This window comes from Camarhynchus parvulus, chromosome 3 (genome assembly GCF_901933205.1).
Source record: "Camarhynchus parvulus chromosome 3, STF_HiC, whole genome shotgun sequence".
In the NCBI taxonomy this organism is placed as follows: Eukaryota; Metazoa; Chordata; class Aves; order Passeriformes; family Thraupidae; genus Camarhynchus; species Camarhynchus parvulus.
This window is the reverse complement of record NC_044573.1, coordinates 87192497-87336675: the sequence shown is the minus strand read 5'-3', so window position 1 is coordinate 87336675 and position 144179 is coordinate 87192497. Positions and strand designations below refer to the sequence as shown.

At 37.5% G+C, this 144179-nt stretch overlaps 2 protein-coding genes across 9 annotated transcripts; one reads left to right on the top strand and one right to left on the bottom strand.

The window, feature by feature from the left end:
- The first annotated feature begins 37544 nt into the window (after positions 1–37544).
- Positions 37545–111288, top strand: HMGCLL1 (3-hydroxymethyl-3-methylglutaryl-CoA lyase like 1). Of its 8 annotated transcripts, XM_030944927.1 has the most exons (11): positions 37594–37709; positions 49440–49593; positions 58275–58352; positions 59366–59418; positions 60322–60370; positions 62784–62879; positions 64592–64740; positions 79619–79682; positions 84064–84252; positions 106548–106673; positions 108770–111288. In XM_030944927.1, the coding sequence occupies exons 6-11, from the start codon at positions 62784–62786 to the stop codon at positions 108881–108883; spliced, it is 738 nt and encodes a 245-aa protein (XP_030800787.1). In that variant the 5' UTR covers positions 37594–37709; positions 49440–49593; positions 58275–58352; positions 59366–59418; positions 60322–60370; the 3' UTR covers positions 108884–111288. The 8 variants fall into 8 exon arrangements, with proteins under 8 accessions (XP_030800781.1, XP_030800789.1, XP_030800783.1 ...); XM_030944929.1 differs by lacking the exons at positions 49440–49593; positions 60322–60370 and adding an exon at positions 37844–38055 and having other exon boundaries at positions 37577–37709; positions 59311–59418; XM_030944926.1 differs by lacking the exon at positions 60322–60370.
- A 5814-nt stretch (positions 111289–117102) lies between these two features.
- Positions 117103–142176, bottom strand: GFRAL (GDNF family receptor alpha like). The gene is made up of 10 exons (XM_030944767.1): positions 142149–142176; positions 137637–137771; positions 132251–132403; positions 130301–130735; positions 129545–129601; positions 128580–128907; positions 126364–126623; positions 123254–123352; positions 118215–118296; positions 117103–117190 (listed from the first exon to the last, which is right to left on the bottom strand). Exons 1-10 carry the CDS (start codon positions 142174–142176, stop codon positions 117103–117105), a joined length of 1665 nt encoding a protein of 554 aa, XP_030800627.1.
- Between the last annotated feature and the right edge of the window lie 2003 nt (positions 142177–144179).

Sequence of the window (144179 nt, the reverse complement as noted above, 5' to 3'; positions counted from 1 at the left end):
CACACTTAAAGCAGGAAAAAAGAGGCTGGGGTGAAACCCTGGCCCCTCTATACTTCATGGACTTTACCGGGGTTAGGTTTCCACTCCAGCGGCCACTGCTCTTTGAATTGTTCCTTTTAGTCCTGTCGGAGATGTTTTACCCCTCCTGGAATGGAACTGTTCTGCTGGACATTTCTGGTGCAGATGGTCTGCTGCAGCAAATGGAAAGCCAGGAATTTGGGGGATTTAACCAGCTTTGACACCTTAGTGGGATCATGATCCAAGAATTTAAGGACTCCACTCTTAACAAATGCACAATTTCCATTATGACGCCAAAAGAATGATGATAAAGAAAATATATATTTGTAATTATATTCGCATTTTTATTCCTCTAACAGCCTGTTTTTCATCTGTCAGGGCATGTCAGGAAGACTGACTTTTCCAGTGTACCTAATGGGATGTTCTGGGCATTTGTAACAAAAGAGGATACCAAAAAAAAAAAAAAAAAAAAAAAGGAGTGTAGAAATAAAGTTAGCAAAAAACCACCACCACTAATTATAATAGTCATTATCATCATCAAGACAAAGTTGACAACAGTGCTAGGAGTCTTGTCCACTTGCCTGTGCAGAAGGAAGGTGTTTGTCTGCAAGATCAATATAGTGGGGCTACTGGGACATAAAATTTGGAATGCTAATGCTGGGCTGTTTCTCATGGTAGACTTTGCTTTTTCTTTTAGGCCTGTGCCACTGCTGCTCTCCAAAGGAGCCACAGGATATGGGACTAATGGCAGGCTTGTTAAAAGAGTGTGTGCCTGAAGACTATACCCTTCCCCCTTCCTCTGCAAGAAGCTTCAGACTGCACTGATTTCCAGGCCATCTCCTTCATTTCCGTGACATATTTATATTAATACCAGTAAGCACACACTGAGCCCTCAAGGCAGCACATGCTTCGTGTTGAATCTAATCCACAGGGATGTAGAGATTGAAGCAGAAATGTTCGATCAAATAGAATGGGCAGTTCCACATTTCTGTATCTTTACCTTCACTCCTCAGGGAGACCCGAGATGCACACCATCACAATCCTTGGGGAAACTGCTTCTTCCTTGCTCAGTACCAGTTTGCTTCTGAAAATGAGGTACCTCCTTTCTGAAATCAGTGCTGTATTAGTGATGTTTAAAAGATACAAGTATTCATACTGCCTTCAAAGAGATGTGCAGAATGCTCTGAACTTGTTCACAGAAAACTTGCTTCACTGTCCACAGTCACAGTCATAATCTTCCTACCATCTAGGCTCATCCTCAGCTGAAAAGGAACAGTAGTTCCACTATGTTTATAGTCTCTTTTGATACTTTGAGTTTTCCCCATTATTATTTTTCCTATACTGTTCTTCTGACAATCTAGGGAGCAGATTTTTAACTTTCAAGTTCATCCATGAGATGGATACTAAAAAAACATCACAGACATCTCTGGTGTTTGCATTTTGCATAGGATATTGAGAAACTGGAGAGGCTGCAGCATGATTTGAGAGCTGGAGAAAATGTCTAAACCCCCTCAATCTGCTTAGGTTATCAAAAAGAAGAAAAATTTGACTTACTCACAGTGTTTAAGTACATCTGCTGAAACGTTTTGACCTTGTAAACTCATACAGAACAAGAGTTTGATGAGGACTGAAACCACAAGCAAATGTCAATGAAGTCAGAGCATAGAGACAAAAGCGGAAAATCTTTTTGTTTTGGGACTTTTAAAGCTAAAGCTAAAGCTAAAGCTTACTTCTGCATTTGAAAAGATTTTAATTTAAAGATTTAACTAAGTGAAAAGAGTTAAATAAAAGGGTCTAGCTAATCATTTTATATTGACCCAAACCTTTTGTTTGTTAAAGCAAACAGTGGGCTGACTCATTATGTTGATAATAACTGCTCTAGTGGTACAGCTACCACTGTGTTAATTATTCTAGTGCTGAAGAGAAATCCCCTGGGGTGGGTTTTGTACTTTGAAGCTGATGTAATTAAAAAAATGCAACAAGATTCTGGAACTATCTGAGGATTCTTGAGTACGCAAATAACCACCATTTTCTAGCAATGAGAAAGTTAGAGCATGGCATACCAACATTTTATTCCAGTAGTTTTTCTCACATATACTGAAAAGGAGAGGGAAAACCTATTAGTATTATTACTATTATTGTTTTTTTGGTCTTAGTAACAATTTAAATCTTTCCCATGAGAACCTTCTGATGTAACCAGCAACCTTCAGATGGAGTTTTCTTACACCATCTAATATTTTTTATTTGAAGATGATCAGCTTCATGAAAAGTATTTACTAAAATAATCATTATGAACATTCCTGCACATTAAACAAAATATTTTAGATCATTTAAACTGTCACATGCAGGGTTGTAGGGAATTCAAGGAAAATATACATCAGGGTTAGACTGTTGAAGCAATCAGGGAAATGGGCCCCTTAGGGGGACAACCCAAACTTTTTTTTCTGAAAGAGGAATCTCAAGCTTGGGGTGTCGGTGAGAGAAAGAAAAATATGAACTGAAAGAATACATTTTCAAAATTCTTATGAAGCCAAGTCTTGATGTGTTTATGCAGCCCTTGTACCTGCAGTCAATATGTTGGAGTAAGTGGTAGTATTTGTCTTTTGCTATACAGAATACCAAGTTTAAAGACAATAAGATTAACAGTCTCCAGCAACAGTACTTACATCTGCTCCATAGGCCAGCCAGAAACTCTGGACTCCTCCAAGCTGTTCTGAAAAAGAAAGCATTTGAATAATTGGACAAAGGTGCTTGGTGGAGCTCTAAAATAATCACTACCATCCCTCATCTTTCCCAGCCCTAAATATACATTTGAACTCTATCTTTTAATCCTGTTTTTTGGCAGAACATCTTTAATCTCTTGCCCTCTATTCTAAGAAAAATTCATCTGCATGTGAGTTTGAGTAGAAGTTACTATTTATAGCAGTTTAAAGTGGTTTATATTGTCTAAATTTTTATTATACTGTCATGATAAATTTGCAGGCTTTTTTCCCAGTGTTTTGCTGTGAATAGAGGCTCAGATGTGTACTCTGCTTACATTGCCTAACTGCTGAAGCTGGATGATTTTTTTTTTCTTCCCATAACAATTACCTCTACCCCTTCATTTTCTTTTCTAAAATAAAATTTGAGGTGATTTATAAAACAGTTGCAAAATTGACTTGCATTTTTTTAATTGTTCCTGCCAAGCGAAAAATAAAGACAAAATTTGGTAATGAGAAATTTCCAAGTGCTTTCAATCCTATGGTTTTGTTCACAGCAACTCTAAGGCACCATTCTTAACTCTCTTGCCACTCTCAGTGCACCCACAGGTAAGATGCAACATGTTACCTTGGATATGTGATTAAAAGGTGTCCTACTCAAGCCCTCTCTTCTTATCATTTAAAGTGTTTCAAGCCTCTTCCAGTTGAATGCAGTGTGATGGCTCTCACTGCCCCTCTTTGTGAACTCCTGTTTAAACTCCTAAAACATCTCAGAAACAATTAATGTTACTTTGATTAGTGACAGAGGAAATAAGAATTGCATTGTATATTCTGGTTCTGTGGTCATATAGAAAAAGCAATTATTTGCACAGCCTGCTACTCACACCCTAAATATTTGGGTGATGATTTCCTGGATACATTATGTTGAGCTAATACAGAAATTTGATGCTGAGGGAAAGGTCTAAAAAGGATTAGTCACTGGCTTAAGGACAGCTTACTTCTTAGTGACCATTACCATAGGATAACCCAGGTTCTTAATGACTGTTTTAATTCCATGGTTGTTATGACAGGATGAATTATCAGATGTAGGAAAAAGCCAGCTGGGTTTAATTAATCATTAGCCCCCTCAGCATTCGCTGGGAGCTGTGGCAGGAGTGGGGAAAAGGTTCTGAAACATCTATCATGAACAGTAAGAATTTTTCAGGAGTCTCTGAGTATAAAGGAAGGTCTTTCTAAAATTAACAGATTGAAGGGCTCATTAAATAATCCTGTTCAGATCAAGTCTTGCTGTGCCCAGTTTTGTGCCTCACACTTCAGAAAAAGATATATTTCAAATAAGAAAGGAAAGCAGAGTGAAGTATCTAAGGTCTTGAAGATGTTATTTATCTGGGAAGCATGAATGAGTAGTGCTAAACTTCAAGAAGTGTGCCTGCTGAGAGGATCTGAAATAAAGAGAGGAAGAAGAAATTTGATTTCTTGGTCAGTTAAGGACTGGTCAAGAAGTATTAGGCAGAAACCACAGTATGGAAGGTACGAGTTACCAACAGGAGAACTTTGCTAGGGTTGAGCCTCCAGCACCATCCTGTCTTCTACCAGCAGGGAAATTCAACTTTTGGTTATCCTCCTCTAGATGAATGCTGTAAACCTTGGACCAGTGGTTTCCAATTTGGAAGACAAGGCATGATCACAATGAATACAAATGAGCAAAGTCTAAACTAATGAGTTTTGTTTCTGCGGGACAATATCAATATTGGTCTTGTAACCAGGCTGCAAGAGGGAGGAGGCTGAGGAGCCAGGCCCAGAAATGTATAGGACAGGGCTGATTTACGTTCCTGACTCAGTAATATGAATTCTGGTTCTAGTTAAGTTATTCACACAACTATTTGTTCCTTGGCTTTCAGTCCCTGACCTAGTGTATAAAACAGCAACGCTTCAAGAGAAGATGGGTTTACCCACTTGCACCCACAAGGTTCCTAATTTTCTAGCCCTTCTTTAAAGGTAAGGGTTAAAATCCTTCAACCCAGAAAATCCACTGGCTGCTGCCTAGATTAGTGCTTTAACCCCTAAACCACTGGATAAAAAGAATAGAGAAAGGTTCTTCACACCAGATATTTTGTGAAAAATTTGGCTTGAGGAAAACCAAATGACGCTATTGTATATATTCAGCAGGATTTATGTATAGTTTTAGGTGACTGAAATGGAACTTTTCAAGGAAAAAAACCCCACACCTTCTTACCACTGTGAACTACTGCTAAGATGTTCTAGCACTTTTAATTATGTTAAAGTGTTAACACATTTATTCATACATAGTTATACTTCATGTTTTGACATGATCTCTTTGAATATACTGTCTTCACTCTTTTCTGGAAAGATATGACCTGACAACAGCTGTTGGTCTTATGAGCACAATGTCCTGAGTATTGTTTACATGTTTGCTGCTGTTTTAAATGTCTTCAGGAGACCAGAAAACATTCCTTGTCTATAGTTTATTTTACAAAGGGGCAAAAAAGTTAACTGTGTCATGATCCTAGAAGATGAAAAACGAAGACATGCTTTTTTATAATTAGAGCACAATGTGTGCAAATACCTCTTTTTGACTATGCCCTCTGATATTAAAATGCAGTACCAATTGCAACAGACTTAACTGTTTATAACATGATAATAATTTTCCTTTTTTTGCCCTTTTATCAAAGTAACAGAGTATTAGAACAGTCTCTAATACTGTTTCTTATAATTGGGAATATTCACAATTATAATTATAAGAAAAAGTTTAAAATTTTATCCCCATACTATTTGTTGCTTAGCTATTTCAGAGCAACTGTGTTAGAGTAGAAGTACTAGTAAATGGATTATTGGTTCCAACATATAGAACCTACACATTTCTCAGACAGCCCAAACAAGTACTTAGCTACTTCTTAATCCCCCACTGCCTAAAGCAGAGAACAATTGTTTTCTGAGCCACGAATCTGACTACTGCTCAAATTTGATTTTTCTTTTCTCCTTTCTTTTCCCTCTCATACATATCAGTGATGGCATTGAAAACCATCATGGAGAGAAAGGTGAGACCACCACTGCAAAAAGAGAAATGAAATAAGCAATATAAGTGCAAGCCAGGAAAAACAATTATGCAAAATAGAAAAAGAATATTTTTGGTATTTTCTCTTTCTATGTTAGTGTGTTTTTACTATTACTTCCCATTTCAAGAAAGAAGTTTTCCCATTATAAGCTACTTTTTTAAATTAAAAGAAAACAAAACTGGCACTAGTAAAGAGCTCTATGTGCAGTTTTTAATGGGGGAAAAAAAGTTGTAAGAATCTCAAGAGTAGATGAATGGCTGTCGAATCCTATAGCTGTGACAATGCTTGTGGGAAAGTCTGGAACAGCAGGGAGGAAAGTGTGAGCCAAGAAACCTGAAAAATAGTCCAAGTACTTTCATAAAGTCCTTCTTTTAATAATGTGGGTTTAATTTTCATAATATATTACCATTTGGTTTGTTTCTTAGGGACCTGTGTTTATTAGAGAGCATTCCCTGAAGCTGTCAGTCTATGGGAGTTCCCCTAAACTCCCTCAACATTCAGCTTTAGTGGTTTTCCTCTGTTTTGAGAGGGTACATTAATAACCACATACTAGTCTAGGCATTAAATAGGCCACCCACCCTTCCAGAAGTACAGTTCACATTTCTATCCACTCTTAATGGCAGCTAGCCTAATGGGAATGATGTCAAGGGGTGCAATGAAATACTCTGTGTGCCTCTTTACTCCTGTCTTTGTGAGGACCTTGTCCTGTTTGACAGCTATTTGTTCAGTCAGGAATGTTGCAGAGGGGTTGATTTAGTGCTGAGGAGAAAGGAATGGTGCCACCCTCATTATTAGCAGAACTGATGTCCAGCTTTGCTGTTGCCCTGTGGTCATGTCTGCACACATATGACCTGGAAGACATTCTAAGTACTCATAGCTCTCAAGTTTGTCACTCACACATGCTGCCCAGCCACAATATACGAGCAACATCTGCAGAGGTGGGAGCCTCATTTTCTGGCTGACTCCAGATTGTTTATTCTTGCTCTTGTAACTCTCTTACCATCTGCCTTTGGCCAGCTCTGCTGAGTCTATCCAGGAGCAGATACACGGGCACAAATGAGGTTTCTGAAGAAGTGCATGTGTGGGCATTTGTGTATGTACAATTTTTTATGACCAGCAGGGCTGGCAGCTCTGTTTATTTAAAGTTGCCTGGCACTTTCCACTACAAAATCTAATTTCCAGTTGCCAAGATTGAACTATTTTATCCAACATATTTCAAGTCAACAGCCAACCTCCGATTCAGAAGTTTGCAAGGGGCATGTGTGCATTTATTTGAAGTTATCAGGTAAGCCCCTTCAGTGGTTTCCTGAAAGTTAAGGACACCAATACTTTGCTTTCCAGGCAGCACTTTTGCCACATGAAAGAACACAGTTCTCCAGGGAGAGCTGATGCCTTCACAGTAGCAGGAGTGTCTGCCAGCCCAGTTGCTGAAACATTGGCAGCTGCTGATCTAGAAGAGTACTCTTTCACTGGATTCTCAGTCCAAATCTGGCTGAGATTTAAGTGAACACATCAGAAATTGCAATCTGCCCTGTAACTGCACCTTTGTTTGCTGGTGCTGCAGCCACCTGAAGGAACATCAACTGGTTGGTTGTAAGCTCCACTCTAGTGTCCCTTAATTGACAGGGCTCTAGATTCTACTGCTGCCAGAGCTCAAGTGGCTGACACCCATCCTACGAGTCCTTAGGACATGCCTCACAAAGCATCATGCATTTGATAGCTCCATGTTATGCTTGTGACCAACATTCAGTGATCTAAAACGGCCAGGAACCACCCTCTAGCTCTGACACTGGGTAACTTGGCTGCATCCATACTGTATAACACTCAATCTAGTGTCCCCAGATATGTGCAATACATATATGCACTTAAAAATTTTTATTTGTGACATGCTAAAACTACTGCACTGATCTGTTTTTCTCTGATGTACTGAATTCACTACTCTTCCAAATCTGCCTGTGCATTGTAGCCATTCCTTTGATGTTTCTCAGCATTCAGTAGCCCAATTACCTATTTCCCTGCCCAGAAAAGCACACAATGGGGTATGCAAATCCCTCCAGACAAAGATTCTTCCTGGAAGAAAAAACTAAGGGTATTTATAGCAAAACTCATTCAGTAATCATATTTTCAGACTGATTGGCGAAGAGGCCAACATCAAGGTGGCTCAGGAGGACCAGAAGGGGTACATCACAGCAGGCAGTCCTTCCTCACCAAAGGCAACTCTTCTCCATCCAGAGCCCAACACTTGTCCCCGCTATCATGCTGCTATCAGCAAATGCTAACAATGTGACCTATCCCTTCCAGAGATAATCAACAAAGAGGAAGACCCATCCCAGTGTGATATCAAGTTACTTCATTTGTTCAAGTGGAAGAAACTTTGTCTGGTTTAGTGGGAGATCAAAGGGCTGTTATATCAGGTTTCTCTTTTATCTTTTTTATTTATTTATTTATTAAATTTCCTTTAAAATGAAAAACCCAGACATTCTTCGTACATAAAAGAATAGTAATCTAATAGTTTATTCAGATACTCATAATTTAGGAATTTCCTGACCAAATGGCATTTCCACCCTTTTAGTATATATTTTAAATATGTGATTTTTATTTATGGTTTAATAAAACATAAATATAGAAAATACTGTATCGTTTGCATTGGTATAAAACATAATCAGATTTTTTTACAAATCTTAATCACAATGTGCATTTTTCTCTGTTTCCTAACATGTAATCTTTTATTACTGTGCCTGCTTTACAAAATTTCCTTGAACTGTTATTTTTTTAAATTAACTATTAGCTGTCTAATATAAATTTTCAATCAACTGCTGAAAAAATCCTGTTTGATTGCTCCTTCTTACTAGAATTGCCTTCCATGGATGATGAACCTAATCACTTAGATATTGGAAATACCAGACTAAAAAGCCAATCAATCATTTCTAATAATTTTTAGTATTGTGAAAAGAAGAAAAGGATCCCTAAAACAGCACATGATGTTTCCAAGCAGAGCAGCTTTTAAAAAGCTTTTATCAACAGCAGCTGTCACAGATGGGTTATGTTAGTCAATAAGACTCCAAATCAGGAAAAAAAAGCACCCATGCTTATATAAATGAGCAGAATATCAGCTTGATTATAATACTCTTTCACTAAGAGAATATACAATGCTGGGCTCGTCTGTGTTTGCTTAAACATGAATAAAAAGTGTAGACCATAAAAATACATTTCAGAGCCCCTTTTCCCATCTAAAAAATCCCATCAATTCCTATGCTCAGTGATTAAACATAGCACCATATATCATTCTGCATATTTTGAGCACTTCATAGGAGCCTGGATGAGAGAAGTGCTAAGAAGATCTTGAAGCCAAACACTGAATTGTTCAGTCAAAGCATACTATTTTATTGCCAAGTTTGTTTCTGAACACTATAGATATTTTTATCTTAATGTATTGCAAATTGATGTAGTTACTCATTTTTATTTGAATCTTTACAAAACCTTAATTAAAAAAAACTGTTATCCATAAAATTAGCATAGACAGTCACAAGCCAAAAGATATTAATAATCTGAAAATTAATAGAAGTTTGTCTGACACGAACTCACATTTTCTGATTTTAGTCATGTCAATAGAATTAAGTGGCGTGTACTCAGTGATTCTCGTAATCTGTTAAAACACAGCTCTTCATGAAGTGAAAATTATGATGGTTATATTTGTCAAGTTCATTGAAGAAATAATTAGCATCAGAACACTGATTTAAAAAATATTTCTCTAGCCAAATCTATCAGCATCAACTAATGACAAATTATCTGTTTTAGTCTCCGCTATCAGGATTATGTTCTTTATTCTTTCTATACATGTAAAGCATATAGATAAAAAAATGCAAGCATGTTCTTGTTCTTATATACACAGCACTTGTACAGTCATAGAATTGTTTGGGTTGGAGAGAACCTTAAAAATAATTTACATCTAAACCCCCTGCCATGGGAAGGGACATCTTCTGGGTTGCTCAAACTGTCATCCAACTTGGTCTTGAACACTTCCAGGGATGGGACATCCACAACTTCTCTAGACAATATATTCCAGTGTCTCTCTACCCTTATTTGAGAAACATAATTCCCTTAGGTCCCCCAATTTGTGTTCTTGGCAGTCCAGTGGTGCACATTCAGCAAAACAGCCAATAAAGGGTTTCATTTTCTGAAGAAGATAAGGATCCAAATCACCTGAAGTTAAGGTGGGACCTTGGCTGCATACTACAGACATCAGAATAGACTGAATCGTGGTAGTACTACTGTCACCTCTTATCTGAAGAACAGGCCAATCATTTCAATCATTTACATCCAAAAAAAAAAAAAAGTACTGTTTTAGAACAGCAGTTTCAACATCAGAATCCATATTAAAGAGCAGGTGAAGTATGGATGAGGGTCAGAAGTCTGAGCATTCTCTTTTGGCTGTCCCTCATACTCATGCAGGCTAATGTTATCCACACCTTCCCAAGAAATGTTTTTCTCAATTTATTCTATAGGGAATGCAGAATCTTGATTCAGTGTCATGAATTCCATTTCCTAGAACTGGCACCTGAAAATCAGGTGTAGTTAAGCCACATCAACATGCTCTTCTCAAAATATAACCAAGCAAGACAATATCACTCATACCAAGCGCACATTACAATGGACTGCAGTTTGAATTGCACAGGTTGTTGCATGCAGAGGATCAACTGCAGAACAGCTCATCTCTGTATTCACTTGTACTTCTTTCCAAACTTCTTTTTCCACCTTATACCTGATATTTTGGTCTCCTGAATATATTAGAAAGGTTTCTTTAACTACCTGCCTGACATAACCATCGGCTTGCTTTCAGCAAGGAGGTGTTGGAGGAATCTTAGGACAGAAGTTGTTCACTGTAATATATAGAAGAGAATGTTCTACATTTCAAATACATCCAAAAAACCCCTTAACTCTGAACTACAATCCTTCAGAGAACAGGGTTGCCTAATATGTGTCTTTTGGCTCTTTAAGGACTACAAACTTTATAAGTTTTGCAGTTGCTGACATCCTCCTTTATTCAAATAGTCTGAACAATATAATTAATTCAGAAGAGTAAAAATCAGTCTAAAATTAATTTGAAGTTTGCTACCTGCATTTTAGATCAGCCACGTTCTGTGTTTCTAAGTGTATCTGTTATTTCTAACTCCAGTGATTTAATAAATACCTACTCCCCCTAAAATCCTTGCTCTGTATTATTTGAAACCACAGACTAAGGAGTCTGTAGATCTATTCTGAGCTTGTCTGTAAGTTCATTTTGGATATCTGCTAAATATACAGAGTTTTCTAAACTCTTTTAAAGATAAGACGTGGGCAATTCTATGTGGGAACTATCATATAACACATTGTAAAACTTTTAAAAGTTTAAAATGTTTCACTGTATCAAGATGCCAGAAAGATAAGAAAGGAATGTGTTCGTTTGCTCTTAATAAAGACAAAAGGACGGGTCAGTAAGTTATGAATAGTAAAGCTGCTAAAGATTAAGAGGTGCAAAATTATAAATAAAATGATAATGCTATTTAACAGGAATTAAATTCTCAGTCAGATTTTGTTCTTTATGTGCACAGCAGCAATATATTTAATATTAACAGTAACGTTATTTTGATAAAAAACTATTTTGCAGAATTATAATGTAAGAATAAAGATAATAAAAAAGGTAATTAAAATAGAACTGTCCTAAATGGGCCATAAATCCAACATCTAAATAAAACAACAAAATTTAGTTCAAACTGATGGTAAAATTGAATTTGTTTGAATATGAAGTCTTCAAGTACTCAATGAACCAATAGAACTGAACTCACTGCAGCTAAAATGGGGAGAGACTATCAATGAATTCTGCTTAGGAGTGAATGATGTAAATGGCAAGAAATGTTACTTTGCTTACTACAAACAGAAATGTTACTTATTATTCTTATTCAGTGCTAATCAAACACAGTAAAAATTTAAGATTGCTACTTCTCAAAACATATTCAGAATGAAATACTAAGGCAACACATCCCTCTGTCTAGCAATTTCTTTCTCTTTTCCCTTCTTTCTTGTTTGCACTGCAGGAGGATCTTAGCATAGCTCTTACAGAGTACTAGCCCAGACTATCATATTCTTTTTCTTATTTTTCTTCAGCTACATTTCCAATCATTTAGCTGTAGTGGAAAAGCTTGTACAGAGACAGCAAAAATGCCAACCTCTTGTTCACATTTCTATCAAGTAATTGCCATTGTTTGGTAAACTAGAGGAAGAAATGCAGGCTGTATGTAATATTTTCACTCAATTTCCTCTTCAAAGTCATTAACTTAGTTAGCAGAGTTGTAGTCATTCTGCCAAAACACTGTGTATCTTTGGCATTCCCAGATAATCAGACATAGAATATATTCCTGTAGGTATAACTGAATTCTGAATTCTTACTGTTGTATAAAATACACTTGGGCAGCATTTTCATTACAGCACTTAATCCAGCTGAATTCTGTATGAATGCCTCAGAATTCCTCTGATGAGTATCATATTTGCAAAATAGATTTGACAGATGTACAACAGTTCACAAAGTATTTAACAGAGATAACACCCCCAAAACATGATTACTTCCAAAATAAAACGAATATAAAAAGAGGCTTCAATCTAATGAATCTGAAAGCCTGCCTATTTTATGGAAGTACCCAAGAGAGACCAATCTTCCCAAGAAAAGTGCTGAACCATCTTAAAAGGGGAGGTGGAATTTCTGCACTCTAAAGAGGGCTTCCAAAATACCAATTTTTAAAGTGACTTTAGGACTCTTAAGACATACATTGGTAGGAGAAGCATTTTATTTGGGTTTTAAAATTAACTCCTAAAGCTAGTGAAAATTATTCTAACAATTTGTTTTCAAAACCACTACAGTTCATTACATGAGATAACAAACATTCTGAATAAGTATAGCTGCCAAACTGGTTTATAAATTAGGGCAAATCTGGAGCCTTTTTTTTCTTCTGCTATCTTTCTGAGATTTCAAAATTTTGTAAAGCTATACTTAAAGAGACACTTATTTTGTTTGGATTACTTCAGATGGTGTTTCTGCCTTTGTTGAAGAGATTACAAACTATAAGAAGCATATCTGGGTAAAAGAAAATTGTTTAAAAGGTAGATATCTGATAAAATCTTTCATTATGTATATATTTAAATTCTCTTATGTCCAAAAAGAAATATTTCATAATATATGAAACAGATGTTTTCAGAATGGAAAAATGTAGAATTTTTATGCAATTAACAAAATTAACTATAGTGTCCTTTTTCTGTTTATACTTTAATGCAGTGCAAGGTGTCTGAACTGCATAACCACATATAGCTGCTCCTTAACTATGCAGTTGGTAAATCTGTTTTCTATTGTTGCCTAATATCAGCTGCCAGGTGATCAGAATGGAGTAATTCACATTATTATTATATATTTTTTCTTCAAGAGCCATCAGCTGAATAGGCAGACCTCTACTCTGTGTGATGCCTCCTGCCCTGAAGTTTTTCAGAAATGTCAAGGCCCTGGACAGCAGTTTTCTGCTCCTCCTCTCTCTTCAGTGCCGGAAACCACCCCCAACATAATGCAACCCAGCCCTGCCCAACCCAACTCAACTCCATAGTCCATAAAAGAGAAAGAAAATCTCATTCCCCCCACACCTAACTCTGGGGCAGGTGGAGCCAATGGAAGTTTTGCCAATGACCTCAGTAAGAGCAGCACTCTCCAGACCACTTTTTTTCCAGCAGGCCAATAAACTTATTTACATAGAGGCAGCGACATATTTGGACCACATATTTTTGCTTAGAGTTGGACTAACTTAACATTGGGAAATGTTATATAATCATAAATTCTGAAAGCATTTAATGGGGCTTTTAGGTATATAACCTTCTGCAAAACAAGAGATTGTGCAGCTGAAACCTGATGGTTGCTCTGAAAGTGCTATTGAGGTACCATTTTCTTGTACATAGTGTGGTTGTTAGTAGACATATGGGCTTTTATATCAGAATAATGAATGAAAAGTAGACATTGTTTATTTGTAATATATGCTATTGAGCATCTGAATTAATGAAATTTAATTTATGGATGGATAGCATGCCTAAGGAAGTAGAAAAAAATTACTGCTTATAATTCAGCCTCTGACATAAAGAGTGGCTGAGACAGAATTTTGATGTGTTGCTGGTTTTGTTGTCTCTTCCTTAGAAAATGTTGTTTCAGTACTAACTTTAGCTTTAGAGGAGGAAGAGCAAATATCCATGTTATAAGCATAATTAGAAAGTAGACCAATTTAGGCAAAGCTTCTTTCCAAACATCAGTCTACCTAAGTGCAGGTGGGAAAGGGTTAGGGCTAGGGATAAAAAGGGCATCATAGACTGAGATTCCAGTTGGATGCAGCCTTTTCTGACTGGAGAAAGAGAAAAAGGTAACTGATGGAGTTCTGGGATGACCACATCTGCCCATTAGGGGCTGGACATCCATCTCTCTTTACACAGAGTTACCCAGCAGCCATCATTCACATAAAAACTCCCAGTCCATTACCAACAGTTGACCTTGCGACCTTACATTAAATGCTTCACATCCCATTACTTTCCTCCCAAGTCATCTATTTTCCTAATTTTTTACAATAATGCACTTCAGCTTTGTCACACATTTCTGGCTCCAGTTCTGGAAAATGTTTCTGTTCAAGAAAACACTCCACTGTGTGCTTTATTTTGCTTATCTCCTGAAATCAAAATGAAGCATGCTGTTACCATTTGCTCTCCATAGAGATAGAACGAAAACACACTTACAGGCTTCTCTGTCCTGAGCTCTGAATGGTGGCAGTCTGTTTTCCAGTCTGTTTCTAACAGAAGAACTAATGTAATCATAAATGCATTGAAATGAAATCCTAATAAAGGGTCTTCAGAAGAATATTCATGTTTCCACTTAAAAAAAGGTTTATTATACTTGTAAAAGATATTTGAAGCATTCTAGCTTTCTAAAGCATTGCAGTATACTTCTGCAATAGCTTGCTACCCATTACTGAATAGATTTAATTATACTTGCTCTGTAGTAGAATTACAGTTACAGATGGTTTTTTGCTACTGATTGGAACGTCAGTAATAATTTAATTAGATATTATGACAGTTTCCATGGCTTATATGTTAACACAGTTAAATTCTCTCTATAAACTAATTTTGAGAGCAAATGTTTCTGTTCAAAATCTTTTACAGTGGAAATGTTTCAAAGGTAGAAGAAGTTAATTACAAGTCTTTTTTTTTTCCCCTTCTAAATCCTCTGAAGGAGCAGGAACATTTTCCATGGAAATATGGTCAGTCACTGAAATGTCAGAGACTCTAACTGAGCAGTATATGGAAAGTATATGAAATTTAAACGACCTCACAATCTAAGTTAAATGGTACTATTTATTTATACAGCTAGAGTGACCCTCAGCGTGCAGAAGATATGCTTTTTACTGCTTGGTTTTCATGGATGCGAGAACATTGAATGGCTGTATTATATTTAATTAAAAGCAATAGTGGGCCTACTCAGATGTTAAAAGGGCTTGATCTGAACAGTGTGTTGACATCAGATGAATAGGAGAGGCCACCTGCTAGCTCCACTTTTGGCTTTGTGGATGATTTGCATTCCTGTGGCCTGTTGCTCTGCATGATTGCTCTCAGCACTTCACAGCCCCATGAACTGTTTAATATCATGGATACCTTCCAGCCATGCAGGCTATCTCCTTTTGTAACATCAGTGCAAAAGAAAGAGTGACCACTTGCATGATTCTGATGGGTAGAGCATGATGTTTTCACTTAGCATATACCACATCAAAGAGGAGGAAATGCTTTTCTATAAACCAGATTAAGATAAAAATTAATCCATTCTTGCCTAAGAGACCATTTTTTTCCTCTTTCTGAAAGAAGCTCATCATTTGAACCTGAGTTCAGTACAGTTCAGACTGTATCCTTGTTTTTTCCCTTGAGCACAGAATGTTTCTTGTTTAAATATGTAAGAGTTAAATAATTCACTAAATATGTTTATGGTTTGAACACTGAGAAACCCTTCAGTAGCATAAATGAACACAAAGGCAACTATTAGACTTCATATGCTTTATCACTATTAGACTGCCACTGCATTCCTAATTACTGTTATCTTTCAGAAAAACTACAAATATTCTAAAGGGAAAGGCAAGAAAAATGTTTTTACCATTTTCCAGCAGGTAATACTAAAAGACAAAAGAAAAATTTCAGACCCGTGTTTCTGTGAACTGTCCTTTCTTGAGATTACACGTGCTGCAAGGAACTCAGTCCAAGCTCCTTGTAAGTTCCTAACTTGAAGGTTATAGTATCATCATTCAAGGAGTGGGAGGACGCCATTATCTAAAAATAGCCATAGTTATTTTCTAGATTCCCTTGTATTTCCAATCTATATTTATTTCTGCAGTGATTAGCTGACTTCATAGCAGCAAGTTCTCAGTGACATTTTCTTACAGTTTTCTACTTCAGTACTAAATAATAAAATAATAATATGCTTGCTTTTTTTTTGTGTTTGATGTTTCTTTTTCCTTAGGCAGTGTAATGATTTAAGGTACAAGACAGAAAAATCAAATGTTAACTCACAACAGATTTATACACAAAACGTGATAATTCATAACTTCTAACTTGAGGTTAAAAGATTTTTAAGATTTTAAACATTTTAAATCAACTTCTTTCTATAACCAGACAATTACCTTCCTGACAAATTATTCAGTTACTTAAGAATGGGGCTAAGGGAGATTAAAGAGGAATTTATATACCCAAATGCCTCTTTACCTGTTTAACTCTAAAGCACAGATTTTCCGACTCCTTGCTCAAGTAACTGCAGTATATAAAATTCCTATGGATTTAAACTTACGATTTCAGAGTTGTTCTAGAATCACAAATTTTATTTCTCAGCATATCCACAGAAACTTGGTCTTAAGGTTGAGAGAGAGCAGAGATTTAATTTTGAATTCCACAGTAGACAATGCACTTATCACTGCTGAGAAATGTGGTTTCAGTTCCATCCTTTGGCTGAAAGGCTCTAAGTCTAACAGTGTTTCTAAACTGCCAGGCTTTAGAGGATTCAGGGAACAGGAGCTGTCAGTTTCTCCTGCTTAATTAATGTTTTCCACTGCCTGATTAAATGTTTTCTAGTCAGTGGCTGTGATTAAATAAGTCAGTAACTCCACAGCCTGCTGATTCATATTACCTCTGGAAAAATTATAGTGATGGCTAGGGAACTTCTGCAGTTAAATGCAAGTGCTCAGTTCTGCTCAGGCAGGATGTGAATCACTGCCACTGGACTATGGACTAAATAGAAGGCATTTGATTGTCCTGGCTTCCTTGAAAGAAAAAAAGAAAACTGCTCTCAGTTTTCAAACTGAAACATCATGAGAGGGAAGTATCTCTTTAATCTTTAATTAAGCACCCCAAACTTTCAAAGGGATGAAGCCAAAGATAATCTTCTATTTATAGCATTTTAATTTGATGTGCTCAGGGATGTCCAAGGCATCTGTGGCATGTTTGACAGATGCCACAGATGTCTCCACAGGGCCTGCAGGAGACTGCTCCTCTAGATGGGCATCCAGGGGACTATGGCATCTCAAATTTTGTAAGCAAGCATGTTAAATTTAGGCAACTGAATCTCAGTAAGGGTATTTAAACTGGTGTGATAGCAGTTATCTAATCAGCACAGTCTGGAGAGTGGTCTCTTTGTGCCTGGAGCTGGGAATGGCTTTTTCATCTCTAAGGACTGTGTTTGCTAAGTTTTTCCTGGCTGTTACTGGAGCTCATGTGCCTAGCACAAGGAGAGACATTTGCATGTAGATATATTTTTCTCATATAGTATTTTGCATATATATTCAGGTGAATTAATCATGCACTGAATCTTAAAATTAGTCATCATATCTTCCACTACTTTCACTGTAATCAGTAAAACTAGTAGGATTTAGAGAACATATTGCTACAAAAGAAAATGTTGAAAATCACCTAACTTTATGCTGGCCATGGAAGCCAGGTATTGTATGCGCAGACTTTCACAAAAATTGCAATTATTTATGCATGTCTTCTCCACAGGAAAGTGCAAAGAGAAGAGAACACATTGATATTATTCCCCCAGTGAGCTATCTAGCAGTACTGGGTTTGACCAACAGCTAATATAGCTCATGTCCACCACTACTGGAACAGTCCTTCAGCCCTAAAAAAGCTGAGGGACTTGAGATTGGCAGCAAATTAAAGTTTAATATGTACTGCAATTTGTATCTTTTAGAATCCTACATCACTTCCCCATCATAACTGTGTGTTAACTGCCATTACATCCAAGTATATGAAGTAATAAATAGGTCCCAACTGCCAAGTAAATGCTAAAAAAAATCTGAGGCATTTCTTCTCCATGTGGGAACCATCTCAAGTGAACTGTACTTCTGTAAAAGGAACGTTATTACTGCTGTTCTACAAGTGCTTTCCTTCATTAGAAAGCTGCCATGGAAAATGACAAAGAGTTTACTTTTTGTTGAGTGCTCTGTAAATGCTGTATGCCTTCTCCAGATACTGCTTTGCAGATGGAAATATTTGAGGTGAGGATGAATGCCTTACTGAATTGCGACCTGCTATAATACAAGTTTTCCTCTCAGCCTAATTCTCTCTGGTTTGCACTACTCAGGTGCTGCAAAACAGCTGCTGGATTAGCTGATCTATGCAGGTTTGAATTCTCTTGTGTGCCTAAATCCCCATGTTATGGGGTAGAAAAGGAATGAAAAACTATGTACCAACTGACTTCCAGCCATAAAAAAAGAAGTGGGCACACCCTGAAGGGATGATAGTCCACGGCATTTCTGCACTCCGCTGATTCCTGTATCTTTGGCTCTATGCACAGACCTGTGTGATTTTGAAGCAGAGCTAACTTCTACAACAGTCAAAATAGTTTCTGCTGAACCTCAAGAACAGTGAAAGTGACATAAACCCATCTTTCCCACTCATCCATGACAGAGGCTTGTGCTTAATGAGCACTTAGTAAGGAATTTAAGTAGAAAATAATAAGATTATATAAATTTCACTTTTAAAACAAACTACATTATCATCCCTTTGACCATATCACAGAGACAGCTTTATGATAATATCTCCAAATATATCCAAACATGATAAGGAATTGATAGTGAATGTTTTTGTTGTTATAGCAAATGGAGTGGTAAGGCATGATGATAACTGCTGCTGTGCATTGCTATTGTATATATAATGATGGGGTTGCTGGGCACCACACTCTCTAGGGCTTATCTTTGTCTATTTTTAAGCAAAGTGTTAATTGAGTGCAAATGTGTCTGATTCTCTGATGTAGAGAACTGTTCTTTGTTGACAGTCCTTAGTCTCCTGATTGTTCTTTTGGTATTGGCCAGCTGTGGTCTTGAGTGGTGAAATACCTTAAAATATGAGCTGTGCTTTCTTCAAAGTATGTATTTTGCCTTCAATATGGTGAAGCAATCAAACTCTTACATGTAGCTTACAGGAAGAGAACAACTTTGCTATAATAAGTACTGGCAGCCTCAGTTCAAGGAAGGAGAGGATGCTGAGGAATGTTAAAAGCAGACACTGTTATCACTCCCTTTGAGTACTGACTTTACCTTCACCTATAGTTGCTTCAGCTCTTCCCCCTCTAACCTTGAAGAAAGCCTTTCACAAATATAGTGACATAAGTTATGGAAGGTGTAGCACTGGGGAAGGACAAAAAAGAGAGTATCTCCATCTTCTCTTCACAGTATTTTTACAGAAAATGTGTAGGCAACCCTCTGGATTCCATGTAGGTTTTAAAAGCTCTGCCTTCTGATAAAAAGGACAAAAAAGATCTCCCTCTGCTAATTTAGTAGGGGAGTAAACCCAGTTTCACTGATGTTCTGACATGAGATATATATAATGAATGGATTCTTTTTCAGAAAGACACTCTTAGTATCATTCCACAATTCAAAATCTTAAAATTTCAGGACCTTCCTGCTTACGAAATAAAGAACTGTCCCCAGCCTTGAAAACACCCTCTTACTCTCTAAATCCACACCTAGGCGAAAACTGAAAGCCCACTGGTAGAGAAAACATCTCTCCCTCTCTCCCAGTTACAACTTGTTACTTGTATTTTTTTCTTTTGTGTATTCCCTGAAGTACCTCACAACATTTCTTCTTTGTCCTTGAAAAATGAATGTAATGATCATATTTGTGGCTCATGTCCCTTCCAGTGGGATTCTTGCTTCCTAGCTCTTCTGAAATGCTAATCATCTATTTCCTGCTGTCTGACATTCTCTCCTACCTTCATTTCATGTCAGTGGGAGAAATTGAACCCTTCTGTGATTCTCCTGAGAAGCATTTGGCTCCCTTGTTCTCTGACTTGTATTTCTTACCTGTTGAAGGCAAGAAAGTTTTTTTCTTCTGACTTAATAATTTTACCAGCTATCCTTTCTGCTGTCTTTCTTCAGTAGAAAGACTTGAAGGCCTCCTGGTCCCACACCTTGCTTACAATTGCATTGCGGAGATTCACAGGTGTGAGAAGAGTGCAAATCTCAACAGCTGGAAATCGACAGTTACAGGAAGAATTTGGTGCAATTCTAAACAATCTGAGCTGTGAGAAACAGTTGTTCAAAAAAAAAGGTAAATTATTGATCCAAATTTTTGACTCAAAAAGCCACCAGATAATGCCTTTTTATTTGCAGTGCTCACAGGAATTGGTAAACTTTAAGTTGTAAAAGTCTCTCACATACACAACAAAAGTTTATATACATCTATGAGACTCCATCTTGCAGCTGGTAAGATCAGCAATAAAGCTAGGAGAGAGTAGCATTTGATACCTTTTTTCTGGATTTTCTGTAAATCTTTAGTTATGTTGTAAGTTCAAACATAACTTAGGTAGTTCCCTTGAGATCATGGTAACAGATTTGCTTCTGCTGTTGCTGGTGAAACTCAGTAGCAAATACAATAATTCCACAACCTGGGGAGGCCATATAGAAATTTCTTGCAACTGGTGTCTAGAAAAGGGCAAAGAAGGAAGGAAGGAAAAGGAGAAGGGGTTAGAAACGGAGCATGTTAGTCCTTTTCCTTCCAGTGTGAGTTCTGGAAAAATGACTGCTTTCAACCTACAGAAAAGAACCTGGACTACAAAAATGAGGGTGGTTTTCCATCCTTCAGCCTCCTGTAATATTTCTGTGAAACCAACACAGGAGAATATCCACTGAAAAAAAGGAATTAGTATGAAGTTTGAAAAAAAAAAGAATTTAAAATTCTGTTATCAAAAAGAAGTGATATTCCTAAACCACTTTATTTTGCTTAATTAGCCAATAGAAATGTGTAACCTTTGAGGATTTTTTTTCCCCCCTCTGGTACTTATATGCACATTAGCAGGTATCCTGAATCTGGAATATTTCTTCTTGAAGCATGACTATAGTTATCTACAGTCCTGAAGCACTGCACTCTTCACAGTTAAGAAGGCAGAGCAAAGGTCAATGGAAGCTCAGCTTATGACTTTTTACAGTCCAGCCTTTTCTTCAGCACACAGTTTGAGGAAGTCCACGCTGTGGTGTTTCAGTCTCATGAATGTCTTTTGGCTTTCATGTCAGGTTGTATTTAAGGGTGGATAACTGTTTTAAAGGGCACTTGAATTCAGCGTCCTTTGTAGCACACTGATCTGCATCTGTTTAAGAGGTGTTCCATGTGCTTTTGGCAGATGATATTTCCAGCCATTCTAAAATGTTTAAAGAGGCCAGTTTTCTGAACTGTCTGCTGTTATGCTGTAATTCAAATTTGGGCTTTTGGAGTTATGGATTAATTCAGTGTTTTAGATGTCCTTTGTTGTGAAAATTACAATAAAAATAAAATACCTCTTCAAAATATAAATAGAAGAAAAATATAAAAATATATGTTTAATATTTTTATGGGTTATCTTTTTTAATTTGGAAAATTAAGTTTTTGGGGTTTTTTGACACTGCTGGTACCCAACAAAATAAATTCTCACTGTGGAATATGGAAGTTGTCAGGCCCAAAATATATAATTGCAAAAGGAAAAAATCATTAATTCTGGCTGGACAAAAACACTGGGGATGATTCTCAAAATGAGAAGAACAAAACTTCATGAGATTATATAACAGATTTTGACACTCCCCATTGCCACATGGGAGACATTGAATCAAAAGGACTGATCAGTCAGAAAAGCTGTTTGACCTTGCTTCATTACGCAAAATACCCAGCTGAATAAGTAAGATGGGGCATTATATATGGATGCCCTTTGTTTCCTTTCTCTTTTGTTCATTAGAAAATAAAACCAGAAGTTGTGACAGAGTATGAGACAGATTAAAATTCAGAGGACCTGGAACTGCTTATTGTTTTGTTAGCCTTAAACCACTTGTTAGACAACCAAGGCAGATGCACAGCCATTCTAGAAAGGCACAGGCCACAATACTGTATGTCTGCCAATCCCATTCAAAGCATGTATCCTCTCTAATTTTGTCTGTTAGCCTCACACAAATGTCTTGTTAACTATGGTGCTTAAAAATATCATCCACGCTTATGAACCTGAGTGACTGCCAAACTAATTGCAAAGAAGCTGTAAGAGAAACCGGTCCTTGCAAGTGTTTATAAAGGATGGATCACTGGTTATGTCTGGTGCTGCTTTCATGGGTAAACAAGTACCCTGTTTGGGGATAGTAAATGTAGATACATCAATATGTGAATGTTGGTAGAAATATATGAATGATGTGAATGATGCGCAAGCTTATGTCTCAATATTAACAACATCTTCCAAGTGTGTGTGTGGTGTGTGTCTATGCATGCATTTACATGCGCAAATTTTCTCCCTAGAAAATACATTATTGGAAATCCTAATCCAGTACATTTTCACACATATTGAGAAGGAACTATTCCTTTAAACTTAACATACATTATTGGTATGCATTATGCATCATCTTCTAACTCACATGCTTATAAAATCCAATTGGGATCAATAGGTATCCTTCCCATTATTTATTTAGATTTCCAAATTTTACATTAAACACAGCAGCTAACAACTTTCTAGTGTAACAGCCTTGTTATATAGAACAAAATAATAATAATGAATTTGCTCAGACACTGGAGGTGTTGAGGAACTTACGGACTAATAACTTTCATATAAAGTTGGTATATAGGATATATGCCCTCAAGCACTGTCATTTTGGTTAATGAAATCTGATGGCATATTGAAATGTCTTTCTTTCTGCCTTGCACAGCTCCTCATTATAAAATATTATGTGTCTTAAGTTAAGAGTGCTCAGCACCTCCCAAAAGAGAGTCCTGAAGCAGCACAGTCATAAAATTGTGTTTCATTATGTTGATATTAAACATCCACTTTTCAGACTAGGTATGAATTTTATACTGTTCACATGTTTTGGTGGCTTGCTGTTTTCAGGTTTGTTGCTTTTACTTTACAGTAAGAGGCCAGTTTACAATGTGGCACAACCAGCTGCACCTTGGTAAAAACAAACATATTGCAGAAATGCTAAGCAACAATCCCTAGGACTGCCTTCCTGTTCTACTTTGCTTCTGATTGGCCACACCAGGATTATCACAGACCGGAGCCTGTCAATTTTGCTGAGCTGTCAAATTTGGGTGGCAAGTCTCTGAAGCATTCATCTGACGTGAGGGAGGTTTCATACATACAGAGGCTTTCCCCTAAACAAAATGGGTCAAATTGAAAGATGTAATTTAGAGCATAACTCAAACATCAAATAACACAACTGCAGTCTGCCTGTCATTTTTCATGAAAAAAAAATGCATAACTGGTATTTTGCTGAATAATATTTACGTAGACTTTAAATATAAAAGAGAATTGTTGTTTTAATAGAAGACTGGTACTTTGATAAAATATACTTTATCACTAAGATTAATGTCTGCAGAATTCCAGAATTATTTGAAATAAATTCCAGTTGGAGAGTAAGGCCCATCTCAGACTCATTTCCACACTCTGTGACTTGTAGATCAGGGTCTAAAAAGTTTACATCTCAGTGGGAAATGTCCTTTATCTACTTCCACAGCAGGTGAGTCTGTCAAAGGTGAAGAATGATGCCAAGACTTCCAGTCCACTTTATCTTTCAGTCTTGTTTTGCTTTACTAAATTTTTTAAACAGTTCATCAGGTTAGTCATCAAGCTTTATTCCCTATTATTACATTAATTTTAAAATTAAACTATTTTGACTGCAAGAATAATGAGAAAAAGTCGCTGGGGATCAGCTGTGCAGATATTGCCACTCCTTTGCTCATGCTCTCGTGCGGCGGATTAGTCATGTGTGGGTTTAAAACACCCCTACAGGCAATGTCTTATTGCTTAAGGTTCAGAAATATGAATAATAATAAAACTAGAGCATAAGCTATTTAGCTTGCTAGAAATTAAATTTAACAGCTTCAGCTCATGAATCCAGCTGTAAAAGTACATACAAAGCATTAAATTAACAGCAACACATGGAAATCTACAGGATCATATTCCAGAGGAACCAAGTTATGTGTTTGTTTTACCCATTAATCTGGTAAGACTAGACAAAACTGTTTTCCTTTTTTTTTATAACATTAAACTTCTTACTCCATTAACAAAATCCTTCTGTGAAGAAACTTGCTGCTGCAAAACAGTATTTGTAACCCTGACTTATCGTTTGCTCATAAAAATCATAAAAAGACACTATCTGTCAACTAGGTCAACTTCCTTTACCCTGTAGCTAGAAGTTGATGGACTAGGATGGCTTAATGTGCCCAAGAGATCATCTGCTTTTTTCTAAAAATATTGATGAATACTACTAGAGATATTGCATCTGACCAACACCTTCGTGTGCATATCCATCACAGTCACAGCACTGCTTCTAGTGTTAGTATTTGAGAATATATCCATTTAAACAAAAATTAACAACTATAACCTTACCTCTCAAGAACATGCTCTAGTCCAAAGGGAGTTTATTTTTTTCCAATGTAATTGTTGTTAGTGATTCTATGTGAAGCAATCAAATACTGCAGGAAGAGACAGCAGTGTAAAATCCCAGGGACAAAGAGTTTCACAGATATTATCGTAAGATATATTTGATCCTTGTGTAGTGGAAGAAGTTTAATGTAGGAAAATTCTGGGTTAAATTACATGACTGCTTTTGAGATGGGATAAGTAAGGAAATAGGGATGACAGTATAGTGGGCCTCATAAAAAGGTGAGTTTTGCATCTCTTACAAGTACTATTAGCAAATATTTAGATGACACCAAGCTGGGGGGAATGTCAATCTGCTGGAGTGTAGGAGGGCTCTGGGAGGGATCTGGACAGGCTGGATAGATGGGCCAAATCCAATAGTATGAGGTCTAACAAGAGCAAGTGCTGTCTTGCATTTTGGTCATAACAACCTCCTGCAGCACTACAGTCTGTGGACAGAGTGGCTGGACAACAGGTAGAAAGGGACCTGGGGGTACTGATTGATGGCAGACTGAACATGAGCCAGTGTGTGCCCAGGTGGCCAAGAAGGCCAGTGACATACTGGCCTGTATCAATAATAGAATGGCCAGCAGGTCTAGGGAAGTGATTCTTTCACTCTACTCGGCACTGGTAAGGCCACAACTTGAATACTGTGTCCAGTTCAGGGCCCGTCAATTTAGTAAGGATATTAAGCTGCTGTAGTATGACCAAAGAAGTGCAACTCATCTGATGAAGGGTCTAGAGCACAAGTCTATCAGGAGCAGCTGAAGGAGCTGGGGTTGTTCAGAAAAGGAGGCTCAGGGAAGACCTTATCACTCTCTACAACTGCCTGAAATGAGGCTGTAGCCAGCTGAGATCTCTTCTCCCAGACAACCAGTGACAGGACAAGAGAGCACCGTCTTAAGCTGCACTGGGGGAGGTTTGGGCTGGACATCAGGAAGAAGTTTCTCACAGAAAGGATGATTGGGCATTGTAATGGACTACCCAGGGAGGTGTGGAGTCACCATCCCTGGAGGTGTTGAAGGAAACACTGGATGTTGCACTCAGTGTCACAGTCTAGTTGACAAGGTGGTGTTCAGTTATAGGTTGGACTTGATGACCTCAAAAGTATTTTCCAACTGAATTGATTTTGTAATTCTGTGAATATTTGTTGGGGTAGTGCAAGAGTACAGCAAAAGTGAACATGTGGCAACTTGTCTTCCTCCAGACCCTAGATGCAACATCTGTACAAAGGCCAACTACCTTGTCATTACACAGGATTTCAGGATTTCTTATTTTGCAAGGAGAAGTAAAGTGCTTTTTCTCCCTTTTTCTTCTTTTTCCCTTTGCCTAGGGGCAAATCCTGATTCTGAGGCCAAGACAACTCCTTCTACATTGCACTTGTATTTTGGCAGCACAGGGCAGGATGATAGACTTTGAGGGTATGTCATGTCTCTGTATAGAGCAGTGTACCAGTAATGGCCCAGAATAGGAACCAGCCCAATGACCAGCTGCTCATGAGCTCTCTTCCTTCTGCAGAGTACTGAGTGACACCAAGAATAGGATGCTCTGCTTGCTTATCCCCCAGCCCCCCCAAAAGATGAACCAGTATCAAAGTCTTGATTCATATCTCATATGAAGTCAGCTGTTCCCTGTTGCCTGGATATCCTTTACTGCTAGGCAGCATTTTCAGGAGCAAGTTGACTTTATCACAGCCACAGACCCATCAACTTTATTGACCTCTGACTTTATCCCTCACTGTGTTGCTAGGTGAAATCACAATTAAGCAAGTGTTGTTCCTGTTATCATGCTTCTTGCCTATTCAGGTATTACATATAGTCTTATGTTTTGCAGTGCTACAGGTGGAAGGGCTTACTTATGGCACCATAAAAGGGAGCAATCAAGTCTTTAAAATTATGACCTGATTAGTACCCATATTAAAAACATGACATTGCATATTGGTGCACATGATGTGTTTTGTTTACATCAGATGTATGAATTAAGATACCTTTTCTGTCCATATTAAGATACAATTAACACCAGCTGTAAGGTCTAGCTAGGAAGTAACCTGTCTCAAGATCTGGAATCCATTGGTTACTACAGGAAATCAGACAGTAATTTAAATATGCTTCTACATAGAAGTCCCTAATTCCGCCTAGTGTCAACTGGATAAATAATTATTATATTTATAAACTTTCTTTTGTAGCTATCTTTTCATGCATATAGACAGTAGTCCTTAGAATTCTGCTGAGCTCTTAGCTTCCAAGATATCTTGTGCAAAGAAAATAATCCCTACAAGTTAAGAATTGTCTAAATATGTACTTTAATAAGAACACTGCAATGAGCTTGAAGTGTTCTGTCTGACATGCGATAGATCATTGTTTTGAAGTTTTAAAGCAAAATGGGGCACATTCAATTTTAACCTTGGTTAAACAGTCATAATTTTTTGATTTGTCATGATGATGTATTAGGAATCAAAGGAATCACTTGTTTTCTTAATGGTTTGAAAATAAAATGTACAGTTTGTTTTTAAAAATGAAATCACTGTTTAAGATATTATTCCTAGGAAATACATTTTCAGTATTTCCTCCACTTTTTCTCTCAGACTAGCAACACAACCTATTTAAGCAAGGCATATTATATTTTCTTCATAAAAATTTCTTTCAAACACCTTTTTTTTTCAAGTCTTCATGTTTTGTTGAAATATGCAGAATAATAGGCCACTTATGGTATGCCTAGTTAATCCTGAATGTGCATCTCACTGATTGTGGACTTCATTCACTCTCACTTTGATCCATACTTTGGAAAGTCCAAATCACTGCTGTTGTTCATAAAGACCTTTAAGGCTCGCTGACAATAAAAATTTTATATTTCTTTAATTCTTTAATGAGTTATTTCATTCCATGTCTGTATATTGCACCAGCTGCACAATAATTCATGGCTGTTCATTTCAGATAAACCACATTTTGATTATAACGCAACAATTACTGCCCTTAATAGGCGATTTATGTTTCTACAGAATGATTCTAAATCTGTCTGGACAGACTACAGGATTAATGAGAATAATGGTGGTGAATTACTCATAGGGCAGTGCTCATTAATTTAGCTGACTGCTGTACATTTTCCAGCAGAAAGGACACTTCAGCTATTTTTGCTTTTTCCATACAATTGTTTTCTGGGTGAAGCCTTTATCAAATTTATCCCTTGAAGTAGAAATTTATGCCCTGGTTAGAATTTTACCTCCACCTTCAGAGATCCCCACCTACTCCTCTGCTGCTGGAGCTGGCTTTGACCTCTCTTCCCTCTAAGAATTGCTGAATGAACTCCCTTTGTACCATATAAATATTCAAATGCCATAGCAATGGTTTGTTCAGATATCTGACTATGGCAAACAAAATTTTTCCTTGGTTTTCTTAAAATGTTTTTAACAATGCATGCACTTCTTCATAATTTCAATGTTAACTCCTTGTCACAGATAAACAGAGAACAGCAAGAGATCCTGTACCCTCTCTACCACATTTTCCCAGCCTTTTCTGTCTAAAAGGAACAGGGCTAGCTATATTTTATATTCTTTTGTCAATAATAGGGTTTTAAAAGTTGATCTTTTTTCTGACTACCTTTGTCTAACCACATTTCTATTCGCTTTAGATAAACTGGGATAGGAAACATGTTTTATTTGATGTCTGGAGACAGTCAATCTCAAGGCAAGCATGCAAGTGTGGTTATATTTTCATATGTTCATCATTAGCATCTTATACACATTACCTGAATGATCTCTTGCTGGAAATCATTGTTTTAGTGGAAATAAAATAGTCTACAGGTACAACCAAATTCCTTTAGAACTTGCATTTTCTGAATTAGCATCCTATGAACTTTCTATCCATACTATAAAAAACATATGCATCAAATGTGTAATCTCTGAAGCAGAGAATCCTGTCCATGATGGTAGCCAGCACCAGATGTTTCACATAAAGGTGCAAAATTCCCCTACAGTAGGCAGATGTTGGATTATTTCTCTATTAAGGAGGTCTCATCCGAAACCCTGATACTTAAGAGATTGTCTGAAGCCCAAAAGCATGAAGTTTTATTTTCATTCCAGAACTCCACTTTAGTGTCTCACTAAGTTTTACTCTTTGAGAGTGTTTGCTGTGGAGCAGTGGCAGGAATTGAGTTATGTGGGCTCCAGATGTAGGTTCAGTATTGTTTCCCATGCTGGAGTAACATGCAAGAGAAAAATCTGCTCAGAGCAACTGGAATATTAAACTGCTTAGCTGTTAGTCTCTGGCAAACATAAAAGAGTAAAACACAGCTAGAAAATTACATTTCTCAACATTTCAGAAATTAAAGTGATATTCACCGAGACAACAGAGGACATTTTCCTGACTCCAGGCTATACTGCTGCTAAAGTCCAAATTCTTGCTACAAGACATGGAGATCTCTGTCCTTTTAGAAACAGTTGCACATACTTTTGTAACAGAAAATTTTTGGCAACTTAAATAGAGTGGTCACTACATCAGATCCAGATGTAACACGGGTAAACACCGCTGTGTTTACAGTGGGAACACAAGTTCGTTGTCTCATGAACATATGTGGTGACAACACTATGGGAAGGAGCAGGAAATGGATGCTAATGAGGCTGAAGAGCCAAAGTCTCTCTGGGACCAATTGTGAAAGTAAGTTAAAGCTCCCCTTCCTGGCTGTCAAGCACTGGAGCAGTCCGACTGCCCCTGTGGCTGCAATGCTGTCTCTCCTGCCTGCGCTGGGTCTTCTGGCACCCCATGGTGATCCGCTCCCCTTTGCTCATGCTTCTCAAAAGACCCACTAAAAGAGAATTATAAAAACTCATATTACCTCCAATCTCTGTTAGTGCTCTCCTTGAGCTCAGAATAACAAATCTGATTTATAAAGATTGAGGCATTGTGTCAAATGATGTTACTTGACATGGTGCAAAACACGTCAAAAATTTTAACTGAAATTCTACATGAGCAGAAAAGGAACAAAAAAGCTTTACCAAAGGAAAAAAAAACCAAACAAACCACCAACCCAAAATACCACAAACCAAAACCCAAACCAAAAAACCCCAAACACAATAGTTTTAAGTCCAAAAGCCTGTCTACCCATTGACCTTCTGGAAAACTATAGATCTTAAAGAATTTCACTGCACTAGAATCTGCAATACATAAAGGTCAAAGAAAAGTCACAACTGTAACACTAATGTATTACTATAGAACTAATGAAATACTTTATGCATTTTTTTCGATTCCTTATCACTCAAATTCCTGGTTATACAGTGATGCACTGTCAGCATTAGGTCTGGCATTTAGGATTCTCTCCTCGTAAATGGGAAGCGTAGGTCCAATACTCTGAAGGTTTCTCAAACTCAGCCAGAAACTTTGTAGCTATTCCTCTGTGCTTGATGTTTCCTACTGGCCAAAATTCAGTGGTTACCTTTTCAACACGTGCATGTGCTGCCCTGCCTAGAAAACACCAGTTTCCTTCACCATACTGGAAAAGCAAGTCTGTACCTAAACTGGAGCAAATGTCTCCCTGAGGGTGATGTGGACACCTACATCCCTCCATTTACTCCAGGAAAAAATGCAGCTCAGGCAGCTTAAATCTCTCTAAAAGACTATAAATTAAATTAGGCATTGCCTAATTTAAGTGCCTAAAGTAGGAGGTTTGACTGATGCTGTCCATGTCTATTTTTTTCCTTTGCAGTCTCATGCAGATTGGATCTGTTTGTTGTGAGTTAACCCTGGTACGCAGTTCAGCCCCACACTCACTGACTTCCCCACCATGGGATGGGGAGAGAAACAAAAGCACAGAGGTGAGAAAACTTGTGAGTTGAGATAAAGACAGTTTAATAGGCAAAGCAAAGCTGTGCATGCAAGCAAGGCAAAATAAGGAATCGACTCAGCACTTCCCCTTGGAAAGCAGGTGTTCTGCCATTTGCAGCAAAGCAAGGCTCCATCACACACAGCTGTTCCTTGGGAAGACAAACGCTATAAACCTGAATGTCACCCTGTTTCCTCCTTCCTCAGCTTTTATTAGTATGTTGATCATTTTGTGGTTGGCTGTCCCAGCTGTGTCCCAACTTCTTGCCCTCCCCCGTCTACCACTGAGAGAAACAGAGAAGGATTTGACAATGATCAGGAATAAAATAATAAAAGATGGGTGTCTTACCAACACTGTTTACATCACAATTCCAAAACACCGCACCATACAAGCTGTGATGAAAACAATTAACTCCATCCCAGCTAAAACTAGCTCCCTGTTGTACTAGGACCATACTAACACTTCTAAAAGTCATTATTTGCAATCAGAAAGATGAGAAAATTATGAATTTTCCTAAGAAAATTCTAGATCTTTTCCTGTCAAGTAATTGTGATGCTTAGAGACGTGTTTTAGGGATAGATTTGGCAGTGTTGGGTTAATGGCTGAACTCAATGATTCTAAAATTATTTCCAAACCTTAGCAACTTTATGATTCTCTGATAATTCCATGAGCTGACACATAGACCTTAAAACTCCCAGATGTAGTATGTGAAACAAATCTCTTCTCATCCTGGTATACAAACATCTGCTTTGGAGGTGAATTGTGTTATAAATTTGGGAAAGAAATAATTAAGGCTAGCATGGAACGAACTATTTAGTGCAATACAACACCTGATGATGCAAATGGCATTCTGGTTGTGAAAAAGAACACTGTTCTCTTTCACAGAATATTGCTTAAGCAACACTGTGAGTCCTAAACATAACAAAAGTAAGATGTATTCTGCTTTACAACATGACAGTAGCATTTTAATTTAAAGGTATTGTAGGTTTTTCTGCCCAGATGAAATTTACAGATAGATTTTTGTTAGAAATGTGGATTCAAGAATGTGCTTTTTGTTGTAAATGCAAAATGAAGTAGTGCACATCAATTTTTATGCGACTAAATCTTGCATTAGTGATGAAGATAGCAAAACAAGATGTAAAAAACCTGACTTTTTCCAAGTTTTTTTTACTTTATAGTGCTGTTGCTACCATTCTGCTAAAAAGGAAATCTCTGAATGTCAATACCATTCCAGTAATTCCTATGTCAGTCTTTCCCCTAGAGTTACAGTATTCATTTGCCCGGTTCAGACTTTACTATTGAAGCCAAAAAATACAATTCTTTGTCCTACTTATGCATACTACTAAAGAGGATTTTAGATCATAGGACTCAGCTGAAAATTTCAATCTGACTCTGAAGTTAAATACAAACAGAAATGGAGAAAAAAAAATGATGCACACATTCTACTTGATGATCTCAGATTACTTTGCATTATGGCACATGTGATATTTGTTTTTGCCCTACACTACACACTATTCCAATTTATTTTTCATTATTTAGTGGTATTTTGTCCAAAAGTTTTTGTTGTGTTGATATTTTAAAAACTGCTTTCAGTTACTGTGGATATACATTTTAATTGCACAATATTTAGGCAAAATTATATGAAGCAGGTTGAAAAACATAAAATTGCTATATCAAACATAAGCAAACTACCTTGGCAAGCACACCCTTTATGTGCAAACACAAACTTTCCTTTTTCTCTTAAGCAATAACTCTGCCTTTTTTACTTTTTAGTTGCCAAATTAGGCAAGTTTATACTGCACCAGAAAACTTTGCCATTGGTTGGTTTTTTTGTTTTTTTTTTTTTTTTTTGTTTTTTTTGTTTTTTTTTTTTTTTTTTTTGTTTTTGTTTTGTTTTTTTTTGTCCTGAGTAATGTTGGTGACAGAAGAAATAGAAAAATTCTAGGGTCAGACTGGTCACTATACTATAATTTAAACTGTTGCTATTGGTCTGGAACAATTTAATGACAAGGCATAGCAATTTGGGACATATTGCAAGTAATTTTAAAAGTTCAGTTATATGGCAAATGCCTCAAAAAACCCTCAAACACTTATTCCTGGTATGCTCACAAAATATGTTTTGCATGTTAGCTTAGTAATTAGAATATTGAAATTTAAAAAGAACATGTACATCTAGCTCTTGGGTTTGTAGCATCCATATACATTTGTGCTTTATTGGATAATGCCTAATTCATTTTCAATTGCTGGACAAGTTTGAAATAGAGAAGTTGCATATGGTTTGTAGAAGATAGTTCATTTGATACTAAAATATATATCTAAAACAAATCAGAAGAATTGCTCCCTGAGAGAACAGAAAAGGTTCAGGTCTTTAACTCTTTTTTTTTCCTGTTTGGAAAGCACCACTCCCAGAATGCACTGCAGGTACAATTTTCACCTGTTTTGACTAAACTCTGATAAAAACTCTCTGTTTGAGAAGCAATGGACATAGCATAAAAGCTGTTCCAGCATTTCTTTATCCAATAAACATTTCCTAAGAGTAATTTATAGTTTATCCTACATGATGTAAAAGGGTCACTTTTTTGAAAAACAAGAAAACTGGCTTCACTGAAAATCAGTACTATTGTGCTGTCTCTTAATAACATAAAGAGAGGAAGGAAATCAGAGGTCACTGCATATTGCACCTTATAATCCCTATAAAAATCACATCAGCATTTATTGGCAGAGAAGACTAGGTGGAGATGGAGATACTAAGTACATTGATGTGAAAAAAAGAGATGGAAACAAAGTCTGTATAACAGTAGGCAAAACACTTGCTCTGAAAAGGAAATATATTATAATAGCACCTTGAAAATCCATTCAGGAATCAGCTCATAGTTTCTCCTGATACTGTCGAGTGGTAGGTCAGGTCGCTGAGACAAAGAAATCAGAGTTCTAAATGATGGAGTCAGACAAGGGACACATTTGGCTCAGCAGCATTTTTGTCAGTTATGAAAATATCTCAAATGGAAAATGTTATCCACAAATAAGCACTTTCTGCTACACTTCTCTGCTGTCCTTGATATGCCTCATAACAATTTTAGGTAGCTATGCAGGGCTGGTACCTTGGAGACCACCCATAGACCCAAGGGCTGCCAAATACCATTCCTGCCAGTGTAAAAGTCAGGACCCTTTACAAATGTAAAATAACACAGCTTATGACACGTACCCTTTTTACTGACTCTGTGTATGGGTGTATAACTATGAAACCAGGTCTAAACTCACAGAATTTCTTTCTTTTCCTTTTTGATGCTGCATAGTAGCATGAGAATAAAGCTAAAATGTGTCCCTTTTTGTGTTTGCTTGTTTTACATTGTGGTCTAGTTGTCATAAACCCTGCCATCTTACCAAATTAGTGAAAGAATAGAAAAGAACAAGCTCCAACATCTGGCAAGACATTAACTTGGACTTTCTTCTTGATTGTGTCTGTTTCAAATGCCAGGTGTCTATCACCTGGGATACAGTTTTATTTTGGCAAAGTAAATCTATTACTAACTCTCTGAAGAATGCTGTCTCTGAATGATGCTGCAGCTAATGGAATACTGATTTACTGCCACAACTGTAAAGGATATTTTTTAACATTGTGTTACACGTCCCATCAATTTAGATCAACCAGACCTACCATATGTGAGAAGTTATCTACATTTTTCTCCAATAAAACTGAAATGATGAAAGCTTTGCTTTCCCTGAGGTATGATCCAGTTATTGGTAGCCCCATTGTTTTTTTTTTTTTTTAGCCCTCATCTTTGTCAGGGCTGGAGCATATTATTCTTGCAATGCTTGCCAGAATTCTATGGCTTACTTGTTGTTTGAGACTCACCATATGTGTCTTTGATCCCTGCCTAGTAGGCACTTTGGCTGCTTGCCAGTTTGGCACTTATGATTATCATCAGTATGAATAGCTCCCTTGCTTCTGATTCTGTCTTTCTTGCTGTCATCAAATCACTCTTTAAACAACTTTCTTATTTTCTTTCAGATGCTTATAAATGATCAATCTATTTTTACCATGCCTTTCTTGGCCAAGGTTTTGTGTCACACTGCAGGAAATCCAACAGCTTTATGTTTCCACTCCTAATGATCTGACTGCCAGCTACCTATGTAACTGCGTGGCAACAATAAGGAGTACAGAAACATCTCTTGTGGTAGTGTTTGGAGTTACTCTGCATATTACACAAATATGCCTGTTTTTCCCATCTGGTTGGCTTGGTGGCATGATTTCTTTGAGAGATTATTTTAGTCAAAAGCATTCCTTTTAATAAACGTTTTAAAACCTTTGACCAGAATGCAGCGTGAGCCAATGACAATGATAAATTCAGAGGAGTATCAGAATGATAAACAGTTTTAAGAGACAAATGGAAAGCCAAAAGCCAGTTGTGCACAATTTCTACTCACTATCCTGATACAGCACTAAACACATCTAAGCCCTTCCATGTGTTCTAGTAAACTTAAGTTGTTCCAAAATGCCATTGTTGAACAAAAGATACGCAGAATCAAAATAAGGAACAGCACAGGGCACATAAAAGTCCAGACCACGAGAGGCCCACATGCTGTTACAGAAAGATCTGCCAGAAGTGCCCATTATTCTTTACCTGACCCTGCAAACCCTTCAGCTAGTAAATATACTGGTCCTATCACAGGACAAGGGTATCTGCCTTCATGCTAACTCATAAAGTGGGGTGGAGTTAACTCATAAAGTGGGGTGTAGCCTCTGCAAGCAGAGAAGAGTATCAAGATGATTGTGTTTGCCTAAAACATAATCCTCTTGGAGCTTCTTGCACCTTGTGCTGTCCAATGTGACTCTTGTTTAGCAATAACAATCCAGTTTAGCTCTAGGGGTTTTAACACACAGGGACTTTTTCAATAGAAAGATTATCACACCCTTCTCCCAAGAAACATGCATATTTCATATGAATGTGTTTTGTTTATGTGTCTCTTGCTTTTGAAGCAACTCCTTGCATTTAGAAGGACCAGTTGAAAAATTCAGTGCAAAATTGGCAAGGGTGAAAAACTAATTCTGATTTCAGGGAGAGTAAGAGGTAGAACAGAAAAGAAACAATGAGAAACTGTTGCATGAAAACTCAATTTCGGATTACTTTAGAATGTATCTGTTATATTTTCCTTCTCTGCCCAACAGCACCGTGAATTCAGATAAAGATGTTCTTTTTCAGAATATGTGGTGGTGCTCTGAGTCTTGAAGCAGGTTTATGATAGTAAACATCCACACTGGATGTAGGCTGGAAGAGGCCACCGAGGTTTTAAGCACTACAAAAACAAAACAGTAACAGACATAAAAACAATATCATTAGAAGGGATTTAATGTGCAGAAAATAGCAGTTTGATATATAAGCTGCCTGCAGAGCATTACAATGCAGCTAATTTCAGAGATATTTGTAAGAAAGATGATTAAAGGCCATAAGAAATTTGACTTTGAAACTGAAGTAACTCGAGAATAGGTGAGGTAGGTAGGAGAGGTACACTTTATTCACAGACATAGTCCTAACTTTCTTTTAATTGCAGTTATCCTTTTTCCAGCTGGCTAAGAAATGTACAGAAAAGTGAAAATGAAATTATTAATCTTAATAAAGTGCCTTTCCCTTCACATATACCACATCATTGATAAACTTTCTCTCACTGTGAGACAAAAAAGAAAGACATGATTTTTTTTACCAGCTTCTCTATATTTTATCCCTAACTATAGGTAACAAGACCAAAACAAATACCTAGAGACAGCATTTAAGGAAAGCTTAGTGGGATTTTGAACTGGGAAATTAAAAGAATGTTGAATTCACAAATATTTTACTGGAAAAAGGCAGAAAATATACTAACTGCATCAGATAGTAGTCAGTAAAAAAACTTCCTGGCACTTTTCAGTGGCCAGATTTGAAATTGCAGAGATGACTACCAGTAATATTTTTAAATTTTTACACTGGATTTTAAATATCTTATTTCTGAAAAGCCATGATTATCCTTGAAGGACAAAAGCTTCCCAGCCAATCAATCAGCATCCAGTTTTGGTTTACAATGGCTATGAAAATACAATTTTTAAATGCACAGAACAAAAAGGATGAAATGCAAAACTGCAAAAGAAAGATGGGGCTTTGAAAGCATCATATCTATCTGTGAACAACTGAAAAAGAGACTTGGTGGTAAACCTGATAATCTTTTGCAGAAAAATGATTGATCGAAAGGGTAATAAATTTAACAAAACATCCCTGATACCCCAGAAAACGAAGGATCCAGAAACAATTTTTGCTTGAGAGGAGTTTGGAAAGTTGGCTGACACAATGAATGTAAGGGAGCAGACAAAATATAACTTGCTGCTGCGGAGAGAGCTGTCGAAACCTGAACAGTACGTTAGTAAAGCTCTAAGTTTTTGCTGTCTAAATGGAAAGCAGAAATGCCAGCGTGTGCACGAAGCCTCGTGTCACCTGGACGCCCGAGCGAGCACGACCTGGTTTATCTTGCATCGTTTGCACAGCCCAGGGACGCCGAACAGGACACCTCTGGAAGCAGCCCTGTCCCTTCCCCTTGCTCCTCTCTTTCCCCCCTGCTGCCTAAAGCCTTGCCAGGTCAGGCTGGGCCCGGTATCCCGGGGGCGTGCGGGGGCAGGGAGCGTGTGGGGCAGCACGGCCGGCGGTCCCCACGCTCGGCCCTCCCGGCTCGCTCTCCTCAGCGGTTTCTCCCGCACGCAGCCCCGATTGCAGCCTGCTGCGGCGCCGGCCGAGCCCGCAGCGAGCGCGGCCACCCACAACCGCGGCTCCTCAGCCGGGAAGGCGAAGGGGGCAGGAGGCTAGAAGGGGCAGGAGGCGAGGAGGAGCAGGAGGCGAGGGGGGCAGAGGGCGAGGAGAGGCACCGGGCGAGCCCCGGGGCTGGCGGCGTGAGGCGGCGGCCGCCGCAGCCGCGCGGGAGGGGACGCGGCGGCGCTCGCGCTCCGCCAATCGCGGGGCTGCTCGCGCGCGGGCCGGAGGCTGCGCCCACCCTGCGGCGGCGGCGGCGGCAGCCGGGCGAGCCATGGGCACGGTGCCGTCCGCGCTGAAGCACTGCCTCAGCTACCAGCACCTCCTCAAGGAGCAGCTGTGGATCGCGGAGCCGCCCGCGGCCGCGCAACCCGCGCAGGTACCGCCTGGCGCGGATCAAGGGATGGGACGGGGCCGGCCCGACGGGGCGCGGCCGGCAGCAGGGGGAGGACGGGGCGCCGCCGCCCCCTCGCCGCCCCCTCACCGCCCCCTCGCCGCCCCCTCGCTCCTCAGGCACGTCCCCGCGCCGCTGTTGCCCCTGCCCGCCCGCAGCGCCCGGTTCTCTCCTCTCTCCCTTCTCCTCTCCCCTCTCTCCACTCTCCCGCCTTTCCCGGAGCAGCGGGGGAGGGAGGAGGCCCTTACCCACCGCCCCGCACCGCTGGGCTGTGTCTGGTCAGTGTTCCGGCACAGGGCCGGTGTCACACCGTGTTCCAGGCAGTTCACAGGTGGGTGGCGCTGGGGCCGTGGTGAAACAGTGGCAAACCCACTCAGCAGTGGGTCACCTCGCCATGCGTGATCGTTCACCGTGTGAAAATGATAAAATGGCAGGGTGAGACGCATTTGGGCGGGGGCTGCCCTTGCTCCACGCAGCTTGTATTGCTCCCGGGCGTTTGCTGTCGAGGGAAGAGTCCCTGCAGCCGTAGGGGTGCGGAGGCAGAGCGGGGGCAGTCGTGGAGGGGTGACTGAAGTGGCTGCTCACCCTCCTGTCTGTGAGCTGCGAGCAGGTGTGGACAGTGGCTGCAGGGTGTGAAGGTTAGTTGAGGTGACCGAGCAGGCTGCGAAATCAACAGCGTAGGCCATGACTGTCCTAAACATGGCTTTGTAGGGGAAGAAGGGAGGCAAAGTTACCAGCATATCCTCTCTGAACAGTCATCCAGTCCAACTCCAGCTCCAGTAATCAGTCAGTGCTTCAAACCTTTAAAAACATAAGCCAAGCCTAGAACAAAATAGTTTAAACTGTACTTAAATACATTTTTAATTTTATTTTTTTAAGAGCAGCTCTTGTTTGTTGCATCTTCTGTTTTCAGATAGGTGGTGGGATCATCTTCCATTTTTCTCCACTCTTTGGAAGTGAAATTTAATTCCTATGTAGCAATGTGACTTCAGAGGTGGAGAGAAAATGAAAAATATTCTGATTGATATAAAAACTAGCAGCATTTTAATTTTGCTTCAGATGCTCTGAGCCTCATATCTCAAAAGATGCATATAATGGGATACCCAAAGCAACACTGTTGTGGGCATTGGGCTTTGTATAGGTAAGCCCCATACAGCTTCCAGCTATCATAATTCCCTGGGAATAGTGTTTATCCAGCATTAAACTGGGGGAAAATAAGCAACTTTTTTTTTTTTTAAGTGGATTTTTTTATGGTAAAGAAATAAAATAGAATTAATGGACTTTTATGTACTAGGCCTGAAGCAAAGCACTATAATTCTGTTCATATGCCCTTGCTATGTTTTGGTGCATCATTTCCTTTCAAAATATCTGAACATTTTTTAAAAGTGATATGCCACTTGATTGTGTCAGTCTCTCTCTCCCTATCAGATGAAGCATTTGAGAAGTCTTTTGCAACAGAGTGGGTTTGCAGTCAAAAACAATCATTAACATCTTCTCAGAAAATAGTCAATTAAAAAAAAAGTTTTCTTTATTGTAATGGATCATTTTACTTAATTTTTGCAGCGCTCTTCTTTTATTTTCATCACCATTTTTCTTCATCCAAGGATACAGAAGGATGTCATCAGTAAACAGCAAACATGAGAATATACAGCAAGCATCTTCCCTGTGCACATTGATGTGGGTGTGAGCTGCACAATAGACTGATTAAATCCAGAGGTGGTCATTGTTCATGTTTTTTCATATTTGCTTCTGCATTACCTTGCTGTGGTTTTACATGATTCTGTTCAAATTTCCCTACTTCTCACGTGGATTCTTAAACAACCCACAAAGGCTTTCCTTATGTAGGAGTGCATTCCATACCAATCCCATTCAAGAAAAAAGTGTTTCTTGTTACATGATCTATAACTATACTGGCTCAAGTAATGGCTGTAAAAGGTTTGTTGGTCTTTTTTTTTTTTTTTTCTATGACCAGCATATGCAAGATAGTTATGGCAGCACCACTGCAATGATATTTATGAGAGTACACTAAGGAATAAAATAGGAAAGAAGGTTAAGGTACAAGAACAATTTCCCAGAAATAATGCTTTCATGGCTGATAAAAGTAAAGAGTTTATTTACTTGCTGAAATATTTTCAGGAGTTCCTCAGGATTTTTCTTTAACCACCAAGTAAAATGTAAATGTTGCTGCCAGGGCTCTTGTAAAAATAAAATCATTCTATTTTGTCTGAAGACCCCAAATATATAATAATTTGGTTATATACTGTGCTGACTAATTTGTAGTCCTGTCCAGGTTCAACCACTTGAAGCTCTACTGGAGTTGAAATGATGGGTTCTAAAGTGAGTAGTAGAATATCTTAGTCTTTGTTTTCCCTTCTTTTTTCTGTTTCATTTAGCCAACCATTTTTGTGGTATTTTTAGAAAAATATTTTAGACTTTAAAAGATAGACTTGAGTAGTAAAGTTATTAAAAATGAGAGATGAAAAGTAATAGGTAATTTGGCTAGGTGGCTAAATAGACAGTAAATAGAATTTTCTACTACATATTTGTGGAAGTTACTAATACCTATTTCAGTCTTATTTAGACTAGTCTGTGTTACATCAAAAAATTACTGAACACCTGACTGGTCAATGAGACACCACATTTCTGCTGCAGTGTGTTCATCTTTCTCCATATTCTTAGTTTCTTAACCTTGCTTCAGAACGCTTCCATAATGCTTCCTACAAGGAATATAGTTCAGCTTCATTTTCACAGCATTACCCCAATGTATATGGCTTTGATTATCAGGTCTGATTAACTTAATATTAAAGGTTTGGTTTATTTTTACTAAATAAGGCTATAGTACACAAGATTTTGTTAAAGACACGGGTTTATATCAGAACTGTAAAATGTGCTGGCATCTATGGAGAAAAGAGGTGGCCATAGATATTGCAGTGTTGGGGAGATTTCTGCAGAGTCAAGGTCATTGCTGATGGTGACTCACAGGATTTGACCCGAGTGTGTAATGTACTTTGTGGTCTGCTTTGTGAAGTGCTCAGGCTGAGCAGCAGGGAAGGTGTCTATCTGCTGCTGGTGTCCTCTGGTTTAGCAGGAGCCTTCTTGCTGGAAAAGAGATGGTCTGAGAGTAATTGACATTGATTGGTCTTATCCTACAGACTTAATGTTATATTTTCATGTAGGCTAGAATGGAATTTTGATGCATTAGGAATATGCTAAGGACACAGCAGGGAAGAGCTGGATGGCTGAAGAAGTATTAAAGACCAGGATGAAATGCAAGGTTACAGAATGATTAGGTGCTTTGAGACCTATAACCCAATCTAGAAACTTTGACTTTATTGTTAGAAGAGATTGAAGAGGAACCTTGGAATCTTCACAAATCATAGGATGACTATGAGCTGCCAATATAGCTGTTAAAAAAATCAAGTTAGGTCCTGGTCCTCAGATAGAGTAGATCAGATATTTCCAGTCAAACAGGGAGATGTTGATGCCATTGCAAAGAAACTGTATGTGTTCCATTTTGGTTAGTCATGTTCAAGAAATTGAATTCCAGCTGGGATAAGTTAGGTCATACACCACTGGAATTGGAGCATGATTTGGGAACATTGATTGGGAAAAGGGAGGTGAAATGTAAAATGTCTTGTGTTTGTTTCATATCTAGTGTTGAGACCTGGAGGATGTGTGGGCAGGGTGGGAAGAAGAGGAATTAGCTGTTTAAAATAAAGGAAGATGTTGCTACCCACAAACACACACTTATACTCAGTCCATATAATAAATATAAAGTAGAAATTTAAAAACAAATTACACATTGGTGGAATTCTGTAGGAGCTTTTTAATCACAGTAATGAGGATATGATTTAGGTTTACTAAAAGGATTATATGTTGTGGTGTCCATAGTAGTGAAAATCATTTGGTTTTTAAGAACTTTTAATAATTATATAATAAGGAATAGAGGATAGATATTTAAATGTTTTGAAAGAGACAATTCCATGTCCAGTTTTTCTAATTACACTGCATGGCTTAATACTTTGTTAAGGTCAGAGTGTCAACTTTAGTTGAGTATTCATCTGCCATTTTAAACTGGGGAATTCTACTCTGCAAGGGAGTAGTGTAGTGGCTAAACATAGTGGCTAAATTATAAGCATCTTTTTCTTAAACCATTGCATTTATGTGCTACTAGCTAGGTGTACTAAGGGGTATAGTAAAATAAGAATATATTAGGAGTCATGGTTTGGTGAGGGCTAGCTACACTTAAAACAAATAAAGCAAAAAATAAGACAAAAATAAGACTCTAGTCTCTTATTTTGCTGGATGTAGCTGTGACTCTAGGAAGTGTAATCTGTCTAAATAATGCTAATGTGTGCTATGTTATGTTGTAGGATTTCTGTCACAGCATTAGGCTGTCTTATGGAATGCAATATCCAGAATCATTAACAGTTGTTCAGGATATTACCATTGGAAAATTTTATAACTGGGGAGGAACGAAAATGCCAAGTGCTAAATATGTAAAATAATGAGCAAAAACTTGGGTCCTCTGATTTAGACAGCTAACTTCTGTTTCAGAGCCTTGATGCCAATGATTTATGTGCTACACGCCTAAATATCCAGACTGAAAATGCACAGACTAAGATTCCCTCATCTCCTCACTGCATGACACTCTTGGATCTAGAGATGCACACAAGTGTCTTATTTTTTCAGTTTAAATGTGCTAGTTTAGATTTTGTAATAGATTGTCATGTTTTAAACATATGCTAGAAACCTCTGAAATTTATTTTTAAAGTAACTCAAGAATAACAACAAAACCCACAGTCCATGTGACAGTTATATGTGTCTTACTTGATTCAAAATACAGCATAAAAAATGAAGCATATGGTATTGTGCAGCCTGGGAGGAGACAGCAGATCTCTTTTATTTGAGCCTTTTAGGTACATCTCAGAGCAACTGATTTGAGACATACTGAATTTCATGTTCTTTTTATCTCCATGTAATTATATATTTCAGGAATAAATTAACATTTGCAGGCTCTCATCAAATAACTATTTAGGCTATTTTGAATTTTAATTTAATTTATCAAGCTAAGAAGTACTATAAAAATTGCAGACAACAATATTGCAAGTTTATTAATTTACTGTGACAATTACCATACCATCATTGTTTATACCCTTTTTTTTTAATCCAATGAAAATTGCATGTGAGTAGAGACCAACAAGGTGGAGAAATATCAAGGTAGTTTTCCTGGACTTTATGTTGCAGTTTTGTTTTCATAACTCTTTCAATGGATGGCATTATTTAAAGATACTTAATGAAATCTTTCAAGAGAAAGTATGTTAATTTCACTGGACAAAGGTAATTTTTTCCCTCTCCCCTTTGTCCACCATTTTTACCTCATTCTGTGTTTTCATCCTGACCTTTTGTTGTCTTTCATATAACCTAAGACCAAATAATTGATCCCTAAGAGTGATCACTGAAGTTCCTGGTTTCCAGTCCTACATTTTTCCAGCCCTTCTGTACTCTTCTATATGCAGAAGCCTCGTCAATACAGACTCATTAAAGGAATCTTTTTCTCATTGAATACATTACAAGAATGTCCCAAGAATGGGACTTTTTTTTTCTGCTTTGTTGCAGATTTCAAGGAACATTTATTATTTAGTCTTTGTAAGATTTAAAGCATACAAAGTTATTAAATAGAAAAAATATATTTATATATATTATATAACTATAATTATGAAATATATATAATAAAATTAATAGAATAATGAAATGGAAGAGATTATAATTTAAATTATAGCAATCTATTAAGTTTGTATCAGCATGCTGTTTTTTCTTGTTGAATTTGGAAATGATGAATGACATATGATACATGCTGACACTGAAGGTAGTAAATAAAACACCCTCCCACTGAATTGAACTGGAGTGCAATGCTGAGCTCTTTCTAAAATGTTCTTTGAAGTCAAGAGGAGCTTCCCCTTCAGAAGAGCAAGTCACTAGACTCATGCCAACTTTTTCAGTCAGGTATTTTATGTGCTGCAGAGTAAGATCTCAAGAACATTGAAGAGAGGAGGCCGAAAAGGCTGATTAGTTGGTTTGTTAGGCGTGCCAAACAGGATGTTAGAAGTTCAGAAGCTGATGAAGTGTAGGTTTGACCTAAACTGAGTCACTGACTTTCAGGTGTTTTATACCATTGGCCTGTAAATACTGGACAGATAACAGGAGCTTTTTAGTTCATAGAGATCTATGCTATACTGAGATTATTAAGTGAATTTAAAATTTTATAATAAAGGTGGAAATATTGTAAAGGATTTGCTTTGCAAATTTGGGAACTAAAAAAATGCAGTTAGTTTTTATTCAGACCTCATATCTGCTTTTTGCTGAGACCCCATTTATGACTTTTCCCACCTCTATCTCCTTCAAAGCCTAAATATGGGCACACTGATGTTCATTTCCTCTCATGCCAGCTCAAGGAGGAGGATTGATTTAAGACACCCCACATGTCATAATTATTTTAAAATTCATGTATTTTGAGATAAGTCTTTTCTCATTACTTTGGCTAGGAGTGAAGATAAGTGAGCTGCCAAAGATCACTCAGATCCCAATTTAATTTCTACTGAAATAAATGGGAATATCTTTTAATAAGACACTTATTTACAATTTGTGGTTCTTCTGTTTTTTAGTTTTGGTAAGGAAATCTCACCTTAGAAGTTTACTGTACCAGCTGGTCAGACATAGAAGTTTTCATAAAGCAGAACATTTACTGCTCCTAATTAATCAAATTTTCTTAACTTTCTGATGTAGTGACTAATAAACAGTATTAACTGTTGTCTCTATAGTGGGTTTTAGGTTGGTTTCTTTTCCACTTAGAAAGAATGCTGAGTACCTGGAATGCTTCAGGGTGGAATGCTGGGTACCTAGGATGAAGTTACTTGTTTTCTCTACATTTTAATGATAGGACTATTTTTTGGTGCTTCTGAGGAATAAGGTAGCTTCAACTCTTGCAGAACCTGTGTTGAAAGATTCACATGTTTATGGAAGTTTGTGTTTGAATTTCAGTTTATAGGTGAATTGCATGCAGTAAGAAACCGCTGCAGTGTAGGCATAGTCCAGAGATGAAGCTGAGTTCTTGTCATCCTTACTTCTTTCACTACATAGATATTTGAGGTGTTTAAACAAGGTGATGGTTCTCTGAAATTTTAGGAACTGAAGGCTATTGAGAATCTTTAATGTGTCAAATATGAAAGAAGTTACGTTTAAAGAAACTGTGGAGAGTTTCAGTAAAGTAGTTACTTAGTACTTCAGGCTGTTGAATTATCTTCTATTGTTTAGCTCTCTCATTCATTTAACAAAGGTATATTTTCTGTAGCATCCTTCTTTTCCCCAAAATATATATTTTAAAAGATAGATGAAGTATGAAAAAGATGATGCTGCATGGTATTGTGAACTTGCTGGGCAAAATGTGCCACCTTAAAAGTTTGCTGGTGCACGTGACAATGCAGATGTGGACCTTGACATACAATGTTGTGAAGTACTATGCACTCAGTAAGGCTCATCAATTAATTGATCCTCAGAAAATGCTAGAACAGAAAGATAATAATTTTACATGTGGGAATAAAAATTACACAGAAATTTGTAGGAAAAGGTTCTCTCTGTCTGTCTAATCCATCTATCTTCTGTCACTTGGGAAAACTCATTGGAATTCTGAGAGAAGTTGCTTTCTTGATTGATTTCTTGATTGATCAGAAATTTCTGAGATAAGAGCATGATCAAAATCAGACTTTCATACTGTGCTAACTACCTGTAAAACAAATTCAGCATTTTTGCTTTTCAGCAAAAGGGAAATATTACTGCTGTGTTAATGTACACTTATATAGCCCTTTTGGGGTAGAAATGTCACAATGGTGCACACACTTTAAAATTAAGCAGTGCAGTAGAGATGAAGGATTTTTTCTATTTTGTAATATGTTGATAGGGACATAATATACAATGAATAATAAGAATTTTATTATATAAGGTATTATTAATCAGACACATATTTTATTATCTGGTCTTTTAATCAGTCACTTCAGAGGAAAACTGCTAAGCACATGGTTTACATTTCAGAAAAATATTTCCATGGGCAGTTTTAAGGGTTGCCTTTCAAACTTAAATTATTACAGTTAGAAGTAATCAGCTCATAGCTTTTTTTCCCCTAACTTTTATAACTTAACTGAGTTAGGTATCATGTCAATGGTGAAGATTTTGATTAACATTTGGGACAAAGTTCTAATATTGCAAGAGATGGGAAAGATGCTGCAGGTGATAAGAAGGAAATGATATTTACTGTTGGAGTGTTGTTATAGCCGATATTATTTTTAGATAATTCCCTTGTTAAATGGAGATTTATTTTACAGTTTGGTGTAAATGAATGAAATGTACTCCAATTGTGGCATTACATTTGAATTTATTTGGATTAAATATTCTTATGAGAGTCATTCTCAGCAGCTCTTGTGACAAAAATACAGATTTATTACATGCGGAAACTGCTAAAAGGTGCGCTGGTGAAAAAACTGTGCTGGGTAGACATTTCTTCTTTGTTTGAGTGGGGTTTTTTTGTTCACAGATGTTAGCTGTTTTGTATGGGAATAAAGGTGTTACTTTATGAGTTTCTTGGAAAAAGAAGTTTAAAGGCTTTGAATGGATGAGATGTGTGGACTGAAGTGCCAGAGGACATTGCCGGAATGTTAGGTGAAACCCATAGGGAAATAATTCAACAGCAGCATCTGGAAAGGAACTGTATGTGGCTTTAGGGCTTACTTTTAATGTAAGTAGTTAAGATGAGATTATATAGGTGTTAGTATGTGAGAAATGGAGGAACAAGGTTAGTGATGAAGGTATGTCATGTAGAACACTGGGATTACGGAAAAGATTGAACAGAATCCGCAGCTGATCACATCTGAATTTTTAAAACCCTGGAAACATAATTTGCATTGAACTATATACTAGCTTCATAAAAAGTAAAGTGGTGTACATGAATATTTTATTGGGGAAAGAGAAGAAAGGGTATAGGCCAGTTCATTGGCCTTGGCTCGTCACTTTTGCCAGAATGGGATGAATGAAGATGGTGGAAGGTTAAGCTACTAAGCCAGTTGGCTGTTGACTATGCAGAGAGAAATCAGCTGGTGACTGAGAATTTTCTCTTGTCTCCCGGACATTTTTTGATATTCATTACTTGATTCAATTTCCTAAGCACTCTTGTCTGGTGCCATGTGAGGATACCCTAAGGTAGCTGAGATGGCTTATAGGATTGGCAGGTATTGAATAGGATTTACTGTAGACTCTGCCTTCTGGCTCAGTGGCTAGAGGTCAAGTCAGATGCATCCCAAATGCACAAGGGTGACTGTACTTAGCCATCTGACCTGTGCCCCTGCTGTTTGCTGTGTTGTTGGATAAGCTTTGAACCATTTCTGACAGTGCTGAGAAGTGGCTCCATTCAAGTGGAGAAGTGGCCATGTTTCATTGATGACACCATTTAAGATGCCCTATGATATCCTCCTTTATCTCCAGCTTCCAAAAAGGCACAGATCCTGTGTCCTGCGTGCTCTGTTGAGGGAACCTTAAGACATTTGCTGTGAATATACACGTTGACTGCACAGGGATACCTAGGACACCTGTGGACTTAGCTGTGCAGATACTTAAAGATTTTTAAAGTCCAGTTGAGTCCTATCATTAAGAACATTTCAGGGCATTTTGAGCTTAATGAGTGGGATGGCTGCATTGCCATTTAGTCCATAACTACTATTATCCATTGTCGTCATTGGAAAAATCCTTCAGTTGAGTTTATGTGTCACAGTAAAATGAAAGTACAGCTAATATTAGTACTATTAGATATTTATCCCTTTTATTTTTTTGTCCTTAGTTAATACTGGTCTTATTACTAATTTTAAAACTACATAAATTTCTTTCTCATCAGCTGAGCACTTTATTATTCAGAATATGGAGGCTTAGAAAAAAACCAAACAAACTTCCTAAATGTGCAAAGTCTGGAAGTGAAAGCAATAACATTTGGGAATTATCATGATTCATTTTGCCATGACAACCCTTAATCTTCTCAAACAGTCTGAAGTAATATGTTCCCAATTTGATTTTGTCTTTGTCATAGTTCCTCCTGTACCAGTACATTTTCTTCTACTTGTTTCACTTCAATGTGTTCAGGTTTCCATAATATATTTTTTAAATTTCATATAAGGAATTTTTAAAGCTTTTAATTATTTTCAGCAAAATAGGAAGAAAACAATATTATTTAAATATGCTCACATTTGACTAATTTCATAGTGAAAATGGAAGATTTTTAAAACATCATGAATGGTGTCATGTTATAATTTCCTTACCATTATTGGGAAATTATTATGGTAATGCTTTACAGATGTTATTTTTATAAAGAACTTTATAAATCTCAAATTATTCTGAAGAATGAGTTGCCAACAGTGATGAAATAAATAGCCATTAAAATACTGTCATTTTAATCAGTATCTTTTGGAAAGAGAGCTATGGAAAACATAATGGTGGGCCACCTGTACTTAAATTCATGATTTACTTCATCTTTTAGACCCAGCCTTTGGACACAGAAGATGATTTTGATTGCAATAGTAATGGAGAATAGTTGATTTACTTTCAGCTTTTAATTTTAATTCTTAAAGATCTATGCATAGCTCACTTTTATTGAGTTATTTAGAGAGACTTACCTGATAGGGTGGATGGGCAGTATATTCATTCTACCCCCCCTCCCCCCACTGATATCCCAAAGTATTTTAAAGAGCAAATTACTTGCACATGTTGGATTTGTAATGATGATCATGCCTCTGCTTTTTCAATGTTTGTGGAAAAACACCACTCTTTCTCCCTTCTAGAATTCTGTCTTTAGTCTTGCCTGTAAAACACCATACACACCATAATACTATTACCATAAATAATAGTAAAGGAAAGTGTGGGAGGTTTTGGCTCCAGTGTCATCAGTATGCTGTTGATCTCTGTTCTGTGTATCCTTTTCATCCAGCCCAGATGGCAGAGTATAATTGCTTTTCCAGGCTTTGACCAAGATAGGGATATGGATGAAAGTGAGTTGGCTGTAAATCAGCTTGGTTAATGGAGAAATGCTGCTTGTTAGCCAAGGGAAGCATTTAGGGAAATAGAAAAAGGTAATGTGTACACCATGTCCTGAAAATACATTTTTAATTTTTGCTGAAGTGACTGGCTGTGTTGGCCTCCTGTTAATAATAGAGGTCTCTAGTACCATTTATTATTCATTTCATTGTAACACAAGTCCAACTGTGATTGTCTATGCCTCTGCTACCACCTGATGCTACTAATAGATTCCTTGATCATTATTTTTCAAGTTATCAAAAATTGTCTGTGACTTCAGCACATCTATGTGCTTTTTTAGGTTGCATGAGCTGTTGGCTGTAATTTGGGTATTCAGATCTCTGCTATTCCATGTATTCTACACAGCAACAAATGTTTTTTAGAAGGTGTCAAGTCATCAGTGATAATTCAGAAAGTTCAGTCTCATCCAGGAGACCATTATTTGGCAAATATGGCCTGTCATTTTTGTTGTCAGGTTATGAATGAATTTTTGTAAAATATAGACATGAATATTAAAGAAGGTATTTTTTTTTGTTTTCAAAGGTAGTGAAAAATCTTTGGGCTTGATTTTATCTGTTTGTCCTGTAATGCTGCTTCTTTTTTTTTAAGAGTATGCAACATCATAGCAGAGAATTGGACATGCCTGTTAGACACTCAGTCTCCAGTTCCTGAGATTTCCTTCTTTGAAGAGCAGTCAGAACAGCAGTTTTGTTAGCCTGCCATATGCCTATGGAATTTTCTGACCCACTGGAGCTTGCATTAGGTAAATTTTAAGCCGTGACTACAGGAGATGTCTGTGTGACTCTATACTGACATGTAGTAAGTTGTCCTTGGCCTCATAGTTGGAATGTAGCATGGACTCTTATGATTTTGATGATCAATTTAAAAAGTGTGATGTGTATAATTCACATTTCTTCCCATTGCTTACTAAAGGGAAAAACTTCTGGGGGTCTGTAACTATCTTCACATCAAAATCGCTTCATAGATATTTTCCAGTATACTTTCACTGGCTTTTGGTTCTATTAAGTTATAAAAATAACTTAATGCAATGACTTAATTAATAATAAATCTTAAATGTTGATCATTATATGCTTATATTTCCCCATATTTATTTATATTATTTGAAATACTATTAGTAATTGTATTTTATGTAAAACTTACATATGTTTCTTTGTAAATGTTTATATTAATAGATTTTGCTCATGACTGTTACATAAAGTGGGAAATACTGCTTTATTGATTTTCTATCCATCATAGCCTTTACTGTGTCCCTGAGATAACACCACCAGTTATGTTGTGTGCTATCATTTCAACCCCCCAGTTTTGGGGGTTGAAAGCCATATATGAAAACTTACAAAGCAAGGATTAAATCAGGACTAAAGAATATGGGCTAACAATTCATGGCTTTATATCCTGCTACTCAGAAAAACGCTTGCCTGGCATAGTAGTTCAGTGTAGCTCATCAATTTTGAAAGAAACACTATAACATTTTGTGTAATGGAGAGATCAAGGATAAAATCTAGTTTATGAAGAAACTGAGAAAGTAATAAAGAGAATAGAATAGAATAGAATAGAATAGAATAGAATAGAATAGAATAGAATAGAATAGAATAGAATAGAATAGCATTGTTGCAAGATCAGTATGGTAACACATATCATTTGTTTGCCTAAAAGTAGTAGTTTCAGAATGCATTCCAAACCCACGACATGCTCAAAAAAACCAGTGAAGAATCTTTAATCTTGCTTACTACTTCTGAACTCTGCACTTCCTCATGGAAGGGGAAAATTAGTAATAACCTAAGAAGGAATTTGAGTTTAGTCTACCCTGTGATATGAAAAGTACAACAGAAGATAAGTTTCACCCTCTCATACATTTAAAAATGTTACATTCATTACATTAATTACATTATTAAATGTTACAATTATTACATTTTATTCTTATGATTTTAAAATAAAAGTGAACATAGACTCCTCCAAATAGTTTTCAAATATATGACTACACTCTCAATTAAACAAAACAGACAATTCCAGGCTTTCAGTTTATGTGTTGTCATAGTTCAAGCTGATCTATTTGCTTATATGAGGTAAATTGTGTACTGGAGGCAGCTGCAGGTTCTGGTTTCCCATCCATTAAGAAAATTCACTGTAAGCAAAAGAGTAAACTACAAGTCATAGAAAATAATCAGCAGGTGTTTCACCCAAAGTATGTGAGAGTTCTCTGAGCTAATATAAAGGAAAATAGTCTGGGAAGTGAGGAATTCCCCCTGTTCCCTCTCTCAGACTCCTGCAGGCAGAGATTATATTGATTTATTAACTCTGTAGCTCTTTAGGAAATGTGCTGTTTTGTGTTTGTCTGAAAGAAATGTTCTTTCTTAGAGAACGGAGTTCCTTATTTGTTTTGCTGCATCTCATTGCATTTTGCTAAGACCAGGGAAGTACTGTGCTGTGAAATTGGTTTGCAAACTTAGTAACTCTGTGGCAATTGTCTATGTGATAGGTGATTTAGCACGATTGCATATTATGCTTAAGTTTTCCCTTTTATAACCATGATTCTGTTTGTGTATTAGGCAGAGCTCTTTTACTACTAGTTGAATTTTGGTGTATTTTTTCTTATTAAACCCTTGTTTGTTGCTCGAATAAATCATTATTTTTTGGGATTTCTGTCATAGCATCTGATAGCTGTAGCCTCCAATGGATAAGAAGATAAGAGTTAATACTCAAAACACTAATGTTCAGATGTATTTTATGAGTGCTGCTACTCTAATCTGAAAAGCGTGAGATTTCTGGCCTTCATCCACAAAGCTTATCCTTAGGGTACTAAGCATTAGCAACTTCTATGCTTTGTTTTAGGTGCAACTGATAGGAAGGGTCAAAGAAAGGGAGAAATAGGCTGCATTCTAATCCCAGCCTGTTTGACTTGGGTTAAAGAAATACTTAAGGAGTATATCTCTGAATTGGATGTTAAGGAGCAAGGTTCAGATATTACAATGAACTCTAGAATAAGAAATTTCTCTGTCAGGGAGTAGGGAGGGCCAGCAGCCCCCTAAGGGAGGGACCTGAGGCTGGTAACAGGCAGTGCCGTGGGAGCCAGGTGGGGTGAGAACTGTAGGCCTAAAGGGGGTATCCTAGAAGGTAGGCCCAGAAGGGGTTTGAGCACAAGTCCAGGTCATTGGGTGAGTTTGTGGTGTTAAGGGAGGTCCCAGGTTACAGCTGGGAGTTCAGGTCAGTGACTCATGGTCAGGCTTTAGTCCAGTGGTATTAAACAGGGTTGGCCATGCAACCCTGTGCCCATCAGGCAGGTCCACAGTGATGAGAGGGATCCAAGGTCAAACTGCAAAGTCAGTTCATGGGTCTAGGTCTGGATGGATGTGAATACTCTGTTTACAGGGGAGTCATGGGAAAACAAGGAGGAAAGAATTAAATTGGTCTGATTTGCTTCTGGGCTGCTTTTGGGCAGAAGAATAGAGATCATGCCAGTTGCTCCAAAGAGATGCTCTGAAATGATTTAGTATCCTCTTCGTTGGACTGATGCTAGATGAAGTTTCTTAATCTTGGTCTGAATACCTTTGCTAGATCTGCTGTGGCTTTGGAAGACCTATTCTAAAGGATTTTCAAAAGGAATAGTAATTTATAGATTTTTTTTGATTTTTGAAATTTGTAACTATGTCCATGAGTAGTGTAGTTGAGTGTGACTTGAATGTTCTAGTTTCGTGTAAGAATAGTATTCTTAACACAGCAACCATTTTTTTTTGTCTTTTGGGCATTCCTTAGTAATGTTGTTTCTTACCTTTTGATTTGGCAGCTCATCAGAGAACTTGACAGAATTCTTTTTTTCCAAATCTTAATTTCTATTGTCTAAATAAAAGTAATAGTTTTGGGTTTTTTTGTATATTAGTTAATATTATTTGTACTTTATCACTTTTGCCTTTACCATTAAAATCCTCTTTGTAAACAGGATTAGATTAAACAACTGGCCACTCCAGCAACATGAGCATAAGTCTCATAATTCAGTTAAATTCATTTTTGTTTAAAATCATATTTCTTACATTTTCATATTAATTACTTTTTTTGTAAACAACCCTGCAACAATAAGAAGTAGTATACTAGCAGATTGTATTGGAATTTAATAGTTAATGTAAATGACAGTAGAAATATTAGGGCTATAATTTTACCACAGAAATCCTTACAGTGAATTCTCTCCCAGCTCAGACAATCCCCTGATATATGTAAGTCACTACTCTTCCATAAGCTTAAACAAGCCTTCTGACCTCAACAATTATTTGGTTTATTCCAGGTGAGTTAACTCTGCGCTTAACTAATTTTATTCTGTGATGATTTACTTGGGTTTTATATTTTGCCATCCAAAGGACAATCTCCAGTTGATTGAGTTGTTTTTTGAAGTTGGAAGTCCCAATGTTTCTACTCATGAAGTGCCAGGCTACTGTTTTATCTATGACATCTTAGTTTGTAGCCCAGGATCAATTTTGTAATTTCATTTTCTTACTTAGCATCAGAAACAATATGGAGAGTCCTAAGTGTTATCTTGCATATTGCTTTTATTGAAATGCATTGGGGATTTCAATGGAATTTTGTACTCTGCTGTAACTGCTTTGTTTGTGGTATGTCTGTGTTAACATTCAGGTCATGAATGTGGAGTGATATAATAAGAAAACTTCATGTGATGAAAGATTCTCAGGAGCTGAAAGTTTTTGCTAGTCATGGTCCATTCATGGCTACTCTTCTCCCAGTGCTCATGTCGGCAGCATGCAGCAGAAGTTCAAGAATGAATACTCAGTTTATCTTTACTGAGGGATATTCCTCAGGTGCATCCCACTGTTTTTTGAATCTTCTCCATTTTTTCTGTAGTTAAGCTGGGAATTAATATGTTTTATATCTGCCTTCTAGTAATGTGAACTATGTGGGTTTTTAATTTCTTCTTGTTTATTTCCTCTATATCTTGTAAAGTTTAGAGACATCTAAGTGTTCAGAAGATTGACCAGTTTTCTTTGTTCTCCTTCCAGCAATCATATTATTTATCTTAGAGCCTTCTTCCGGTTTTTGGGCATTTTTTCATGTCACTGCAGGTATACATTATGGAGTTATGATGCCACCTCCCTGCTGATTCTTGTTGAAAACTGCTTTCCTGAGTAATTCTTTGTACAAGAATGGACCTACCTTTGTTCAGTGTCCTCTGTGCCAGAACACCACCTTGTGGAAAAGGAAAGGAGAGCTTTATCTTAGAAGGATTGAAAAGACCTGAACCTCCAGATCCTTTTCTTTTACTTTTGTGTTTTTCAGTTACCTTTGAGAAGCTCTGGGTAATATTTGCCATTGCTGTTTCTAGCCTTATGAATGACCTTCATGGAATAAAAATCAGAAGGCTGAAAGAACCTCAGCACCTTAAGTAGAAGTAGTGAAGTAGTGACAGAGCTTAAAAAGCGTGTTTATTTAATCTTTTTGCATTTATTGTTACATTAGGGAGATTATACTGCTTTAATTAAAAGTTACTAGGGTTTTGTGTAAAGAACCTAAATTTGCAGCTATTTATAGTTGAGAGAAAATGTTTCCATACAGAAATTTGGCATTCAATGTCTCAAGCTAAATGGTTTGGTTTTCCTTTTTCTATTTCTTTTAAAAATACTCTTTGGCTGCATTCTGTTTTGAGAGAGGCAATTTTTTGTGGTTTTATATGCTTTTTGTGCTCCCTTGGCAAGGCTTGATACATGGAAAAACAAATTTTCCAGGCTCTTAGTCTTTTATGTCAGCTATTTCCTTTTTGATATTTAAAACATGATACTTTGGTGGTCATTACTTTTTAACAGAGACCCTGTATTATTCAATAAGCAGTCGACCCTAAGTATTTGCCGTTACTACTTTTCATATATTGTTACATAAAAATGGTTCATATAGTTCAATCTAGTAAATATTTTTTCTGAAACAAAATTGTATACCTGACATGTTTAGTGTCTAAAATTGGTACTTGTGTATTTCTACAAAGTTCACAATTTCTCATTCATTTAAAATATGAAAACTGGTTTGCATTTTTCTTTTTATTTCTATTTTCTAATTATTATCTGTAGGGCATTTAATGCCATACTTAAAGGTGTTGAAATTTTTTAAGTTGGTCCCATTGGTTCAGAAAATCATTCCTTTTACCCAAGGGTGTGGTGTAAATTTGAAATGCTCCGGTCAGAGTTTGAGGAAATGAGTCCTTCAATTCTTGAAGCCAAGTCTGGTTGAGGTCTGATGCAATCCGGGTAGTAAACAGAGAAGTGTTTAGACTCTGCCTAAGTTCAGACTTCAGTGTGTTCTGTGCTCTTGAAGCTTGACTAGTGAGTGCAGATGGCATTGAGCCTGGCACAGAATATGACTCGTGGCTCAGGTGATTTCTTAAGATGTAATTTAATAATGTCCAGATATTCTGCAAGTGCAGCGCTCTGATCAGAAAACTTCCTAGAAAGTGGAGTCTCCTTTTTCTTCCCAACAGCTTTGCCAAGTATGTATTTCCTTCTCTTTTGGAAGAATGTCCCAACAGCTAGTTACTGAGTATTCATTGACAGGACAGGTGAGATTCCAAGGAGTTCAATCCTCCTTGGATTCAGCTTGGGCCACAGCATCAAAAAATGCTAGAGTCACTTTAGCAGAAGATGGTACACATACTCTTATAGTTTGCAATTAGTTTCTGTGTTCTATCCAGCTGAAATGGACTGTAAAATGTATAAATAGTATACAAATGTATAGAGACCTGAACCTAAGTATTCTGCCTGGCTTTGACTTGCTTGTTATCTGAGCTTCAGCAATGCAGCGTAAGAGAAATTATTAGTTATGCTGGGGAGAAGGATGATCAGAACAGAATGTGTGAGATGAATAAGAAACCAGCTGAGGAGGAAATAGGAGATAATCTTGAAAGCAGATTTATTAGACTGGAAAGACATTACTGGTGGAGTTCCTCTTTCTTCTTAGCATCTTTCTTCTATAGCACTACTCTAATTCTTTTTGAGATAATGCATGTTTGTACTAAAATAAGGTAGTGATAGTCCAAAAACTTTCACAAGAAAGTATGAAGGTGCTAATATCTGCTGATAATTGAAGGACAGGAAACATGTTCAGTACAACATTGGATGCCATACAGGAGAAACTGAGTGGCATTGAAGATAGGAGCAATCAATGTACCAGAAACAAAATTAGATGAAATACGATGCAAAACAAGACTCCTCTGGACTCAGAGCCTAGAAGTTTACTCTAAGCTTTTAGTTCACCAGCTTGAAGAGTGTACAGATTTGTTTATAGTACTGCCTTGAGTTTCCAGTATGTGGGAGTCATTCCCTATGTAGTTCTCAGTGTTGTTCTCACTCCATGAACAGTGAATTCAAGTTGAGTCTGACTAGTGAACAGGAAGGCTATAGAGAAAATCAGGGGCTGAGGGGCTTGGACTATGGTTCAGAGAGATTGTGTATCTGTAATATCACAGACAGAAAATAAAACCCAATACTTGAATGCTTTTCTGCAATATCCCCTCCAAAATTTTGATGCCTATGAACTCCAAGGGCTGTGGACATCACCTGATGTGGCTGTGGGAACTGTTCTGAAAAGACAAGTACAACTCTTGATTTTCACAAAATTATGCCACAGTAGGCACTAAATAGGATTTACAAGATTTGACCTAGAAAAAGAACGCTTTTGCTCTCAAAGTTTTATGGACATTTTTCATGCTCTAAATTATGCTTTGGTTCACATAATCTATTTTAGCTCTCTTTTTATTTTCCAGTCACAGTTTCACTCATAGCACAGCTGTGGCATTTGTCTTGCAACAAGAAGGATCTGATAATCATGAAATAACCCAGATTTATGCCTGTAGTGCTGAAGCAGTGCCATATTTGTGAAAATAACTTAAGAGGAACAATATGCAGCAGATGTGAAGGTTTTACCTTCACATTTAAGTAGGTTTATACTGTCAGTGAGTGTGGCCTTAGCAGGGCCTGACAGAGTTTCAACTTACCAGATGTTCCATGTGATCAAATAGATGCTATACAGCTGTTTCCTATTCTTTTTACTGGGCTCAGATAAATACACAGTAAATGGTCTGAAATATATTTATTGTATTTTGGCAAGTCCTGCAGAGAACTGCCCACAGGCACCAAGAATGCAGGGAGAAACCAAAGGTGCTCATAGGCATGCTTATTTTCCATTACTGAGGAGAAATTAGCAGCCATTTGGTTTGAACAGCTCTGATGATACTAGTCAGGGAGGAATAAAAGATGGGGTTTTCCTTTGATTGTGGATGTTGTGAGATTAGTGGCTGTATTTATGGAGTGTCCCCAGTCTGGGTGAGCTGTTACTCCCATGGGCAAGAGCTGTCCCCCTGTGCTGACAGTGTCACCCTTCCAGTGGTGTAAACTCCCAGGAGAGGTGGTGGGGATTGGAGCAGCTGTCCTGCAGGTAGCTCGTGCTAATCCCAGCTCAGGCCTTCAACACAGGAATGGAGAACTGGTTTGGCTTCTGTCCTCAGTGCAATACAGAAAAACAGGGGATTTCCAGAGCTCCTGTGTCTCTCCTGTCCACTCCTGAGCATGGACAGCATGCCCCAAATTAGCCATGGGGTGTGTTTTTAAGGGCACACAGCTTTTGGTTCAATCCAGCCAACTGCTCTGAACTGCTCCAGGACTTATAGGCCCAGTTTACGTTAACTGCCACACATGTCAACTTGATTCAATCACAGAGCAGCTAAATAATAAAAAAGGAAATTTCATTTCCCTTCACCTGCTTTCCTGTTCTCATTTCTCCTTCCTCCCTCTCCAGTTCCCCATGCTCTCCTTAGCCCTTTGACCTTACTGCCTTCCTTCCCTCCTGTCCCTGTCAGCTTCCTGCCTTTCCAGAGCTGCTCTTACACCTGAAAAATTCTCCTTATTTACTAGAGGCTTTCCTTGTTTGCCTTTAAATCCTTTTTTAAAACCTTTATCTTCAGCAAGAGAAATAATTTTCATTTTTCATTAATAATCTCTTCAACATTTCTTGACTGCTATGTTCTTTTCAGATTTATAGTCAGGTCTTGCAAACGTTTACAGAGAAGTACCTGTTAAGTTAAATTGAGAACATTGAGTTATAAGTTTGGAGGGCTGGATTGTTCATTGGAAAGATTTTTGAAATGGAAATATTTCTCACTGTGAAACTCAATGTTCATTTATGGTTCTATATACATTTTTAATAAACCTTTGTGACCTCAAAGGAGCACTTGAACATTCAGTAACTTCTTATTTTAACTTTTATTCCTTAGGTCAAGGTGTGGAACATGTTCTCACAGATTTTTAAATGTGCTGAGCAAACTTAATGTTGAAAATATGACTTTATACCCAGAATCATATGAAAGGACAAGTACAAGCTGTACCTTTTGATCTTGGTGTTGATCTTAATTATTTTATTTTTCAGTATTGATTTTTATTTCAGGAACCTCAAGCATCTGGACTGCCTGAGTACATAAAGATTGTAGAAGTTGGGCCAAGGGATGGTTTACAAAATGAGAAGGTAACTTTTCTCTTCTTTTTTTTTGACATGGATGTTAGTGTTATTTTCATTGTGTAGAACATGTACATCCTGCTAATTATGTTTCTTTCATTTTGTATTATTAAATATATTTATTTTCATATTGATAACTTACCTTTATATTAGAATGAAAGTGTATTCCTATTTACTCAGCTTTTAGATCATGTAGTTTCTTTCTATACTTGGCTAACTAGCCTTTCTGTTACTCAGCATTTCATTTGACTGGCATTTGTCTTGTCAGTCAATAACATTCTGCTGTGACATAATTGGTAAACACTATGAAACACTGGCTATCTTTGTAACTTGTGTTTCTGCTTCAAATGTTAAGGTAGAAGGAATAGTAAAATAGATTTTATCATGTTTCCTGCTGAAGAGACATGGGAGAAAAATATTACTCTTTTGATAGCATTATTTGCCTAAAGGGTGGTAGGGAAGCATGGAAGAATATTGAAAGAGATTATAGGGTACCTGTGTAGAAACAATCATCTATTTCCACAAACAGGAGGATAAGCTCACATATATCATTGTTCCTGATACCAGAGATGTTAGTGATATTAGCAGAATAGAGTTACTCTGCCGCATCCAGGGAGCTTTTTTCCTCCCATTTTTCACTGGTCACACTGTTAGTATTTCCTTTGTCAGTTCTTGCTAGTTTGGTGTTTGGTTAATAACCAATAATGAGGCCAGATCTATAACCAGTTACAGAAGTGCTTACTTTTGTGATGGACAGAAAATGGAGTAAGATCATGTATACTGCGGAGTACCTTCCTTATACCTTCCTTATACTTACTTCTGTCAGGAAACAGAAGAGTTATGGTAAAATGTGGAAGAGTAGTTCATTATTGTATAAAAAGTTATTGCTTACATACAAGGAACGTTTCACTTAAAACAGTTTCTTATGTATGAAATACTTTGCTAAAGTATGTCTCCATGTCTGTAGGTGATAGTCCCAACTGATATAAAAATTGAGTTAATCAACCAGCTTTCCAAAACAGGCCTGCCTGCGATAGAAGTAACCAGTTTTGTTTCGTCCAAATGGGTGCCTCAGGTATGTAAAATCAGCTCTATTCACAATTATTTCAATTTAAATGCCATTCCATTTATTTATGTAGAATTCAGTTGTAACTAAAGATTTGGGATGGTGACACATCATTAATATAATTTAGTGTTATACCTACTTATTTTCTATTCTACTAAAACTAGTAGTCATTGATGTAAAAAGAAAAGTAGTATACGTTATTTTCTTTTTCTCTAAATGAAATGTAATTTTCCACATTTGCAAATGTGTTTGGAAGATGTAAATTTAGGACTTCTATATATGTCGTCGTAGTTAGGCACATTACTTATTTTGGAGTTCTAACACTCTATCAGAAACTTCACTTAAATTTTGATGGATCATAAAAATTTGCTTATTATTTTTCCAGAATTAATTTTTACGTTTGGTAGAATTCAGCAGAAACCTAGCCTTTCTGGAATGGCAGCAAAACTGCATTGGCATTAGAATGCCACATTTCCATTTGAAATTTAACACTGCAAATTCAGGCTTAGTCCTGAAGTTTGCTATTTAGCACCTGTTTGTGCAAATTAATTATTTCCTGCAAACATGGAAATAAGTCAGTATTTATAATTCCAGCTGTTTTTTAGGAAATTGCACACTTGTTTGCACAGAAGCATTTGAATACTTTGTATTTGACAAGGACCATACAAGTTATTTACAAATTAAAACAAGAAGTTAATTAATTTGAGAAAATACTTCCATTTTAACAATATCTATTGCATGTTACACATCTGACAAAATGTAAAGTTTGTCCATTTAAAACTGACAATACATCCTGGGCCTGGACTGTATTCTAGGCTTTTCTCTGAGAAAAACATAGTACAGCCATGCTTATTCAAGACTTAACAAAGCAAATTGTACAGCACTCTGAAGGACTCCTTTGCTTTATTTCAGTGTTCTCAGGGTCACCAGAGAAGAGTCTAGAAGAAAGTTAATAGGGAAGGTAAAGAGAAGAGTGACAAAGCAGAATTTCTTTGGCATCAATGGAGGGGCAGTGATCTCTTGTCTGCTAAAAGGGAATAGGTTAATTTTTTCTAAGTGCCTTCACACTGTCAGTTACTGCAACAGAGAATAATAACATTTTTCAAATGTTAGAAGAAAATTTCTAAAGTAAAGTTGTATTTCTTCCTTTCTTGTTTAATTATTTCCTTTTCCTGTGAGCCATTGCGAGTACCAAATTTAGCACAGGTTTGTCAGTTTAGAAAAAATCGAGCAATCCCTTCTTATCTCAAATTCACTCATGGAATACTTTTTTTAATGGCTTAATTAGTGTCTAATTTTTTTTTTTTAATTTAGAAGATAAGATTGTGTTGCTTTGACAAAGAGTGCAGTCTTGGCTTTGTCTTTTCTTTGCTCTTTCTTTTTTTGATAGGTCATGGGAATAGAATTTACAGTTATGTTTAGATCACTCATTCACTTATTTCTGTTTTAGTATTTTAAATTTTTTATGGTTTCCCATCCACTGTTGTCTTTGGCAAAGATATTTTTTTACTGAAAAATCTAAAAGAAAATGTTCCACAGTAGCAAGGTGCCATATAAAACAGGATACCACACCTATAACATAAACAGCCAAAATTATAAATATCTACTATTAGGAAGCTTATTTTTAAAGAAATTGGGAAAAGAAGTATTTTATTACAATTTAAAATCTTATAACATGCAATATGTGCAAAGATGGGATTTTACTTACAGGAAAAATAGCAATGGGACTGATTTAATATTTATAATATTATTTGGGTCTGGCAGGTTTATATTGGTTGAAAAAGTGTCATTTTGGTTTTCCAGTATATTTTAAGACAGGCTATAGTTGTGGAGAGTGAATTTAGTTCCAGCATTTGCCATTTAATTTATCATTTGGTTTCAGACCTTCTTTTTTGCCCTGAGAAATGTAGCTACTACTTATATTAAATTAAGGAATGAAAAATTGTTCTTAAATAACTTAGGTGTTAACAGAGGTTTTTTTGTGAGGTTATCAGACCAATTTACTTCACATAGAAGCAAATAGAAAAAGTTTTGTTTTATCACTTATTTCTTGATAAGAAATTAATTGTGTCTGGCTATAGAACACCTTTTGTACCTTTTCCTTATAGATTCATATTGGGCTTATATTTGAAGAGGAATTCATAGTTTTTTCTGATATTTTTAATCCATTCATCTTCACAGAAGGAAGCTGATGACTGGAAGATTTCAGGCTACACGCAGTATTTTTAGTTTATAGTGTGGTATAATTTAATAACATGTATTTAGAATTGTGGTACTGCATAGCTATCAGGAAGGCATCTGCTGAAAGTAAGGAGTAATGAAAGCTCTGTAGTTCATATATCTTTTTACATGGTACTTCTCAAAATACTTTTCACCAGTGTGGAAAGAAACAGAAATCCAACTTAATAGTGTTTGCTTGAGAGATTTGCTTTTATGAGAACTCATTTAAAAAGCAATTAATGTGCACTATAATTTTTTTAAAACTCAGAATCTTTAAGACATTAAATAAGAGGGATATGTTTTATTTTGTATTGTTTTCAGGTGTGCACACCATTGAAAAATATTTGTTTTCAACCCACTTATTTCAAGAAAATGTGCTTCTCTAAAGAATCTGCCTTTTATTAAGTGAATAAGTGTTTCATTCATCTTCTTCATCAGTACAGGGAGTATATTTAATCTTGAAAATGAGTAAAAATGTAAGTGTATCTTAAAAAGGCAGGTTTTCTTTTATGAGGGGAGACTAAGGAAAACAAGTACTCTGATCTTTGCTATAATAAAGAAGTATTTTCTTCTTCAGAAAGAAATTTCTGAATATATTAAAACATTGCATTAATCTGGATTTTGCTGTTTCTTTCAGAATAGACATGTTTAGTCTTGAAATGTTCTGATGACAGTGTTGAGTAATTCAAGTTCAGTTATGCTTAACATTGTGAGGTTGCATTTATCAGAGTGCTGAAGTTTTCAAGATTTCTATGTTTCTTAAATCTCAGTTATTCTGTTAATTCCACCTATTAAGTCCAGTGAAGCAAAGTTAAAGTTGCTGTAACACTTCATGAACGGCATGATCATAAGTCTGTCAATTCATGATGCAAATTATATTTTTACAGATGCACACAAAGGAACACTGTCAAAGTCTTAGTCCCAGTTCTATATTCACATAGATCTGAAAAAATTGCAACACAAATAGTCAAAAGTTAAGAAATTAAAAAAGAGTATTTGTACAAAATCAGTTTAATGCCCTTGTTGTTGGACTTTTTGCATGAACTGTAAAAGTAATGAAGGCAAAAGCACAGTCTAAGCCAGTTTCTATTTGGTTATATAAAATCAGAAAATAACTGCTGATCAGTACAAATTATTTATTTATTTTATTTTAGATGGCAGATCACAAAGAAGTAATGAGGGGCATTGAGCGGCATCCTGGAGTCCAGTATCCTGTTCTCACACCTAATCTTCAAGGTTTTCATTCTGCTGTAAGTGCTTTCATAGGTGTTGTCTACATTTACCTCTTTTATGTTTCACTTTCAGTTCTGTACCAGAATCTAGCTATTTAATGTCAGAAATAAACTATATATTTTTTCACTGAAAACTCCCAATTTTCTTTATGAAAAAATGGGAAATTCACAGAGTGATCGTAAGCTCATATTTTAGTGGAGGCATTGACCAGGAACTTTGTAAGTTTCTTTATATGATGCTTGTATGTAAGGAGCCAGACAGTTCTTTCTCTTTGACTTGTTGTCCCTGTAAAAGTTTTTCAAGAGTGTCTTGGTGGGGAACACTGAAGAAGGATGAGGAAGTATTTGTTTAAATGAAAAAGCTCTATAGCAATTCTGGATTTCATTTTGGTTGGGTTTGAAAGTTTAAATTATTTCAGTTCTTCCAAAATATTCAAAATTATAGACTTGAAATGTGTAAAAGAGTGAAAATGGAGCAGTTCAGTCTTAAAATATACACATTGTTAGTCTAATCTTTACCCTTCTGTTTTTTGAAAATTTTTAGTGCTTCTGCTTTTGTCCTGATGTAGGACAGGCTGTATTTGGAAAGCATACTGCTTGGTGGACATTTGTGCTCTAGTGTGTCATTCAGTTGCTATACTGAAATAATGTTAAAACAGAATCCTGTGCATGGTTGACTTAACTATCAGCCATCAGATAATAGTGCTGCAACTTTGTCTCAATGGTAGCTTGTATGCATTTAATTAATGGCGTTTTATCTCTATACTGTATTTAGTGATATAATGAAGGGAAAACAATGAAAAATTAGTTGTAGATGATTCCTGCATTCCTTCTTGCTGATGTTTTTTTCCCTCTGTTTGAAAGAATATTTGTCCCTATATGGGTTGCTGAATTTTAGACATTATCCTGCAGAGGCAGAGAGTAAAGGCAAAAGCTCTGTCCTTTTTCACTGAACAAGAGTATTATTCTGCCTGGAGAGTGAGAGTTAGTTAACTATTCTAACTATTAAGATAAAATGTTTTCTTCTCCTATCAGTTTGCTTTCAGCCTTCTAGTTTGCCTCATGTTAGTTGATTTACTGAAGTACTGAATACAAGCTCAGGCTAGTTGCCCCTTCAGTGAAATCACCACATTTACACATTTTCTAGACTGGTGTTTGCTAAGACTTCTCTCAGCAGACTCTCATGTACACATTTTCCATATTATCCTTATCGACTGTGACACCAAGACCAATGGAGTCCTTGATCCAAGAGTTGGCTCTAGCAAAGAAATCCCTGTTGGTAATTGTTGCTACTCTAGGCATATGCACACAGAGAGCTTTCCCAAGCATGAGAGTGACTTCCTGGTATTCAGGGGGAACAGACAGTATGACAGTTGTTGTATGATCTTTTTCTTTTCTGAAAAGATACATACAAGTATTAATAATGGTTTTTTATATAGCTGGTTCATATGAATTCTTACATCATATTCCCTTTATCATTCATCACTTTAAAAATGTTTAACTAATTGCTAAGAGGAGGCAGAAAATATGCCACAGTGAATGATCTCAAAATTTGATTCAATCTGTCTGTATAGTATAGCTTAAAAAAAATTGGAATTAAAATTAGATTTTCCATATTGATGATATACTTAATGTACTTTAAAATTTTAGAATGTTGTACAGAATTAAGTGCTCAATCTAATACTTTAATGTAGTATTATGATTCTGTTTTCTTGAAATGTGTTTTTTAGATTGCAGCGGGAGCTACAGAAATCTCGGTATTTGGCGCAGCATCTGAATCTTTTAGCAAAATGAATATTAATTGTTCAATTGAAGAAAGCATAGAAAGGTTTGAAGAAGTCACTAAATCTGCAAGGAGTATGAATATTCCAGTGCGTGGGTAAATATACAGATTCTAAAGTAATACAGAGTTACTAGAGTCATTGTTACAGGGGTTATTTGGTACCAGTAGAAAAGTTTATTACCAAATTTTTACCTTGTAGATGAATTGTAATAATAATCTTTACTGTGATTTTTATTTTTAGGTTTGAATATATTTAGTTATTTTTGCATTTTTAGCTACTGATGGTAACTCTTTTGCTGTGGAAATTGAAGAAAGAAAGGAGTTTTTATGAGATTTTATTATAAAAATTAGTTTTTACTGTCACAGATGACAGAATAAAATTTCTTTTGTGCCGTTGAGAATTTGTAACACTAGCACCTAAAAAAATGCCCTACAAATTTTTATTTTATTGTAGAATTCATAATATATCACTACATACATTGCAGGAGTAAGGTATAGAAGTGAGAAAACAAATTTACTCCTAAGAAAAAACTTATTCTGTATATAAGTTATCCTGAAAAGCCAGGCATTGAAATTTTTGAGTCTACAGTGCATGAAACTCTAGAATTATCCAGCATTTTTTTAACTTAAAATTATCCTGAATGGTACTCACTCTTGAACAGTATGGAATTTCATTTCCATTTTCTTTTGCATCACAGGTAAGAGCTACTTACTTAAGATTATTTGTGAAGGTCCTTGTGCATGCTGAAGGGCTCACGTAGATTCAAGGAGAAACTCAGCCATGAGATTCCTTGAGGATTACTAGTACTATAAACTACATCATGCTCAGAAAATACCTGGACTTGAAAATAGGTGGAGGTAGATACCTCAGAGGCTAAGTACCTGAAAACCAGTCTGGGAATAAATACTGGTTTCTCTCTTTGCTCCAGAAATAGTGATGGGGTAATGCTACTGCACACATTTTTTCACAACAGTGTGTGGTTGTTTGGGCATTTGCCTGGAGAAAGGGAAATCTGACTTCTAGTTATAACTGTGCCCCAGAGGATCACAGAACAGCAGTAGGGTTTAGGTTGAGAGAGCACTCTAGAGATCATTTTGTCCAATCCAAGGATTTGTGGGTGTTGGTTGGCAAACAACTCAACCTGAGCCAGCAGTGTGTGCTCACAGCCCTGAAAGCCAATTGTGTCCTGGCTGCATCCAAAGCAGCATGGCCAGCAGGGCAAGGGAGGGGATTCTGCCCCTCTGCCCTCATGAGATGCTGCCTAGAGTGCTGCATAAAGTTGTGGTTCCCCAGCATATGAAGTACATGGAACTGTTGGAGCAAGTCCAGCAGAGGCACTGGAGCATTTCACTAACAAGGTCAGACTTAGAAAGTTGACTCTGTTCACCCTGGAGAAGAGAAGGTTTTGTGGAGACCTCATAGCAACCTCCCAGTATCTGAAGGGGGCTGCAGCGAAGCCAGAGAGGGACTCTCCGTCAGGAACTGTAATGACAGGACAAGGAGGAAAAGCTTCAGGATGAAAGAGTAGGTTTCAATTAGATACTAGGAAGACATTCTTTACTGTGAATATGGTGAGGCACTAGCACAGGTTGCCCAGAGAAGATGTGGATGCTGCATCCCTGGAGGTGTTTTTCAAGGCCAGGATGGATGAGTTCTGAGCAACCTGATCTATTGGAAGGAGGTGTCCCTGCCCTTTTCAGAGGTGTTGGAACTAGGTGATCTTAAAGGTCCCTTTCAACCCAAACCATATTGTGTTTCTGTGATTTTCACACACATACACACAGGCCAACCAAGGATAGCTCATAAATGCTCGGATTCCTTTTCCTTAGCCTGGGTGTATTTCAGGAGGAAAATCACCAAATAGAGAAGTAGGGATGTTCACTGTATTAAGAAATAGTAACTTGTACCAGAGTTTAAATACTTTTTCCAGTTGCTAATCTGCCAGTAGAGTCATGATTTACCTCTCTGAGCCACTTCTCATATAAGAGATGTCTTATTTAAAAGCTGTCTGCCACCACTGTTCATCCCTTTTTTTCTAAAACTAAAATCTGAGCTGAGAACATAACTAGCAATTTGAGTTCTCCAGGAGGATTAAGCTCAGGGATGTCTGAACTTTAGGTCCCAGACAAGCATGGTTAAGGGAATTCAGACAAAACAGCAAGTGTATAGCAACAAATTTTATCCACTTGTGAACACTTTTACACTAAACTTCTGGTTTTGTTTTTTCAGATGTCTAGGCATGTCAGGAGATATTTTCTGTTTTATATTCCTATGTTTAACTACAAAAATTCATCTAAATGGTGTGATATAGGCAACCAACCATCCTCAAAGCCTATGTCTTGTAGAAGTTTTTGGGTAATTATGGAGGATGTCAAAAAAGAGACTTTGCAAGTTGTCCATAAGATGTAAATTGTAGGTGATGATGAAGCCCCTGTGGTGTACTGTAGATTGGTTTTCTGCTTAAAATATTAACTTGTCTTCTGTGCACTAGTTTGCATACGTTTAAAAAAGTGGCAGCGTGGTGCTTCCCCCCACCCCACAGATTATGTCTGTTGCATTTGTAACATACCAGAAGCAATTATTATGGCATCAATACACTTGATGTGATGGAAGTAACTGTTCCCATGACAGGATTCTACAACATTCCCAAACATTTATTATCTACTATCTGACAAACCATGTGGCTTTTATTTTTTCTTCACACAGAAAAAGAAAGAAAATAAAAGATAAAAAAAGAAGAGAGAGAAAGTAGGAATCAGAAAACGGTAAAAACAGAAGAACAACACAGTAAAAAAAAAGTAATTATTTAAAGAATGGAAACAAGGCAAAGAGATAAAAGGGAGGAATATCAAGAATCAGGTGGTGAAGCAAACAGAACAGTACAGAAATGAAGAAAATATAATTGAACTCAGGGAAAATACAATCAGATTATATTTTAAAGTGCTTACTTTGTGTATCCAGTAGAGATATCTCTAATTTCAGTGCAATATGCAAACATAAGATAAACTTCATACAGTACGTGCAGGAAAATTTTATTGAGTCTGTCATGCCAGGTGCAGTATGTTACAGAACACTTCAACAGAGAAATGCTTAATATCAGATATGCTACAAAGTGAGCAGATTCAAAGTTGTGAATGAAAATCATGTAAGTGCACTCCACTGTTCTTCCTTAGGCTTACAGGAAAAGTGAATCTTTCAGAATTAAATAGCCATTAATGGAATAATTCAATTTGTGGTGATGCCTTTTCCTGGTCTTAGAAAATTGAGAGCCAGACACAGTTAAGGGATAAGGGTTTTTACCTTGGTATTTTAATAAGGATCCTTCCTTATTGGTGCACCACTTCACCAAGGTGGAGTGTGCCACAATGCGCACACGCACAATAAATCAGTGTACAGTTTTATAAACTAAAAATCAGCATATCTACCAAGAATACCCCAATGGGAGGCCTGGATGAATGATGTGATATTCCCCTCATCTGTCAAATTCCCCCCTGGATGGGCCAAATCTTTAGTTTACAGGATGTGTTCTAGAGAGATACTAGGTTTGGGATCTTGGTTTCCCAAGATAGCGTGGGGTTTTCCAGCCTCCTACTATGAGGCCTTTAGGATGTTTGGTCTCCTGGCCTAACAAAATACTAGGGCTATGCTAAGTTATTAGACTCAAGGAATTACAAATATGCATGCTAAGAATACTGAGGATACATTAAAGTTGTATAAAAGGTACATAAAAGAAAAGGCAAAAAATCATTTGGCATCAGTGGGATTGTAATGATGTAAAGGATCCAAATAGAGAAGATATGAATATTGAAAAGAAGCTACATTTCAGTGAATGTTACGTGTATCTTCATCACATTATATTAGTTTGAGAATTAATTTATCCAGTAAAAAATTGAAGTTGAGGCATAAGAGATAAGATGGTGGACTAATGTTACACTTTGACAAATCCAAAAGTTTAAGAGAGAATTGCTGGTATTTTTCCAGGTCATCTAATATAACTCAATTATAAAGTAGCCGATCTGCTAAAAAACCTGCTGAGAATCTAAACTGCAGAATATGAACCCTTATTTCATAAAAGAAGCCTTTTCTGAGGCAATAATTCTCAGTATCCACTAAACATGGATTTCAGTATATGAAAATATTGGAAAGCAGGTTTTGAACATTATACGTTAGAAGATAAAGGAGAACTGGTTAACCCCATACATTTGGATTTTAAGTGCACTTTTAAAAAATCCATCCTGGGAAGATTTTGGGGAGTCAAAGTAGTAATTAATGGGAAATAAAATAGTACTATGGATCAGACTCTAGACAAATATGTTTTAAAGAGAGTAAAAGTATTGTGATACTTTGACTTGTGTCCCTCCCTGTTCATACTTGTTCAGATGCAGTCCTCATGGGTTGCGGTAACAAGAGTCTATGGAAAGCATTAAGACAGAATGATTTCTCAGAAGTAATAGTCAAAAGGGATTGTTTAGTGCCCATTTACTTCGCTACTTTCTTTAAAGCTCCAGTGTATTTTCTTGAGTAGAATTCTGAAGACCAGAAAAAATAGCAGAAGCCTGAATATGGAAATAGAGGATTCACAAGGACTTCTTTTTTTAATAGCAGCTCTCCCAGCAGTTGGAAAAAGGTCTAAATGGTGGACTTAAAACTTTCAATTAGTTAAAAAATGATAAAATGCCCTTAAAGAAGAAGCATCAGTTTTGAGTACCAGGTCCAGGAAGTAAATCTGTTTACAACACTTCAGATACATGTGAAGAGGGAGGTTATGGAAGCAGTCTGACATTTCAGACTTAATTCTAGAAAATTACACTATGATTTTCTCTGGTAGAAAACCCTGCACTACTATAGGGAATCTATTAGTACTTGAGAGAAAGTAGTCCATTAGTTCCCAAATATTGCAGTACATTTGAAAGACTTCTGGAGTTTTTAATTGCATTTACTGAGATAAAACTCTGGGTTTTTCTTCCTTAATGAAAAAAAATAAAAATATATTCAGAAAGTAAAAGTTAAACTGAGATTTCACAGAAATATTCAGTGCAATCCAGGTGACTTTTTCTTGGAAATAAAACAATCAAAAAAGAAGTAGCTATTCAAGTCTGTGATTTTTGATCCTATCTTTAGCTGTTGCTAAGGAAGCAGCTAATGTAGCTAATCTGCTAAGGACAGATACAATAAACAGCATTTTGGTATCCTGATTCCATGAAATTTTTTTAAAATGCTGAGACCGTCAAGGGTTTGTGGGAAGTTTTTTTTGATATTCAGTATTTTGAATGGATACTCATGGTTTGACTGGTTGTTCCTCAGTTGAAGAAGATTAGTTTCAGGGTTTTCGTTGTGTAGGTATTATTTACTGACAATAATTATATATTGTTTTTCACTATTGTTGTAACATGAGACACATCTGAGCATGACCACACAACAAGCCTGAGCTTGTCATCCTAAATTGTCTAGTAGTTACTGGAGGGAATTAGGCAACCTTCTTGCTGTGGTTTACTGTTATGTACTTTTTAAAAGTACCTGCCATAGGATGGCCAGTGGCCCCTCTAAGGCTAGGCTGTGGATGATTATCTCTGAGATCAGGAATAAGAACGAATGAATCTCATTCTATTTCTGCATAGCCAAAGGATTAGGATCATGTAATTTCTGTAAATACAAGAATTCGAAAAATTACAAGAAGTAAAAGAAATGTAATAATAGGCTTTGTGCTGCAAGGTGTCACAAAATGAACCTGTTGACTATACAGAGAAAGATTTTTACTCTCTGTACTTAGTTTTTAATGATCCTTTTAGACATTGGCTGATTTAAAGAACCATCGCCAAAACCTGCAGCTCTTCCTCAAGCAAGCTCCCAGGACTACACATTTGAAATTCTAATATAAATTTTGTAGGCTAAATATTTTGCTACAATTATTAAAGTAATAAAAATAACAATATGCATAAACTGTATTTGTGTTCATTTCAATACAGAGATTTTTTCCTCTCTAAAGCGCTATTATTGTTTAAAGTGTTATTTATTTGCAGGAAATGGATAATTTAGTGCCTTGCCCTAACTCCTTATTTGAGCAGTTGAAAAAATACTTCCAAAAATAATTTTAAGGGGTTCAAATTGTATTTCCTATTTATACTGGCAATTTACAATTTATGTAGTGGGCATAAATCATTGGCAATACTTGAATCTTATGAAAAATGCACTCAAACAGTTGAAACTAAACTTTTAGCTTTTGCATGTCTTACTGTTACTACAGCTGCACTAACATTGACTCCATCATCATCCAGAAAATTTATGTTGTCAGCTGTCACATTTAAAATCTGTAGTACAGTCCATAGTTTTCTAAATGTTTACTAAATCAGTTCAAATGTTTATGAAGAATTGAAATGTTGCATATGGTCTTAGAAGTTGGACCATTTATTAGCATCATAAAGGGGCAGGGTTCTGTTGGTTTTTGTTTGGGGTTTTGAGTTAGTTTGGGAGTTTTTTAATACATGCATAAAAACTTCACAATAACATCTGGGACACGCTCTGTGAGGACACTCAGCCAAATCAGTTATGAACTGTGTGGTCAGCTAATTACTACTATGTGTCTTTTACATGTAAAGTGACACAAAATAGTGCTGGTTTTAAATTTGCACCTTGCAATACATGATTCAGGTACTATTAAAAATATCACAACTTCTGAAATTAAAAATTAAGCCTTAACAGCCAGGATTGATAAAAAATTGTGGGAAATGGTAATTGGATGTTATCACTTGGATTGTCCTTGTGTATCATGAATGTATGTATGAAGAAGATGTTAAGTAAATTCTGAATAAGCTGGTTTCTTCCAAGTGAATGTATTCCATTAAGCAAGATTCTTCTAAGTTTATGTATTCCAAAATTTAAAAAGACACAGGAATGAATTGCAATTAGTACGATAGTAAAGGAAGTAAGGACTGGTATTTTTCTTTCTTTTCCAAAAATGGTGCTTTAGGTCCTGACCATGACATAAAATCAGACTATCTCATTCTGAAACATTCAATACTATATAGGACTTCCTTATTTCTTACAAAAAATGAACCAGGGATATGAGCCTGAAAGGTTGTAATTTTTTTCCTTTACTGAAAAGCACATCTCCATGGTCAGCAACTAAAAGCTGTATTTATGTCCCAGACCTGAAAGATGTTCATGTGAACAGTCCTTTTAAGGCCATTTAGTCAAATGTGAATGTGTATGCAAATATTTAGAGATTCAGCATTAAAAAAACAGATGCAAATTATTGCTGTAGAATACCTCTAGTGGCATTTCCTTACAAAGCTGCTGCTTCATAAATTAAAGCACATGCAATCACACATTAATTCTGAACTGCTCTATGTAATTCCTTTGTTTATATCCTATGCGTTTTAAGAAAAAGTTGTATGATGCAGTTTGCAGTACATAAAAGCACTTTGAAATGTATCACTATTTGGCTTACATCTGTGTTTGTACAGAATTCAAATACTGGTTGATAGACTTGAAATATAGCAATATTTTTTTCCTTGAGAAATAGATAACAAACAAACTATGTTGTGTATTTAAAAAAAAACATAAAAAATATTAAACAAAATATAATCAAGACTTAAAGAATTTATTTTAGTTATCTTTGTCTTGTGCTAATGATATCGGGATTTCTTTTGGAAAAGAAAGATGTGGAAGAATAAATTCTTTTTGTTTTAATGTACTTGCAACAATTGGTTTTAGAAACTAATAGTGGTCTGTTTTGTTTATAAAGACACATCCTGATTATCTAAAACTACTGTTTATCAAGATAATCACATCTTTATAATTCAGTTCAACAGTGTTCTTTTTTTCTTCTTTTATTGCAGTCCATCCTAAGTAATTTGAGATATTTGGATGGCCTTACAGTAGCGAATCATTTAGATGTGATTAGAAATACCATAAGAGGAACTCATCAATTCAGTTTTGCACAAATCACACAGTTCGAAGCTGCGTGTGTCTTACAAATACAGACAGAAACTCAGAACTCATATTTTCTGGTATTCTGGAATACTTTGGGCTCAAATACATGTTTTTTCACATTGCTTTAAATTGCCTATTTTAAAGACTACACTGTGTAGTTTAGCATACTCACAATTATTTTGAGAATATTTTGATTTATACTATTATCACTTTTCTAGATAGTAAAACCAGTGTAACATCTTCATGTCACTATAAGTGAGCCTATAGTTGGGGTTATGGAAACAACAAAATGTAGATGAGCATTTAATAGACTTGGAAGGAACACGATTTTGTATGTGAATGGTAAAAAAATCCACAGGGTTATGCAGTATTAAGCCAGAAGGAATCAGTGCCCTGGAGAGGTTTAAGGACCCAGAGATTGCTGGAATAAGGGATGTAGTGAATTTCTCTGTACTGGGAACAGATTAAGAAAAGGATCTTGGAGCCATTGTACTGACTCTATCATACTGGATGATTGCACTATGTGAAGGTTTTCCTGAGGAATAAATTTCTACCAACTTTTAGCCATTGTTTTGTACCTACAGAGAAAAAATATTAATAGCAGGCCAGAAGAGCTGCTTAAAAAAAAAAAAAAGCAGAAAAAAAGAAAAAGAAGAGGGATCTCTGTGGGAAGTAAAAATGATCCCTGTGTCTTCCAAAAGAGTAGTGTAAATCAGATATGAAATGTTAGTATGAAATTATAAGGTAACAAGGTGGTGTGCTCAATAGTATGTTACTGCTAGCTCCAAAGGTAACTAGAGAGAGTTACTGAAAGTTAAATGGTTTAGTGGCCCTTCATTATTGTAACAGCTTTGTTACTTTTTAGAGAAGTAACTATTTTGTAGAACGTGGTTCAGTATTTTATCATAGTTCACAATTTAATAGTGTTTTTTTGGCATTTAAAAATACTAACAAATATTTTTTCTGTAGAATCCACTGTGAAAAGGATACATATTAGTTTTAACTGGGCACTGAATACATGGAGAGATTGTTTCTTTTTTTCTTTTTTTTTTAGGGAGAGGGAGGAGCGGGAGGTTGTTTGGGGAGTTTTTTGGTTGTTTTAAAAATCAAATGTGAAAAAAAGATCCTGGCCTTATTTACACATTTTGGACTTGGCTTGGAGAATCTATTTCTTGAGGAATCTGCTTTTTCTCTCTCTTTACTTCTTTGTGTTTTTTCTCTCCCTACAGTAAAGACTCCCTGTTTTTAATAAATGGTTTTCTTTGGAAAGAGACAGAATAGTTCAATCTTAATATTATGAATTCACCAAATGATAGGCATGTACATTTTAGCACAAACATCCAATAAAAATAAATACATCTGCAGTGAACATGGTAAATTATATGCAAAATTACACTATAATAATAAACAGGAAACAGCAGCATCTGAGTCTGCAACTGGCTTCTCAGGAGGCTTCATGCTTCCAGCTGTGGTAACAGCTGTGGATCTGGCTCTGGGACTCCTGCTGAAACAAGTTGACAAAGGGCTGATTACAACATGGAGTTCAGTTTTTGCTTGGATTAATTTTCCCTTTAACACACTTTGGTTAAGAAATGTTTGCTCATTTACCCTGTTTGTGGTTTTATATCCTTCGCTTCACAGACACTGGGCTGATGTGGTTATCACCATTCCTAGTGACCTTGATCATGGGGACCTTGTGCTGTCTATACCATTTGTGGAACGTTGAAATTTGGTTTTGGCATACTGGAAGAAATTGAAAACTCTCTTCCTCTTCCTTTTCCCTCCCCATCCCCAGAGGGTGTTCAGCATTTTTGTGCAAAATATTACACAGTCAAGTTGTTGTGTGTTTTTTTTTATTTTGTTTTTGTTTTATGTGCATAGGAAACAATTTAGTAGAAGACTGAATGATGCTGATCTGCAGTGAAATCTGCAGACAGATGAGAGACTGGCTAAACTCTGCCAGGTGAAACAAGTAGAAAACTTCTTTTTATCACTTTTTCTTATAGGCAAGGATTCTGATTTCTCAAAATCTGAGTGAGCAAAACAGCACATACTTGTGTGCTCCTAAAGCATCGTGTATCAATGTGTTCACTTGCAAGTCCTTCTTTCCATCTCTGGCTTCATGTGCTGTTTTCTTTTTTTGTGTGCTGAAGACTTAGTTAAGCTATGTCTGGCCTTGATTCAGCAAAGATTTGAGCACATACTTAGAATTAAACACTTCCATTGCAGATTCCACTTTGTGAACTCTCAGATATTTGCTTCTGCTCTCATACTGTGGAGTGTCTCTGGTGAATATTCTGACACCGGAACAGTCTATTTCATTATGGTATATTTTTTAGTTTCAGTCCTGCTATCTTTTTAGAAAACAGCTGTATTCTCCAACTTAATTGAATTCACAAATTAAATCCCAGTTGCCTCTGTAATTTATTGCTCAAACTCTTCTCTTTCCTCTGCTGCTTTTCTTCACATAGGATCTTGCTTTTTCTCCTAAGAAAAATAGATACTATATCCTCTTCCTTCTGTCCTTTCTCCTCCACTGTCAGAGCAGCAGAAGTTTCTTGTCTACTTTCCATCTGTACCCCTTCCACTTGCCCCAGTGACCCCATGTTCTGTTCTTCCTCTTATTTCTTCCCTCCCTTATTCTCTTTCTTAACCTCTCACTGTCCTCTGGCTCTTTTCCACTTGCAATATAAGCAAGCATTTGCCTCTTAAAAATTGCACCTTTGACCCTCCTTGGTTCTTCATATCATGTCTCATCGCCTATCTCTCCTTCATTCCTAAGCTCATTGAAGGCGCTGTTTATAATTACTGTCTAGAGACCCTCTTCTGTGATTCCCTCCTATAACTCCTACACTTTGGCTTCTGTTCCTTGCTTGCAACAGCAACAACTCTCACCAAACTCCCCGATGACAAGATCTCGGAAACAGTAGTCTCTCCTCATTCTTCTTGATTTGTCAGTAGTGTTTGCTGCAGTTGACCAGACTGTTCCTTTAACTTGTGTCTTCTGCTGCTCTCTGTGGCTCTGTTTTGGTAATTTTCTTCTTTCCAAGCAGTTCTGCAGAATGTCCTTCAAAGTTGTTTCCTGTGTTGGAGTTATGTGGGTGGAGGTCTTGGGGCTCTGATTTGGTTGTATTCTGCTGTGATTTTAATGCCCTTTAGATTCTTTCATACCCAAAAATAAAAGAAAAATGTAACAGCCAAATTTATGTGTAGATAACAGATCTGCCTTTGTATTGAAACATATTTCCTCACACATCCACTTAATGGTTTGGAAACACACAAATGCAATTACGAAACATCCCACACAGCACTGCCTTAATTCTAGATTTCCTGGCAAATACTCAGACCAGACACATGATTATTTTTGCTCTTTCACACAGATATGCGTGTGTGTTTTCACATGCTAGGCACTCTGTACCCCGCTAGCAGTGCTCAGTGCTTGCCTGCCTATGTTCCAGCTTGCATGGAGTTTTCTGCAACTGACTCAAATTGTATTTCATTTCCTATAAGAATACAGCAAGACCTTTTCAAAAATAATTCCACAGGCTTCATCTTAGGCCCTGTGTTCTTCAACATTTTCATAAATGACTTGGACACAGGACTGGAAGGGATACTAAGCAAGCTTGCAAATGATACAAAACTGTGAGGAGCTGTCAACTCCCTCGAAAGCAGAGAGGCCATGCAGAAAGACAGTGACAAATTAGGGGGCTGGGCAATCACCAACCATATGAAGGGAATGTGCCACGTCCTGCGCCTGGGATGAGGCAAGCCTGGATGTACAGACAGACTGGGGAATGAGGTGCTGGAACCAGTGCCCCAGAAAGGGAGCTGGGGGTCCTGGTCAATGGCAAGTTGAATATTTGTTAGCAGTGCCCTGATAACCAGGGGGGCCAACCCTGTCCTGAGGGCATGAGGCCCTGCCAGCATTGCTAGCCAGGCAAGGGAGGGAGTTGTCCCTCTCTGCTCTGCCCGGGGGTGGCCTCAGTTGGAATATTGTGTGTGGTTTTGGGTGCCACAATACAAGAAAGATATTTGTGAGCATTCAAAGAAGGGAAACAAAGATGGCAAAGGGCCTGGAGGGGGAAGCTGTATGAGGAGCAGCTGAGGTTACTTGTTCTGTTCAGCCTGGAAGAGACTGAGGGGAGACCTCACTGCAGTTACAGCTTCTTCATGAGGGCAAGAGGAGGCCCAGACACTGATCTATTGTCTGTGGTGATCCATGGCAGGACCCGAGGGAATGGCCTGAGATTGTGCCAGAGGAGGTGTAGGTTGGATATCAGAAAAAGGTTCTTCACCCAGAGGGTGTTTGGGCACTGGGACAGCTCCCCAGGACAGTGGTTACAGGACCAGCCTGACAGAGTTTGAGAAGCATTTCTACAATGCTCTCGGGCACTGGGTGTGACTCCTGGGGATCGTCTTGTGCAGGGTCCAGGAGCTGGACTCAATGATCCTTGTGAGTCTCTTCCAGTTAATCTTATTTTGTGATTCTGTCTGCTATTTTATATCCTCTATTAAAAATGCTTATCCTGATGTATGTCTGGAGTGCGCTTTGCTCTTTTACAGCTGCATTTTAAGTATTTTGTTTTCAAATTTAATGTTATCACCACATCTCTACTTTTTATTCCAACTCATTAAGTGAAAATATTAGATAAAATTCTGCCAAGCTCATTCTTGATGAACTCTACTGAAAATTTGTTTTTTTCATTCTTCGCAGGACTTTTGTTGTCTATCTGGTAGGAAGTTCTTTTCCTGTCAAATTCTTTCAGTAATCCCTATTTTCTCCAGTTTAATATTGAATATCTGATGCCCAGATAGATTATATCTACCATATTTTCCTTGTTTAAAATGTCAGTCTGGTTGCGATGGTGTAAGTATGCAGAGGGTTCATAATCTCAAACAGATTTGTGTATTGTAGCAGGCAGATTCCTCAGGTCACCACATACTTTCATACCCCAGCAGGCCCTGCTGAATTATGTGAGCTCAGGCAAGTTTCTGCTCTCTGGTGTGAACCACAGGGAGTATTCTGTTGTTCTCTAGATACCTTTTGGCCTGCTTTTACTTTTGTTTGCCCTACTCCATCCCAGATGTCGTTCATGCCACATTATCACTACCAAATGCATGTCTTCTTGATCTGACATATGCAGACATTAGGAACCTGTAAAGATATGTAAGTAAAGCGAACATGTGCACATACATACTCTATGTTCTGCATTTACTTAGAATGTAGTACTGTTCTTAATCACTTCATAAAAAGTGCTGTGGCTGATTTTGAAACTAATTTCAGTAGGTGTATGCAGTCACTAGCTCTAGGCACTGTAGTATTATGTAAAAATCAATCCTTTGGGTCTGAAATTCTTCACGCTTAATTTCATTTGAAAAACTGTATGCATAAAAAAAAATAAAGAAATTATCCTGAATTGCTTTTCAGTTATATGTCACTGAAAATCAGGACAGTGTTTAAGTGTTAACAGTAGCTACATTATCTTTAATGCAGATACGAAAATTCAGAATTTTGGAATTTAAACAGTGACATCTAAATTGGGGCTGATAGTTAATGAATTCAGTGGCTGAGTTTCAAAAACCTGGTTTTCATAATGACATATTGATAATTGAAATCATGCCTAGTAGGCATCTGGATTAAAATTATGAGCAGGATGTAATGGACCCAGCCACTTTTGTGGAAGCAAAATTCATTTCCATTTCTTTGTCAGAGCTAATCAAGCTCTTTACTAGGTTTAAGGTTGGCTTCATTCTTACTCTTACTTCTAGTAACATGCCTTCATATAGGGGACGGAATATGCTCTATGTATTAAAATATGGACATTTTTTCCACAATTTGTTTTTGCCTGTTACTGATCCTAATTTCACATTCTATCAATCAGTTTCTCCTTCAACTGCAAAGAAAGAATACATCCTTTACCCCATGGACCTTGACTACATACAAACTGGCATCTGTTCAATCCCTTTTGCATTATACAGTGTATAATTTTACATTATATCCTTCAGTGTTGAGTGAAAGGGAATGATGGGAGATCGATGAAGGCTCTTGTTTTCCAGTTGAGCAGTTGAGCACCGTCCCACTGGGACTGGGGCTCTGCAGGCCTCAGAATCTATTGTGAATCCTTTTACAGTCACACTTTTGATTTTGACTGGATGTTTCTGGTTAGTTTAATCCTATTCCTGATCAATTTAAGATAAACAATTAGAAGTTTAATTAGAATTTCTTGGGTCTTAACTGTCATTAAAAAGAAGAATTTAAACTGAATTCCATGCTAATAGAGCATTAGGGCTGAACAAAGGAAGTTTGGTTGTGGCTTTCAGTTTTTTGTTCTTTGTGGAGCCAATAGCTGCTGAGGGACACAGTTTGGCTTCTCAGTTTCTTCTTGTCCCAAGGCATGCCTAAATTACAGCTTGCAATGGAGCTATAATTCTTCTGGGGCACTGGGACAGAAATGCCAGTAGAGAGGGAGCATGAAAGGTTCCTCCTTCACCACAGTTCTGATGACTTATGTCCTCATTTACAGTTCTGATGAGATGGTGGGGCTGTCAGAAGTAGTCTGTGTCCATGGTTGCTATGATATGGATAGTATTGCAAGGAAGAAAGTGATATCTTTCTCTGAATACCTTGTGAGGGCAAGGCAAGGCCAAGTTTGAGCTGACTCTTGTAAGTTCAGATGGAAATATCAAGAAAAACCAAGTCTCCTACAACACTGTAAACTTGGCTACCTTGCCAATCCTTTACAACTCATAACATATATTGAGCATAAATAAAGATTTGCATTGTTGTTCTATGATCTGAAAGGAAAATTGATAAACCTTTTTTTGTCATCTGATGTAATTTTAACTTTTCGTTCTTCAAATCTTTATGTTGATTGGTTTATGTGTTCAAAATTGTATTTAATCTATTTTTGATGTAATGTGGATGAATACATACATACGTACATATGTATATATATATGTGTGTGTGTGTGTGTGTGTGTGTGTGTGTATGTATATATATATATATATAAACCAGAATATTGTGTGTTCTTTTTGTTACAGGTATGTGTCCTGTGCCTTAGGATGCCCATATGAAGGAAACGTTGTACCAGATAAAGTGGCAGAAGTAAGAGTGAATTTCTGGCTTGTCTTTTTAATAAATCAAAAATATATGTAATTATCTCTACTTAATCATAAAAAGATCTTTAATGGATAAAATTTAAGGAAAACAAGCAAAAACCTAGCTAAAACTAAAGCTTGATGCATAACCTCACTTAACGATCTACAATCAAATGTGAGAAAAGTAGCATATTTTGATTGTTATCAGTCATAAGAAAAAATATTATGCAGTATTTCATCTAGCAAGAAGGTAGGAAATTACTTAAAAAATAGACTCGAGCACATATGTTAGTGGACTATGTTGTACAAAAGGGTTTCCTGCACAGCTTTTTGCTTTTTAAATCCATTTTATGCTGGAATAAGCACACTGTGTTGTCATTGTGCTTCTGGTGAGGGTCATATGATAGACATGAACCAAAACTCACCCCTCATATGATTTCTTAAATTGCTGTAGTACCATGATGGAATAAGTTGCACCTTCTCTCCCTGCCCCTTTTCCTCATTTGGAATATAGGATAAGGAAGAAGATATCTTAGTACAGCCCTTTTTCCAGAAGAGAGATGAGTGAAACAGAAGTGTAAAATTTTGCAGGAAGGCAAAGAGGGCATCAAAGCTTAAATGGACTGGAAAAAACGAAAGTGGAGTAAAAATTCCAAGAGGCTTAAGACAGAACATGCTGGCCTTCCACCGAGAGACAGACTTGTCTTCTCCGATACACTTAATCACCTATTTTTGTTGATCTAGCAGAATATCCAGACCATTATTTTTCAATTTGTAGCACTAACAACTAGTCAACATTTGTCTGATATATTATGTTATGTATGTGGTTTTCAGATCCTGTTCTCTTGCATCTTCTTCTAGTATACACTCCAGATGGAATTTGTGATAATACTTCTAATACTTCTCCCACAGCATCCACACATATTCATACTCTTTAAAAAAAACAAAACAACGAACTAATTTGGAAAGTTGTCAGTATTTCTAAATGTATTTGTTTTAATATGAAGTGAAGGTTAGAAATGACACAGCTTTAGTTAGAGCAGTGATGACATGTTTACCATGTTCCCCAAAAGGCTTCTTTCTATGTGTTGCTTGTTTTTTACTGAGAAAAGCTCCTTTTACTGAGAAGAGTTCCTTCTCAGTTTGCCAGTGGGATTGCTATTTAATGTTCCTGACCTGCTAACTTTTACTACACAGCTATTTTAATTTCTATCTTCATCCTATTAAGTGTCATCTTGAGTACCTGTATGTGTATGTGTTCATGATAAAAGCTACCACATTAAATTTATTAATTCCATCCCTGATTCGGCAAGCACTGCTGCATATATAGAAGCATCTGATAGCTTTTGTATAAATACATGCACAGAATCAGCATTACCAAAATTACTGGCTGAGTTGCTAAACTCTTTCAGAGAGCTGCTGCTCTGGTCATCATCTTTTTGGGATGGGAGCATTTTGACTCCCTTGACTTGTGTATTGCAATCAGCAGCTGTGATTGAAAGGTTTAGACAGTTTCTCCTCCAGTCAGTAACAGTGAGCATTTTAATTTTTTTAAGCAAAATATTTTTTAACTGAAGCAAAAAACAATTAGAAGAGGTGGATTATTTCAGACTACATGCATTATTACAGATTGTTGCAGACTACATTAATTTCTGGCATACTAGATATGTAACTGCTTTACACATAGTTATCAAGTGAATGCAAAATTCAGATGCCTTCAGACTTCTGGAATCTATCAGGTGTATTTGTATGGTTCTTTATTTAAAACAAACAAACAAACAGTTTTCATATCCTAAAATAAATTGCCTAGTCCTGTTACTCTGCTGATTCTTGAAAGGAAGTCACTTCTTAACCATTTATCATTTTGTTGTTTGAGTATTTCAACTTTAGGCAGATATAGCCTGAAAGTTTTCAGAAGCGCTGTATAACATCCTTGAAGCCAGTTGTCTAATGCATTATCATATAATTCCATTATATATTTGGCTGGTTTTGTCTTTCTGCCTGCTTATTTCTTTCTTTAGCTTCCTTTTAACCTAAAGCAGTGGATTCATTAAGCTAAATATTATTCAGGACACATTCTGACTAAACTATAGAAAATGTACCTACTCTTATTTGAATATTATTGGATCATTAAAGTTTCCCTTACAGCACAAGAACTGAAGGTTTTTTAGATTGTTAGTTACTTAAAATAATCTATAACTGGATTATCGGCTTTTTTTTGTATTCAATATAGGAATATAGTTTTTGATATTTCCAGGAGTAGGACTGTTCACATGCCTAAGAGGTTGCAGTGCTGGTTCCCCAATTCCCATTTTGATCAATGCTTGGTGCCAAGCAGTGTTTCCAGAGGGAAACTCATATGCATAACAAAGCTGCTCAGTGGTGCAGAACACAACCCTGTTCAATCAACAAAGCTGAAAGCTCAAAATCACATCCTGATTACGTAGAAAAACAGTGTGTTCTCTTCTCCCACACTCTCCTCCCAAAAATCCACATTGAAAACTTACAAAACTATAACTAACAAGCTTCCTTCTACTATGGTAGAATAGAAAATTCAGTACAAAAATCCCATTCTTCTTCCAAGCTATAAATTAAATTTAGATCTCTTTTTCAGTTTAGGTTGTGATGAGTCAGTGATGATGCTCAGCTTGTTAAATTTCATCCTCTCTTCTTCCATCTTTCAGAACTCTGCATTTAGGAAATGAAAAGACCTAAGGACTGAGCATGAAAAAGAAGTAAATGCAGTATGATTTCTAGCAGTTTATATGGTCCAAGTTTTGACTAAAATACTTACTAGAAAAACTTTGAATTGTGCATTAAAAAGAAGAGGGGGGGAAGTGCAATACATTTCTTTGCCCTGGTCTTGAAGAAACACTAAGGTTTGGGATTTAACTGACTGTAATCCACCACTAACTGCAGATGATCCTTTTTCTTTCTTACAACAGTAGTCTAGTTAAAATGCCTGCCATGTGTTGATGATATAAAAATACACTGTGAGATGAATCCCTTTTTCATTCTGGTGAATGTCCCTTTCTTAAAATGTATGTTGAATTTATATGTATATGAACCAGGGAATCTGACTTTAAAGCACAGTTTTACCACATTTGCAATAGTCATAGCACTTCCAAGCCTTAAACAGGATGATTCAGACTATTTCTTTTTTTTCAGCTGTTCTTTGAATTAAGTGAGCAGCAATATTAATCCAGCGCTTCCGAGACTGCTGGTGCAGCACTTTGTCCACTTCCTCAGACATGCTCACAGCAATCCCACTGATGGAGCCCTGGAATTGTTTTAACAGCAGACTGCAGTGTGACTTAAGATGTCTTTTTGGAAGAGGGCTGTATTTTTTCATCTCTAAACAGTTAGTTTCTAAACTGGGATTCCATTCCAGTGGAGTGGTCTTTTGGGATGTTTCATATACAGTGGGGAATACTAAAGGGGACAAACATATTGAGCAGCTGAAAATAAGGGGGAATCTTTCCAAATGAATCCAACAAAAATAAGATGGAAAGCGCCTGCATTCAATTCCTGAAGAAATATTTTCAGTGAAAATATGATTTTGTGCTTCTGAATGTGTTTCTCTCCATGCAAAAATTATGAAGCCAGACCTCAGTTTTCACTCATGCAAAGAGCTCCTTGAAGACGTAATTCCAGAAATATTTAGGGCTCTGCTTACATAAGTAAGACCTATTTGTATATGGTTTTGTTTTATATTAAGAAAATTTTTAAAACTTAAGGACCAGAATGTTAATTAAGTTGCAGTTTTGCTTTGTTAGTATTTTAATGTTTGATTTCATGAAAAGCAAGCAAAATTGATATTGCAAAATTAATGTTGACTGCAGCACGTTAAAATTTCAGCTTTCATTGATTTTTTTCAGTGCCAAGAGAAAGAAAAATAACGCTTTTTGTTAATTATTTATTATCTTTGTTGGCTTCATATAATATGCAAACAAAAGAACAGGTCTTTACCCTGCACAACTTGTAAGTACATGGAGAAAACCAAACAGCTGAGAAGTCCCCAGAGAGAAGAAAGTGTTAGGAAAGGGCTTGACAGAAATTAATTCATAATTTTAAAATTTTGCTCGTTTGGATTCCGTGGGAGAGTCAGAAAGCAAGTTTTTGATGGATTTGACTTGGTTAGCTATTCCACATACAGAATGTAGCAGAACTATAATTTTAAAATGAGAGGATCTGTGGGTTGTTCTTCTATGGCAGTTTTCAACAATGAATATATGTTGTCTGATAAATAGATCCACCTCAGTAGGTGCAAACCTAAAACCTGTACAGAAGTATGTCCTTTATAGTGTTTGTTCTTGACTCAATTTTATACTCTTTCATCTTGACCTCTTGGTGTCATCTTGACCTCTTGTTTTTCTGTTTCCAATCAGGTATCTAAGCGGCTGTACAGTATGGGCTGTTATGAAATCTCTCTGGGAGATACAATTGGTGTGGGGACACCTGGAAGTATGAAAAAAATGCTGGAAGCTGTTATGAAAGAAATTCCTTTGAGTGCTCTTGCTGTTCACTGTCATGACACGTATGGCCAGGCGTTAGCCAATATCCTCACAGCCATGCAGGTGACTTGGTTTTTCCTTTCATAATATACAATAATAGTATTCTTATTTTAATTCAGTGTGCAATTTTAAAAAAATCTGCCATTAAAGAGATCATTAGAAGAGCAAAAAGGCACTCACTAAACTTTAGGAAAGTATTCCTCACACATCAAATTGTCTACTAGTATTATTGCTGTTGCTTTTACCAGGAAATGTCGAAATTTATATATTAATCACATTCAATTCCATACAAAATCACTAAGAAACAGTTATGAGTTTACATTTAATTGACATTAGATGAAGGAGGGACATTAAATAATTCTTTTCTGATATCTCAGATTCCAGTTTTCTTAGGAACAGCTATATGCTTGTTTTCCACTAAGCTAAAATTTCTACTTTGTGGATGTGTCTAAAAGTAAAATGGAATAATGCATAATTGCATCTTGATTTCAGATGGATAAATCTAAAATGTTGGTAGTTATGTGCACAGAATCATCTAGATAATTTTATCACTATTCATATGCCTTCATTATTCTTTTTTGTTTATCAGTTATGCCTACCAAGTAAGATTAGCAACAACTTTATATCTTATTTAATCAGCTTTCAAATCTGTGCCTAAATTATCAGAGTTAATTTCCATAAGAGATTCAGAATAGGACACAATTCAAAAAACAGGCTGCAAGTTCTAATTTAGTTTTTGTCAAGATACAATCTTGAGAAATATCTTAAAATGCCTTTGCTAAGGAGACCTACTTTTACTAAGCGTTACAGAGTCAGTAGCTATTTACAAATTGTGGGCCTTTATTGTTCTATTTTATACTTAATGGTGTCTTCTGTTTCCATGCAATTCAGGCAGTCATTTTGAAGATCAAAGTTTCCTTTGTCTGACTTGTTATTTTGGCAGAGCTCATATTATGTTATTTAGCTACAATTGTGTTAACAGTGTTAGTGGTATATGCCAGAAGAAGGAACAAGGAAAGTTCCAACATGGGAATCCACAGGTATTTGATTAAATAGGGAATGACAAAATCTGGTAAGAAAGGTTCTAACTTTTACTCACAGCATTCACTATTCACCCTTACTCACTTTTACTGTTACAAATGTGTCTATGTATCATGGGATAAATAAATGGCTAATTTCACAGTTAGCTTCAGTTGCAGATGCAATAGCTAAAAGCATGTAAACCCCTGAGCATGGGAGGAGTTGGCCATAAAAATATTTGCAGCATTGTTTTTCAAACCCTCCCTTTAAATAATTGCTGTCATGGTGCCTACTAAACACTGAACAATGGCTATGCTTTGTTAACTCCAGCATTAGCTGTAAGTGATTCTTGTCTCATGCTTACCTCTTACTATCTTTTTATTTAGTTCTTAAACCAGCTGTGTAAGAGCTAAAGGAAAAAAAAAATCTCTTAAGTACTAATGAGCAGCTTAGGATAATTAACATGCAAATTCAAGAGGGCAAAAGACTTAAAAAGAAATTCCTATGCAACTTTCTCATATTTCTGGGAAGGCAAGGGTGCCTGAGACCCACCAGAAAACTTCCCTGTGTTGTCAAGGTCTCCTAAAGTACATGTCTAAAGGTGCAGTGGTTTTGGCTCAGCTGAACTTGTCACCAACTGTGTGGTGAAGTGGTAAAGCTGGTGAGTCAGAGTGCCCAGGTCACTTCTAGTCCCTGCTGTCAGCCTTGCCTGTGCTTTCCTTTCTGCCAAAGATACAGGAATGGCAGAGCACTGGAATAAAACCGCTTGTCTTTAACTCAGCTGCTGTTTCCTAAACCAAACTCTTCTCAGACACAATTCCTTTCCCTTCCCCATTTATGGGTCTGCGTGACTGACACAATATTTCAGCAAGAGTGAAATGTGTTTGGGGGGTCATAGAAATAATAGGCTACAGTTATTGTTTGAAAACAAGTTTAAAGAACATTCAGCAGACAAATTACACTCTTCCTAAGACACTGCTGAACAACCCCAGGCTGAGTACTGTTGTACTGTATATTGTATTTCCTAAGAATTAATGAATGACAGCTGGAAAGCCACAAATCACTCTGCACTAATTCAGGCATTGCTTCGATGGGAGATCTCCTAGGAGTGGAAAGAGTTGCTGGTAATTCAGTAAGTGATTTTTTATACAGATCACATTGTTCAATGCAGGACTATACTACCCAGAATATTTTCTTTCGTTTGGGGCTGATCCAAAGTCATCTAGAACTGACAGGCCGTATCTGTATAAGAAATTAGGAGGGCAGTAGTCTTGCAGTTTTAGTATTCAGTTTTATATGTGTTGTTTTAAGAAAAGGATAGGTAGTGAAAGATGGGAGAGAGATTAGCCAACTTTTAAAGCATAAGTAATTTTTTGAATTGCTGATACAGATAGAAAGGAAATTCACTTCATTTTATGAAAATAATCTGTGTAAAAATGTGAGGAACATGAAGTGATGCTTCAAAAGAAACCAGCAAACATTTAAAGTAGAAACATGACTGACTCTTGGTTACATGGCTTAATATAAAACTACCAGAGTATAGAATTTACTAAAAAGACAATTCAGAAGATGGGAAATGATGTGGAGATCTAGTTAGATGTTATGGTACTTTGAGTAAAATTACACATGTGCATTAGATAATGTGACAAACACATAGTGTAACAGAAATAGTAAAACATTTATAGGAAATTGTTACAGACCTCCAAGGAAGGGTAAAAAGATGAGTCAGAGAACTTCTTTCTGGAGAGGCCCTGGTAAGGTAGACCTTACCTTATCTAAGGAGATTTGAGTTTCATTGACAATTGACTTCTGTTGTGTGTACAGAAGTGGTAGAGGGTGTGGAAAGTGTTTAATGGAAGTGTTAAAGAACTCTTTTCCTGTAAAACTTGTGTAGTTGCCAGGAATAGATTTGTGTGTCTTTTCAACATATATTCAAACAAGAGAAAGAGTATGCTAAGAGGAAAAGAGGATATTTGTCTGGCTGTGATACCTGAATATCCAACAACCACATGATTGTCCCATAGAATTTTATCAAATACAAATTGCTATCCTAATTCATTAAAATGAACTGATCTCTACACTGTGAGGCTCAAATTCAAACTTAAAGAAAACAATTATAAAACCCTAATGACTTAGAAAGACCAAGGATTTTTACCACCTTGTGTAATCATGTTTGCCCTATTGAACACAGAGAGATGAATGAGATTGATTACATGCCAAATGAAACTTCATTTTATGAGTTCTGTCTTTTTCCACAAAACAGGAATTTTTTATATAAAATCCCCACTTTAGTACCAAAACCACAATTTATCAAGCCTTAAATTAAACTTTCAAGGTTCAGACTGCAAAATCCAAATTTAAGGGTTTTATTACAAACATAACATAGCCCCTTTTGGAGAGCTTACAATATTTAATAACATTTTATTAATTTCTTTAAGATCCTTGAATTTTAAAGATGAAATAAACTTGAGAAAAGTAAATCCAAATAAAAATGGCTGGCTGCTGACCTTTTCCCTGCATCACTTAACTAAATTGATTCTAGTCTCTTGGTGTATGCTGGAGACCCTAACTAAACTGCATATTTTTGTGCATCCAGTTTACTTTTGTAGTAAAATCTGGGTTCACTCAAAGACACTCAGCATTGGCCTGGCTGTTTTAACTTCCAGAAACAGGAGAGAAATCTGAATGTAGGTGCTGAAGTTCATGGTTTATTAATTTACAAGGATCATTTTTTACAGGAATAGAGCTTACAACAGCAAGCAGAATGAAATGGTAGAGCCTAAATTAAGCAGTTAAAAAATCCTGTGTTTAAAATTCCCTCCTTCATGATTTACATGAACTTCCATGCAAAACGTTAGAAGAGCTCGCTGATCTTGTCTGATCCTGGTTATTGTGTCCAGAGCTGATTCCAATCTTGAATCTCTGACTCAGCTTCATGGCTTTGTTTTTCTGGTGATGTTGCTGCCACTGCCTGTCTGGCTGACTCTTGACTCATTGCTTGCCTTTTTCTATGGAGCTGTCTGTCCTTGCTGCTTTTTAGGACAGTTGAGTCTTTAGAGAAGGGACTGGCAACCAGTAACTTGAGCTTTAAGGATGGCTTTTCATGGCAGGTGGTGCTGAGTGGAGTGCTGAGAGTTGGCAGGTGTCATGTGCTTTGATCTTGGAGCTCAGCTGGAGGCTTTGTCTTGCAGAGGCAAGATATTCCTACTCAGTTAAATTCAGAAAGCATTTCCTGATGTCTGGGCGTTCACAAAGCCCTAACAGTTCTCCACTTGGAGCTCTGTTGGTAAAAAAACAGACTCAAGAAAGCCTGAGAAATTGGTGTTGGTGTCTGACAGCACTTAAACATCTCTCTCAGGTGCCAGATTACGTTTGCTGACATTTTCCTCTTAAGTTTTCAGATCTGCATTTCTGTGACTGACATAAGAGAATATACCTGTAATGCCCATAGTGATGAATTTCCAAATAAATACGTCATATGTAAGAACACTTGTGTACTAGAAGATTCACTGAACATTTGTATCCTGCAGTCAGTTCTATCACCTTGGATTTGTCTGCCATATTTTAGTAGGTATCTACAAGGATGAGGGCTCATCCTAGCTTGTCCCAGTGAATGAGTAGTAGTTACAGCTAGAAGCCAAGTTAGATAGCTGAATAGAATAGAGGAGTGATAAAATAAAATAATGGTAAAATGGCATGAAAATATGGATAGAAGTGGTGGAAGGCTGAATGAGAAAAGGCAAATTACATGTGTATAGTTATTCCAGATAAATTGCTTCAGGGTTTCTCTTGGTTATTCATTACATTTTTACTGAATTATACATACAAATGTGTATACAGTCACCAGTTAATCTCTTGATTTAAAAACAAGCAACAGGATATTTTTTTTCAAGTACAGTTTTATGAAACTATGTTGTAAAAAGTTATAAGCACAATACCTTTAGTTTAGTTTTCATGAGTTTTACGTACTGATCAAGAAATAAATAAAAAAAACCCCAAACAAATACCTTATCGTTCTTCATTTGTAAGCAACATTGTCTGTTTATTTCCCTGAAAAGCACAGTCATCCAGAGCTATAGTGCAGTACAATGAATTGACACTTCTGTATTAAGGCAGAGAAGATAGATAGGTAACTGTGAAAAAGTGTGAAGCCCAGCATGTACTCATTGTGCTAGGAATTCCTCCTGTAACAGTGAATATGCACTTTTTAGCTGAGGAAGCTGGTCCAGCCAGATTTGTCTGTTGCTACACACATCAAAAAATACTGGTTTTGGGGAGTTCTGTAGTAACTGACAAAATGAGCTAGTATTGACCTGCCAAAATTCTTGCTTCAATAGTGCATTAAAGGATACTAGTATTTTGGGGTTTTTTTCAGCAGTGTGCTGGGGCACTCACTACCTGGCAATTAAATTATTTATATTTGAACTAAATTTTAACAGAGCAAAAAATAATCATGACAGTTCAGTTAAAATTTCAACAATGTCTTACAGGCTGTTTTTCTAAGCTAATAGGGAGATACTGTATGGAATTAAGGAGGTACAGGAGGCAGGAACCATAACATGCATCTTGGGTTGTCCTTTCCTAATTTGACATGTCACTGTACTCAGGGCTTTTTCTTAATTTTATTATTTTATTTGTAAAACAGAAGTAAGGCTTATCTCTTTTACTTTGTGAAGTGCTAGGAAAAAAACAGAGGAAGATCATCAGACAAGTACAGACAGTTTTTGTGAAGAATTAAAACTTAATTTTTGAAATTAAAATTTAAAAACAGAATAATTTCAACTTTTCTGTAGAATGTACTTTTTAGATTAAAAAAGCTAAAGTATATGAGTGAGCAAATGATCAAAATACTTCTGTGCCTAATCAAATTATCTGACCCTGTAACCTTCCACTTCTTTTGTCCTGCACAACGTGGCACTCTGAAGACATTATGAAGCACAATGTGAGCATAGGAGAGGCTTGCCATATAGAAGTATGCACATATTTGGCGATATTGAAAAAAATTTAATATGCTTGCATTCCTATTTTGAGGAAAGCATAGAGATGGAAAGGCTTCAGCAGACCTCGCAAGTTTGCTTTCCTCTGCTGTTTACAAATATATGCCAGGAAACTGCAGAAGACTTAACAGAGATCTCCAGAAACTAATTTGAAGGTTCAGATAGGGAAACATGACAAAAAAATTCAGCCTGCCTGAGGGTAGCTGTACAGAATTCAGGAAGGGCTGGTCATGCTTCAGTGTTTTGCAGGAATTCTTTGAGGCAATCGCTGCCAAAGAAGACAAAAGATGTACAATGGCCATCACATGCTTTGATTTTTTAGAAAACAATTTGCAGTTTTCTGCAGTGGAAGTTCATATTAAGGTGTGGAGGCATGTAATAAGTGGAAAGTTGGCTAAAGGGTAGGAAACAAATGGAATTATGAAACGGAACTTCTTTAAGCTGGAAAGCACCCATCAGCAGAGTTGTGGATATATTGGCTTATGGATCCTAGGTTTTCCTGCTTAAATGAATAATTTGCAATACTGTAATGCTCATGTTAAGGGTAATTGTTCTAACTTGTAGAAATTAAATTTTTTCAAGTTTTAGATTTGAATTGTGAGAAACAGGATAGCTAGCCCAATTTGTAAATGGAAATCTGTGTAATCTAAAACATGCAAAAGAAAATGTTTGAGATCAAACATAAGAGAATGGGAATACACAAAAATTTTAGGTAAAGCAAGAGAATTTACTGCAACATGCCTGTTTTTTAAGTAAGGGTATTCCCAGATTTCTACTTTTGGATTTTTCTAAGAATTAAATTATCCAGGACACTCACTGGGTATTTTCTGGGTCTGAAAGTATAAACAGTACTTTTGAAATTTTAGCAAGCTAGGCAAAATGTTGTCAGTAAAATAAAACTCCTTAGAAAACATCAATTTGCCTTTTTGTTTCTGTTTCCTTTTATTCCCCCTTCCCTGTGGAAATGACATAGCACTAAGCTAAAGCTAGCAATTAAAAAAGCAGATGTTGGAGACAAAGAAGTACATGATATTGGGAAAGCATGTGAGTAGAGTTGCTTGAGATTGAAAGCTAACAAGACTGATGAATAATACTCTATTTGAAAGCAAATAAGTTAGGGGGAAAAATGGCAGGTGAATTATGCAAAATTAGCAGGCTGAAGAAAATATTCATTTTCTTCTTCTGAAAAAAACTTAAAAAGAGGGTGTCTACTTTAAGAAAGTAGGAAAAAACCTTGCATTCGATCAAATGATATTGCTACTGTGAGCAGTCAGCTAGTTACTATTGTAAATGAAAAAACATACTGCACAAATGGATAAATCAGACCTACATATGGGAAGAAAATGAAAACATAGGCATTCATGCTCAAAATCTGGCAGATGTTTTCCAGTATTTTTTCTTTTTTTTTTTTTTTTTTTTTTTTTACTGGTTTTATGTTTTTGCCTTTAGTAACAGCAGAATAAGGAATTAAATGAACAGGCAGCATCACTCCTGCTCTTTTCTCAGATCAGTACAAAAGAATTAAAGAATTAGCAGCCCTAGTTTTACTCTTCTCTTAGATCAGTACAAAAGAATTAGTGACTGCATTTTTTATTTCTTTCTGCTGCTTTTTGCAGAATGTGCACAGTGTGCAATTTCTGAGGAACTGTAAGTTTTTGACCCCTATCATTATGCTTCAGAAAAACTTGATAGTCTGAGAGTCCACAAATAAATTAATCCTTACTATTATTATAACTGTTACAGTATAATTGGGGAAAAAACCTAAATGTTAGACTTTGTTTCAAGGTTCTTATTGTTTGAATATTTTAAGATAGGAAGAGGAATATATTTGTTATTGTGTATTGAAATAGCAGTGACAGTTCCTGAGTTAGATTTGTTTACATGCATATACCAATAGGTAGCCTATTGGTTTTGTGGGTTTTGGTTTTTATTTGAAATGAAACTTAGCTTACTATAAAGGATTACTGAATAATAGAAATGCACATTGTTTAGCTGCTTGTAATATGCTGTAATATTGGATTTCAGAAGCTCTCAGACCTAGTTACTGAACCAACAAACCTCAAGTCTAAGTCTGTTTCAGGATACTAAGAAAAGAGAACCTTCATCTTGTATAGATTATTCTCATCTTCAAATTACTCACTAGGGCTGACTTGCAACAGTAGACATGACTTTCCTTTGGCTTACAATCAAACCTCAGCTATCTTCTAAAATATTTTTAAACATTTGATTTTTACATGCAAATCAATGCATCTTTCTTTATAGCTCTGAAAATTCATACATATCACTCTATGGCTAAATTGAATATTAATGGAAAATTATTGCAGCAACTATACAAATAAAATTTGAAGTGGTTTTAGTTTTCTGTCTTAAAAGCAAAGATCATTTCTATACAAATAGAATTGAAGCTGTGTATTTATTAAAAAAAATTAATTTGGCCCAAATATTCTTTTTCTGTGCTTGTGTCCCCCTTGTACATTTCTTTTTCTTGGAATGCTGTTTTATTTTATCTTGCCTAATCATGTCTTAAGTGCTTTAATTTCTGAGTTCTCCGTCCTGTAAGTGGCATTCATTTACACATTTCATTCTGCAGTGTCAGTGGTACATTCCAATTTAAGCCTCATGATCATTTTCATTAAATCTAGAACCATTAAAGCCATACTGATATAGTTGATCAGTACCTAAAATACATTTCTAATATTGCTTTCATTACTGTGCATCTTTGTCCTCTTGTGAATGCACTTCTTTCTATGCAAAAATAAGCAGATTCAGAGAATTTACTTTAAATGGTTCTCTGGTCTTCATCAGATTCTGTTCTGCTGCATCTTTAGTTGTTGTATCTGGAACTATGTTTGAAAAAGGGAAAGGAACTAGTATTAATAAGATACTAGTGTTAATAAGATAATAAGAAGCTTGCACAGTAGAGCTTGCAAACAAGGCTCACACAAAATTGCATAGAATGTAATTTAGGTACAAAATTAGCAGATTACAGTTGCTTTTTAGGGTAATACTCCACACAGACTGTCAGTGTCTAAGTCCCCTTCACTTTGTTGCCCTCTGTAATTCCTTTTTGCCATTCTTTGCCTCTGTGAGTGCTTAAGCAGAGTGAATATCCTGCTGGCAGCTCCCTGGCAAGAGGAAAGAATGATGTGAACAGATACCGTGCTCCTGCATTCACCTAACCCGAATGTTTTCCCTGGTACTTAGGTTAATTTTTTTCTCTCTTTCACTGTTTTCCTAGTCATTGTTTGATAGGTTTAAGTCCACAAAGGCAGAGCAACAGTCTCTTTACAGAGCCCCTTTTATCATCCCAGCAGTGTCTTGTTTAACTTGACTATTTAAATGGCTAAAAGTCAGCATCATCCAGTTCTGAAGTGGATTGGGCAGCAATCCAGCTCTTTTTGTTAGAGACAGACATTCATTTTTTTGGACTAGAAACAAATTACTTCCAAATGCTGGAAATGTAAGAAGGCTTGAAAAAAAAAGGTTTCAGGTGTTTACAGAACAAATTAGTATAGAATAGTTTTCAAAATGCTAAGCCACATTTCAAATAAATATTTAGTACTTTTAGAAGCTGTGAAAATACAGCACTAAAAACCTGAAATCACTGATCCTTAGCATGCATAAGAAGTGTGGTGAGGGCACACTGGTGTCACATTCCCCGTGCATATTTCTGTTGTGCCTTGGATTGCATGCATAAAAGGTAGTGTTTTGGGTGGTTTTTGCATGATTGATAGGGACTGACTGTAGTTTTAATGAGATGACTGCCCACAGCAATCAGAAATTGAACTGATAACTATTTTACAACAGTGTTTGATTCAATTCCTAAAAATGAAAGCCTTGATTATCTAGATGACTGGAAAATAAAGAATTTTCCTTGGTCTGAAGATCGTTTCTTGTGCCTTATTCACCATTACATAAGCACTCTCATTCACAGAAAGACAAGCTAGTTCTCTGCAATTGTTACTTGTCCCTTTTATTTTTATGGTGTCTTGCTTGTCTGTCCCATACCTTCCAAATTCCGCAACAAATGAAATGGGATTTCCACAAATACAATCCTACACAACTGGCTCATCTCAGAACCCATCCTTGTAGGCCCATGCCATTCTTTCTTCTCAGCACTCCTGCCACAACATGCATTTCTTCCTCAATTGCCATCTCATCAGCTGCCATGGTAATTTGAGAGGTGAAGTTCTATGTCTCCATAAGGTTTGCATTCTCCTAGGGTTTGCATTAAATTCCTACAGTTGCTGTGTCACTCCTTTAAAGGGTTGCCATGCTCAGCACATCCTGGCTTGTCTGGTACTGTGGCCAATTGCTGTGTAAAGCTTGCATCCCAAAAACCAAAAATCCAGACTGACAGCTATGGATAGTCCCTAAAGGGTCCTAGTTCCCAGGCTGTGCCAGGAATTGCTTGGTGAAGCTCTGTCTGCCCCAGGGCAAAGCTGTGCCAAGGACTATGCAAGAGTTACCCACAGTGGACAGTTGAATTCCAGTCCTGATGCCATTTAGGTTTTTGCTCATATACATGGCCACAAAAGAGCACAACTTCCTGTGCTTTAGCCACACAAAATAGAGGTTTTTGCTGTCATTCCTAGTAGAATTTGTGGCATTCCACAAATGGCGTTCCATAATGACATCTGAGGATGTCTCTGGAGATGAGATTTCAGAGGTTTTGGTCAGCTCTGAGTGTGCTGCTGGTGTCTCTGGGGATTTGAGCTTATATACTGGACACTAAAAAGGTATGTGGAGCAGTGACAGAAATAAAATACAATATTTCAATATAATTTAAAAAATAATTGTGAAAGAAAATTTTCAAAAGTTTGATCAAGATACAATTAAATACCTTTAAAACCATTTTTTTTCAGAATTTAATTATTTATTTAATTTGCATTCTTTTTTGAAAATAAATTATTTCTATAAGTGTTGCTTGACTTCTTTTTAGAAGTTCTCCCTATAATCATATGGAACTTTAATCTGTACACATCTAGAAGAAGATAAATGGCTTTTAGACATGTTTATTTTTCTACTTGGTGGGAATTACTCCCTCTCCCTTTTTACCCTAAAGTAGTTTTTCTTAAAGTTTAATAGCAACTGTAAAAAAAATGGACAGAATCACTACAATGCTTCCCTCTTGGAAATTGTTGTTTTCATGACCTTTCATTATTTGTGAGTGTGTGCATTCTAGTTTTTGCTGGAAAAAGAGAACATTGCATGGAACCTGAATTTCAGACCTAAGCAAGGGTCAGAAGAGTTTGCCATGGCTGGAACAGACTTGGGGAATGACAAATCCCAGGGTCTCCAGTAGGGAAGTGTAGTGTTTACAGGATGATGCTTCCTTCCTTTTTGGGCAGCTCTACAGACAGCTGTGCTGAGGGGGTGGAACTAAACCTCTGGCCATTCTTGAATATTTACAGCTCCTCAGAAGAATTTTGTTATCATCTAGCAAACAATGAGGAAGGGAGAGTTATTTCCTATTTTGAGATGTATCAAGTGGCTTTAAACAAGATCTTAGGATGTTTTCTAAGGTAAAATTAACTGCAGAAGATCTGTAGATAACTGTGACCAGAAGGCTGGAGTTCTGAACTCACTCCAAATGAGTGTTGGGTGGATCTTTGTAGCTTGGGAGAACAAATAAGCATTTGCATAAGTGGAATAAGTTGAAGATGACTCTTCAGCTAAGACAGAAACCAAAGCTGATGTAGTACCTAAAGTATGACAATCATTTTTTTCATTCTGTGCTGTGCAGAAGCAACACAGAAACAGTCTCTTGAGTCAAAAATTTGTCACTTATCTTTTTTTTTTCTTTTGAAATATTGCACTATGAATTGAAACAGTCAGGCATTCAGAAATAAAACATTTTTATAATTTTTAAACATAAATGAATGGTAGTGTTGTACATTCCAGCTTGAATGTTTGCTTGTTTACTTTTTTGTTCTTTGTTGCTTAGTGCAAATGATATGTGGTAACATTGCCAGAGGCAAATGATGTGATTTGCTTAACAGAGTTTATTCAAATGCATAAAGTAAACACTTAGAGAAATATTTTTTTTTCTCCAATGTTCATAGCAGTTACATTTTTTTTGCACTAAGAACTGCAAGAATAGGAAATAATTTTTAACTTGATGGAGTATTTTTCCTCTAAAGAATAAGCCAAGTAAACAAAATAGAAGTAGATTTAGCAGAGCAATAGAATATGCATTGATAGCTAAAATACAAGGTGCTAAGTTGAATGGCTTTTTAAACAAAAGAAGTGTTCTGGCTGTACTGCTGGCAGATACATTGGATAGACAATTACAGATGTCTTTTTATAAAAAGGAACTTCCATCAGAAAAAGAGAAAATTTTCAAGGCCTTTTTTATATTTCATGGCTTCCCACCTTAATGCCACCACTTAATTAATCAATGTATTTGAAGGGGAGGCAGTGTAACATGCTAGGGTACTGTAATGTGATGAACATTATAAAGTTGATCCAATTATAATAGAACAGTAGATGATAAGAAACTATCACACTTAAAAAAAAGTTTCTCGCATTATAATGAAAATTGTGATGAAAATTTTATTTGAAATAAAAATTCTCTCTCCCTAGAGTGGACAAAAACTGCCCTATGTGATTGCATCTTCTTTGCCCATGTTGCTGTAATTATTGTTACTGGAATGATTCCCATCCTGGAATTCTACTCAAGACACTGTATTTTTTGTACAAAATATAAAGTGCTACTTCCTTGAAATTATACAGATGAATGACTAAAACATATATTCCATAGCTCTTAAAGGGAGATTGCTCCTTGGTTCTGAATTTTGCAGTAGATTTTCTAACAAGACCTAAGTGGTCCCATTTGTTAAGTACATTTGTCTGAGTCTTGAATAAAATAAGGATGTGCACAGCCATTTACAAGTTTACAGGCTATTTAGAAGAATGAATTTTAGGAAAAAATGCCAATATAAGGTTTTTTTCCTTGTTTAAAAAAAATAAAGTGAAAAATCAAATTGCAAGCAAACAGAAATATCTGGTACTTTACTATACTATCATGTTTACTGTAATATTGCCATGATTTTTTCTTAACTAGTTGGGAAATGTCTTTAGTTACTCTAGAGAATGAGGTGCACAAGAATGAATACATTTGGTTTCGGGTTTTGTTTTATGGCATTTGATGGAGTTGTTTACTCCATTTGATGGAGTGTTTTACTCTTGCAATGATTTTCAAAACACAAATAGCAGTGAAGAAGAAAAAAAAGAAGCAGGATAGCTGCTGTAAATATTTTGTAAAATGTCCATCTGAAGCTCCTCAACCTCTGGTAATTAGAAGCCATGCTGTGGAGATTGACAGGGTAAATTACCAGTTAATGTTTACACAACAAAACATATGCCCAGTACAATATCCTCCACTGATGTTACTGAAACTAGAGTCCGGAAATGTACAGTGGAAACAAGACGTGGTACTTTTCTTGTGCCAACATAAACAGCAATTACAGCACAGTGTGAGAGAAGTCATAAGAAATACTACTGCATATCAGTAGTTCAACAAAGTCAGCACTTTTGTGTAATTGCAGGGGAAAAGGGCTGAAAAACATTACAGATCTCAGCAAGAAATGGGCCCTTTATACTTTTAAACTGATCCTTGATAAAACAATGCCGGGGTCATGAGAAGGCTACTCTGCCAATTTTGCTTCACTGTGGGATCCATTGACATCTGGCTGAGCTGCGGAAGCTGGAAAACTTCTTTAATATTCTCTTGACAGTAAAGTGGACATGTGGAAAACATTCTAATCTGTTAATCTTTGGTGCTCCTGAAGAAAAAGGACATTTGGCTTTATACTTTGTGATGATAAATATTGTCTCCAGTCTAGCTGTAAATAAGTTAAAAGCATTTCAATGGAGGATGCAGTTCTTATTTTCCATATATGAGAGAAGATGGATGTGCACCTGTGCAATCCAGAAGATGTAAAGAATGCCAGGAGTTTTTGATAAGGTTAGTTTACCATACATCTTGGAAATCCACCTTTCTTTATGCTGAGTGTGATTTGTCAATGAATTGGTGAGCAGAGTCTCTGAACCTCCATACATCCCGCATGCTAAAGTAGAATAAAGTATTGTTTCACTGAGGGGATTCTGAAAATAGAATTAAGAGAGATTTGAAATAATAGTTAAGTCTGAATAAAAAGTGCAGGTTTTATTTAACAGCATTAAGTGTACCGATTATTTTTTGTTGAGTCTAAATCTAATATGGTGTAATAGTGAATGATGGAGATACATATGTGTTCAGCTTGAGTAGGATGCACAATTGTTCATTTCTGTTGTGAGATTTATCTCCAGAAATGAGAAAAGGAATCTCTTGCATTAGAAAATAACTGCTATAAAAATATATTGTGTATTCCAAGTACAAAGCATCTATTACGCATTAATACAAAATGCAAAAGATACTATGGATTATGTGAAGACCAAACTAGGATTCAAAATTCTACATATCCTTGTAGTACATTCTAAAATAGTAAGAAAAATTGTAACAATGAAGGCTCAGGCTGAAGTGAAGTCAGATGATATTTTAAATGCTGGTATTTTAGTCCTTTAGATACCCTGATGCTGATATATGATAGTGGTACTGTGGAATGAAAATAGTTCTGCTCTACTTTCCCTGTGTTTTTATAAATGCTCTCATTGCTGCAAATTCATTTTAAAACAAGAGATGTTTTCTGTCATCAGTCTATTTTGTTTGCTCATATTGGTACAAGGTAGCGTCCACTGCCACTTAGTGCATAGTGCTGCAAGTGTTCTGGTTATAAGAAGTGAGAGAAATTACACCTCAGGAGCAATTAATTTGGTCACCCAGCTTAAGCTGAAGAGTGACTCAACACAGATTGGTCTTCAGAAACTGGAAGGGTTGGGAGTTGGCAGAAGCTAGTGAGGACAAAAAAACAAGATTGGAAGAATTTGTAGTTTCTTTCTATGGTACAGATAGAGTAAGAGGGGTACATATGACAGATCAACTTCATTATGTGATCTCTGAATGTAGGAAAAAAGGGGCCTTTTCAAATGCTGCCATGCTTGGGTCAGATTTGCTGTTTTCTTTGATAGATTCACATGTTCCACATTTGCCATGTGTACTTCAAATACTAGACCTTTCAAATCAGTGCCTTTCCCTGATTCTTCATAGTAGTCCTCTGCCCTTTTCAGTATTGTGGTTCACAGAGCAGTGCACTGCTTGCAGCCTGCATCTCAAACATTGATTTTTACCTGTTCTGTCCTTCATTCAACTCATTCTCAGCTGATGCCCCATATTATGAAAATTCAGCCATTTTATTTAGTGGGTATGTGTCTACTCAACTTATCCTCTGTGAGCCACCCATGGAAGTAAGTGGATATTTTTTTCTTTATTCATTGGACCATAACAGTCAGCAGCTCCGAGCATTCTTTGTCCAGTTCCAGTTACATTATCCTCTCCCAAAGCTACCCTCAGTAACTTTACCATAGAGTTAAGCAATCTTTTTTCTCCCTTGTCCATTCAAAGCCCTCTGTTTATTTTCTAGTTTATTTTTATTCATTTACAGTGGCATGTAGCATATGAGAAACACCTTGTTGGTACCTGATGATACATAGGGCACAGGCAACCTGGCACAGCTTATGTATCTCTGGACTGGACAGTTATATCCCAGCCTACCCCAAAGCTCCCCTTTGCCTTTTCTGTCTAGTTTCCCCTTTCCCTCCGGATCCCAAGATTATTATCTTCTCTTCCCTACCTATTTCATTGGTCTCCTGACTGTGTTCAAACTTTTGTCTATAGAAAAAATACCTTGTGTTTATAGATCAGGTTATTTAATGACTTAGTAAGCAGATAAAGTGTTAAAACATCACAGGTTTGCTTGAGAGCAGCAACTTCTGCTGAAGAGCATCCTGAGCAGTAGCTGCTTACTTTGAGTCAGCAGCAGCATCTGGCAATGCCCTGGCTTGCCTGAGGAGGGAAGGAAGGGAGACTGGAAAGTCACTTTCTGTTTTGATGATCATTGCATCTTCATGGGTTCCAACAAGATCTTGGCGTGCCTCCTGCTCCCCCTGCAGCTTTGTGATCCTTAGCAAGGGAGAGCTGGAGTTGAGCACAGCCCCACACCAGCAAACCCCAGTGTTTTTAAATATAAGAGTGCACATATTCCTAAAAGGAGCACAGTCAGCCTTCATAGGCAATAAAAATAATGATTTGTGAACATCTGCTTCATTAATTGTCTTATGGCGCAGGATTTTTATTAGCATTCCAAAATCTCAAAACCAGTCTCATGTTGAATGGAATTGATTCCCCCTAAACATCCATGAATGTTTTCTGAAGAACCAGATCTGCAACACAGACCTCACTGCTCAGGCTTTTTGTGCAGGTGTTGCATTGTCAGTCAGGGACACAGATATTCCAACTCAGGCTCAGAAAAATTGCTTCACAATTCTTGGTTGAGATTAAGAAAAAAAATCATGGTCAGCTGCTGCTCTCTTGACCCTTGGGCATTTTAACTCCCAGGCTGACCAGTTCCTGACAATAAGGTGGTAAATAAGGTGGAACTTCCCTAAGCTTGTAACCAAGTCCAGACTGGGATCTCTTAAGATCAGTATCACTTCTGTGCCAAACTTGAGACTGCAAAGCTACAAAAATATCTCCAAGAAAGTAATGTAAAACTTATTGAATATTAATGTAACAGAGTGTTTTTCTTCCCCAAAACTTGTTCCCGGAAGTGGCCAAGCCCATTTTTCACTGAAACTTTCAAAACAATCCAGTCTGAGGCAGAGACAAGGTATGGAAAATATAAGTTCCAGCAGTTAATGGCTGACAAAGTAATAAACAACTGAAAGTGGGGCCTTATGACGGAAAGTGTTAGCGAACTTTAACTCTAGATGTCATTGCCAGCTTTGCTTATAATAAATGTGTCAGTAGCAATATGAAAAGATGTGTACAATGAGTTAAAGGAATGCAGTATTAACCTATTTTATGTGGCACGTCTGCCCACAAATTGCTTGCATCTCAATATGTTTTGGAAGAAAGGGATTTCTTTCCCCCCAATGAATGTATTAATTTTCAAATGACGTGAACTTGGAAATTAGATATTTTAATGTTACAGTGACACCCTGTGGTCAGTAGGGATGGTGTTAAGTCAAAAGCAGATTTGTGATGTTTTTTAGCAGTTTTTTAACCTTAGCAAAAGCAGAGAAGCAGGAAGGAAATGCAGATAACTTTCACAGGTTTCCACAGAGAGGTGTTATCCCATTTTATTGCCTTATACATAGAAAATTATGCTTTTAATTTCTTGAATACCGAAATAATATTTATTTGCATACATTTATTATATTGAAATACAGGAGAATGGCAAGCTTTGGTATTAAACAACTTGACAATGTAAATTAAGGAAGGGTCTTTGTAGCCACTGAACCTTACAAAGCATTGCATAGTCATTTCTGCGTCTGATTAATTCTCTGGTTAATTCTGCGTCTCTCTGCAGGAGAGGGTGTTTCTGCCAGTGACATACCATGTAGTGATGGGTAGCAGACTGATGCCAGAGAGACACAGTAATATGGCAGAAGCCACCATTCCAAGAGTGCCAGCTCAGCACTGACTGGGCTGCAGGGTTAAATAGCATTAGTCCTGTACTGCCTTTTGTGTGGGCAGCTTTTGACCTGACATATCCTACTTCTTCCTCCCTGCCTGCTGCCTTCCTTGAGCAAAAACTGAACTAATGCAGCCACTCTTTGCAGTATCTACATGCCCCTATCTTTAAGGCACTGGGCACTGAGCTTCACAGCCCTGTGGCCCCTTGACTTTGTGGCACAAATCTTTTCCTCTTTAATGCATACCTTGTATCCTTGATATTATGCTTTCAAAATCTCATAGTTTAGAAGAAGCCAAATTTATGAAAGACCTGATTTAGAGCTTCTGATTTATACCACATACTTTCCTGGAGTTACTGATGCTGACCTTGCCATTTTAAAGAGAGAAACAAAGTTAAACTTCTGCCAGACAGACCAGGTTTAAAGATCAGTAAGGAAGGAGACTGACTGTCCCAACAAGAAGTTATGGGGAGCTAGTAAAGCAAACTGAGAAACATGAAGCATTTATTATTCACTGGCAATAATGGTTTCCTGTTAAAATTGGCTGTTTGACAAAGGTGATGAATTTAATTCCTTGCTTTCTCATTGGGGAATTAGGAAGTTAGCATAGGACAGGAGCAAAAAGTCCTCTGCCTTCTCTGGAGAGTAAGCTAAAGCTAGCCAAAAATAAAGTTTGGAAGGTGTTCAGGAACCACTGTCAGGAATTTTGTGATTATCAAAAAAGTGTCAAAAAACATCGAAGTACTGTAGTTGTCCTGGAAGCCATTGTTCACCCCCACACATATCCATGTGGAAGCAGCTCAGTGAGTGCTCATTTAGGACATAACCTGTGAAATAGCTGCAGTACAACTTCTCATGAATGTCAGCACAATTTAGTGCCTGTCAGGAAGTGACAGTGAGACTCTGGACTTTTAAAACATCATATTGACAGTGAATTTTTTTGCAAGCTTGGACTGCTTAAAGGATTGAAACTCATTATCTCCTGTAAAAGTCTGACAAATATGGAAGATGTGATGAAGGATGTATATGAGGAATGAAGGATAAATATGTAAAACGTTGTTTTACATATTTTGTCAATTTTTAGCTTTTACTTTAGAGCTCCTTTTGCTTTTAATGGCTGCAAAACCAAAACAGCTTCATAGCTGCTCAAACGTGCAGAGGAGTTATTTATTAGGTGCTATTTCAGACTCTGTGCTTGGACACGCTGGGCTGTAATATCAACCTCCAAATTAGTTAGTAGCACTACTGAGGGATGTTTTCCAACATCTGTTTTTAGCACTGTTAGATTGGAGCTTAGAATATGGATTATTTAAGGATTTTTTGAATGGGGCCACTGAAGATAAACTGGAGTGATTCTGCACTTGAGTCAGCAAACACTGAATTATAACTGTCTGTACAACATGCAAGAGCACACAGATGCAGCTGACCCTGTTGCTGAAATAGCAGCACATTGTAGTAGATGCCTTTCAAAAGCATTGTGAAGAGAACTTTAAAAGACATTATCTTAAAGGAGAAACACCTGCTCACTGCATTTTAAGACCACTGATTTGAAGAACTGTCAGATCTGGAGATCAGTCAGGATTGCTGTGTTATATATGCCATGTTTAGACCTTGTCTACCTGTGGCTTAATGTTCAAATAGCAAATACATCTTGATAGAGATACAATTTTAGAGAATCTGTATTTATGCAGTGTTTCTGGGAAGTAATGGATTAAATGTCCTGTACTAGGGCTAAAGCCATCTCCCCAAGGATGCTACCAATGTATAGGTGGTATTATTAGACCTTCTCCTTTTTTTGTATTTCACCAAAAAGTCAATGATTTAAAAGACAGAGCAATTATCACTGTGTGTCATGTGGAAATTACTGCTTCCACTGCTTAGTCAGCAGAAGGCATCAAGGTTTTAGATGCTCTTGCATCTACAGTAAAATAAATTGTCTGAGCTTATTCCAGCTTCCAGTGAGGGTACTTTGAATAACTCAGACAAGGCTGCCTGAGAACACAAGGGTGTGGTTAGACACAGAGAGGTGTTTCATGTTACCTTTGGGTGGCTGTGATATCCCATATCCACCCATAGTCACCAACACTTTCAACAAACAATTATCAGCTACCTGTACCCTGCTGCTGTGAGATTTGCACTGCAAATTCAGAATCACAGTGGCATCACTAGTGTTTGTACAAGGAAATCAAGAACTAATATGTGTCAATTCAATGTCTTTAGAAAACATGACCTTTTAATGCTGGAGGATATTGGTTTTGGTTTTGCTTACAGTGAGTGCCCTGTGGAGGACTGGAGCAGACTACTGACTTTTTTGGCTGTTTTTTACCAAATATTATTTAGTTGATACTTTTTTCCTGTTTGTGCAAAAGGAGAAGAATTTATTGAGATGATTTTATGAGATTAGAAAGTGAATGTTTATATTTTTAATAACTACTGAAGTTATTTATAAGTACTACTGAATTTTTTTATAATAACTACTGAAGCTGTTTCTGAGTCTGCTGATATTTCTTGGGAATTTAACAGCATTGATGTACCTCACCACATTATTTGCCTATAATTTTATTCCCATGTAAAAATTACTAAAAATGAGTGCATGAGGAAGAATGCTCTAGCAGTTATGACTACGACATATGTCTCCATGAAAGACACTTTCTTTTATCTTTTCCTCTCTGAAACAATAATTTCTGATGTAAATCCTAAAATCAGACTGAGAGAGAAGGCATGTGGGATCATGCTTGTATCAAACTATACATCCACCTGTTAGACACCCTTTTCTGGAGACCTCCACCATACCCTAAATCTTTCCAATAAGAAGCCTAACATGTGTCTCTGCATGGACATTTGCAAGCTGAGAGCTGCCACTGTGGAGCTTGGGCCAACGACTTCTAGAGTAAATGCATGAATCTTAGCAGCTAGTGCAAAAAGAGACAATTTCTAGCTGTTGTGAATGCACATCCCCTGTGTACTGGACACAGATGTGTCATATAACACATTTTCTGACTGGTGGCCTTCACAAAGTGACTGAAATGTGAAACCTCCACTTTGGTGATTCACTCCATAAGTCACAAACTACTGTATTTTAAAGTACAGTATCTCTTTTTAGAGACCCTTATTATGTGAGCAATATTAAATAGTACTCTCTTGCCTGTCACAGTTATGCACCTTGACTCCTTTGAGGTCTTTATTACAGGCTTTGAACAGTTACCTAGATCAAGATAATATTCTCTGTCCAAGAATAAGACCTGGGACAACAATTCCTTCTTTATTGTTGCCCTCCAGAGATGTTGGAAGTCCAAAGAGGCTGTATGGACAATGATAAAACTATGGAGTGCACTGTTAAAATTAGAAGCAAGTACAAAAAAACCCCACATTAGGGTAGTTTATTTCTGAACTGAAAAACTAACTACGAGGTATATTTGGAAAGGGAACTTAGCAACTGCAACGTGCAGGATGGATCATTTGCTTACCTTGTCAGCTAGTTGTATGCATGTCTGGGAAGGAGAAGCTCAGGCTCCCAGAGCAGCAGAGCCTGCAGGGACAGGTAGGTTCCTCAGAAGGGGGATCACCAATCTGTGCAGTCAGGCCTCTAAGCCAAATTCCTGACCTGCATATGTGGGTAACAAGCATGGCTTCACCTCTGAATCGTCTCTGTGCCCAAAGTCAGGGTTTTGAGAATTTATCTCTGCACAGGAACTCCCGTCCTGAATTTCAGTCTGCCTCACCTGTCTTACAGTTTTGGTGTATGTCTGTCTAAATTATTCCTATGGGGAAGGGAACCCTCTAGTGCTATTAAGGCAGAGAGGACCATGTGTCTTTGAAGACCTAATAATTTTTCTGCCTAATTCCCTTGCCTGCTTCTGATTATCTGTAGAGCCTCAATGCCTCCAGAGGCAGGGGGAGACTGAAGAGCCTGCTCTGACAAGGGAGACCCAGTGTCTTGGATCACATACCCAACGCATTGTAACAGAAAACAATTGCTTTCGAGTTTCAGCTTTATTAGCTTTATTTTAAACATCAAATCATAGAAAGAAGAGCTCCCTAAAGTGGAGGTCAATGGAAGTATCAGTGGTATCAGTGGAAGTCACTGGCTCAGTTTTTTGTCTCTTCCCTTATCAGTCTCCTAGGGAAGACTTTATCCCATAGGAAATGTAATGTTATCTCCTGGGTGGAGTTGGTAACTGGTTTACTACTTTTTATCATGAATATGCTGAGTGGATCAGAAGAAAGAAGACATTTCAATGCAGGAAGAAAACAAAAAGCAAACAATTATTAATTTACCACAGCTGAGTATTTTTTCAAGTCTTAATTTAAGTCTAGTTTAAATGAGAAAGCTTAACACTGTGCACCAAGTATTCTCTTAAAAATATTCCAAGCTCAACCTGTATATATCTATGGAGAACTTCCATTTACTGGTTTTTTGCATGAAAACCTTTTATATTAGATGCAGGTTATTTAAAAGCACCAAGCTGAAAGATAAAGAGAGAAAAGACTTAAAACCTCTTTCTATAAAACAGCAATCATCTTATCTGCCAAAATCACACGGAATGGACCATTAGTTTGTTCCATATCCTGTGTTTGAAAAGTCTTACCTTTTAAAGATGTCAGGACTAAAACCATTATAAGGAATTTCCTCCAAGGAGCAAATCCATTTGTGGAGAAATGTGTATTTTATGCATGGTAACTAATACATGTGGCCTGCCATTTATGAAAAATTATAAATAATACTCTGTGCTGATGCTTCATTTTTGTGTTGTTATTTTCCAGATGGGAGTTTCTGTGGTGGATTCATCTGTTGCAGGACTTGGTGGTTGTCCCTATGCAAAAGGTGCTACTGGAAATGTAGCCACAGAGGATGTGATATACATGCTGAATGGTCTGGGGATCAACACAGTAAGATATTTTTACTTTCTACTTAAGTCTTAAAGGAAAAAAAGAATTTTAGGAAACATATGATCTGTACCTCACAATAACTTGTGCTGTACAACAAAAATATTCAGAGCCCACAGAAGTTTTTGCAAAGTCAGTGCTTTAATATAACTTGACACATAACAGGAATGATGTTGTCTTCATTAGCAATTTAGACTAGAAATGGTTTGTGTATTTAATATAATTTGAATAATCTACTTCTTCCTACCTGGAGCTATGAGGAACTTAGTAGCAGCTGCTTTGTGTCATTGCTCTGTCTCAGTAACCACAAAAACTTCAGTACTGTAGACATTGCTACAGAAGGCTGATCATCTCAACAGTGGAAAGACTGAGCAGAGCTCAGCTTTTGTCACAGTTTTGGATTTGGCTCATAGTTATTATTAATTTGTTGTCAATTTTTCTGACTTCAAAGTTGAAAAAAATTGTGGTGTTTGGCACCCAAGCACAAGACATTGTTATTTCTCAGATATCCACTTAATATATTTCAAAATTGTACAGAACCTGTTACTGGCTAGGAGTCTTCACAGTCATTTTTATTACCAGTCCTGTTGTTGGAGGAGAGGGCAGAGCAGCTCACATGCCCTGAGCTGCACTTTAATGAACTTTACCAGTGAGCATCCGCACCTCAAGAGCACTCATTTAGTATCCCTGGCTGGCTGGCATGTTAATTATTCTGTATTCCTAGAACTCATTTACTGCCTTCTTCAATAAATGTGCTCTTTGGTCTTCCTGTCTGTCCCTATTTATCTGGATGTGTTGCATAATGAGTTCGTGCTAACTGAGGCTGTAACTTAATATTTAATTTACACATGGACATGGAGAGTCAAGTTCAAAGGAGAACATATAAAGAACTGCAAAAACTACAAAGTATGTGGTTTGCATTTAAACTACCACAGAAAGAAATCTAAATGCCTGATATCTGAAATAGGAAGATCTGCATTATTGTGGAGCTCACTGGAACTTTTCATTCACTTGTTGGTAGGCTGCAGTTCTGTGCGGTGTACAGGCCAGTGGAGTCCCTTGACATGAAAGGATTACAGAACTTGTTTCTGAATTGCACATTCCCTGGGCACTGTTAAAGCATATCCAGTGCCTTACAGAGTTCATTGTAAGCATTTATCTGCTCTCATTTGCTTTTTAGGGAGTTCAGGGCAGCTACCAGAAAATGCTCAATCACAAGTGTCCACTGTACAAGCAGACTCTGTTTTGAACTGCTTGTACACACTTTGAGGTAGCTTTTCTTGATGAGAACGATGTTTATTCTTCTGAAACAACACAATTCTTTGAAGTAAGGCGGAGAAATCATGCATTTCACTTTACATTGCTCTGCACCTTAGACTCATGCTTTCAGTATAGTCTTTCCTTGGGCAAAATACTCATTGACCTTTCCAACTGACTTATAGCAAAAGGAAGCAATTAAACAAAAATAGTTGGACTATATGAAATATACCATGTACCAGGCTTCTTGATAAGATTGATTAATCTGTTAACAGTATGGTGGCCAAGCAAGAACACAGCTTGTCCTAAAGGTTGATAACAAATCCCATGGAGACAATCTCACCATCAAATGCTTATTTCTTCTTTTGTTTGGTTTGGTGGTGATTTTATTTAGGTTTTGTTTAATTTTAAATTTAGATTATAGTAATAGCAAAACACAAGTCTTCGCTTTTTGAATCCTTTTTCATGCTTTTTGCATGAGGTTTTGTAGTGTTGGATGATAAATAAGTATAGCACATATTTAGACTGTATTTTTCTTCTAACTTCTAGTTGTAATTCCAGCTCTTTATTCCAGATTCTTTTGGGGTTGAAAGATATTACTCCAGTATTTGGTCCACTGCTGATGGGACAAGAAATCACTCTCAAAGTAGTAGAACCTTCCAAACAACTATAAGCTGTAACTATCTGTAAATCACTGTATCTTTACTGATCCCCATTACTGACCTATAACATGAATCAGGCCCTTTGTTTGCAAAAATTAGACCCTGGAGCAAAAAACTTTGAGTTTAAGCATTTTCAACATGTGCATTTATTATTCTTTACATTTTCCCCCTCTTTTTAAGGGAGTAAATCTTTGTGCCGTGATGGAAGCTGGAAACTTCATCTGCACAGCTTTGAACAAGAAAACAAACTCAAAGGTTGCACAAGCTTCCTTCAGTACTGGAACTATCAATTAAATGGATTTTTTTTTTTGCAGCTTGATTACATTTTCCATTTACCCTGACCAAGGACCTTTGCTTTAGGAAAAGAAACAAGGAAACCATTGCATCAAAGAAACAAAATAGAACCGATATATATATATTTTTTTTTAATGGGAACAGTTATTGTAATGTACTGTCTTGTCAGGAATTGTCTGATTTGTAAGTAAGAAATAAACGACTGTAGTACAGAACCCTCTACTTTGTACTTCTACAGATGAGAGAAATGTATAAACACCAGGAAATTTTACCATGTTTTAAATTGAATTTTTAATTATTTTCAGGAAAACCAGGTAGAAACAGTGAGTACATAGTTCAATTTTAATCGACATGTCTTTCAGAACAGTACAAATATTTTCAGTAGTTTATGAGATCTCACACTGTGTGTGGCCATTCTATTATGTGTTTTATTTATCTGAATTCTCGTTTTTCATTTGTCAAGTCACTGTGTTAGGAACACAGAGCCAAATCTGAAATCACTGTAAGACCTTTTTAGCAATAGAACTTCTTTTAAATTTTGTTTAACAGCTGCTAAATTATGGATGACTTTATCTTATTCCAAGACATTGTGGTGAATGGCACTCTGCCAGATCCTTCCAATCCTCCAGCAAGTTTCCTTATTTGTTACATATGTTAAATTTGTTGTAGTTGCATTTTTTGGTCAACTTATTAAAACCTAATTATATGAAGCAAATAAAAATTGGCAAGGTTTTCAACATCATTCAGGTTCATAGTGGTGTAGAAGGGGCTACATTTTCATCCAAGGTTTCATTAAAGAATTAGATTTGTCATTCTGTAGGCTACGAATTGATATTCTCATTCAGAAATCACAGGTTTTTAGGATAATAGTATTTTCCTGGACTAGCTTACACAAAGGAGACCACTTAGAGTTTTTTTTTGTGCTCTACTGAAAATGATACTGAAATAGTACTGTTCTTTTAAATGCCTTAGTTCAACAAGATGCCAATGGACTGCACTGTTCAATAATCAGTAGATTAGATCAATAATGAACAAATGGGCAAATTCAAAGAGCCTTATCCTATATATAAATGTTCAAGTGAGCCATCAAAATACTGTCATGTTTTTCATCCTGAAACTTCAGTACTCTTACTGGTTGGTTGTGTAGGACCTGTCTGTACTTCTCTGTGTACCTTAATCTATATTTTTTCTGAACATAGCCTATTGACATGAAAATCTAAAACCCTGGACTGTGGTCTTCATCCATATTCTCAATTTTCCTCAAAAATGTGAAGTGTTGTCAAAAGGTAAGTTGAAAGAAAGTGGAAAATAACACATTAAAAAAGGCTGAATATTTTTTTGTCTGGAACTCAAGTCTGCCAAGTAACAGCTGAGTCATGGTTTGCCTTTGAAATACCAAAGTGAATTTTTCTGAGATCTTTTAGCCAGTTGTGTACTTTAGAATTGGCATTGTTTAAGAAAGTCAGTCTTGCCTTCCAGGCAACACAAGGCTATAAATTTGATATAACACCCCTATTCTGTTTATGCCATAATGATAGTCAAAATTAATATAAGCTACTTCGTTTCACTTTTCTCATGGTAAAAGTCAAAGGATAAAAAAAGAAATGTGTTCAGGTGAGGCAAGAAATTTCTTCCCTATCATTCCAAAATACTAAATCTTCCCTGCAGAGTCTCATAAGAAGACTTTCAAGTACTCCTGAAGGTATGAACACCCTGATTTTCTTGACCTGCCCTGGATGCATGGTTGGATCACCACAAAAAAGCTCTTTCCTCTTTTCCCCCATGTTTCAGCTGGGGCTTTGCTATTTAGCAGACACTAAAGCTCATATATCAAAACGTGAACTTAAATAAAACCAGGTCTTGAACCATTCACAGACTTAAAAATTCTGTAATGAATTAGACCCAATGAAGAGGTAAGGAAACTGCAGCAGTGTGGTTAAGCCTAAATGTGGTGCCAGAATTGACATGTTAATAACTCCTTAATTTATGTGTCATTTACCCCTGAAGGTGACTAACCTTACTGTAATACTTTCCAATTTAATAATAATTTTTCCTGCATAGTTTTCTCTGTAGGCACAGATTTGGCTCATTTTGAGCTGAAGTATGCAGTTTTCATGTAGGTCCTGATGAATTTTCTTCCACCCAAGACCCTCTGAGCCAGCATGTTTAATTAACATAAACAATATTGAGCTTCTCAAAGACTGAAAGTGAAGTCAGCCCTTGAAATAAAGCAGTTTGATGCAAACCTGAATGTGAGACTAAACAACTGAACTGAGACTGAACTTGCTGCTCAGCCTGGGGAGATTAAATACACACCCATGACAGGAACTGAGGGAATGGCCTGAAGTTGTGTCAGGGGAGGTGTAGGTTGGATATTAGAAAAATGTTCTTCACCCAGAGGGTGGTTGGGCACTGGAACAGCTCCCCAGAGCAGTGGTCACAGCACAGCCTGACAGAGTTCAGGAAGTGTTTGGACAGTGGCCTCAGGCACATGGTGTGACTCTTGGGGATGATGATGTGCGGGGTCCAGGAGCTGGACTTGATGATCCTTGTGGATCCCTTCCAACTCAGCTTATTCTGTGATTATGAACTGAAAAAGAACACATTTTCTCATAAATCTGTATTAATTTGTGCCACTGGGTAGAATGGAAAATTAAAAATTACTAATCCCAGAAAAATCCCAAGAAAAGAATGTCAGTGCCTCTGCAAGGCAGGGTTCTTTTTCTTGAAGGTGGTGGTGAGGCCTTCAATTATCAGCCAAGTAAGGAACTGAACAGATAGTGCCCATTTTTATGCCTCTGTGCACAGTGCATCCTAGGCTTCTCAGCATCTGGACTGTCTGGTTTGCAGACAGTTGGCTCTTGATTCAAGGCTCTTGATTCTCCCTATGCAGTGAAACAGGGTACCTATTAAATCATGCAGATGAACAACCTAAAATGTCTCAGTTCTTTATTGGGTCTGTTTTAGAAACTACTTGGAAACTTGTGGAGAGCCTTAATTGCAGGTCTGTTATTCTGTAATGATGTGAGCATTGGAAAAGATGAGCAGTCACATCTGGAGCCTGTACTTTACCCACATGTTCAGCTTCAGCCACATCATGAGTTATTGTAATCCAGGGTGGAGGTCACAGACAAATAGATTGTTTGTCAGGATTGTTATGAGAGAAAGAAACATAGAGCCAGAATAAAAAAAAAGCAAACCCCAACCCAGTGTTTATGTGCCAAAATTGCCACCTGGGATGAATTTAGGTCGGTGGGTCCAGGTGAGCAGTCCCTATAAAATCCTTGTTTAGCTGTAATATGACTGAGAATCTTGAGACATCTTATGGTCTGCCTACTGACATATTTTAGGTTTGTGAAATGCTGCTGCTCTGATTTCCTGGGCTGGCATAATTTTGACTATGCAGAACATTTTGACACCTAATGTCTGGTTTCAAAAAACAAACATCTATTGCTTTTAATAGCAAAGACGAATCCAACAGCCATGCCATGAGCATGCATCACTCGCATAGGCAGCATTGAATTCAGCTCATAGGAAAACAGCTGAGACTATACCCCTTGAAAAACATGCCAGGACATGGGATGAGGCTCTCCTGTGCTTCTGACATCCTAAACCTTTATGCTTATATTCTGAAGTACCAATATTATAGATCTGCTTATATTCAGAAGAACCTATATGCTTATATTCACTGGTGATGTCTGCTCTTTTAGTCTCTATGACTGTCCCCAGCTGAATACATTGCTGTCACTTCACCCTGAAGTAGCCCCCTGGCTGTGGAGGGCTTGCATCCAGGTGTTTGCCTTCCATGAGCAGGTGTTCTTATCACTGTGTCATTATAAAAAATTTAAGTCAAGATATTACATTGTTGAAGGCATGACTGGTGTGGTTTGTTGGAGGAAAAGTTGATCAGTTCCAGTAGTATGGGCATAATCACTCTTCAGTGCCTTCCAGAACACAACAATGACATAGATCCCATGCAGTTCTAATCTCTTCCAGCAGCAGCTTGCTTTGTAGTTTAAACTTTTATGTATTCGGGCAACTTGGCTCTGGACCAGCACTTTAATGGCTCATTTTTCTGTATAACCAGAGCTTATGAAATAAGAACTAAATATTGTAGTGTTGTGAATAAGTCCAGAGAGGCTTTGGCTGATTTTCCTCTCTTAATAGTGTCATTTGAGGTCATAAAACTTTTATTATTTTATTAAGGAGTCACAAAATGAAGACTGCAAGTCTGTGAGATAAAATTCTTTTGTTTGGGATCAGTGTTGTTGAAATGAAGTAATGCTGATCCGAAGAGTTAGTGTGAATGTATAAGATCTGCCCATTTTTTTTACTTAGTTTAAGGGGTAGAAATATTGTTTAGTTACTGGATATCAGAAATTCAGTACTTTCTGCCGCTGAATTTTTCTGTTTTCTGACACTGCCTTCAGTTCTATTCACTGATTGTGAAGTATCTAGAAAAGTGGCTAAACAGGTATAAGAGTAAATGAATTCCAGTTCTCGACTTGCTGATCAAAATTAATCAGCTTTCCTTTTGTTATATTTTTGAAGATTATTTTTCTCTACAGTCCTGCTGTAATGCAGTGTTGATCTTCATTGCTGCAATAACACAGCAGGCAGAAGGACTACAGCCAAAGTCAACTCAGTCCTTTGAAAGCAATGTCAAAGAGATGATATGTTTGTCAAGGAATTGTCATGTATCCGCCTGGTTAAATGCATTTGTGATTTTGCAATATGTGGTGTTACAGCTGAAATAAAATCTGCCTCGCTGTTTATTGAAACTGATATACTCATGTTTTATGCCAGATTCAGCAGCTCTGACTGACCAGCTCATGCATACAGCATTAGCAAATATAAGCTGTCGCTGACGTGTATGCCTGTGTTGACTTTGTTACCTTGTAATCCATTTTGAGTGTTTTTTCTTAGGATTACCTTTTAATCTGATGTTCCTGTGTGTTTTTATAGCAGACAAATCCCTTTTAAGTTACTGGGGAAACATTTCTTTCCTCCATTAACTAAACATTAAAAGCTACAGGCAGGAATGGAGGTAGGAGTTCGAAAAATTCAATGAGGCATTATCTAACTTCAGATGTTCCAATGCAGGATAGAAATCTGTGCTGTCTAAGTGATGTCCCTACACACTTCATGGGAGACTGAATGACTTCAGCATGTGGTCTGAAACATCAAAATGCTGATGAGGGAACTTTCTTGGCAAAGTCAACAGCAAAATTCCCTACCCCATGATACTCTTGAAGCACCTCAACATGACCTGCAGTTAGTTATCTTCACTAGTTGAACCCAAGGGTTAGTATTTTCCTTGGTGGAAAGACAACCACAGTCATTTTTAAAAAGAACTGAATGGTGTTCTCTGTTTTATGGGACGTCTTCTGGTGTTGGTGCTGCCTCCATCCATCTTCTGTGTTCCTAGCTTGGTCTGATATCTAGATCAGGGCAGCAGGATGTGATTCCCACAACAGCCTCAAAAGGCTGAGCCCATGCCTATCCAAGTATCTCATTCTTTTCACCACACAAGCAGGTGAGGCAGCCAGGGAAAAATGTTCATTTTGAAGAAATCAAGACCCACTGTGACATGACAGAAGTAGAAACTTGGGCTTTAGAGCCTTGTAGCTTCACATTGCACAAGGAAGAGCTAGTCCTGTGTACTTGTCCCAAAAATCTTCACACATTTAATTTGAAACAATTGTTAGATAAAATGCATAAACAATCTTCAAAGAATATACTGGAACCCAGCATTCTCCCTTTCAGATGAGAGTGCTGTAAGGCAAAAATTCCTGGTTTCTCCCTCTAGCCCAATCAGCCTTCATTTCTTCACTTTGTGATGTCCCAGCTCCAGTGGAAGGGGATGAATGCTACAAAATTACGTGTGTCCTGGGAATCTTGTCATCAAGAGACTTAACTTTCCTCATCTGGGTATTGGATGCAGGTGTCATATTTCAGGGGAAAATATTTTAATAATGAAGCTTTTACAAAATACTGCTTTTTCTTCTATCATGGTCGGACTCAAATGTCTTAAAGGTCTTTTGCAAGCTAACTGATTCTATGATTCTCTGTTCAGAAAACTGTGAAGCAGTTAGAGTATAATCAGGCTCACATGAATACAGGTCATCCCAGCAGAAATTCCTTTATTTAACAACTAACACCTGGATACAATTGACAGACTACTTTGTACACATGGAGTGGAGGGAATGTACTTTTCCCATTAAGCATCTAAGTCATCTCTTAAGAGAGAGCCTGTGAAATTGCAGAAGAACACAAGAGCCACTAAATATCTTGCTGTCTCTCTGAGTAACATAGCCTCAGTTTCAAATACATTTTACATACTTGTTTGTGAGTGTGTGTGTGTGTCTAAGCACATCTTTAAGCTGGGTTTCTAGCATCTAAATATAAGATAATTAGAAAAAAAAAGTTTCTAAGACAGAAGGTAATTTTGTTTGTTGTTGTTGATTGAGGTTTAATAAAATCTGAATTTAAATGTATCTCCTCGAATTTTGTGAATGGAAGATTCACTGGTTTTTGAAGTCAGACTGAAAACCAGCACAGGTTTCATGTCAAAAGTACATTTCCTGTGTAATGAAATGTTTTTATCCAAGATATTCCCAAAACTATTTTCAGTTTGAAATCTTCCCACTTCACAGTTTCAAAATTAAGAATATGAATATAGCACTTTGGTGAGGGTTAGGCCAGATGCTGCAAATTGCTGGATTGCTAAAGCAGATCTTTTTGATTAACAAATGAACTTCACTTCTCTGTTTCTGTGGTTTTGTCCAAATGCTGACTTAGTAATGACAGAACATTTGATTGCAAAACAAGAAGGACTTTCTTTGGTTTATGCAGATAGTAGAGACAGAGAAAATCCAAGTTGTATTAATTGTGTAAGATTTCTAAGCCTCTCCCCAACAGAACTGCACACTTAAGATTTTGCTCTACAGTAATAATTTTGCAGGCTACCAAAGCGAGAAGCAAGAGTCACATAGAAGAGTAGAGATTCTTGCTTTTCTGATCACATTAATTTCTAGTCCTAGATCTGTCATCTATCACTAGATGTGGCCCTAGACCATTGGTCTCGTGGTCAGAACTGGAGGTGAGTTACATTTAGTGATAATTCAAACAAAATTAAAACTAATCACATTTGAAATAAAGTTAATTAATCAAATGCTATTATAACAAGGCAATACATGTGCTATTCATGGTAACAGCTGAATAAGAAACAGCAGTCCATTATTTTGTGCTCACCAGGACTAGATTGTCACAAAGATTTAACAAAGACAACTCACTGGTAGTAAAGAGAAGCTTAAATCTAGCCAAACAACTCAGCTATAGAGAGAAATCCAGAGCTTAGAGCCACAAGGTGGGATCCAGGCTGGTGTTCAGGGACCATGGCTCCCAATACAGTGCAAGGGGACAATTAGGCACTTTGTGTCTTGCCTAGGTACAATGAATAGGAAACACAGATGGTGAGATGGGTCACAGCTTCTCTCTTGAGAAGCAGGCACTGCAGCCCCAAGCAAGTGACTTTCTCCACTGGGCATTCAGACCAAAAAAATGTTTTCTAAAGTTATTGTATTCAAAGTCATAAACCCCACTCATATCTTTTAGGAGCATATTGGAGGAGAAATTGAAAACATTTTCAGCAACAACATTTTGGAGTCAAAGCATTATTCCAGAGAATCATTTTAGTTCATGGGGGGTTGTAATCCTGATCTCTTCCTACCCTTGAAGTGCTCCACCATCAAACTACAGGCAGCTTTGCTGTGACTGCTGCTTCAGGTACTTGGTACCTGGGAGCCAGGTATACAAAACTGCCACATATGTGCTCTTTATCAGGTCTCTAAAATGTTTCTGAGTGGATTTTTTTTATTTCTTCCGGGTGAGTTGAGATCAGAAAGGGTGGGCTTCAAAGATTGCCATTGTTGATACAGCATTTATACCAGTTTCATGTGCATCTAAAAATGTATGAAATGTACAGCTCAGGACAGATCTGTGAATCTACACAAATAAGAGAGAGCACAGATTTACCATTTTTACCCCTTTTTTCAGCTTTTGAAAGGCTAAAAATAATAAATATAAAAATATTTTGTATGCTTAACTACAAAATTTCATAATTTATAGTAGTTTTTCTAATATATATTTTATTATCGCATATGTACAACAGGCTGGCTTTCAGGAATAGCCTTAAAAAGCACAAGCAACAGAGTAGTTCATCTGTGACTTTTATAATGGGCCATAAATGTTTCAGAAGAATGGTCTGGCGAGGGACTTCTTGACTCATGTTTTATTTTGCAGGCTCTGAAAACAAAGAATGTGCATGTATTTAACAATAAACTACACAGCTTTTGGTTTGAACTTTGGCTTAATTGAAATTAGTGGCAAATTTCTCCTCTTTTTATGATGAACACTGTGGTATAAAATAATCCCCTTCATTGTTATTTATGCATTGTTCTTTCTTCCATTTTCTGTATTCTTTAAATCTGAATTTTCTTTATATGCTGATATTTCTGTAACTGCAAACCTAAAGAGAAAGCCTCTGTTCCCATATATCCTTGACTTGCCTTTTGCATTTTTCTACAATTCCTCTTTGATCTGCCTCAGAACTTAATAATGAAATTTGACTCAATATACCTCCCACTATATATAGCTCATGCTACATCATGTTCTGTTACCTATCATCTGACAGTGTAATTCTTGAAATCTGGCCATTTAATTTGGTCCAAGAAAATGTATCATTTAAGAAAAGGCCATGTTCATTTAACTAAGTGAATGCACATTTCTGTTTTCTTACCAAGCATTGGTGTGTGGGCAGTTTCTCATACAGAGGGAGGGAGGGAGGGAGGGAAGGAGAGAAGGGGGAAAAGGATGGCAGGGATGGTGGGTGTTGTTTACAGACTCCTATGAGCAAAAATGGCATTTGGCAAGAATATTAGCTACAATAGCAGCATTCACGATTTGGTTTCAAAATATGTTATAATGCTGAATATTCTCATTTCCTTTTTGCATTACCCCTGCCTGCTATGGGGCTAGGAACGTAGTCTCACAGAATTTTTGAATTCAGATTTCACCTTCCCCTGCCATGGGACAGGAAATGAAACCTCCCAAAGCCTGGGATCTCTGCATGAATGGAGGGCATTGTAGATACATCTCGTATTTCACTCTTCCCTGCTGACACCCGCAATGTCAGTTCTTTCCATCACTGGGACATGCTGGACTGTTTTTAAAGACAATCACAATGCCCACCTTTTAACTAAGTCAAAACATTTTATTTTCTGTTTTTTCAATTTCCTAGAACCAGTGATTAATATCTCTATCAAATTACCTGATCTTTAGGAGAGTCAACAAGACTATTCCTAGGATGAGAGCTATGCAGGAGGAGTAAGCAATAATGTAGACAGTTTCACCTAAAAATAAAAACAGAAAACAGAAATGAAAAATTTGCGCTTTTAGTAATAAGAATCAGATTTGAGATCTGTATTGGAAATCATACATATGTGAGCCAAATTAGCTATCAATTTTGACAAAAGTAATTAAAAGGAGGGAAAAGACCTAGATGTATGCCAGTGGTAGGAATAATTCTACCTTTGCCATTTGATCCAATGCAATTTTCAGACTTTGAGTAAGTACGAGCTCCAATAGCACTTCATTTGTATAGCATTACCTTTCACTCTGCTGCAGGGGAACAGCTTGTTACTATGACTTTTATTTTGGAATATTCTCCCTTTTGATTTTAAAATGTTAATGTTATTCTGTGTATCAGAGCAGAATTGGCTCTTACTTATCAATTAGACTTATTTTTCTTTTTCACATATTACTGTAATTACAGTGTGGAGCAATGCTCCACCTAGAACCAAATTAACATCAAATGGGATCTAACCCTGTTTTTCTGGGCCCCATTCCCATGGAGTTTCCTTTTTCTGTTAGGCTTCTCACCAAGAAGTCACTTTGGTGGCTTATGTGCTAAAAATTCCAACTGTTGGAAAACTGGGAGCTGTTACAAATTTTATTTTCCAAACGTGGGGTAACTCTTTTTTTCCCTGATGTAATGAATCCATTGGTTTTGATCAAATATGCAAAGGAAACATTTCAGTTGGGAGTGTCATATAAGCCCTGGACACAGGATGGAGAGGTGGGACAAGTGGCCACAAATGCAGAGCCACAAGCATAAAACATGAGACCTTCCTGTGACTTTCCTGTTGGCTTTGTACACTCAGGTAAGTTTTGTTTATAGAGGAATTCAAACACAGAGGGCCCTAGCTGCTCCAGAGCTTCTCTGTTCTACATAGCCAGTGAAACATTCACTAAGGAAGGGATGGATCCCTGGACTCAGCGCTGAGCCACCTCTATGGGCTGTGAGAAGGCCCTATTCTGGTCTCTGAATAAGTTATCAGTTATTATATGCTCCATGTGCTATGTATATGCACACACAAACCTGAAATGAGGCATTTCTGTGTGCACTGCATACATGCAACAGGTGTAGTGTATCATACAATACATGCACTGATGGTATGGATGCTGCAGCAGCCCTGGCAGGAGAGGGTGAATATGTTTTCCACAGCAAGGAAAACAAGGAGCTGAGCAGGGTGTTGGACCTGCCTGGCTTTCATTGTAGGACTGTGCTCACTTTTTCTCAGAAAACTACCCCAAGTTCAAGTCTTCCAATGTAAGAAAATGAAAGCAGTGATCAAACCACAATTTGCACAAATGGAGTGAACATTTCATTTAATCCAGGAACCTACTGGAAGATACTTAATATGGTGAATTTTTGAAGAAAGAGGTCTATCTGAGGTCTAAGAGATGGACTCCTAATAACATGTATTAAAAACTACACCAGCAGTTGGCCTAGCTCTGAAGTTACAGCATTTCTTTGAAATGATGGGTTTTAGTAAAAGAGTAATTTGTAGGCATTTTTTCCAGTTTCTGAGTCTTAACTGTACATGCAGCTATTTTTGAAAACTTTCGACAAGTGTAGGAGCAGTTGTGGGTGCAACAGTTTCTTACTTTTTTGAAGTGGAAAGTAACTTTCACACATATTTTAGGCAAATGGAAACTTTTAAAGTATGTCACCACAAAAATTATTATATCTAACATTATATATTGTACAGTCATGGATGCTTAAAAATGGGCTAACAAATTTTCAACAGAACATTGTGATCTTTTTCTTATAAAATTTGTAAAAGGTGCTTCATTTCAATCAAACAAAACACTGAAGTGACCAACTGAATTTTTTTCTATTTTTTTGACAAAATCTGAAAAAATGCTATATTTTTGATGAATTGCTGGTAAAAGAGATGTTGATTCAGCTCTATCAGGAACAAAGAGGGATTTTGGTGAATCTTACTCTGTTGTGGATCTACCTGCTTAGGTATGGCTAGTGCATATTCATCGAACAGATTAATCCCAGCCTCTGCTCAGAGGTTTCTTGGCTACCTGCAGCTTGTCACAGGCTTTTTTCTACATTTATAAAACTGTCAGACTGACAGTGTTTGATACCTTACACATTAAAGTCACTGGAGCTGAACTAATCTCAGTTCCCACAGCAGCTGGTATACTTACAGATAAACCCTGCCAATTACTTGTTTATCGAAACACTCTACTCCTTGGTAGGAAATATATGATAACACTACAATTTAAGATGAAATTTCAACAATTTTCGATCAAGTCCAATTTTATTGTATCTCACAAGAACAGGGTAAGTGTTCTGTATTTCTAGTTTCCTCTTCCATAAATAACCCACAATTTAGCCTATAAGCTCCATGGTGATGAAAATAAATCCTTATCTTCCCACATGAATCACTTTTCAAACCAAAGTGCAGGAAGCAATCTTTTAAATTATTTGGATCTGTAAAGTCATTGATATCATTTACATAGGATAAAGCCAAAGCCAGACTGAAGATGCATAATTAGGTAGACATATTAGAAGTTTAGAGAAATCTTATTTGATTTATAACTTTTTGACATTGTTTTCAAAATGAGATCAAATTCAAGCTTACGGGAAAAGTCTCATTAACTTTTATATGGTTCTGACTCTGCCCACATCACATTTTGTTAAGAGAGTTGTATCAGCCCAAAGATGACTCTGTTGGCCTGTTCCCCCCTGAGAATGTGAACGTGTTTAAATCCAGTCCAGATTTTTACAAAATCCTGGCATCACACTTTTTACACCAAACCTGGAATAATAATTTTTCAACTTCCATGGTTCTATTTATTTACAAATATATTTGAATATAGGTATATATGCTTAGATTTATTACTTATTGTGAAAGACTCCTTCTATTAAAGCAATTTTATCCAATGGGATGATTTGCAATGCTGCTGAATAAAATAGAGAAATCGAACTGTTTTTTTAAACAGTAAGCTATATTTTTAAGTATAAACCTAAAAAAAGCTGAAGGCATGCTGAGTTTCTTCTGAGCATGTTCATCTGTAGATGGCCATTCATTTCATCTGGTTAAAGAGTTCCTTGTATCTTTCAGTGACAAACTAAGTAAAGGATTCTTCTGAGGTTTTAATGTAGAGACATCAGCAGACTTTATCTCATATTTTTTGAGCAGAAAATAGCCAAGAAGCAAATGCCTTCAAAAGTCTTCACACGCGTGAAAGGCCATACTTGACAACTTAACTGTTTTGCCTCTGTGCCCTGAATTCTTTTTGGGATTTGATTTCATTAAAGATAAATATTTTGTAAAGATGATAATTCCCTTTGCAGCCTGAGTAATGTACATTTATTAGCATTTGAATCTAGGACACTGAGTTAGATTTTTGGCAGTGGGATTTATGAAACAATTTGCAGTATGGTTTTTACCATCAGGCAGATATCCTGAATCAAATTCTTCTTCTTGACCTGACTTCCTATGAGACTTTCATGGCTTAAAGTTCCCATCTCATGTACATGACAGCTACAATAGAAAGAATATTTTATTGTATGGTTTAGGCTGGTCAGCATTCTTTTTCTTTTTCTAAAGCTATCCAAAATTCTGTTAAGACTTCAAGGAATGGTTTTTGGAAAGTATTCAGACTTCAATGTGAACGGAATTAACTGGGTGCAGGCTGCTTCTTGCAAATATTTATCTGAATTTCTAAGTGAAATGTAAAATGCATTTTACCCACTGAAAGTGTCTGCAGTTAGAACTAGTCACAGGGGTGCAATATCTCACATTTTGCATTTTCTCACTTAGTGCAGCATTTCTTGTATTATGGCTTGCATTATTTAACCTCTAGAGTCTCGTTCCAATGAGGGATTCAGACTCCCTCTGCAATTGGCAAGGAGAAGTCAATACTTTCAGCAAATGCAGTCCAAAAAGATTGGACTACTCTTCCTTTGAGGGTCCCTGACTTTCTTTGGCTACACAGAACACTTGGATGACATGCATGATTCTTAAGGAACTTTAATGCTAACAGCCAAATGCTTAATTATGCATACACAGGTCTCAGGAATCCCATTTCCTTAATCCATTTTTATATCCTTTTTATCCCCTATCCAGGTTGCCCACTTCAGCAATAGTTGAAGGATGGAGAGTTAGAAGTCACTTCATTTTCTACTGCATGCAGATATTGAATTATTTTTTTCACAGTCAGAAGTGTTCTGTAGGAACAGTTCTGGGAACTAATTTGTAGTATTAGCCTGGAGAATTGTAATCTGCCCTGCACAAGGTAGAGCAGGTCATTCTCATTAGAGGTGATATTTGTGCATTAAGCTCTTTATAGTTCTCACTCTGTAATTGGGCCCCTCAAAAGGAAATATAAAATAATATTATTTCAGCAATGAAAACATTTGTATATTAATTCAATATCCTTTAGCTTTATGTTGCTTAATTTCTTAATGTAAATGCATGGAAAGAAAAGCAGCGGCTCTAATAAAAGAAATAAAAGAAATAAAAGTTGCAGCTCTTCAGCCCAAGTGGTGCTGTGTGCCCTCCTGTTGTGTAAGAAGGTAGAGTCTGATGGAGTGTAACACAAGCTCCTTCTCAGACCACTTACTGTGGCTTCTAATTTTGTTGCTGTAACTACTACAGAAAGTCAAGAGAGATAGAAGTAGGTGTGACATCAAAGATAATAATTTGTGTTACACATTATGGCTACTACTCTCTAATGACTGTACAGAGAGTCAGGCTCTGGCAGGCTTAATAGCTTAATTTTCCCCAATTATAATACAGTGATTGTGGGACATCTATTTCAAAACCATTTGTCAGGGTAATTGATTCAGTCTGATTAACTTTATTTTGTGGATATATAAGCTAAGCCAAACAGGTAGGGAGATTTCCAGACCAAATGAAGGAGCAACAGGTCGAGCTCACTTGCCTGAACCCACCCAAGGAGAGCAGTGCTGTGGAAATCATGGAGTGACTTGCCCAAACTCACCATTAATTGCAGAAGAATGGAGCTGTGCTCCAGAAATCTTTTCCCCTGGCATTTCTGTATTTACCCAGTGAAAACCCTTCTTCTGAATAGAAATTTTACCTGGATATTGGAAAGAAAATATCCATTTAAAATATTACTTTAAAATAATAATATAAGTGAATATTGTTTGATATTTTGCTAACTGCCACATAATTTAAAAAGGGAGCTATTTAAAAATACTGTTTACTGATATTTGATTAACAAATTGAATGAGTGCATAATAGTTCTTCCTGTTCCACCTCAGTTTTTCTTATGGATGACAAGCATGCTTTGAAAATATTCTCTGCCACAAAAGAGCTTAAATTTTCTTTTCACATAAACTGTTTTAAAAATAGGCCCACCAAAAGAATTGGGTTCACCAAACCAATACAGAAGTGGTGAGAAAGGGGTAGCAGTCTGAAGTAATTTCCACAAGGCAGAGTTTATTCTCCAGCTGCGTTGTTAGACTTCAACAGACTTTTTCAGGAAGTCCTGTCCTGTCAGTGGGCATAATTTTATTAATATATCTGAAAATACATCTCTTTGGTTGAAATGAAAAATAGGAGGTTTACTTAAGTATTATAGTTTACAGAGTAGAAGGCTAAACCATACAATCTGCTCACTCACATGAACAGCAAGATGAGAAATTTTTGCAATATAATAAAGGCACACATTGGCAGCCTGGAACACTGTCCAAATAACAGTGGACTAAACCTACCTGTTATTTTGGTTTTTTTCTGTGAGATTCAAAAGTACAACCCAGACTTAAAGTATTTTGGAAATGTAAATTTTTTCTTTCCCTCACTGACATTTTTTCTTATTCCTGCAGAGACACAGATCTTACATTGGCAATGATCCACGCTGTGCTTCTGCTTCACACAGCAGCAGTCAGCCACAATTCTTGCCTTTTACTGAGTCCGCAGTCCTTTCACTGTGAGCGCGGCCTTGAGAACAAGCGCTTGGAGCAAAGGCAGTGCCATGCAAGGGTAGGAAGGTGAGATGGTGTAAACACCACTCGTGGATCTGTTCACACCAGTTCTGGAGGCAAAGATCCCCTTCTCAAACCCTGGGTATTTGCTATCCAGAAATGTTTCCGAGTTACAGATCGTTGCCATTGTAAGAGTGAAAGTCAGCCAAAGATCACCCGCAGGCCAGAGGAATAATTCAGCACATGGGTTGGGTGGGCACTGTACAGTAATCACTCCACATCTCTGTGCTGCCACGCAGAGAATGGCATTAAAAATATGGTTTATAATAAAACCTATAATCATCACCATCATCAGTTTAGCTGCGTCACAACTAGACATCTAGGGAAAAGCAAAAAAAAGCAAAAATAACAATAAGCTGGAAGTGGTCTGTAGAGTAGGTACTGATCCACCAAAGGCTCTGGATCCCTAAATTCTCTTTTGTTTAATTGCCAGGAAATTGTTGCACAATACAAGAAAAGTAAGTTTCCATTCTTCAGTCCCAATTAGGTTAGGGAAGTTTCAATCACAAAAAACCTCTAGCCATTTTATCTTGAGACTGCTTCAGGGAATGGCAAAAGCTCGTCAGCAATTATTTGATTATTCAGACATGAGGATCATTTTTTTGCTTTATAGGTTAAGAAATAACTTACATGATGATGTGCTCACTCATTTGGACTGTTAAATTCAGCCCTAAAGCAAGCAAGTAAATAATATTCATCAGCAAAATCAGTTCTAGAAGTCTCAAGTCTAAGTGTGTTACATTATCACTTTTCCAGGGGAGTTACAAGATTTTACAAGATTTACAAGTTGTTACAAGGTTTTTAATATTTTCTCAGAGTCTGGATTTGAGTAATGATTAACTAAACTAAGAGCAATGTTTCAGCAACTTGATTTTAATTTTTGGGTAGCCTTTGAGTGACATGAAAAAAAAAAGACACCCTTATCAGTGGTACTATTTTGGTTTCTAGAACTAAAAGTGTAGCTACTTCATTCAATGAAATGCATGCGTACAATCCATATATGTTTTCAAAACACTGTCCATCAGGTAAAACTATGAAAGAACCATTTCTTTTCATTGAGATCTTTAGGTATCATTACCTCTCCCAAGTTAGTTTAAGAATATACATAATTTTGGAGTATACATGAAGAAGATAGCTGGCACAGGGCATGATGCACCAGTGAGTAACATATCCTAAGAGGATTTATATTGCAAAATAGTTGGGGTGATAAGTCAGAGATTTGAGAAGAGAATACTTTGGTCTTTTATCTGGTTGATGGACGAGACGTCCGCATGCAGCTGGAGCACTGCAGAGGCTGCAGATGAACCTCCAGGTTCAGTTTATACTGCAGGACACCAGGAACCACCCCATGATAGAGAACCACTCTGTGATGTGACCCAGGACACAATAAGTGGGGACAAAGAAGAGCTCTGCTTTGAAGGCACTTTGCAGATTCATGCTGAAATATTAATATTTGCTCCCATATTGCGTATTTATTGCATTAACAATTCTCTAAACCAAAGGCTTGGCAAAGACATGTATATTTGACAAAAATATTTACCTAATTAGGTACATGAAAGTCATTACTGGATCTGAGAAAGTACCTATATTTCATCTCAATTACGCCCAGTGTTTTTACTGAAGACCAAATCCTAAAGCCTCCTTTAAATAATTGAAGCTATTTTCTGCAGAATGAATTCTGTTGCTAAATATGTGTTTACTAAGGTTTACTAATATTCAGACTTCAAGAAGAAAAGGAAAAAAACCCAAATGCTACTTTGTATTATTTGTAAAAACAGTGTACCGAGGTACAACATTAAGCCAGGAACAGGATGACTTTGAACTTTTCTAATCTGCATATTAATATAGACTCTAGAAATTATTTCTTTATTTCAGAAAATTCAGGTAATGAAACATGTAATCAATTTCATTGGTTAACTACTATTATTATTTTTCCCAATACCAGAGGAAGAAAACTCTATGTTCAATTTTTGTTTTGATTTGTGTTTTTAAAAACCCAGAGCTACAGATCTTGCTGAAACCAGTGGTAGCAAAGATTTGATGTAAATTAGGATCTTAATTCTCTTTAAAACTAAACTTTATTCCGTAAAGTTGTGTTACTCACGTAAGTCCCTGAAGCAGGATTTGCTGTGCAGCATGTGGTGGAAGAGCTCACACAAAGGCAGCTCCAAGGGAGGCACATTTTGGCAGGTGCACTCTGTGATCAGCATCGTGCCCCAGCTGCTGACATAGGCTGCTTTGCAATCTGTGGTGGCAGAACAGGGCACGTCATCCTTGAGCAAAGTTTCTAGACAAGCTTCATCATTATAACATTTTTTTGTTACATGTCTCCAACACTTTGACCGAAAAGTTGTGTATTTTTTCCTGGTAGGGAAAAGAAAAAAAAAAAAGAAAAACAAAAGAAGTGCACAATGACACTTTAACAAACATGATTTCATAAAAAGACATTTCATGAACATCACTAAAGGAATGTATTTCCATGGTACCATTTAAGCCTTAAAAATTGCAATATTCACTGATAGCTGACATAAATTCTGCTCAGATTTTGAGAAAAAGCAACTGCACTTCTACCCAGCACCTGCTTCCCAGAGTCCAGAAAACACAATGTGAATTCCAACACTCTCAGATACTCAGAGAAGAAATGTGAATACAGGAATTAGACCAGTCATCCCAATGAAACCACACCATGTGCTGTTCTAGTGGATCCGTTTTCGAGCAGTGTGAAGGAAGAATAAACATTCAACTTATTTAGCATTAAATAATCTACATCCAATGTCAACCCCTTGCCCCCCGAAGTGCTAACACAATATAAAATGTCAAAGGCTCAGGAAAAAGCACAGTGAACTTAAAGATAAATTGATAGTAGAGATAAATTACACGAAGAATTAACTTGTTACCCAGTTCAGTAATCTCAAATTATTTCCATTTATTTGTTGTTGGGATGGAATAAAATTGGCCTTTAATGCACTCTATATGACAATAGAAAATATCCATTATAAATTAACTAAAAAATATGTAGATAATTGTTAAAAACAAATCTATCATATTAAATTTTAGGGGATGATAAAGGTAAAGTCTAGTATAGAGTACCTTAAGCTATTAAAATATTCTTCCTTAATCATATATGTTATTATATGTTATAACATATAATAACATATATGTTATATGTGTTATTAATTTGCTGTTGAGATTGTGTAGCCACAAGCAGCTCACATGGAAAAGCATGGACTGTTATAATACTGGCTAGAAAATTTTTGTAAATATTTTTATTACACAAGCAAAGATCTCAAAGCAGATGCCACCTCTGTTCCAATGAAATTATTTTCATTCACCTCCTGATTTATGGATGTGACTAGCCATAATTCACAGACTAATTTTGCTAATTATATGCATTTATTGTCAGTGCCAGGAAACATTAATGTTCCTGAAATGATGGGGAATTCAGCCATAATGACATTACATGTCTATACATGTACAGACATACATTTATAGCCCTTTGGCTGTTCTCACTGACATCAATCTGAATAATCTGCACAAAACCAAAATCATCTCTTGGCCTCTTGGTTTATTGACTGAAGGTTCACTTGAGCACAGCTTTGAGGTAAAATTCAACTCTAATCCACAAGGTGACCACACTGAAAAACAAAGTGGGCCAATTGACTGTCCTTAAAAGGAGGCAATTAGGTTGAAATACAAATATGGGTAATCCTGTTGCATGTTTGAAAAATATAAAATGAAATGTTGAAAAGGCATTATCCTTCATGAGTTTGGTGGTCTGTGCACATTTCAGGCCAGATTTTTGAAAGCTTTTTGGAGTATCTTTTGAGATGAAGAGAATAAGGTATAAGATTTTTGAACAGGCCAAGCTGGTTGCATGGCCTGTTGTGTACAAAGGGTCAGACTCTGCCTTGGAAAGGTAATTACGTTTACCAAACAAACTTTGTCTGGTCTGCTGCACAACTTGGGCAAACTGCTGGAGGGCAAAGGTGCAGACAGGCAGGTGTTATCTGAAGAAAGGGGTAATGAAAATACACAGTGGCATAGTTTGTCCAGCAGAAATGGTGTTAAGTACCATGATACAGGCAGAAGAGAAGCCCACATTAGATTTCAAACCTTTCTGAAAATTAATCATTTCAGTTTACTTGTGGGATTACTTCTGGAATTACCACAGTTGATCCAAACATCTGTGACCATGTCAAACACAGCAGGTACACTGCAGAAAATAATTTTGTTATGGCTGGGATATATAGAGTATAATAAAAATGGTTTGACAAAACCATTATTAAAAAGAACCTTAGTGGGCAAAGTACTTCCACTCACCTGCATAATTCATTCTCTTCACACATCTGGACTGCATTCAAACATGATGGGGGTGGAATTACAGTATCTGCACAGGGCTTGCCATGGAGAAGTTCCTTGGCTCTGTGGCAGGATTCATCATGCTGGATGCAGTCACAAAAAATCATCATTTGGGCAACTTCAAAAGGCATGTTTCCATAGAAGAACCTTATGGCTGCTTGACATCCTTCCACGTTGCACTTCTTATTTACTGAGCAAACTTTCAGGTACAGGGACAGCTGTTTGTTACACACTTCATCTTCAACACACTCCCTGTTCACATCCAAACAGCTCCTGTTTGTTGTGTGCGCTAAAACCAATAACAGTTTTTAAAATAAAATCTCAAGAAAATTTTTCTTAAGTGACGACTGGTGGGTGTCCTGTCTACATAATTCCAGTAAATCAAGCTTGATTCCCAAAACTCTGATCCAGCTCTTCCTCCTCTCTTGCTTATTTTTAGCCTATTGAGTAACTTCGTACTTCTTTCTTGCACTGCTTGCACTGCTCACAAGCAACTCTCCTGAAACAGCTGAAATCTCCAGTGTGCAATCTTATGCTAGGCTAAGTAATCAGTAATGAAGAAGAGAATATAAATGGCATTTTTGTGCTTTTAACATCAGTTTAGATACTTCGAGACTGAAATAAACTTTCTGAAGATATCTAGAAAATTCTAGACCCTAAAATGCTTGTGGGATAAGATTTGCCTCTGTAAGTTTGACAGAATCATGATTGTTACCTGATTTACATTTATATGACTTGATTCTTACCTGTTACATTTTTGGGTTCTTCTCTACCCAGTACCTTAACTAAAGATATGTTTGGCCTATTAACTCCTTGCTCATCCATTTCAATGAAAAGTATTAATTTTAATCTGAAGGTATGTTGTACACTGTCTGAAAATTGAGCTAAAATTATTTATTAGGATTCATAAGTAAATTTAGACTTACCTTGTTTGGAGAGAGCAGATAAACCCCATTGTAATTTTGTTTCCATACTAATATTGTCTAGAAAAAAAAGATACAGGTACAGGCATAAATTGTGAATAACACACATCTTAGCTTTTTAACTTTAAAGTATTGGCTGTCATGCTGGCATAGTGCCAGGAGTAAAAATAAACAAGAATAAAACAAATTAGTTTGACCAAATAGAACCCATTAACAAATTCTAAATTCACTATTACATATATTCATAAGTTTTGGAGTCAAAGCACAGTTTATCAAAGGCTGCTTCTAGCATTTTTTACATATTTAAAGATCCTGTGGACTCAGTAAAAGTTTTTAGAGCTTCTCAGTGCATTATAAAGTCAGATTTCTTGTAAATACATAAAAGCCAGGGGCCTTAATGTGTTTATCAATGGACCAGTTTTCAAGTTCAACTAACTGCTTGCCACGACCTAGAGTCAAGGCTAGCAGACAATTCTTGCTATTAGTAAATTATTTTTGTTGGTCTTATACTGCTTCTAGTTATAGTGAGAAACTGAAAATTATGGATTTAGATCAGGTTGTATCAAATCAACACATTGAAGAACAACAGTATTTGCACTCAGGCTATCATATTGTATCAGATTCTGAATTTATTTATAATAAACCTCCTAAAATCATCATATTTCCAATGTTGAATTGCAAATGGGCAAAAATCCCTTTTTGTAGGCTGGGGACACTACTGCTCTGTAGAAAGCATTAGGCTGCTGGAAGAGCACTAACTTGTGTCAGTGACCGGATTTTTCTCACCATCAACATCAGCATTATAGTCATCATCACTGCCATCATTGTCGCCAGCTCCCGAGGCTTGGCTCTCCTGCGAGTGTTGTAAACAAGGGTTGTTAAATATTCCCTTCCAGATTTTAATGCATCTCGTCTGACGCGGCTCTGGGCACGTGCACCTTCCCAGGGGCGTTGTCCTCAGCTCTTTCCAGGCCAGCAGACACCTGGCAGGCCGGGGGGAGCTGCAGGTGCCTGCAGGTGCCTGGCAGCCCCGCTGGAAGCTCCTGTGCGCGGCCGAGCAGCGCGGCTGCTCCCGGCAGCGCCGCCTCGCCACGACGCAGCTCCCCAAATCCTCAGGGCTCCTCTGCTCTCCGGGGCTCCTGGGGGGCCTGACACCCAGCTCAGGGTCTGACCTCGAGAGAGACGCCAAATAGTCTGCAGAAATAGGTACGAACAGAGTTATAAATCGAATGGATTGTGGATCATCATCACAGCGCAAAAACTCAGGAAAAGCGTGCTTGTCTGAATGCATTACATTGAGTGAAACAGCCGTAGTTTAATTCTGAGCTGTGTGTAAACACATAATAATTCCAGTCTTACAAACTAATGAATCTTCCTCATGTTTACTGTGTGCTGTTAGCTGTATAATACAGTCCACTCTAACAGTTCAGCTGCCAAACAGTAGTAAAAAATCCTCACTAAAATTACTGTATAAAGAGTTTAACTTTGCATAATTTTAACCACCTACAGCTTGGACATATCATGGATTATCATCTTAAGCAAATGCATCATTTTTAAAGAGAGAATGACAATTCCAGAAGATGGTTGATTCATTACCTAAAATAGTAATTTAAGATAGATAGGGAGAATTACTCCTGAAAGTGCCTAGCAACACCATATGCTGTCCCTTGTTGGTAAACTCAACACTAAGTCTATCCAAACTTGTTTCTATAGTGGTGAGAAATGTAATCTCAATTGGCAAAAAAATATAATATTATGTTATTTTGCTATAAGCAAAAGCAACTGTTCCAATGACATCAACATTAGGCTTCAGATATCCATCCTTCTTGTTTGAGGGAAGGAGTTTGGGGTAGATCAGGATGTTACTATTCCCTCTGCAATAAGGCCATATAGTCTAGTACAATATGAATGTCCAGTCTAGTACTATGATGAATGCTGTGTGATGCCAGTGGGGTGTGATGGATGAGCGCCAGGAATCACTGTGAAACTCACTTTGCAGGCTCTCATTCACTGGCTGATTTTATCTCTCTTGTATCAGCTTTGCTAATCACTGTGCCAGGAGACTTTGGACCAGAAACTGCAACTTCTTCATGTACTAAGCAATTCTCAATTACAGAGATAGACTTTCTGCACGGATAAGAGTTCTCAGAAAAATAAAAATAAATTGAGGGAAGCTTGGCCAATTGATTACAACAGAATTTTTATAAGATGCACTCTATATATGATATACAGCTTTATGCAGGTGGTGACTATGTTTCACACATCCAGTAACCTCTCCTAGATGTAGTGAAGGTCCTCCTGCAACACAATGTGGCACAACTGCACCCCTAGAGGTGCATCCCCATGCACTCATCCTCCCATTCAGAAGTTACTGAATGTGGCTATATACACAATGTAGATGCAGTGGCTCTCAAATTTCCCTGGGCATTGAGTAAGCCTCAACACATATTGTGTATTCACTCTTGCTTTCCAGTGGATTCAACAAGAATTTTAGAAGCCATTTGAATTTCTCACACGCATTTTATTGCTTTTGTTTGTGGCATTTCTTTCATATGCATGCTGGAGCATGAATATCACAGAAAAGACAAGACTAATTTTTGGGGGCATTTATCAGACTTGAGAACATGCAAAGAAAGTCGAGTCCACTTAAAATTGTGGTTAAAAGTTACTGGGTTTGGTGTTCATAATTACAACTTTATGTTCAGTTACCTTTGTTAATGCTGCATGCTTTCCCAAGCAAAGTTGTGATGCTACAGATATTGTCTGTAGTGCAGACACAGTTTCTAAATTCTGGGTATTCGTCAGCCAGGACCTGGATTATTCTATTACATCCAACACTGTCTTCTGCCTTGCATCTATTACCTAGAACTCACCATTAAAATTATAATTTCATTAATGCTTATGAATGCTTAAGGGATATGGTTACATGACACAATTCAATTGAAGAACAAAAATATGCTTTGCAAAGAGAAGACGGTTTGTCATCATTTACAAATTTTAAATAATATTCAAAGTAATATAATAAAGCTGTGGATACAATATTGACTTCTTTTATTTGATCCAATCCATTGCTAGAAAATCTGTTCTCATTTACAAAGTACATAAAACCTTAAACTCACACCTTTTATTTTAAGCAGGTCAGGTACTGAGACCAAACTGAAAAAGTGCCTAGTAGTGGAAGGGGCACAGCTTGAACTGAGAGACTTATCTTGGTCCTGTGTAGTAGAAATGAAGTGCCTGGTACAGGGACAGGAACACACAGTGCAGGCTAGAGGCACCACAGTGTGATGGAGTGAGAGACAGGACACAGAGGGCAGAGCCAGCCCCATGAGAATGGTGATGAGAACCCCAGGCTGAGGAGATGCTTGCTCTGGGTCAGATTCTCTCTCTCATGTGAGGATGGTGCAAGCCTACAAATGCCATTTGGATATGAAGGGTTTCCCTTGAACCCCTACCCCACAGAACAACTTCACTGCCTAAGTTTAAGAATGGCAACAAATTTAAAGTAGCCCAAGAATAATCTGATTTTTAGGATTTTTAGAATAAAAATGAGGGAGAAGTTAACATTAAAAAAAGAAATGGTGCAGAAACTTTAGTTTGCTGGCCCAGTTTCATGTCTGTTTGCATGTGTACTTGGACTCAATGGTAAAGACACTCACACAGGATGTCAGGTCATATTTTCCATATATGTGTGGTGAAAATAAAGAACATGTACTGGTTTGTGGTACAAAGGTAAATCAATCGACCATCTACTTTATGAGCTAAAAGCTTTTCAAAAATATCATTATTGTTATGATGATAGTGGGATTGTGTGTATCCTCAGCAAATCTGCGGATGGCACCAAGCTGTGTGGTGCACTTGGCACGTTGGAGGGAAGGGATGCCCCTGGAGGGACCCTGGCAGGCTTGAGAAGTGGGACAATGCAAACCTTATGATGTTCAATGAAGCAAAGTGCAAGGCCCTGCACTGGGTCATGGCAATCCCAGACACACCTGCAGGATGGGCAGAGAAGGGATTGAAAGCAGCCCTGCAGAACGAGACTTGGGTGCAAAGGCTGATGAAAAGCCCATCATGAACTGACAGTGAGTGCTCACTCAAAGCCAAGTGTGCCCTGGCTGCATCAAAAGCAGCGTGGCCAGCAGGTGGAAGGAGGTGATTCTACACCTCTACTCTGCTCCCATGAGACCCCACCTGGAGTGCTGCATCCAGCTCTGGTGTCCTCAGCATAGAAGGGCATGGAACTGTGGGAGCAAGTCCAGACAAGGGTCAGGAAGTTAATACAGCACTGGATATCTTCCCCTACAAGGACAGGCCGAGAAAGCTGGGCCTGGAGAAGAGAAAGTTGTGTGGAGACCTCACAACAACCTTCAGTATATGAAGGGGCCTAAGGGAAGACAGAGGGACTCTTTGTCAGGAACTGTAGTGACAGAACAAGGAGTAATGGGTACAAACTGAAAGAAGAGAAATTTAGGTTAGATTTTAGGAAGAAATTTTTTACTGTGAGGATGATGAGACATCAGAAGAGGTTTCCCAGGGAGGCTGTAAATGCCCCATCCCTGGCAATGGCCAAAGCCAGTTTGATAAGGCCTTGAGCAGCCTGGTCTAGTGGGAGGTGTCCCTGCCCATGGCAGGGGGGGCTGGGACTAGATGATCTCTAAGGTCCCTTCCAACCCTCACCATTTTATGATTCTATGATTTGTTATTGCTTAAGGAAGTTACACATTACTTAATAATGTTACAAGTGAAGCAATTTAATTTAATTAAGTTGTAGTTTGTGAAAACCACAGTCTACCTTGTCAAAACAGGTATGTGGATCCCCAAACCAGCACATTTCCTCTCTTTACCTCATAGATATTAAATGTCTCACAGTATGTAAGAGAAGCAGTATGTGGCTCACAAGATCCGGCCAGGTCACAGGGCAGCATGAGGGATGGTTTCTGTCTCCTGAGCACACAGGCTGATGTCTCTGCCCCGCAAATGGCGCTGCCTACTCCCTGCCTGGCTGCTCCCCACAGGTGTGGGGCAGCCAAGACTGCACTCAGTAAAACTGCAAGTGACAAGAAGTCCTGTGTCACCAGCACCACGGGCAAGCTTTGATGTGAGCCGGGCTTTAAAATCACTTACATGCTGTTAACACAAATAGCAGTGGAAGGCAGTGGAGGCAAAGCTCTGCAGGAGGAAACAGTGCATTTTGCCACTGCCTGAAGTGATGAGAATCAGCTATTCCTGACTTCACATCCCTGTCCTGATCCCCTTTTTTCTAACAGTCTCTGCATTGCCCTTTCTCCAGTTGCTGACTAGGGAGGGTTTGGGGGATATATCAAATAACACACTACTAGAGGGGAATGTCCCAGGCCAGCAAGAGCTGCAGGTCCCAGCCTCTGCTCCCACTCCACCTCTTCCATCAGCAAAGAAAGAGGTGGTGGTGGCTGGGGTTGCCTGTATCTCTCCAACCCCATCTTCAACTTTCCTTCTGCTTTTTCAGAAGAAGATCATGACCCCTGACCCTTAGCACTCACAGTTCCAGAAGTCAAGGAACTCAGGAGATTTATTGAAGGTCACAGATACAGGATACTTCCTGACCATAAAAATAGGATGGAAAGGATGCAGTGACATGGCCCATGAAGATGAGTGTGTGGATATTCTACTCTGTATTTTATCAACTAAGAAAGAGAGAATAAAAGAATTTCAGGAAAATATATTCCTGTAGAAAGAGAGCAATAAAGATCAGGAGGGACTGGTGTAAAAATTAGCTTGTTCATAAAATCTGTGACTGTCTTTTTCAAGGTCCAGATTACACTTCAAGGGTGAGGGTGAGTAGAACTAGAAGAATAAACCCCCAAACCCCAGTATATTTTGCACAGCACCCCAGCCTCACTCAGCTCACCTGTCTTCATGCCACTGACCAGCGGTGGCCAGGAGTTGGGGGCTGTGTTCAGTGGTCCCTGTGCTGTGATCTCACTGTGCTGAGTCAGCACCTGACAGCTGGGGCTGGGGAGAGGCTGTGGGGCTACCAACATGCAAAGGGCACAGACACAAGCAGGAAGCACATCAGATTTATGGGGCTCCCTTGCATGACTTCTTGAAAACTGTGTAGAAATAATCTGTTATCAGTATTGTTCTGTTTGTACATGGTATTGATTCAGTTGTGATGAACAGCAGAAAATATTTTATTACTGGTTTTCAATTATTGTTGCTTTACCAGGGATTAGTTCTAGGTAATATATTTTATCTTATACATATGCTTTGAAGGCATTTACAAAAAAAAAAATGCTCTCTCAACCTAATGTTTGGCAGCCATTATTCGTAATTTGATTTATTTATAGCTACATAATAAATGTAAACAGGACCACAGATAGAAGCATGACAGAGTAGAAGCTGACACTCCCAGGGTGATAATCTCTGCTTTTGCTTAATCAGCTCTTCAGCCATCTCAGTGGGAATTGAATTTGAAGACTACAGGGGAAAGTGTTAGGTTTTCCTCTCTAGCACTGGTGCGACCACAGTTTGGATAGATCTCCGGAGATCTTTCCAACCTCAATAAGTTTGCTATTCTAGGAAAAGTAGACTCATACAGATCTAATTCAAAATGTGATTCCTTAAAATGAAAGCAATCTGAGTTGTTCTTTTTCTTTTGAAAACCTTTCCTGTTTCCCATTCAGAACAATAAAGAAAATTTATACTTATGATTAAATCAGAGTTCAGAAATGTCTTTTTTTTACACTGAAATAAAGGAAAACAAACAAATAACCAATCCCACAAATACACCATAAAAACCCAAACCTAAAAGTTTTCATTCAGCAGTGCTGAAACTCTTTTGATCTTTTCAAAATGAAAAATCTTATTTCATCAAGATTTAATATTTCTCTCTTTTCTATCCTGACCTGGAAGCTGATTCATGGACATTTTCACACTCTGTTTTTTCTTTCCACCCCAATTTGGCCACAGAGGTGAAAGAAGGATTGGACCTTGAAGATTATAAACTGAGACTTTGGAAATGCTGTTGGAGTAGTGGGGAAGAAGTGATGGAAAATTTGACAGGAAAAGGAGTGATTGAGGCAGTAGTTTGGAGAGCGTTCCTAGACCTGCACTGAAGAGAAAAAGATGCAGGTCTTGTTAATGTACGCATTTAACTTTGAGGTTACAGTCTGATGGACTGAGTTATTGAACTTGTACCCCAAAGGAGTTTAATTATAATTTGTAGTTAGGTTTTGCACAAAGAAGCTAACAAAACAAATATTTACCCCCTTGTCTATTGCCTCCAAGTAACATGTTTGTGCTCAAAGGACATTTTCCATTCCTACAGCATGAAGTTTCTAGACTTGCACATGACAGGATAATGTTACTCTTACTAATGATGCTGCTGGTGGATTTTCTATCACTGTTTCTGTGGGCTGTCTGAGAGGTACCATCAGCTGTCTGACTGGATTTACATGCTCGGGACATCAAATACATGCAACAGATCAGACAGACAGAGGCATTCATTTAGGTAGCTCACACTAGAGGTGAATGTTTTATCTGTTTCTTACTCTAGTACAATAATCAAAAATTACTCTAAGTAACTACCACATTGTTTTGGATATTGTGTTAGATTATAGAACCATAGAATTGTTTAGATTGGAAGGGACCTTCAACCCCTCTACCATTGACAGGGATGTCTTCCACTAGAACAGGTTCCTCAAAGCCCCATCCAACCTGGCCTTGAACACTGCCAGGGAGGGGGCAGATCAACTCCTCCAAATCGAGTAAAACAAAGTTGGAACTTCTTCTCCAGTTGCACACAGGCTTTATTTACAGGATCCCACAAAAGCCTAATTTCTACTGAAATCAGACTTCTTGAGTTGATTCAGGCTCTGACTTTGTTTCTAGTGCAGAAATTTCATTTATCACTTTCTTGAAGAGACAGTGTGAGTGTTACTAAAAGTAGCATTGGCCATTGCAAAGGATTTCAGAAGCTGATTTTGTTCTGCCTTAATTTTTCTCCTTGAGATTTCACTGACTGCATTTAGTTATGACAGCAATATCGTAATAAACTATGAATATGCAATTGCATATAGCAATTCAAAATCAAGGTATGTACACCATACAGAATTACCTGAAATATTGCAGGCATCTTCAACTACATTCCAGACACCCTGACATCCATTTCCAGCATTAACACATTGCTCCCTCAAGTACAGACAGTCAGTAGTCTGGACAGTAGATACACATGTGAAGTAAATGAACAACACTGTAAAAACAGAATATAATGACTATTTAAAGCAGTAGATACTGTACTGACCCTTTTCCTTTAAACACAGATTTTAAAAATATAATTTACTATAGTTTTTCCTATAGATTCAAGTTTGTTATCAAATTACATTTTAGCAGAACAAAGTTTTCCGCCGTTTTGTAAGTGGAAAATTAAATTTAAATGTTCAAAGTTTCAGTGTCACATATTTTGCATTGGTTTTGCCCCAGTATTATAACAGTAACCATAGTTATATATGACACTGGTCCAGGGATATATAGAAATTGTTGCAGTTCTGAGCTCCATAATAAATTACAGAAGGGAAGACAGTATAAAATTCAGAATAAACAGTACTTTATTCATATGAAATCTCACCAAACTAAGCTGTTTAGGAACTCTTATGAATAGAGTGTGTGAAAGAGATTGACAACTACACAACTGTTAAATAATAAATATGATTTTTTTTAATAAATACAATACTCTTCATTCTCTTTATTTTTACTTCACTGTCGTGGGTTTACAGGAAGCAGGTTTTCTGGGAATGGAGTGGCCAGAGGCCAATAGGTGTTCAGATTCTAAATTGACACCAGGCTTGGCCACTGAGGGTGGATGCGCCTCTGAGAACACAGGGGTTAGAAGCAGAGCACTCCCTTGGGCTCTCTCTTTGATTTCCGGCCAGCAAAGAGGCAAGGCCTCCCCTGCCCGGCTTCGAGCTGGGCGGGGGAGGGAAACCTGTGGCCCGGCAGAGGTAGGCCTGACCCCTCAGGATGGAAGGGTGGTGGGGGCACCAGGAGGCGTTGGGCAGCCCCCCCCAGGAGAGACAGAGGGAGAGAGGCCCCGAGAAGATTTGGGCAGCCACCCCCGCCCCCCCTCAGCCAGAAGAGGAGAGAGAGAAAGCTGGTACGGGCCTGTGGCCTTGAAGTGATATCGGCTGTGGAGAAGGAGGGGGAAGGGGGGAGTGCAGCAGGGAAGGAGCCTGGCCGCGTGCAGAAGTTTGTTAACCCCTTTCTGGACAATGGAGACCTCACAGAGCATTTGGACCTTTCCCGGAGGGGAGATGGAGTGGATGATAAAGAGGAAATGAGCAAGTGAATGATAGTTGGAGCAGTGAGTGAGGCTGGGAGAGTAAAGATGAGGCCGGAAAGAGATGATGGAGTAGCTGGTTGCTGGACTCTTTTTGGTACAGCCATGGACAGAACCGTGCTTCCTCGCGACACAGAGGCTGCATGCAGGGGGGAGGCGATGGCTCAGAACTGAGAGGGTTCAGTTTTGGAGACCCCCCGGCCCCAGGGGGTAAACAAGTATGGGGGGGACAAGAGGTCCCGAGAGTGATGAGGAAACTGTGCTTTTTTTGGAACTGGTCAAAGCACCCTTAAAAGGATAACCCTTGAAGCAGCTCTGATCCATGCACAGTGGTGAGAGCACGGGGCATGCAAGGAAGAGGTCACCATGGCCCCAAGAAGGACTCCTCTCCTCTTGGTGGACTGAAATTGAGTATTTACAGGGTGATGGATGGAGAGTTGAAATTTGGAAGATGTATTGGAAATGTGGTGGGGGGAGGAGGAAATGTTTTTGTGGAGTTTTCATTTTCCAGGTGTGTGTGTGTGTGTGGGTTTTTTTTTTCCTTTTGTAGTTTAGTTAATAAACCTTTTTTTTTCTAAGCTAGAGGCCTGCTTTGCTTATTTCCTGGTCACATCTCACAGCAAACACCAGGGAAGTATATTTTCATGGGGCACTGGCATTGTGCCAGTGTCAAACCATGACATTCACAGATGCATCATTTCTTGAAAGCAATCCTCACATATATGTCTTCATCTGCTTTCCTGAGCGCATTGAGCCTGCTAATTACATAAAAAAGTTCTGGAGGTTTCAAGATAAAGAATTTTATAGCAGCACTGTCTGTGACTTATCAGTACAAAATTAAATTGCCTTGTTAAGAAAGGATAAATCAGCTGGAGTTTAGCTCTTTCATTAACATTCCCATGGTAAGGCAACCTCTAATTTGTAATCATGTGCCTTTATTTTCTATAAAATTAAGTTTCAATCACTGATTTCAGGCCTTATCAAACTACCTTCTGAACACCTGATGTGTTTTCTTTAGTTGTTGAAGAACACAGCATCTTTCTGACAAAATACCTTTTTTTACACCCCCTCCATGTTCAGGTAAATTCATGTGGAATTTGAGTGGTTTCCAGCATTGTTTAATCCCTTAAACATCATTTGCAAGAGGCACGAAATATTGTTTCAGGATTTGTTCAGATCCTAGCTGAAGAAATTAATATTTTTCAATTATACATTTTAGAATAAGAAATTATACATCAAATATCCCTCTTGATAACCTTAAAGAGCCATTACTGTTTAGAGGTGATGCCATTCCTTCTGGAAATTATTTACCAGCGATATAATAATGCTGCTGTAGGGAACACTTTTCGGACGCATGTCGATAAATATGAAGCAACATTTAATACATAATAATTGACAGGTGCAACAGCATCTAGTGTGCCTATGAGACAACAAAGAGGCCACATGTGCTTATTATAGCTGGTGCTAATCCTTCCTCAGTGGTGCATATTCCTGGCAGTTCTCAGATCCATGCAGGACTGGTGGTGATTTCCAGCCTCAAACCCTCCTAGGCTGTGTCTGTCCATCAGCCTTGAGGAAATATTGACAGAAACAGCTCCTGCCTCTTCACCTTGAGGAATGTGCAGCTGGCCCTATCCATAGGACAATTATGGCTTATTACAACAACATTTTAATTCTAGGACTGCCTCCAAAAGGTCTTTCTTATTTTGAAATTACTCACTATTTATTCAGATGATGGAAAAAGAAAGTTGCCAAATACCTTACAGGGCAAAATGACTGCATATATAAAACAATACAAAATTATAAACCCACAGATTTATTAAGAAAAGGTATTTTGCTGGATGACCATTTATCTATTTTTTAGGTTCTTACACAACAGAAAATTTACTCTACTGTCTAGGATTCAGAGCACAAAGGCTCTGTGCTTTCTTCCTCGTGTTCAGTTGTCAAGGACCAGTGGCTGGGACAGTCAAAACAGGACTGACTGCACAGCCTTCCTGCTACTTTTTAGGGAGTATTTCACACTGCTGCCCACTTTGAACCTACCTGGAAACTGGCCCCAAAATAGGAGGTGATTTTTTTTGCAAAATAAAGAGGTGAGTAGCATAATATATGATTTAAGGCACTACAGAAGAAAGGGCTTCTTTAGGTCTAATGACCTATTACGGATGGATCTTTGATTCCTCAGCAGTACAGAGGGGGTACACAGCCAGAAACCTACATGAAACAAACTGCTGTATATGACTTTAGAATCCAGGGCACTGTAGCTTATGCAATTTCTTAAACTGACAGATATTACTTTAGTTGCTCTCTTGAATTATTTACTCTAGTGTTCGGAATACTAAGTGATTCTGCATAGAAGAGTTGAGGGTATCTAAGAGTTAGTTTGCAGCTAAAACTTTTAGCGGGATCCATATTGACAAGAAGACACACATTTAAATTGCTACAGATGTCTGCATTTTTATGCAAAGGCCTATTGATTCTCTGGGTAGGTGTACTATTCTCTGTTTTCTGTAGAATTTGGTGGCTAAAGTTAAAAGGAGGCAGAAAAAGAAACATTTTAGCACCTTCATTTTTCAGATTGGGAACTGAGGAATAGAGGAATTACATTTCCCAACTCTGCAATCCTAAAATAATGTAAATAAGTAATAATGAATATTAGGAAACCAAGCTGTGGTTTCTATCCAACGGCAAGAGCAGTGGGATAACAAGCTCCGAAGTCAAAATGCCAAACTACAGCTGAAATAGTTTGAATATAGTTGAAAAGTGATAAAAGACAACTTTATTTTAACAAAACCTGGGGCAGAACTACCTACGGAGTATTTTTAACAGAGAAATATAAGTTTAGAGTAGTGGGGTGTTAAAGAGAGAAGAGCAAGTATACAGTATATAGTGAGGACAAAAGGAGAATAACAAAAATTAGCATACAGCATACTTGTCTCATCATATTCTTCTGTACCAAATCTTTCTGTACCAGCTTTGTTGATTTTGCCCTTTTCTCCACTCAAGCCCAAAGGCAGCGTCAGCAGCCCTGTGCATAGCCCTGGCAGCACCCAGCGCTCCCCGGCCAGCAGACAAGTGGCTGTTCACCCGGAGCAGGTGTCCCCGCCGCTCCCCTCCTTCCCTCCCGCCGCCCTGCCGCAGCCCTGCCGGGGAGCGCTCCCGGGGCTCCCCAGCCGTGGGGCCGAGCCAAGCCCCGGGCCCCGCGCCCGCCTGAGACCCGCGGGAGCAGGAGCCATCCGAGGGAGGGGGGGAGGGAAGGGGCGGCCGCAGCTGCCCGCCCGCCGCACTTACCGGGGCCGAGGAGCGCGGCCTCGGCCATGGCGCTGCCGCGGGTGCCGGAGCGGGGCCGCGGGTACCGAGTGCGTCCTCAGGTGCCGAGCGGGGCCGCCCCTTCAGCACCGGCCCGGGGACAGCGCCCGCCGGCCCCGCCCGCCGCTCCGGGCGCTCCGAGCGCGGCGCGGGCGGCGGCAGCGCTGAATCCCGCCCGGGCAGCACTGCCCCTGCAGCACTGCCCCTGCCTCTGCCCCTGCAGCACTGCCCCTGCAGCACTGCCCCTGCCTCTGCCCACCTCCTGCGGCCAGGGCACGGAATGAAGCTTCCCGCCTCCGGGAGCGGCCTCGGCTCCCACTGGCGCACACCCTCTGCGTACATTTCTTCTCTTGACACAAACGCTGAGCCGGACCACGTCCAGATGAGAAGCATGAGTTCTTCGGCATCTTCCACGAGATCTGGCACTCCCTCCACGCTTACTTCTCCCTCATTTGATCTCCAGAGATACTAACAGAGCAGGTCTTTGGCTGCTGCCTATAAGCTCCTTGGAAAATGCCTGTTGCTATGTCCTATCACCTTCTGTAAGCACTTTTCAACCCATTTTAGGAGTGACTTTGTTTTCGTCTCCAATGTGGAATACAATCTTGATCGGTTAAGGAGAGAGAAGACCTATGGAATATGTTGGATGGCAGACCAGGGGAAGAAATAATTAATCTATAGTCTAGTCCCAGATTGAACTATGAGTGTAACCTCAGGTGTTTCACTAAAATACCTCAAAAACCAGTTTGCCATACAAGCCAACAGCTGACTTGGTACCTAACAATGGAGCAGTCAGCCATAAAGGATGCAATCATACACCTGCTGGCTCCAGTGTGTGTGCTTTGCATTTGCAGTGGAAGGAGGAGGAAACAAGAGATCCCTACTGATTTCCCCATGCTACTCATGAATCTTATTTTCACGAAGTTTTAATTGTATTTGTTCCTTAAATGCCTAAACAAAAAGATGTCATAAAATTTTCAGCTTAGCTATCAGACAGACAGATATAGTGGTTGAAATCCTGTCCCTGCTGACAAAGCAAAACTTGACCCAAAGTCGAGATTTCAGATATTTTTCTTAGCTCAGGAAAAATTGATCTTGCCTGTAATTTCTCTTTTTATTTTACACCGACTTTTAGCTAGTTTTTTAAACTGCATTATTTATGTAAGGTCTTAATGACAAAAGAACCAAATATTTGTTTGTGGGCTTTTTAATTGTTTGATAAATAATATATTACTTCACCCAATATGTCCAACAGAAAAACCTGATTGTTAAGTAGAAAGAACAGCCTGAGAGATTAATGTAATTTTAGCTGTGAGACAAATTCTAGGTTGGAAAGCTAAATTTGCCTTTGCCTTGAACCATTGTAATATGCAGCAGCAGGTTATGATACGTCATTGAGTGAGGGCTGACTTAAAGTAATGTTTGGCGTACTCTCCATCCCATAAAACACTCTCTAGGTTAATAACACATATCAGTTTTGCTAAAATCAGAGAATGAGATGATTCTCTCTATTTAGTCCAGAAGGAAAAACATTGTTGTTTTGGAGGCGGAGACAGGGAGATATTATCTTGCATTCATTGTGACTGCAAGGCACAAGCTTATCACTACAGTGACAACAGTAAAGGAGAAACAGGTCAGGATATCAGACCTTCAAGACTGTGAAATATGTTGAGACAAAGCACCAGAATGATGGTGGCACAAGAACTCATATCTGCAGGAACAAATATGCTGTGATTTCAACCCTGTGCTTAATGCTGCTGCTGTGGACAAGCAGAAACAATGGCATGAGATCTCCATTTCTCCATTTATCTCCATTTCAATAGTGGAAATATTAGAATAACAAAGCAGCTAGAGGTAGCAAAGCCCAATTATGGCTCAGATTTTAGATAACATTCAGTATTTAGATGCTGGATAAGAAATGTTCATTCATTATACACTCTCTTCTCACAGCTATTTCTATTTCCATTGCTGGCTATTGCTCACTCTTGGGTTTATTTCTCCTAGTGATTATTT

Coding starts and splice junctions, on each gene's coding strand:
- HMGCLL1 (XM_030944921.1), top strand. CDS start 37,605: ATGGGCACGGTGCCGTCCGCGCTGAAGCACTGCCTCAGCTACCAGCAC. Junction 58,353..59,310: donor ATGGTTTACAAAATGAGAAG/GTAACTTTTCTC, acceptor CCATGTCTGTAG/GTGATAGTCCCAACTGATAT. Junction 62,880..64,591: donor TTCAAGGTTTTCATTCTGCT/GTAAGTGCTTTC, acceptor TGTGTTTTTTAG/ATTGCAGCGGGAGCTACAGA.
- GFRAL (XM_030944767.1), bottom strand. CDS start 142,176: ATGGCCGAGGCCGCGCTCCTCGGCCCCG. Junction 128,908..129,544: donor ATCTGCTCTCTCCAAACAAG/GTAAGTCTAAAT, acceptor TATTGGTTTTAG/CGCACACAACAAACAGGAGC. Junction 126,624..128,579: donor GAAGAGAATGAATTATGCAG/GTGAGTGGAAGT, acceptor TTTCCCTACCAG/GAAAAAATACACAACTTTTC.